The sequence below is a fragment of the Centruroides vittatus genome, unplaced genomic scaffold (assembly GCF_030686945.1).
Source record: "Centruroides vittatus isolate TY-2023 unplaced genomic scaffold, ASM3068694v2 contig_181, whole genome shotgun sequence".
NCBI classification, from domain to species: domain Eukaryota; kingdom Metazoa; phylum Arthropoda; class Arachnida; order Scorpiones; family Buthidae; genus Centruroides; species Centruroides vittatus.
Window position 1 is genome coordinate 718,444 of NW_027121109.1, and position 144,179 is coordinate 862,622.

General features: G+C 36.4%; 10 protein-coding genes across 13 annotated transcripts; 5 read left to right on the forward strand and 5 right to left on the reverse strand.

The window, feature by feature from the left end:
* The first annotated feature begins 260 nt into the window (after positions 1-260).
* On the forward strand, positions 261-42,775 carry LOC136969805 (genetic suppressor element 1-like). Of its 4 annotated transcripts, none has more exons than XM_067264072.1 (16): positions 261-653; positions 17,997-18,236; positions 19,402-19,553; positions 19,725-19,885; positions 29,046-29,237; positions 29,348-29,533; positions 29,603-29,736; positions 32,970-33,169; positions 33,845-34,366; positions 35,127-35,178; positions 38,584-38,772; positions 41,012-41,200; positions 41,280-41,483; positions 41,547-41,669; positions 41,745-41,848; positions 41,917-42,775. In XM_067264072.1, exons 1-16 carry the CDS (start codon positions 572-574, stop codon positions 42,010-42,012), a joined length of 2,826 nt encoding a protein of 941 aa, XP_067120173.1. In that variant the 5' UTR covers positions 261-571; the 3' UTR covers positions 42,013-42,775. The 4 variants fall into 4 exon arrangements, with proteins under 4 accessions (XP_067120173.1, XP_067120175.1, XP_067120174.1 ...); XM_067264074.1 differs by lacking the exon at positions 261-653 and adding an exon at positions 9,865-10,071; XM_067264073.1 differs by lacking the exon at positions 261-653 and adding an exon at positions 15,321-15,507.
* A 36-nt stretch (positions 42,776-42,811) lies between these two features.
* On the reverse strand, positions 42,812-57,271 carry LOC136969811 (transcription factor E2F5-like). The gene is made up of 9 exons (XM_067264087.1): positions 57,117-57,271; positions 49,401-49,510; positions 49,051-49,321; positions 48,871-48,981; positions 48,588-48,767; positions 48,376-48,511; positions 48,069-48,134; positions 43,363-43,404; positions 42,812-43,289 (listed from the first exon to the last, which is right to left on the reverse strand). The coding sequence occupies exons 1-9, from the start codon at positions 57,225-57,227 to the stop codon at positions 43,174-43,176; spliced, it is 1,143 nt and encodes a 380-aa protein (XP_067120188.1). The 5' UTR covers positions 57,228-57,271; the 3' UTR covers positions 42,812-43,173.
* Positions 57,272-63,760: 6,489 nt separating this feature from the next.
* On the forward strand, positions 63,761-64,675 carry LOC136969816 (uncharacterized). Its single transcript, XM_067264091.1, has one exon. It carries the CDS (start codon positions 63,761-63,763, stop codon positions 64,673-64,675), a length of 915 nt encoding a protein of 304 aa, XP_067120192.1.
* A 707-nt stretch (positions 64,676-65,382) lies between these two features.
* Positions 65,383-66,008, reverse strand: LOC136969818 (uncharacterized). Its single transcript, XM_067264092.1, has 2 exons — positions 65,696-66,008; positions 65,383-65,624 (listed from the first exon to the last, which is right to left on the reverse strand). The coding sequence occupies exons 1-2, from the start codon at positions 66,006-66,008 to the stop codon at positions 65,383-65,385; spliced, it is 555 nt and encodes a 184-aa protein (XP_067120193.1).
* A 12,527-nt stretch (positions 66,009-78,535) lies between these two features.
* Positions 78,536-80,632, reverse strand: LOC136969819 (uncharacterized). The gene has a single exon (XM_067264093.1). It carries the CDS (start codon positions 80,630-80,632, stop codon positions 78,536-78,538), a length of 2,097 nt encoding a protein of 698 aa, XP_067120194.1.
* A 5,900-nt stretch (positions 80,633-86,532) lies between these two features.
* LOC136969820 (uncharacterized) lies at positions 86,533-87,258 on the forward strand. The gene has a single exon (XM_067264094.1). It carries the CDS (start codon positions 86,533-86,535, stop codon positions 87,256-87,258), a length of 726 nt encoding a protein of 241 aa, XP_067120195.1.
* Positions 87,259-88,368: 1,110 nt separating this feature from the next.
* LOC136969821 (uncharacterized) lies at positions 88,369-89,910 on the forward strand. The gene has a single exon (XM_067264095.1). The coding sequence runs from the start codon at positions 88,369-88,371 to the stop codon at positions 89,908-89,910; it is 1,542 nt and encodes a 513-aa protein (XP_067120196.1).
* A 1,519-nt stretch (positions 89,911-91,429) lies between these two features.
* Positions 91,430-92,644, forward strand: LOC136969823 (uncharacterized). Its single transcript, XM_067264096.1, has 2 exons — positions 91,430-91,724; positions 91,806-92,644. Exons 1-2 carry the CDS (start codon positions 91,430-91,432, stop codon positions 92,642-92,644), a joined length of 1,134 nt encoding a protein of 377 aa, XP_067120197.1.
* A 30,703-nt stretch (positions 92,645-123,347) lies between these two features.
* On the reverse strand, positions 123,348-124,615 carry LOC136969824 (uncharacterized). The gene has a single exon (XM_067264097.1). It carries the CDS (start codon positions 124,613-124,615, stop codon positions 123,419-123,421), a length of 1,197 nt encoding a protein of 398 aa, XP_067120198.1. The 3' UTR covers positions 123,348-123,418.
* Positions 124,616-138,370: 13,755 nt separating this feature from the next.
* LOC136969814 (uncharacterized) lies at positions 138,371-139,402 on the reverse strand (the record flags this gene model as incomplete). The annotated part of the gene is made up of 1 exon (XM_067264088.1): positions 138,371-139,402. A coding segment is annotated over exon 1 (1,032 nt), but the record flags the coding sequence as incomplete, so codon positions are not given.
* Between the last annotated feature and the right edge of the window lie 4,777 nt (positions 139,403-144,179).

Sequence of the window (144,179 nt, forward strand, 5' to 3'; positions counted from 1 at the left end):
GATAGAACGGCACAAGCGCTCATTAACGTCAAAGATAAGCCACACGGTAAATTATCCTTTAATCCCTAAAAAAATCCCTAAGAGAAAGGCGAAACCCAAGAAACTAATAACTACAAAAACCGCTCGGAGAATAATAAATTATAATTATTAATTAATTCGGACGGAGGTGGACGACATTTAGAGGGCGCGCCTGTAGTAGTAATATATATATATATATTTTTTATACTGCACACATATATATACATACATATATATATCTAGCGGATGTAGTACTCTAAACCACGCTAACACGGCGGCCCTAATCTACGTTAACACGGTCGTCTTGACAACAGCACATAATCAGATGGGGGAATTTAATGGTGTACCAGAAGGCAGCTTGCGGTTGGAAGGCTGGGAATTCTGTCAGCTGCTCCGACGACACACGTCTAATCGTTACTACACAGATCCGTACAGGTGGGGGAACGTCACATGTCGGTGTAACTGCCTCCATTGATTCGTCGTTATTACGCGTTTGTGTTGTGATGCCGGACGTATAAAGAATGTAAGCAAGACAGTTAATAAATATTGAAAAATGGCTCTCAATAACTTGTATAGTTCCAATGGCGGAATCTACGTTCGACCCTTGGGTCTTCCCGATTATTATCCCGTCCCAGGTAAGATTTTTTTTCTTCCCCTCTCTTACATTATCATGTTAATTTCACATCCCTGTATTGTATACCTTCTCGTGCTGTGTTCTTTCTGTGTGCTGCGTGTAAACAAATAGGGGGGATTTGTAGTGTAAAAATCGAAGGATCTATATAACTGTGTGGTGCAATATTTATTCTATGTGTAATACAGTAATAATACCTGCAATGTTTTCATAAGTGCATCACCACTTAACTATGGAAGCTAGGTAAGTAATATTACTAATAAGAGCCTATCTGGAACAGTTTTATGAAGCGTATCGCTCGAAAATGTTAGCGTGAGTGTTGTTTTATGAACAATAATAACCGAAGTACGTGACTGGGAGCATTTTTATTAACCATAATAATTGAAATTTGTATCGGAAGATTTTTATGGATCTCTAGAATATTTCTTTTTGCCTCCCTCCGCCGCTTGTTTGCATTAAATAACTAGTTTTAGTTTAATGAGGGTTAAAACTAGGATTATTTATTTATTTTTTTTTAGCTTTTAAATAATATGTATTTTGAAATTGTATAATTCTTTAATGTGTTTTTATAGGCCTACGTGTTACTCGAAATAAAATTCTACATCTGGAAAGTTCCTTTATTAATCGTAATTCTAGGAAAACCTACTTGGAACAGTTTATGCGTACTGTAACAGTGGCAATATATAGCTGAAATAATTTATGAAACATTAACGACCAGAATGCGTATCGGTTACGGTTTTTACGAGCTGTAATACTTCGAATACGTATGTGGAAGGTATCTATGATGTTTAATGTTCGATACACTCATCCATATATATGTATCTAGTAATTTGCGAGTATACAGGTAAATATATTACAAACATTTATCAGAGTATAGCTTTTGCAATGCATACCCTGTATTCTTTTTTGTACAAGCGCACACTCCAAGTATACATCACGTTTTTTTTACCAGTTCAACACTATTAGTGTGTTATATCAAGCGTAACAATCGAAATTACACGGAGAGAATATTTATAAAAATTAATAACTCGTTATAGGATGATGTTACGCAACTAAAATGAGCAGAAATTTCCTCTAATAATTTAAAAATTACAAGGTTAAAGAAGCTGCCAGAAAGGGAGGTTACATGTTTTTTAAAGAAAAAAAAAACACAAACTGTGTTTTTATAGGGGTACGTTAAAGGTTGATTTTAAAGGTTTATGGAACCCTAATTAAGTTATATAAAAAAATTGGGTGCTGTAAAGATTTATAGACGGGTTAGGGAGATTGAAACGCAAGAAAGTGTGTCATATAGGTTAACGGGAAAGCGGGAAAGAATTGAGATGTAGAAAGGATGCCATAAAGATCTGCAGGAGTATGGTTAAGTGTCGGCGTAAAAGAGACGTTGTTGTCAGTTATATTTCAAAAGCTAATACGCGACAAATAATGAGTCAATATGTATTGTAGGATGCCCTTTATATGGTTCAATATAGGCGTATTTGTATGCGTAAATCAGTGCACCGTTCGCAGTTATGGACTGTTTATTATGCGGAATAATTACCTAAAACAGGTAAAAGATTACCTTTTGTTTCTTTAACATTTTTTAATCTTTTCAAAGTATGCTTAGTGTACCTTGGAACCGCCACATTTACATTATATATATCCGTAACACGATCCTCTTTAAAGTATATTAGTTTCCTTCAGTTGAAAAATATTATATTTATATACATTCATATATTTTTAAGTGCAGAATGCTTAGAATCGATAAAATAATTTCTAATATTTTAAGATATTACTTTTATTCGCGTTATAAACACTACTTCACTACAGTTCCTATTGTTGTTTAGTATTGTTTACCTTATAAATCCATTAAATTTATTATAATTCGCTTCATAAAAATCAAAAATAGTTCATTAAATATGTACTTTAAACGTTAAAAAATAAAATAAACGATAATTAATTTTACAAGTAAAAAATATTTTTTAAAAAGTACTGTAATTTCTATAATACATATATTTGAATTTGAAATGCCTGACGTCACTCAATTTAAAAATTTAAAAATAATGATGTCACGCACTTAAGAAGAAGAATTGAATCGATTGGTGGAAAATATTTATCATATCATAAATTTGAATATTGTAGTAACTATCGATTGCAATCGATATTATAAATCGCTCGTTAAGTGTATATGCAATTTAAATTTCTGTTTTAATTTTTTATTTAGACTAAACATTATCACTACAGGTGTGTTGACCGAAGATGTTTGTATAATAAATTATGTAACGGGACAAACGAAAATAAATAAACACGACTTTAACGGAGATAACGATTAAGATGCAATATTTGTTAATAAAATTCGTTCAGATAAAATTATATTTACAGTAAATCTGATATACTAGACATTTACGGAACGATGGCGTAATTTAAATTTCAAATTTCTGCACTTACGAATGGGGAATAAATTGATTGGACGATTTTAAAATTCAAATAATTAACTTTAAAAAATCGTCTTTTTAGCCAACACTGCGATATCTGCAAACCAAAAAGTAATTATTCTAACGTTTATTCTAGCTGTGTCAAACGAATTATCTCCATCCGAAATGAAAAAGGTTGCTTTATAAGGCTAACCTATTAAAAGCGTGGTTTCTAGCCAACTGACAAAACTATGACTATTGTCAGCAACGATCTGTGAAAACCCAACATGTCAGCAACAGAGAGGTCATGTTCAGGGGTCAACTAGTCTTGCCGTCTGTCGGTAATCAATTCATTCCCTTCCCAACCTTCCTACCCTCCCCCTCCATCACTGACAAATGGGACTTCCTGCTGCTCGACGTTGTCATAGTAACGGTTTTGACGTGATGAGTGTGACACGTCATGTAACCACTAAGTACGCCATCTACGAGTGGAATTGTCACTTTTGCGCATTCAATAATTTCCATTGTAATTTTTTTAAAGCTCATCGATTCGATAGAATTAATTGTAACATTTACGTAGAATACAGATTGCTACGCATTAAAATAACAAAAAATAAGTAAATAAAAAAAAGAACAAGAAAATTATAACTAATATTCAGCGCAGTTATGCTTCACTGCATGTAAAAATACATTTGCAAGGAAGACAATAATAGCAGGGGCGTCATATTATCTGACATAAGTTATCATTATTAAAAATAAATTGCACTAATGCAAATTAATGCAGCAATTACGAGCTTTAAATCATAAAAGTAATTAGTTCGTGATGTCACTGGAATAACGTGACGTCACCGTTTAATCAATAATGCAACGATTTATTGTATTTTTTAAAGAACTTTAAAATAAAATATTAATCCTACCGTCAAAAGAGATAAATTTTTTAAAATTTAATGTTTTTAATTTTAATTCGTGTTCAAATCGGATATGACGTAGAGACTTACGTAAAGTCGTAATTAAAGAAATTGCTAATGACGTCACTGCGAAAGAATCGTCTGCTTCTTACATAATTTTTTTATTTTTATTAATCGATAATGCGACATTTAATAATGTTTCAATATTCATTCAGTCTTTAATATTTATAAGTATATTATTAATGTAGAATTGTCGATTTTACAGGTCATTATAAAAAAAAATCTAATTTTAAAATCGGAAGTGACGGCATGCATATTTAATGACGTCAATGTATATTAATATTATTATTATATTAAAAAATCAATAGATACGTTGCCGATGTTATGTATAAGATTATATATTTTTTTATTATATATTTTAGAAAAATAATTACACAGATAGATTTTGATCTGAAGGTGGCAATTTTTTAAAATTTTAAATCAATTTTTTTTGTTGTTGTTGTTGTACTAACTCGAGATTGGTGACGTCGTTAATAATAAACTTTAAAAAATAGCCCAAAAAACGTCACATTAATAATTTATATGTTATTTTATCATTTAAAAAATAACATAAAAATTGTAAGAGTAATAAATAATTCATCTCAAACGTAATATATTTTTCGATCTTTTGTAAATAACGGAAGTGACGAATGCAGCGCCTCTAACGAATTCGAGTTTTTGTAATTAAAGATTCATTACAAATCAAATCTATTGTAATAGTTTTACTCTTGTTACAAGGGAAGATTATTAACAACCCAAAGGAAACACAATTACAGTAAACCTGTTCAAAACGGAATCTTAATAAAACGGAACGCAGAGAATTTTGGTGTTTAAAAACCTGTTTAAAACGGAAACCTGCCAAACCGGAAAAAAATATTTGATCCGTGCGAGTCCGGGTTACACAGGTTATATATTTTACAATTTTTTTCTTACCTACTATAGATATTATATATATTACATGTTATATATTACAGTACTATACTATAGTGTATTATACACTATATATATATATCGGGTGGCCAAATTGATTACAATAGAAGACACATGCTGCCCTATTAGAAATTGAGAGCCACATCCTATATTGGAATGGTAATTTATAGTCTATATACAGTAAAACCCGTGTAAACTGGACTCGCACGGTACCGAATATTTATTTCGGTTTGCCAGGTTTCCGTTTTAAATAGGTTTTTCGCTGCGAAAATCGCTGCGTTTCGAATAATTTTTTGTTTCGAAAGGTTTCCGTTTTATTAAGGTTCCGTTTTGAACAGTTCTACTGTAATCTATATATTGTATATATACATACAGTATGTAAGTTCGCCGACCTGGTGGAGATTGGGGCAAACTCACATTATGCCCAAAGTTTTTTTCAACAAGTAAATATTCGAACGGTAGGAGTGTCGAAGAGGATTTTCTCTATAGTTGCTCGATGGTGGGCCCCGGGGCAGCGGCACGTGAGCAGAATCGTCGGTTGGCGTCGGTGACGCGGCTCTCTAGATGGGCACAGATACGGAAAACTCCGTGCGTTGACACACACGTCTTCTTGCTTCCGAAACTTTTCGGAGAGTCCTCTGTCGTGTCCTTCAAGATCGGCATTATCAATCTCCGTTCTCTCCCTTTTTTTCTACCTGATTGGTTTTACGTTTTTCTTTCCCGCTCCCTGATTGGTCCCTCGTCTGTCCCTAAGCGAAAGACGACCCTTGTTCGGGTCACAAGAAAGATCTGCTTCGAAGAATTTACTTGACACCATCCGTTGGATGGAAAGTGTTGATGGAACTTTGGAACTTGCGCTCATATTTTCCCCCATTGTTCTCTAGTCTGTGACGTTTTATAATTTTAACGACCCGACGCGATGTCCCTTTTTATCATTAAGTTTTCCTCTTTTCAAAATTTTCTATGTTCTAATTGCTTGTATACGAGCGTCTTGTCAAAGGCTCATCTCTACTGGAGGACGGTCGTTTACATTTATTGCGTTATGTTTTTCATCAATAATATATATTATTACCGAGACGAATACATTTGTCTCGGTTTCATATGACTAGCACAACCGATCCGATCTTTGATCGGTTTTAACAATGGAGGTTTGTTTTTTAAGTTTAGTTTTAATAAATTTCTATAATATAAATATTTAATTTCAACCCGTTTTTGGGACCTCGCAAGTATGTATATATATAGAGAGAGAGCGAGGGGAATAGCACCCCAAAGTAGAATGCTTACCCCTAAGTAATAAGGGGAAGGGGTATCATTTACGGAAAAACATTCATATATTTAACAAGAGGTGGCAGCCGGCGGCCTGCCTCTTGCCAAATCGCTTACTTGTTTGTAATTGTTTGTAGCCTCAATAGCCCAATAAAAAATCCGACTGTTTGTTTGATATTCGAAGTTATTATCGGGTTAATTATAAATATTCATATAGCATTTTTTCCTTTATTATATTTTCTAATTCCACTAGATCAGTGATTCCGAAAGCGGGAACTACCGCTCATTTGAGGACGATAGACGAGTCAAGGGGGCCTTGGGGTGTTGTAAGACAGGAGACAAAAATCCATTTTGTAGCAAACCAAAAAGTATAAGAAATATTTGCATTAAAAGGGGTGGTAGTTCAAAAAGTTTGGGAAACACTAAACTAGATTATACCTTTTTCTCAGTTTGCGGGCTTCTTTCGGACAACTTATCTCCTTACATCTATGAAAATCTTCTGCAGCCCGCTCAGTGCCCATGGTGAAGAAAGTTTTAAAAACTTCATCTTCTGCAGAAATATATACACTATTGTTAATAATAAACGGATCTTTATTAAGCTTTAGCTACGTAAAGAATTTTATCTATAAATGAGGTAAATTACCAAACACGTAATTATTTATTTTGGGTTAATTTGGCTACCAATAACGATGTTTTAATAGCGCTCAAACATGAAATATATTAACTGAGCCTGCTAACCATGGGTGTCCGCAGAAAATTGTCCGGGGAGCAAAGCTTGGAGACAAGTAATTACATCAATAAACTTTTATTTAATTATTTAATTTTGGGAGTTTTTTGTATGTAGATTATAGTATAGAGTATTGCATCGATACAAGAAGACAGACAAAACGACCCGTGGTCGCGGGTGTAAGGTTACGTATATCTCAATCACTTTTACGATTATAATTTGTGGCATTTTTACTCGATCCCAGGGAGGACAAGTGCCCCGTTTACCCCCCTCTGCGGACGCCTATGCCGCTAACCCCATCTTAACTTCCCTCATAAACGGCCTTATAGAAGAAAAACTAGTTCATTCATAATATTAGATGCCTGGTGTGCCCAATTATCTCTATTGTTTCGGCTTTGTCTGCATTTTCTGAAAAAACATTAAGTTGTTATCAGCCCTCAAAGCCTTACTTACCCATAATTTTCGTAAATAATTAAAGATTAAATAAAATATTAAATTATGTTTATATTTGTAAATTAGATCGGAATTTTTCGTGAAAATTCAATTTTTAAATTGAAAATATCTAAATCGACAGTGACGTCGCGTTATTTTAAATAAATGTTACATTTTCCCGAAATCGGAAGTGACGTCACGCGATTTTTAAAAAAGCATGACGTCACGCGAAATTTAGATATTATAAAATATCGGTAGTGACGTAGAAAACGTGATTTGGCGTAAAACGTTAAAATTTTTAAAATCGGAATTGACGCTACGACTGTATTTTGTTTCTTATGAAACGAAAAAAAAAAAAAAAAAACACGGCAAATATGATTTTAAACATTTTTCAAAATCTTATGATAATAGAATCGGCTGATGTTTAGGATATTTTTTTTATTTTATTTTTTGTTCAATATACAGTAATTGCATTTTAATGCGGTTAAGAACTGTCTTTACGTCATTTTAACAACAAAATGTAATGTCTGATGTATCAGAGGAAAGAGATTATAGAGGATTTATTTAGTATTAACGTAATCCCGGATTATTGATCGTCGATGTACAAACAAAACTTTTTTATTTTTTATTTTTTTCCGTTTGTTCCCTTTCAGCATTTGATGATACCTTTATAATGCTATTTGTATCCATGCCACAATTTGTATATATATATATTTTTTTCTTTAAGTTTTACTAAAGATTTAAGTAAAGAAAATAATTTTTCTTAAATTACGAAGCGTTAGAACATTCGTTTTTTTAAAAAACAAAAAAAGAAGAATAGCATTATCGATTGAACGAATCGACCTTCCTGTTTTCCGTTTCTTCCCCCATCGCACTTTAGCTTTCGTTCCACGTAATGATGTCGTAAGTGGAACGATTATCTGAAAATTAACTTCTGCGCATTATCTGTAAAAATTTAAATTATTTAAGGGAAGAAAATGGCGCCTGCGTCAATTGGCAATCGTTAAACCGTTCTAAACATAAATATTTTACTGTTTGAGACTGGCATGCTATAATTTTATGCTCCTGCCGAGACTATTCTTAATAATTTTCTTTGTTTTCTGGGTTAAGAAAGTTTGAATCTTAACTTTTCTAAATTTATATTCTTCGTGTAACAGAGAATAAGAATTTGCATCGCTAAGATTATGATATTAATCCACCATATCGAAACTCTGTGTTTGTTCATCGTATTATTGTGGTGTATTATGTGAGGCACACCACTAGGGAGCCTGAGTCTCGGGGTCTCGAAATTAGTAAAATTGCGTAGAGGGCACCAATATTCTGTGCCAAGGGGTCCAGAAAGGCCCTAATCTATCAAAAACAGTACAGGTAGTAACAGCAAATACTTCGTAGCAGAACTAAGTAGTAGTATCTAACAGTACTTATTGCTAGTACAGATACTGCTGTATCTGGAGTAGCATCAGCGCATCATTAGAATACCACGATAGTATCTAATAGAAGAAAACACAACAATATTTAGTGTTATCTAACTGTACTGGCAGTAATTAGTGAAGAAGAGCATCTAGTATCAGCATAACCTAGTAAAATAGTAGTTCTATATGTTTATTGTATAGTTACTCGCCTGTAGGAGAGAGAATAAGGAGGTTGTATATATATATATATATAGGGGCACCTTAAAAATGTTACTGGAACTATCTCTGCTAGTAACACAAGTATTTGCTCTTGCCTTTATTACTAAACACTTCTGCTAGATATTACTAGGCACTGCTGTTACTTGTAATGTTAAAATATACATAAAAATTTCACAGTATTTCTATTTTTATTACTTTAATTTACATGCTACTAATTGAAAGCCCTTAAAATTTCAGTGTTCATTTTTCCAAACATGCTACTGCCTAGTTTCTGTTATGTATAATAGCGATAATGCTTTGTTATGCGTGGTATTCCTGCCATGCTGTAGTTCTCTGGTATGACTGACATTCCTATTATGCAATACTTTTAAATCTCAGCGTAAATATTTGCATAGCGTGAAGAGTAGTCATGCTAAAAGCAACTCTAGTTGGTTTTTTCCTGTGAATTTGTTGATGCTTAAGCTGCAAATGTGACTATGTTAAGTATTGTGTGCTGAATTTATAGTACTACTACTACAGAATTTATTCTATTATATTGATTTCTACCGTGCAATGACTCGTGCTAACAATGATTATAGAATGTAATGATCCTGTTAGTGAATGTAAAACCATTATTATTGCATAATGAGTTTAATTGCAGTAGAATGTACATGAAACATACGTTTCTTTAATTAGTGAAGCCATTTTGTTTCGAAATATCGTTACAGAAATCTCCCGTAAGTGACACGGGATCTAAAATTAATCTTTAGTGGCATCACTAGAGCAGAAATCATTCTTTAGCTATGATTTTAATCGTGTTCCATATTATCTCCTCGGGACAATTCTTCCAAAATAACATCATTGAAGGAAATATTTTATCTAGTGACGTCAGTCTAGGAGTCGTACTATTGGTGCCAATGCTTTATTTATCATTGTTTAGCGGTGATAACGAAAGCCTAAGTCACTAACACAACTCTACTTCACTGTAGAAAACAGTTTAAGGAAGTGATATCGGTGAAAGAAGCATTCATTGGAACTGTGTCATCTGTATAGGGATAATTTGGAACTTTTAAGAATGCCTTTCCACTGAAGACATGTTACCGAATCACGTTAAAAGGTGGGTTTAATCACGTTAAGAGGTTTACTGTGAAAAAATGGGGGAAATGTTCTTTAAGAGCTCTATTTCAATTGAACCTACTTCAAAACTCTAATGTTTCCAATGAATTTATTATGAAGTACACCGGCAAAAAACACTTATCGGTGTTTAAAATACTCTAAAAATTTTCGAAAAATCAATGTGTGACGTAGCAATTTCTACTGGAAAAAGCTTACTTTTCCTCTCTCATTATAAGTCCCGTTCCTTTTCGCTTCGTTACTTAATCAGCACTTAGTGATTCATCCGTTATTTTTCGATTGTTTATAAATGCTGATGTTTTTCCTTATTCCCTGTCCACAGATTAAACATTAACTCAAGCTATATAAATTTTTATAGCCTTTCCGACTTCTCTGACGATTGCATAAACGTTAGATTAGTTGTGCAGTTGAATTTTGAAAGGTTTCGTGTGGGTTAACAAATCCCGAAAACTTACAAATGTATGTATACCTGTCGTATGTGGGTCTACTGACAATGCAAAAACTTTACGTAGCTCAACGTCATTTTTTATTTTATTTTTCTCATCGTTCCTCCTTCATTTTTATTCATTTTTCCCCCTTTTATCCTTTGTCTAGTAATCGCGGAAATTGTTAAAAATAGAAACAATACAATCCTTTTTTAAAGCTAAAACCTGGCCGCACATTTTGTTAAATTTTTCAAAAAATATTTATGAATAAGTTCCATTGACTCTTTAATAACTTTAATGTTGTTTACCCAGAAAGTTATTGGGGCTTATAAATGGGGTTTAACTGAGGTTTTTAACATTTTATTTTCGCCATTTTAGAAATTAAGTAAAACTAATTAACGTTGAATAGATATTTTAATATATATACAGATGTTTTTCTGTACAGTCTCACAGTCCAGTAGGGACGCCCGGAGAGTTTAGGGGCCTGGGGCAAAATACGCAGTAGAGGCCCTGTAGTAAATTAAGTTATTATATTAAAGTAAAAGAAATGAAAAAGTATTGTATTGAGGCCCCTACTTCCTTCCGTTGTAAGACTTTTTTCTCCTTTAACCTCCCTCTAGGTATTTCTGATAGTCAGGGATTTTCACACAATCTAAACAAGCAGGAACTTAGGGCCTCGAATTTTTACATGTATCGTTATTTGGTAGAGGGCAAACGACTATTACAGTTTAGAGCCACAACAAATCCGCTTACATTTATCATTTATACGTGCGCAGAGTTGGATTCACACAGCTTAAACAATACAGCCGTGCAAGAACACGACGTAGGGCCTCACGCTTTAATTTATTACAATTCGGATAAAGGTGAAAGGCCTGCCATAGCTTAAGGCCACAAATCTAAATTCGAATCTTACATACGCTTGCCACGAAGCTAAACCTGTTGAGCCTATAACAAAAACACTAAGAAACGTGTCTTTAATAATAGTTAAACATCAATTATAATGGCGCGATAGCTATCGGCTTCGGTGTTCATCAGCTCGTTTTTTATTCCGTATAAACCCGAGTAAACCTAACTTCCTCGACAACTGATGGTTTTTATAAAGGATAAAGTTCTCCATTTAACTTTAATCTTTTTATTATTGAATATTAAACACCTTTAACACGCCATTGATCGATATCAACGTCTTTGCGTTGGTATACGCCATTCACTCAGCTTGAATACTTTATTATCGAATAATAAAAAACCGTCTTTGACTTATAACACATTATAATCGATTCTTTATGCTTTAAAATATACGTATTATACATTTAAGGAAACTTTTAAAGTAAACATTAACACGTGGAATAACGTTTCCCCTAATGTTCAATGGCGACCACGTGGGATGTGTGAGTAATCATTCGACTGTTGAAGGAAAAAAAAAAAAAAACTATGAAGTGAAGCTACACTAGATCATTGTTCTGTGTGTCAATGTACACAAAGGCTATAAATACATCCTCCATTACGTCATCGTGTTTACCTGAGCGAAGAAAAGCTCCCCTTTTTTATGAGCGAATTAATCGGCCACTAGCCCAGGGAAAAAAATGATAATAGCTTTCAGAAAATTCCCTAATTCCTTGATAATTCGTTAAGGTTTAACTAAATAATTCGCGGTTAATACAAACACTGAAGTCTTATTTTCAGTTAATTCAACTTTAAGAAGAAAATGTATGATTTATAATATTATTTAAAATGTATTTCTGGGAATTTCCCCACACGTTTATTGAATAGGAATATAATTATTGAATAGGAATTGAATTTACGAATAGGGAAATTTCAGATTTATTTATTTCTTTAATAGGGAAATTATTTATATGTATGGCGAATTTACGGATATTTTAGTTTAAAACAATTACTTTTTAAATTATTATTACAAATTATTAATATAAATTCGAATTTATCGACTTTTTAAAATATAATTAGAGTAAATGTACTATAAAGGTGGCAAGGGAATTTCCCTAATTTCTCGATAATTCGAGAATTATAACTACAAATAAATCGAGATTTATGCTAATGATATGCTGATTTTATATAACTTAATTTATTTTAATGACAAAATTAATATATTAAATTTCAAGTTAAAGATGAAAATGTATGATTTATGTTATTTAAAATTATATATATATTTATAGGGAAATTTTAGTTAATTTTTTTCTTTTTTTGCAAGTAGGGAAATTTCAGATTTATATATTTTTAACTTAAGAATTTTACAATATTGTAAGGAATAATTTTATTTAAAATGTAATAATTTGTAAATTTTGACGTTAACCGGAAAATTCTGTTGAATTTTTGTGGAATTAGGAAAAAATAAAACGGTTAAGGAAATTTCCCCGTTTTCCTGATAATTCATGAAAAAGGTAAAGTAAATAAAAGTAAATCGATATTTTTAAAAACAATAGCTGGTTTTATAGTTTATTGTTACTTTCAAGTTAGAATGAGTTTGACTTTAAATATAAAAAGCATAAAATTTATATTATTTAAATAATTTTTTAAATAAGTGAAATTTCGGATTTAGTTCTTTCACAACGAAATCTACGGCTATTTTAGTCAAAATAGTAATTTTAAAATAAATTAAGAAGTGGCTATAGAAATTTCCCCATTTCCCTGAAAATTCCTAAAAAATAGAAAAAAATAAAGCGATATTTTTATAATAAATAACTGTTTTATTATATAACTTAATGATTATTTTTAGATTATAATATAATTTAAATTTAAATTTTAAGAAAATGCCCGATTAAAAAAATATTCGGGGAAATTTCATATTTACTTGTCTCACTATAGAAGTTATTAGGGAAATTGCAGGTTTAATTTTTAGCATAAGAAAAATTATTTCTGTATGTAGGGAAATCAGAGATTTAAATAATTTTTATAGGGATATTTTAGTTAAAAATTTAGGGATTTAGCGAATTTAGGGATATTTTAGTAAAAAATGAACAGTAATTTACAACGTAATGCTTTGAATATTTTGATATTAATGTGTATTAAAATATCATCGATATTTTTTTAAAAGATAAAATTAGAGGAGGGGAGGGAAAAGGTTTTATTGCACTTTTCCGGTTTTTGTTAGATCAGTCGACTTGTAAAGCAAATATATCCCTAGCGAATAGTCACGTCAGGAAAATAATATCTGTTTTCTTTGGAGATCGATAAAAATTTAATTTAAAATATTTCCTTTTAAAAGAATCGTATGTAAATCTCGGAACTTTTACGAAAAATTATGGTGTTTGTACACATAATTTACCCAGTCACGTGACCTACGAATTAATGCTCGCATCGTGTGATTAGGAGAAATATTATTACATTACGTAAAAGTAATCGATATTTATAATTTAAAAATTATTTATCGACGATGCCATGGAAAAATAAATCGTTTGGAGTGGGAAATTTTTCGACAAATTTATCAATTCACGTGACCGAAGACCAAAGCAGACGATAGAAAAATCGCGGTTTCCTGTAATTAAACGACGACCTCTATAATTTGTTTATTTTTCTTATAAAATAATTCGACTCGGTAACAACGAAAGAGTTTTATTATTAAACAATTTCTTTAGACTTCGCCCGAAAAAATAATTTGCAATAATAGACAGTTAAAAACCAGACGATATATGCACGTCACGTGATCAATCGAGACGAATCGAACGTCACGTGATCGATATAGTTTGAAATTGACGTGATGAAACTTGACTTTAAAAAATTAATTTATTTTCAAAAATTATTTTGATTCTTTACTTTTATCGCAGTTATTTATTATTAATCTTTAGCTTTTTTCGGAAATTAATGTAGACGTTTATCGTGTGTTTTCCATTTTAATTCTATCACGTGACCCTGCCGAGACGACAAAATCAGCACTCAAATGTTAACGGAAAATATATAATTTATTTTAAAAATATCTGAATTTTATGACACTGGAAAATCTTTATAAAATAGAGCCGTTACGCTTTACTCAAAACAAAAGATTAAAAAGTCAAAACAATAATCGGATATCACGTGACTCTTCTGAGTTACACGACAAAATTCTCGGACAAATAAATTTATCTCATAGTCAAATCTATTTTTTTTTTTTAATAATACTTTAGCTTTTGTTACAGTGAGAAATTATTTAAAAAATAATATTTCGCTCCTCGTTCAAAAAATGTAAAATAATAATAATAATAATTACAAAATGAGAAGCAAAAAATAACAAAATATCACGTGACCTTGCCGTTACGTACGACAAAAGTAACAATGAAATCTCAAAAAACATAAATATTTTTTAAAATAAATTTATTTAATAACGAAAAGTGTTACAAAGATACTTTTTTACATAAAATAATAATTAAAGATTAAAAAAAAAAAAAACCGGAAAACCAAATCGAGATACAGTAGAATGTCATGTGACTCCATCTAGTCAAAAAAAATATTAAGGAAAATAAGTGTTGTTAAATAAATTTATTTTTAAAATATTTAGCATTTCCGAAAATAAAAAAGTATTGAAAAAATTTTAATTTTTTATGCTTCGCCAAAAAATAAATAAAACGTAGAAAAACAAAACAATGTAATATCACGTAACCTAATTGAGGCGGACGACAAAATTTAAATAATAGATCTCAATTGTAAAATAAATTTATTTTTAAAATATTTATCTTCTCGAAAAATAAGAAAGAATTGAACTAATTTTCAAATTTTCGGGGCTTTTCCAAAAATTAAAAAAATAAATAATAAATTAATAAACCAAAACAATACGGCCGTATATCACGTGACCTCGTGGAGACAAACGAGAATACTCTTAAAAAAAATAAATCTCAACCGTGAAATTAATTTATACATAAAGTAATACTTATATTCTCTAACAACGAAAAAGTATTATAAAAATGAAACCTCTGTTCGTCTCCGAATAAAAATGTGGAAACCAGACGATAACGGAGCGTCACGTGACCCTGTCCGAGGCAGACGACAAATTTACAGACGATCGAATCTCGGTTAGCAAAAACAAATAAAATAAAATAAAATGAAACAGGTAACGAGCGATTCGACGTTTTAAAGGTGGGATTGGAAAGAGGAAGACGTATTATTCGACAAATAAGGAGAAGTATCGTAAGAGTTATCAGAAGCAACGGAGCGTGGAGGGCACGGCAAATGTTTCCTGTCGCCGATGGTCAAGTAGTTGACGATGACTGTCGGGGGGGTGTGCCGTCCCTCCGCCATTTTATTTTTTTCTCCTTTACCAATCTCTGTTATTGGTTTTCTCCCTTCAGCATTCAATAAACAGCTGCTTCTCTTCCCACCTCTCTCTAAACAGAGAAAGCCACTCCGGGACGGTAGACGACTCGACTTGCCTTTCTGGCAATCGAGATTTATTTCCGCCCCCGAGAAGTTAATAGGAGGAACATAACGAGAATTCTGCTTCCGACCGATGGACTCGTTGCCAAGGTTCCGCATCTGCACTGAGAGGAGAGGAGAGGGATCGAGGTGTCGAGAATCCCGAATTTCTTTTCTGTTTTGCTGGGCGTCTCCTTCGACCCGGCGGGTCGCTTACAAATGTGCCATTATCTTGACAAATTGGCGATTGTTATTCGTTCCATAACACTTTTTTCTCGGCAGTTTTCGGGGTAAATCTGGCCACGTTGATTTTTTTGGCGACCAGCTCGACGGTGTCATCGGATATCGTTTACCCCGTGCCGGTTGTAGGCTGAAAAGTGTTTTAAAGACGTGGCAGAATGAGTACTTCTCGGCCTCGGGCGGAATGGGTCTGCGTTTCCGGCGTCGAGCGTTCCTTGTAATTATTTAGATCCCGAGGCAATTGATTGTGTCAGGCAGTTATAATTGTGTTTAAGAAACTAAAAAAAATGGCAATTGAATTTTTGTCTGAATGTAATTAGTTTAATAGACTTTACAGTATTTATTTTCAAATATAATATTCGTTGATTTGTTTCAATTTGGAACAAAATGTATTGTTATGTGAGTACTAAACATTAAAATTTTTGGCATTTAACGTATATTATGATAAGACTGTACACATATCTATGGTAATGGAGGATTAAAATTTTTTGATTTGGTAATATATAGGTTGTTCCCTTGATGTCCCTAGTTGTGTGGATTAATTTTGAGGAAAGAAATGCATCTGTAGTACTGTAGATTATGGTAATAGAAAGTGCATCTGAAAAAGTTAGTTATGACTAGGGAATATGCTCCCAATGTGGGAACTTCATTAGGATGCGTGTTGCATTCTAATATAACCAGCATGTCAGGAGTTATGTTCTTAATGACATTCCAGGTTGTTGTGTGCTGAACACTTACATCTGGCACATTTGTAACATACACACAATCCTTGATGTATCCAAAAAGAAAAAGTTCAAAGATACAATATCGCATGATCGGGCAGACCGAGAAATTGGGCCCCGGCAATCTAGACCACGTAGCATCAGAGCTTCAAATTGCCACCGTGTGGCCGCAGTGGCCCTTTCAAGGGTACATGTGTGAAACTTCGAGTATGAACCAACATGTCCGAATGAATGGATTTTACAGAATAGTTTAAAACTAGAGACACTCGAGGGAAGCATTCTGTACTGTTGGTGAGTTTTAAAATGGATGCCTGGCATATTCACTTGCAAAATTAATGATTTTTCTAAATCTAGTTTTATTTTTGTAATTATTGTATACGTACGCAGTAGGGCAGGAACGCCCGTACATTGGGGTACATGCTTTGTTTTTGTCTTAGTTATCTTTTTCCTAATTTCTAAGGGGGTCCCAAATAACAGAAAATTAGTGATGTCTAACCTATTCTGCGAATATAAAACAAACCAATGAACGATATTTGTCCACCGACCTATGTAACTTCGTCGTATGTTGACCAAAACTCCATTCTTTGCTTTTGAGGCCAAGTTAGCCCTGAGTGGAAGCCGATCTGACGTCAAATCGTAGTTTGAAGGTCCTTGCATGTCCATTTTTATAGCTCATGTCCCCCCCTTTTTTATAGTCTGTGGGCACTGCTGCAGTAGGATCTTGATTTAACGAAGTAATTAAGGAGAACTGGCATTTGCTGTTGCTGAAAGGCTGTTAATAACAAATTTACAATGTGCGGAATGTATTAAAACGCTGTTATAATATATAAGTATGAATAAAATATATACATTGAGTAATTTACATGCATTCACTTGTCTTTTAGTTTGTTCTATATGTAAATTAAAGAAAGGTTAACCTTTAGGACAAAGATTATTGTCTGTTAAATCTGAAATTCATTAATCAAGGGCATCTGTATTTAGATTTATGAAACCTAGAATCATAATTACTTATAATGTTTATACAAAGTAAAAATAAAATTATGAACAAGATAATGTACGTTGTTTGTTATGAGTGCCGTTTTCGTGTTAAAATACAAATATTTTATTAATTTTATCACTATATTCCAAAAGAATTTTTAATATTAAATTATGTGTGGTTATTAAAAGAATTTGTTTTTATTTTGCAGGATTCCCCCATGGATGTAAATCATTATTACCTCCATCAACATCTCTAGCAATGCAGTCATTCAACTCTCACAAACCTTCCACTCGGACGATGGCTCCGATATCACCGCTTCAAGTTGCCCATCAGCCAAGCGCCGTGATGTCTCCGTACAATAATCCTATGCTCAATTCTCATCAGACATCAAGTTTTGCTGCGGCTCTTCGGAAATTAGCCAAACAGGCGGGAGAACCACCTTCTACAGGTAAGAATATACAATAGATGGCACACATTGACTATATTCACACATATTTATCGTGCAAATATTTAATTCTCGAATACTCTTAACATTTATTCGGAAGGATCTTTTTAAAATTAAATTGTTTTGTGATACTTATTACAATGTTTTAAGTAGATTTAAGATTTAAGACATCGAGGGACCAAACACAAATTAAGATTAATATAGTCTGGTATACTATTCATGCCAAGTAATGATAGTAATAAGAAGTAAATGCGCTGTTTTGTAACGCCATACACAGTGAGTTTACTTCTTATTACTAGATTTAAGATTATTTTTCCAAATGAAAAAAGTGCTTCTTATTGTCTATTTAACCTGGGACGCATTCGTTTCCTTGTCGAGCAGCCGAGTAAGCAAGCCAATGATGTAGTTTGTTTCGTACGAAATGATTTATGTCATTGGTTTGCTTGCTTAGCTACTCGACAATGAGACGCTCTCCTAGAATTAATAATAAAATGTTTGAAAATTATACTTTTCTGTTGATTTTATCATAATTCAATTATAATACAAGCATTATCTGTAGAAAAAGGATTTATAAAATCAACATAAGAAATTACTCAAAAGGATGTTTTTAATTATTTTATGTAGCAGAGGGTGGCCAAACCTTGCCACAATAGGAACCATATGTTGTCTACCAGAAATACTCAAGAGTCTAATCCTCTATTGGAATGTCTAGAGTAGAGCTGCATCATTTACTTATATTATATATGTAGTAAAAATGCTACAGTTAACATTATTCTACAGTAAATGTTACTGTTGCTTTACCTTACCGATACTTTATGACTGACCGGGTAAACAATCGTTTAACTCCTTTAACGTTATTAATGTACCTGTTCAAGGTTAAATTGCGAGTTACACTTATGATCCCTGTGTATGTTACACTACTTAATAGCCAGAAAAACTTACAAAAATATTACATATGCGTAAGTAGTATGTACAAGTATACAGGAGCCACAATAAGGGTCTAGATGAAACCACGGTTGTGTAGTTTAAAATGAATGTCTCATTTAAAAAATCGAGCCGATTAGATGATTTTTAAAAGAATAAAAATTATTTTCCAATAATATAAATTTAATTTAAAGTTTGATGACTTAAGAATGTTTAAAATTTTTTTTATAAATATCTCATTTAGAAAACGGTCTTCTCTCGACAAATTCTGTTGTAAATCAACCTGCCGTAATGCCTCAAATGTACTTAAACAGTCAGCAAGGTACTTTTTCTAACAACTCTTCTTCTTCTGTCACTTCCACTTCACTTCCGTACCATAATGGAGGAAGCAAAAAGGTAATTTTTACATTTGTTTTTTAAATAGATATAAAGAGTTTTATGATATTTTAATCATTGATGATATTGCCTTAAAAATAAAACTAAAAAGCCAGTAAATTTTATATCTGCAATTAACTTGTGTCATAAATTTAATTGTTTATTGTTATTGTATTTTTTTTTTTTTTTAAGGGAATAGATTCGTCTGCATTTTCTCTAGCTACAACAAACAACAATCAGTTGCCAGATTCATTAAGAGGAAAGTATGGTTCATTTAATCATCCGTTGTATTCGGGAAAATGGGAAGAACGCTTTATTGGGACCAAAGAATTAACGTCATCTGCTCACATTATGTATGTAATAAAAACTTTTTTATTTATTAATTTAGTGTTATTATATGAACATTACTAAACTATTAAATTGCAATAAACAATTGATTTACGGTTTTAAAAATAACAAAGAGAAACTACAATATGTTCTTTAGTTTTTTTCTTTTTGGTCATTTTGTTATGTTTAAAAAGAAAACAGGAAATCCTCATTAATTTGAAATTTGAGGGAGAAAATATTTGTGACTTCAAATTTCGAATTATCTGAGATTTACATATCTCTGTACGATATGCCAAATGCCACATAACTGATGTAATTTATTAAGCAAATGGAATACAGCTACTTATACAGAATATTATTAATTATTAATTAACAAAAATAGCAATAACAATAATATAAATAAAGTGCAGGTAAATATAATGTGTCTGGTGAGAACCTCACAGGTCGCCAGATAGGTTTGATAAAAACTAAAGTGGAATTCCTCAAAATTATTTGTAAAGTTGCCAAAAAGTAGTAGCTTAGAGTCCTACAAATATCTCAATCTGCTACTCATAGCCCAATCTTGCAATCCCAAAAACCAGCTGTATTTTATGAAATAAGAAAAAAAAAGGGGTAGTCTGTATGTAAGGTGACACCCAAAAATGTGTTACTTAAAAGCAAAGCCATATTGATTAGATTAGAGACATTCTTGGTTTGTTGTTCTCTTATAGCGTGAAAAAACTTCAATCTAAATGAATAAATTAATGTATGCGTATCATAGTTCAACAGAATTTTCACTTCAAAGTATCTGTATTTCGAACTAACCAAATTCCTTAGCATCTGACCAATATTCAAATTCTTCCTATTCTAACTACTGCATTAATTTTTCACAATGACAAGTGATTCCAGCTTCGCGAACTGCAGAACACAAATTGCCTTCTCTATTGTGGAGTTGCCGTTTTAGTTTACGGTCCTTCCCAGAGATAGTTGAGTAGTAGACAACAAGATGCTCGAATGCAGATGGGAGACGAAACGTAGATGGCTATTCTGTCGATTGGTGTACATCGCGTACTTCTCAGATATTAATTAAAATATCAGTAATCAATTATATATTTTAAGTTGTAAATCCTGTAAAATTCTTATAAACTATTTTGATAATTAATAAGCAAGAAATAAAATGAGAAACTGTTACAAATAAGGAAAGAAAATGGAAACAGAGTATTATTTTATTAAGTAATATAATATTATATAAAATATATAAAAACATACACATTATTAAATTTAAAATGTATATTTCATCAGTATTTGAAAATTTATATAAATAAAGTTATAATAAACACACTAGAACCAAAAATCTGACAGCAAAACGACACTTAAGACGGTTGAAAATGTCTGTTTTCCCTATTAAAGTGTTTGTGTATCATTATTGTTTTTATCAAACTACTAGCTGCGTGTGCCTGGCATTGCTTGGACTTTTTGAGAGGGGTGGACTTTAGGGACAGTTGGGGTATGGACTCCCACAGTATTTTTCTAAGGTGTCGAAGAATATTCATGCCGAATTTGTAGCAGATAAGGTAAATAGTATAGTTATGCAAACCCTTTACGTAACATTTGTACATAATTTGAGTTTTATGTATATTGATTTTCCATGTGTAAGTCGAAAAAATGTACCATATTATGTCTACTCAAATATATTATTTACATAATAAGTTAGTACATACATACTTTTGCTGAAAATTTTTAATGAATATAACAAATTTAAGGATGCATTTTAATATATAAATCATGACAGAAGGATTTTTGAAGCATGAGATATTGCCAGTAATCATTAACTTATGTCATTATTGACATTAAAAATATAAATTGAAATTATTTTTATTAATATTTCTTTATCTGAATAAATCAAAAATTGTTGACGACTGTAAGATGCAGTCGTCTCGATCGTAGCATTTTTCAAGGCCACCTAGAATAACAGGAACCCACGAGAAGCAAAATACATATCAATGTCCTATATCAACATAAAATTTAATAGCTTTTGATTCCTTATAAGAGATAATTAATGTTTCAAAAATTTAAAAATATTAATTCCTATTAAAGCAGGTGAATCGAGCGTTGGCTACTAACAGAAATGTCTCAAATATTTACAGTAAAAAAAAAAAATATTAAATTAAAAGTAAATATTTAACTAAATTTTCCAGAAAGAACAGCTCGGCAATGTAATTTTATAGATTGAGTTGTATAGTTCTATTCTTCGACTCTATAAGTATAATAAATGATACATAAATTGCAAGAAAGACCATTTATCATACTTACCAGAGGGAATTTTTTCCTTGACTTATTAAATTTTCGTAATTCTCAAATGTTATTTGTTAGCAAACAGAAGCGACCTTCATTTTATTGATATAAAAAAAGTTTAAGAAAATAGACATTTTCAATCATTTTTTTAGGCAACTCCAAGACGAAAAATTTAATATCTACGATTTTTGAATTTTTATGTTTAAAAGTCACATATTAATGAATATTATAAAAGTGTATATTCATGGTTTCTCTCATTATTGAAAAATATAATGATATATTTATACTCTTACTATAAAATATGATGATACATCTCATTTTCAATTAAACAGTTAAGTAAATAAAATGCGAGTCATGCACTTCACAATAAATTTGACATTTAAATTTCAGGAACGTTAACAATGGTGTAAATTTATATAAAGAATAATATACATATATAATCAATAAATCCACAAACCCAATTTTTAATTAATACCAAATGATCTGCTGTATTATTGGGCTATAATATGACTAATTAGTCTTATCGTGACCCAAGAATACGGCAGATTGTTAGGGAGTAATGTATATGAAAACTAGAGAATTATCGTGGATTTTATTCATTAATTCGAGTAATAATTCACGATAAACATTTTATATTTGGCCTGTAAAATAATTTATCCGAGGAAATCGATGACTACGATTTATTTATTTAACTGTCAGCTGCGTTTTCATGTATTTCTACAGTAAATAAAGAGAGACATTAATTGATTTCAATAAAAAAATCAATGTTATATATTTATACAAAATATATTTACAATAGGAAAGATAAAGACTGAAGTGCAAGTTAGTCTTTATCTTTTGAATCTAAAATCTTGCTTTGTTTTTTCATTTAAAATTAAGTTATTTAATTATTTATTTACTTGAAACGCAGGTGATGTCTTGAGAAGGATATTTGCCGACCCCAATACGACAAACAATCAAGAAAACCCATTAAAATATACCCTAAAATACTAAATTACTACATTACACAATCATTTACCATTTAAACCATATTTTATTTCTAAAAATGTATTTAAATGCTTATAATTCAATGACTTGAAGTTTCTTGTTCACGTAGCATTGACATAAAATATTAAAAAAAACTATGAATAGCTAAAATGCAAAGCAGGATTTAATCCCATTTACAAGCATTATGTGATTCTTTTTATAAATCATTTGCTTATAGTTCATGTTCAATATGGTTTTTCTTAGATTTAGATGCTATAGATTCTATTATTATTTTGATAAAATTATTGTTAACTATTATCAGCAGAGTGCAGCAGGTGAGGCATGGCCCAAGTGCCAGATAAAGAGGGCATCAAGAAGAGACGGTGTGTAATTATCTGAAAAAGAAATTATGTATGATAATTCATTGACGCCAAGTAACCAGGCTTGAACCGAGGAGAAAGGTTGCTTAACTACTTGCCTTTTTCTCTTGGCACACTGTTACCTTGTGCCGGTGGACTAGCAGTGGTGAAGATTGGCTCGATATGTGGGGTCAATATTGCAAACCTTTAGAACCAGAGAGAGGGTGCCAGGATCTTAGTTTGCTCCTGACGAAAGAGAACCTAGTTGCACCCATTGTCAGTATATGAAATGAAGAATTATTATTCTAAATGATAGATAATTCTCTTTTTATTGTTAAAATGTCAAGAGTTACCTTCTGTTGTTGAATTATTTATGCTTTATTTTGATAAAATCAATTAACAGATATAAGTTATGATTATGCAATGAACTAAAAGTGAAATTGAACAAAAACAATTGCAAAACAATAGTAATATTGTGAAATTTATTATGTGATGTAACTGGATATCTCTTCATAGACTTGAAGGAAAATTACTGAATTATCAATTATATAGCAAATAAATGATTAGATATACAAGTTGGCTCGCAAGATATATTCTAAGAGTTGTTACAACTGATTCAGAACAGCGTCATGCTATTATTTGTGATTTGCCACTTCATAAAAAGCAACTAAATCCTGAATAATAATAATAATAAAATTAGCTTGAAATAGTTAACCGAGATATGTTTTTCAAGATTTTGAACTGACTTTTAGGAAGTACTAGCGAAGACAATATAAAATTATTCTGTAATTTGTGCGGCATTAGAATTGTCTGCATATTTACAGAATCTTGTTTATACTGGGTGTCCAAAAAGTTAATATCCGTGAGCAAGTGATAATGCCATGTACGGTTACCACCAAGTGGAAATGTGGGATGTACGATAGCATTAAAGTTATACGTATGGCATTGCATAAGAGATCCGTCCTGTGTTTCCACTTTGCAGTAGACAGCATTACCACTCACTCGCAAACATTCTGATTTTTGGACTATGGCATTGGAAGACTTCTTTGCCGATTGCATAATTCACATGGAATCTGCTGCTACATCTCTGGGCATCTCTCCCTGGATTTTGGGGTCTCTGGAGAACATATCTGGCATTTGCCGTAGGAGAAATTGCAGTATTATGCATAAGACTTCCCTTAAACCTTTTCTAATGTACGGTAACTTTTCATACACTCTATGTATTATACAGTAATTTGTTTCATATCGGCGTTGTAATTTTGTTTTACGAATGAAATATTTCTTTATAATTTATGAAATTCATGTACAATGTTTGCATGTAAATTTTATAGGTATTAATTTTATAAATTGTATTGACATACAATTTTATTTTAAGCATCTTTCATAACATCTGCCTCATTAAAATGATTGAACTTCTCTAATTGTAAACAAAAAATTAAAAGTATAGCATGCAATACAGGGTCTTCCAAAAAGAAAATTACAAGAATTTAAAATGGTAGCATTGTTAATTATTATTTGAGAACATCTGTTAAAACATTGGAAAACCATCCAAGTTTCACATTCACTATTACTATTTCTTGATGTGTGCACCTTGCGTCACATGGCCTGCATCCAACCAAATACTTAAATTTTTGCTGCAGCATATTTGTTGTCACTCCTCCCAAAGCAGTTGCTATTCTATGGCCCTACAGATTACTCGCATTGCACGATGACGAGTAATTCCGACTTTGCAAGCCACAGAATACGAAACACCTTTTTTGTTGCAGAATCACCGTTTTTGTTTACGGCACTTCCTAGAGGTGGTAGACGACGAGACATTTGAATGCAGTCAAGGACAAAGCTTGGATGGTTACTCTATTGATCAGTGTGCATTGCATACTTCTTGTGTAATAATTAACATAATTATGGTAGCGTTCATTTTGAAGGACTCCATATTTCTGCATTAATTATTATAAAAATTGCAAAATAAAGGATGCTTTTTAAATTTAAGGAGTGCATTTAGACTGGATGGCAGTTACTGCATCAGTCTACCACTCTGGGGGACCCAGGTGGTCGAAAAACCGCAAGAATTTCTCGGGGTTCTGTATCAGACGGGTTGGACTCTGCCTCTTGCAGCCTGGTCACCTCCATTGCAGGCTCGGCCGAATCCACGATGGGTAGAATTTAAAAAAGGCACTCTTAGCACTCCAGGGATGGAAAAAGTCCAAAATGAAAAATCAAATGAATAAAATAGCATAAATCATTTATTTTGTTATATTACAAGAAATCTCTTACAGATGCCTTTCACTCCACCATTCCCAAAATCAGTTATATCGGGGATCCATAAAGTTGAGGATTGCCGGTAATTATAAACAGTCGGGAAGGAAAGAATATATTTTATCGATAATATAAATATTCTTCGATTTATATTTAACAAAAGAAATAAAAATAATTTCGGGTTAGGCAATATTTGTATTCGTTATCTTGTTCCGATAAAAATCCGATAATTTCAGTAAACATACTTAAAACCGAAATTCAATTCAAAATTATAAAAATCCAGATTTTCGGCTTTAAAAAAATCTATTGCTTAAATGTAATATCATTATTTGTAATCTACTTATATAGACTGTTCCGTGCAACGGAAATAAAATAAAAGATCGTATGCCATATTGCTATTCTTGGGATCAAAACCGGTAGATTTCTGTCCTGACTTTTTACTAGTTAAGCAGAGATCTAATTTAATTTAAACAACACCTTTAACTTTCAGTGAAATTCGTTTAATCGAAACTTAAATGAATGTTTTCGACCCTCGTTTAATAGCGTTCTTCGGGTAAACATTAGTAGAATGGTATTTTAAAAATGGAATGGCAACTTATTATGTTTTTAGTCACGCATTATTTGCTTTAATTTAAACATTTTTATGATACGTAATTTTATTATCATTTATGTGATTATTATTATTATTATTATTATTATTATTATTATTAATTTTATAAAGGATTTTTAACTTGTGATTGAATTTTTTCAGAGAACGGTGATTAATTTTTAAAACTAACTTAGCATTAATCGATAAAACATTTGAATGGCTCCATGTAAAAGTCCAGTAGGGGACATTAGCATCATGCATTTATAAAAGGCAATGTATATTTTACGAGTAATTAATCCGAAAGCATTAACTTGTATTTTAAACAGTGCTTTCAGATGGTTTAACTTTTCACTTATCTGTTCTGTACAATCACATATGATTGATGAGATGAGAATATTATACAATCACATATGATTGATGAGATGAGAATATTATTTACATTTTAAAATACAAAAATTATCTTTAACAAACAAGTACCAACTATCTGGAAGTTTTACTTTTAGTTTAACACCCCGTAGGGAAGTTCCTCGACTAAATCCTATCAAACTGCCATTCTTGAAACGAAAAGTTTTTAGAAAATGCTACTGCTGTCACTAGGAAGCAATAAGAGAGCTAAAGATAAAGAGAAGACATAAAATTACTGCTAATTGATAGCCTCTCGCACCGGGAAAAAATTACTTGCATTCCTATTGGCACAGGACACTTTGGAAAATTTAAAACAGACAATAAATTAGTACCGAGATGGTCAAGTTTGGTCACATTTTACACTTCGTACAGCTTTGACACTAATCGGAGCCAGCTCTAGACGGAGATAAACAACTGTACTAGTTGGGTTTCCTGTTGCTTATAAGTTTGGAACTAAATAGAATTAAGAATGTCACAGCCGAGCTCGAGTATGACCTGTTATAAGTAATTTCGTCGACAAGTTTGGTTCCAATGACGTACCGATGGCTACGGTTCTCAAAAAAAGAAAGCTCGATGACACTAAATTTACACACTTTGAAGTATCGAGATCTCTTTATGTAAGATTGGCTAGAGGCAATGAAAATGAACTGGTCTTTTAAAGAAACGTATGCTATGGTAGACGTCCTCCAGACAAAATGTTTCAGTCAGGTATTAATAGGATATTGGCTAAAAATGTCTCCTGGGTCTTAGCACTTTCTTTGTAGGATAAACGTTCAGGAAGTTTAGAAACAGTACAAAAATTTACAATGGCACTAACCTGCTTTGCAATACAAGATGATACTTGTGTAGTGTGAAAGAGAGATAACGTTATTAAACAGATTAACTCTTCTACAAAAAGCGAATACAAGGAATACAAAACCAAAAGATCCTGCCTCTCCATAATTAATACATTACAGGGATACAGAATCTTTGGAGAATGCTTGGAATATAACGGTCGTCGTTAAGGGATAATTTACTTAATTAAATTGCCTTATCATTCATTATTAATAATTTAAACTCTAAACTGTCGTTAAAATAATTTGAAGTGTGAATTCTGTGTTTATTGGTCAAAAGCACATTCATATTAACATCATTCATGATGAGTTGTCAAATGAAATTGCTTCTAATAAACAATTAGAAGAATGAAATTAATGAAAAATTATAATGATAAACAGCATTTTTATTAATGCTAGGTTTACATTGGAATACAAGCCACTACAAAGTAGATACGAACTGCCTGTTCGTCCCCTTTTGACGATCATTTGACCGGTTCTTTACGAGTCGAAAATGTCTCGACTTTTCCCAAACTTCTGTTTGTTCGACCAATTGACTTTGCACGACTGATATTTTGAAATCTTTTTTGACCAATTGCATTCTAACTCAGTTTGGGTCGCATAGCATGAAGCAAACATTTTGCTTTAATTATTGTTCATTTCGTTTGTATGTAAACAATGCAAACCCAGCTTCATGCTTAGAGTTGCTTTAACCACATTTATAATTGTATCAATGGGCATGTACTGCTTGACAATGGGGATACACTCTACGAAATCTATCATTAAACAAGCATCATGTAGTATAATCTACCACTCATACAGGCTATATGTAACAATCCACCTATACACACCTGGGTAAAACCACTGAATCTTCTTGAAACCTTTTAACCGGTGCGGTATGCTCAAAGTTTGTAAGCGTTTTCGGCTCCCTCACCAGGACTTTGAGCATATCGCATCGGTTAAAAGGTTTCAAGAAGATTCAGAGGCTATATGTAACACTGTGATATGTATTTATATATCTAAACATGACATACTGTATCTATTTTATGTTTTGATATTTAAAACAGGTTTAATTTACTGTAAAACTGTAATCGTAATGATGCAATAAAGTGTAGTGTTTGTTGTTTGGAAATTTTCCGAAAATATTTCATTCCATAAACTTTCTTGGACACAACTTATGTACTTTTACGACTGGCTGCACTGTAGTTTTGTTTGTACGGTAATGCTATGTAATAGTCCTAAAGGAGCCAAAACATTTGTAGCAGTTTACTGCTGCTACAAATGTTTTGGCTCCATTATAATCGTATAGGACTTCCATTGTATACATGGTCTGTTATTAAATGGAAAATCCTTAACAGCACATACCTGTACTTCTAATAATTTCTGTGTCAGAGAATGAAGTAGACCTCACTGTACATTTATAAGAATATTGTGTTTACTTGATTTTCTCAATATAGGCCTTTCTTTAGTAATTATTTTTATAATATTAATAACATAAATAAATTTATGTGTATTAATAATATAGGACGTCGATGTCTGTACCTTCGTCTTCGTCGTCGACGACGACCGAGAATGCTTCTTCGGGTAGAGGGTTTCAACCGTATAGGTTAATGGAAGAGAGACAACACGTCTCTTCGCAGTTTTCATTATATGACACTCCGTATGCATATCCTACAAATTTTATATCATCGCCACAAGTCTCTTCTCATACTTACAGGTAAATTAAATTGTAGTTTAACTAATTGAAGGAAGTGTAAAGATCTCGTAATTTAACAGGAATTATAATAAATATATATGTATGTCATGTGGTTTACTATTTTTATGTAGGCTAGAAGATGCGTTTTACTTAGAAAGATACGGTCTTCTGAGAACACCGATGATGCACTTTCCTTCGGCACCGAACCTCATTCCTCATCCTCACACGGCATTTTATCACGCCGGTACTTATCCTTCGGAATTAATCACTCCGCATATGGGGCTTTCGTCTCCTAATGTTTTACTCGAACAAGAAAGGTAAATATCCGAACGGCAAGCTTATTTTATTTTGGTTAATTCTAATTTTCTTCTTAATGACATTATCAGATTGAAAAGAGAACAAAGATTATGGGCAGAAACTAAAGATTTGTCAAAGCCTAAAGAACAAGAATTAGATAAAATGAAAATTTCCAGAATAGAAAACAATTCTTCTCCTATATCTTTCTCAAAGGAATTGTCAGGTAAAATTATTTTAAATTATGCTTTTCATTCTAATCTGATCCCTCTGAAAATATTCGTTGCGACATTAAATTGAATTAAATGCAATCTTGTTTGATTAGAAAGACAATTCAAAGAAATAAAACTTTACAATATACAAAATACATAAAATACTAATACAGAAAGCTGTCACATAACCATCTATAGGTGTTAATGAAAAAGATTTATTTTGCTAGTATTTTCAACAGTATATAACTGTCCTCTTCAGGCAATATCATTTATAGAGATCAGAACGTTTGAATTTAAGAAATAGAACATTTTCAAACTGTTTCTCATAATTTATTGCTTTCATGGAAACTGCAAAGAAGCATTTCTTTATGTTATCGAAGTCTAGAAAACATGGAAAAGACAACAAACTCAGCTATCATTCCTCTTGTATCATCAAAAGGCACGGAATTGTCATTTAAGTTCCGTGCTTGTGCACGAGAAACAATTTGAAAATGTTTCATATTTGAATTCAAACATTGTTCTCTGCGAATGTGCCCGAAGAGGACAGTTATAAGTACTTGCAAAATAAATCTTCTGTAACACCGATAGACAGTTTGCGTAATAAAAATTTCTTTCGGTCAGTTTCTGGACAGTTATTTTAATAATACTTCAAAATTTATTGAGCTGTGTTTTTGTACTCACATGTTTTATTACTCTACAGTTTTCTATTTATATATATTGTAGTGGTTGCTAATACAACACCTTATCCACTAGCAGTTCTTAAATGTAATTAAGTTCAGGAGAGTCACTTGTAGCAGTGAATCAGATTACAAGGTCATAAAGCAGTTTTATCCACAACAATGCTGCCAGTAAATGTTCTATTGGAAAAAAACTCAAAGAATACAATAGAAGAGATGTAGAAGTGTCCTTGATAGTCAATGAAATCATCTATCTACAAGTGATTAGTAAATAAAATCAAATTAATTAATAACCAGGGATTCCCTAGAAGTGAAACCAATTAATTTATGTATTGTGAGCCAAACTTATCAAAGGGTAGTTAATAACTTTTGTATCCTTTCAACTTCAGATTTTGTCATCTTAACCAAAACAATTTGTCAAGTCATTTAGCATCATAATCAAAGAAAATATTGTCATCCATTAACAGATAATCAAAATGTCCTTCATAAAACATTATAAACTGGAAATAATAACATTAAACACAGCTACATAACTTGTATTTGATAAAGTATAGATGTGTTTTTGGATAACTTAACACTTTCATTACTGACATTTAAAGAAAAGATGCACGAAATATGCCAATTTTGTTTTTCTTAAATTACATCATCATTATACACAGATTAAGAATAGAAAATTTTTCATTTTGAGCAATATTTATGAAATAGTGACACCTATTTGAGGAAAAAAACGATGAGACACTATTATAATTAAATACATCTCAAGAAAATATGAATATATGAAGAAAAACATACTGTCTTTTGGCATTAATTTAATGCTGAAAGACAGTAAGGTACATTTTTCTCCTTATACTGTATTTGGCATTGTGTGTGAGTATATAAATCTTTACAGTCGTGAAGTATGAAACCAAGAAATAAAATATAATCTATAAAATGTTTCTTACACTTTCAAATAGTAATAAATAATGACCAAAAATAAAAATAACATGGATTTACCAAAAATTTCCAGTGTACAAATGATGCAAAATCACATCAATCAGCAGTGACAGTGTTTACTGCTGGGCCTGAGCCTGTAGTCGAGCTCTCTCTTGTCCACTGGTTCCAATACCTTTTCAGTATTGTCAGAACAGCCTAGGTTACAGGCTATATGGTGAGATGACCATCCTACTTTTCTCAACTCAGTGATCCTTCCCCTCTCAAACTTGTTTAGTTGTTCGTATGATCATTGATTGCAACACAAAGGTATCTCTAATGATCCTGCATCGTCTGCAACAGGTAAACTACAGATAGGATGCCTTTGCGTACTTTTTTATAGGCCAAGGGGATCGCAGTTTAACACCCTCTTTGACATTACGCAATGAGCCTCACGCTATAACTCGAATCATTTCCGTATCTGCTTGAAACTTATCATCATGCCAAGTTTCGCAGCACACTAATTTTTATGTCAACGGTGTATATTAAAAATCATTTAATTGTCTTTTCTTATTTATTGTCATTATTTTCCTTAATCTTTCTCCAAATTTTGCTATCAGAAATATGAAAAATGATTGCAAATACAAAACTGTGTATATTCAAAATGTGAATATGGAGCCTTTGCTGTTATATAATGGTTTGTTATGATATACAGGTTCTCTTAAAATGAATGCTGCGATTTTAAATTGTAATTGTATTAATTATTATCCTAAAACATCGTAACGTACATTAGAACATTGAAAAATGCCCAAGTTTCACATCTGCCCATAACAATTTCTCAATTCCTGCATCTCGTGTCCCACGGCATGCATTTTGACTGATACTCTAATTCTTCCTATGCTTGCTATGGCATATCTGTCATCGCTCCTCACACGGCAGCCACAATTCTATAGTTCCTGGCAAATTATTTTCATTGCACGATGACAAGTGATACCGAATTTACAAACTGCAAAACATGAAATGCCTTCTCCGTTGCAGAGTCACCATTTTCATTTATGGCTCTTCCTAGAGGTAGTAGACTATAAGATATTTAACTGTAGATGAGAGACGAAATTTGGACAGTGAGCAGTGTACGTCACATACTTCTCGGATAATAATTATGGTAATTTAAAATGGTAGCATTTTTTTTTCCTCGTTAATGGTTTTTGTATTTAAGTACATTTAATTCTTGAAGTAATATAATGGGCCATTCTTGGAAACAACTTGCAAAAATTTGAGAATGCACTACTTATACACACGATTCAATACAAAATGTCTCGGAAAATTCCTGCACTCCTCTAAATAGTGAAAAACTCTTCCAATAAATAGATTGAAATACGTAAAAGCATGCATTATGTAACATATTAAGACAATCTCTGAGAGGCAGGATGTTTTCTTTAAGTATAAATCTCCAAGAAAATTGTTGTAAATCTGTAAAACAAGAAAAAGATGTAATTATTTTGTTTATTCGTCAAGAACATAAACAGAATTCTTATAACAAACAACAATTTCTGAATAACAATTCTATTTTGTTACTTAATTTTAAACTGTTTTAATTCCATTCGTTTATAATGATTTTTCTTATTTGTAAGATATAATTAAACATATATTTTTATATTAAGATAAAAGAAGAGATTTGAATACAAATGACAGCCTTCAAAATCAGGAAAGTAAATCTTCTATGTCGTCTGGAAGCCATACTGCCTTATTGAATTTGACAGTTCGGCCGAAATTGGAAAGCGAACAAAATACTAGTCACTTCGGTTATTCGGATATTTCGAATTTCAAGAAAATAGAAAATAATTATCCGGAACAACTAGAGGTTAGTATCTTTGTATTTCAATAAGAAAAGTAATAAAATTGTTTATTTATAACACACTGTAGACTCAACATAGAACAGCTTGATACAATGTGCAAGATTGACTCTCAAGTTGTATGTCTTACAAGCTTGATATAGTATAATGTAGATTCATATCACAAGTCAGAAATGCTGCTTGAAACAGGTGAACCCGACATCAACAACAATAATAGACAAGAGAGGCTTGAGAATGGTTTCAGTTCATCAAACTTATCATTGGAATGTCGGCTGATCTCGTAAAAGCAGCACTTACTGCTGCTTTTACGAGATCAGCCGACTGGTGAAGATATAAATAAAGCCATAGTCAATGAAAGAAATTCTTCAATGTATAATAGTTTCACATACTAACAAATAAGAAAACTACAACTTGAATTTTTGTTTGCAGATAAGACACTATGGCTTATCAGTCAATGCTCTTACCATTTGATTATGTGAGTGTATATGATTTTTATTTTTACCATCAATCCTTTGGAAAATAGTTATATGATTTGAACCGACGACAATTCTAGTGTAAATGTGTCTTTACAATGCAACCAGATCTTGTTTTCCACGTTAAATTTGGTCTGCAATGTATTTTAATTGAAAAGAAAGTTGACACAAAACTCGAGACTAATTTTTTGTCTTGTTTTTTTGTTACAGAACAAAGTTACCGACTTGTCCGGCGACGGCATTAATCTATCTCAATACAAAAAGGTTAAGAATGCAAAACACCTCATAAATAACAACACTAATAGTTCTAATTTTGCAGTTTTCGATAAAAATGGTTTGAGTACGCCCTATCAAAAAAATTATCATGACACCTTAAATTTTGATAAAGTGTATAATTCACAAGACAAACTACAAGCAGATGAACAAATACAAGATTTGAGTAAAGATGTGAACTCAAATAATTTAGAGAAGAAGGCGCAACCTTTGGAATTGACAAATTTTGTAAAAAGAATGGAAACTCCTCTAACAAACTGTGTACAAAATACAGACAATTATCAATTACACGAACAACCTTCTAGGATTATAAGTAAATTGGATTTGGAAGAATGGAAAATGAAGAATAAGAATTACGATCATAGTGATGAAGATAGCGACATCGAAGAAGGGAAAAAATACAACTTTTTACATATTATTTTAAAAGGGCCACCACTTCCTCTTGATTTTTCACCAAAGGTAATTTATTTTATTTATTTAAATTATATTTATTTCTTCTAGAAGTGATGTTTATATATACATTACCAGAGAAAACTGTATTATGAATGACTTTAAATAATTTACATGAAAGGAGCGTCCTGTTTTACGTCATATAGATGCGAATAAACCCAATTTATTCATTTGTAGACTAATAGAGTTCTTCTACAAGGAGTAAGTACGAAGTTTAATTATAAAAGAATTATAGTTCCTCTATGATTAAACTTCATAATTATTACAAAAAATAAAAGTCCATAAGTTCAATAGCTATATTAAAGCCAAACAACTGCCGGTTCAGTTATATTAAATCAGAATATTTAAATCTAAAAATGCTTCTCGCGAATTAAGAAATCCATTGAAGTACGAATACTTTTGACTCATTGCTCGAGAGAACAGTTTTTAAAAATTCCTTTATCACAAATTTAAATCTAAAATTAGTTTTTGTCACAAGAAGTTGTAAAAATACATCTCGATAACTCTTAAAATTTACAAATAATTATGTTAAATCTTCGTCAGGAGGATAGATTTTTATTGTTTTATGCATTTTAAATTTCTTAACGTACACTTTAAGGAATGTATCAAGTTTTAATTCATTCAAACCACGAAACGAATGTATCCGAGATTAAGAATATATTATTCAGAGACAAAACTTGCATTTTTGAAATCTGTAAATTTAATAATGGATTGTAAAACTGAGATTTTAAAAAATGCATTTAATGTAAAATTGTTTTTCTTTTTACAGAAACTAAAATTCCTAAAACAGTTCAACCTCATAATGGAACAAAAGAAAAGAGGTAAATATAACTTTCCAATTTTCTTTTTACAAAAATAATTTTGGTATTTTAAAGGTGTATGCATTTAACTCTCAATTTACTTGGCAGATTGGCTCCGATGTAATTTAAGTCAGTGGTGCATTATAGCTTTGTGAGACCCAGATAAATTTGAGTTAGGGTATCCCATGCATAGTGTTGATTTTGGGATATTTTCTTATAAAAGATTGGTTTGGGCCCCAGGTAATTGTACTTTTTACCCATAGGATTATGCACCACTGATGTAAGACTATATTTATGTGAGAAATGAAGATATTTCTCATACTTATAAGTGCCAATTTTTTTGTTAATTAATGTAAAATGAATGTACAGATAAAAACTCTCTAACCTCAAAATTTTCTGAGCAGACTGATGATAGTTTAGATAAAACAAATGCTTTCAGTCTAAGTTAAAGACCTGCTTTGGGTTACAATTTATTTGTTCGGTAATTATGGCAAACCATAAGATATTAAGATATCTTAAAAAATGAAATGTGTGCACTGCGTTACTCTCACAATATCTAGACGATATCTGGTGTTACGTAATTACCTCCTTAAGCACTTATTGAAATATTAAAAAGTCTTGTAATATCTGCAAAAGGTGTTTGATAAATCGTGTCCTTTACATGATCCTTTTGGACGCGAAGCACACAACTCCCAATAGCTCCCCATCCCCTAGACCTTTAATCACCAAAATTTAATAGCATCATTCCCCCTAATAAACAAACCTCCCTGCTAAATTACAGAAATTTTTGACAAAAAACACAAGAGTTATTAAGCTTCGAAGAGGGGGAACAAAATCATGCCACATGTGCGCACTAATATCCATACATATAGAAAAAACTCTTAAAGTTTTTTTTGCATTTCTCAACATTTCAAGGTGTCGTAAGTCCAAAAATGTAAAAATCTGGGAGGTCATTTTTTGTCAGATTGCTATACTTTTGTTCTGTTACAACAGCTGGGAAAGTAAAAGGAATGTGTTATCATTGAAACATTTAATTAAGATGAAGTGTGTGAAAGTTTTGTAAATCGGCACTTTAGATCCAAGTGCAAATATACAGTTTTCACGTGTATTCAAAAAGTTTTGAATGCTTGAAACAATATAATGAATTAATTTCACTATAACTCAAATTCATTTTGGGTTCTGGAATCTTTGGAGGGAGTTGAATGCTATCATATTGGTTTTTTGATTCTTGTAAAGTTTCTAAAAAAACTCAGTAAAAGTTCGCTTTCATCTTCTTCATAGCCACTACATATTGGATGTTTTTAAAACTGGGATGCACAAATTAATTTCAAATTGTTTTTTACGTGCGGGGCATTTGGAACAATTTGCTTGCTTCTCAATACTGAGAAAAGGTTCGCTAGACAATTTCGGGAGAATCTACTTGTTAGTACAGAATCATATTGCTTCTCTTCAAGAAGAATAGCAATGTAGTACAGTACTCCTAACATTGATTGTGTTGAAATTAAAACCCCAGTTTGTAACGGCTTCTAGTTAACTGCCACTTCTACTCTGAAATAAGTCTATAAAACTCTTAAGAAACTCTATTTTTTCACTAAACTGTAGAATCCAGTTTATTTAAGGCATTAGAAGGGTGCCTGGATGTCATTAGATAAAACCATTTCTCGATTTTATCCAGCAACCAAGCAGTTGTAAGGTAGTTAAAAGGATTTTACTTTTCGTCACCAAATGTCTTCTGGCTACAACTCTCAATATCCTTGATCACAGGCGTCTGTATCTGATGCAATACTTAAAACATCAAGCCATAATTCTTCTGTTTTCTGAAAAATTTTCATAATGATGGGCTCAAATACTGCTCCATTGACAAAATCCCCAGTAAAATAACTTGCTTCCGACGTGCTCGCAAACCCGCTAGCATAAATACTGAAACGCAAACGGCAGTTCCAGAGTTCTTGGGCAAAGTTACTTCTCCAAAATATTTTCATAACAAAGAATCAAAATTATTGCCCAGTGTAATGGCTGTTTCGTCTAATGCTAGAGAACGGCCTCTTTCAAATTTTTGAAAAATTTCAAGTTTTATCTTCAAAAATTGTAATTTTCTTTGTAATGTCTGAACTGATGAAAAAGGATGACTGTGCTGAATTGATTCTTCATATCCATTGTTTCTACAACTGAATTTTAACTTTAAAGCTTTTGTTGTTGTATCATTGGACCATTTTAAAAATTTTGTTGATATATTCTTCTTCCTATGTTCCAACACTAGTATCCGATTGTAGTTTCTTCTCCGGCTGTTTCAATGCATGTCAGTTCGGATAAGGTTGTGCAATACAACCCGATACTTCTTTGTTTCTCCTTCAGATTTAAAATTAAATAGTTAACTGTTGAATGTTTATAAGATAAATTTATATTAGAATGTTCTTAGATTATAGAACTGTTATGAGCCTTTTATTTCAAATACATACCTTCTTCCTTACTTGGACTTTTTTGTTTTATTCATACCAGCAAGGAGTTTCCTCTTAGGAATGCTAAAAGTAAAACAAAATATTGTGGAGCGTTGGCTTTTAATTTTCTTGTGCCGTCGGCACGTCTTCTCCCATATTTCTGGAGCCAATCGTCTACTCGCCATTCTAGATGTAGCAAACGCCATTATCGGTTGTCTAGAATTGCCAGATGGCGGTGCTTGTTTGTCCGCCGTTTTTGTTTTAGGCTGAATACGTGCGCCTCAACCTCTCTAATAAGTCGACACTCGTTCCAAGAGTTTTACATATTTGGAACAAATTTTAAAGATTATAAATAAGAAAGAAACATCAATTTCTTAATAAAGCACTTACGTTACATTACATTTATTGTAATATATACAGAAGTTAAAAACACTCGATAATTCACCAAAGACAGTACTAATGCTGTGAATAGTTTGCCTCTTAATGGCAGCTCCGTACCACGTGACCCGAGTCCACCAATCGGCAATGAGACATCTCGTGTTTCCACTGTCTGTTAAAGTCACTGTATAATATACAAATAGCCAAAAGAAAGTGAGCTGGATACAGTTATTAATTATTTACGGATGAGTAATTGAAGAATCATTTCCCAATCTGAAATCATAAATGTTAGAAATTTCTTTATTGATTTATATAAATCCTTTGTAAATCCTAAATAAGTTCCTCTAATAAGAAAATACCATTAATAAACTTTATTTACATAATTACAACAAATACTGCACTTTAAAACTTAAGTGATCAGTAATTACGCAATGAGTTTTGATTTTTAATTGATCACAAAGTAACAAATCAATCCAAAAAATACATTTAACATGAAATGTTTGATTTGAATACAGCCGAAAATAACAATATTTTTTGCATTAATTAAATTTTGGTACTAAATTTCATTACATTTCCGGGTCATAAAGGAATCATTTATTTTTTTTTATAGAAATCGAACTGGAAAAATTCATTTCTCGTAGGGAAAGACTAAGAGAGACGGTGGCGAGTCCCTCGGTCGAGGTGGAAACGGAGGCGGAACGGCCTAAGAACAAGACGACGTCGTACTGTAATTATTTCGTGCCAATCCTGGTCGACAAGACGACTTTTATGAAGGTCATTAATCTCTATCCCGTAGCAGGTATGCTGCCAGTTTTCTTACTTATTTATGTATCGAACGGCAGACAATTAATAGGATTAAAATTATTCAAAAAATGAATCCAAAAACAAAAGTACTAATTTTGGTATCGATACACATGTAAAAATAATATTACAAGAGGTTAAAGTTTAAATATATTTGTCACACACTAACTTTTAGGCACTAAGAGCTCTTTTATCACAGTGAAATAGAGTTGTGTATCTCATATGCAAACATAGAATAAATTTGAAAATGTTTATGTTTTTTGCTTGTAAATTCTTATAACTCAATGTCCAGAAAGCCCTTCTACCAAAATTGAGAATCAAGGAACCAGTACTTTCTGGTAATGTCTACGTCGATAATTGGATTTGGAAGTTACTCAATAAGACTAACAAGGGGAACCCGGAGGTTGTAATCACCAATTTCAATAAAATTTTGTGGGTGTGTAGTATTTACTCATACTTTAACTCTACCAAAGCTACAAGACTAAAGTATTCAGGCATTCTTGAGAAAATCACAATTAAAGATTTTATAGAACTATTAATACCTACTAATCATGCCATTCATGCTTTGCATGAAGTGTGAGTTCCGCATGAGATTATAAATGTAAAACAAAATTTATCTTACTGTTATTAAATTTATGTACAGTTTTTACTCATTGAAAAGTTTTTTTTTATTTTGTATTGTTTAATATAATGTAAGTTCTTGTAATATTGTATTGATATGTATAATATATTTCATATATAAGGATAGGAAGATATTATAATAAACAATTCAACACCATCTGTACTCTTTCCAGCAAAAACTATTGTATATTATATGCTGTATATATTAGTAGGTAGATAGGGTTAATCCAGGAATGAAAACTAGACAAAGAAGATTATGCTTTCTGCCTGGATGGTTCGATGTCACTGGAGTTCATCGGGTGGGTATAAAGGGAAGTGACTAAAGTTGACAGCTAGGATTCTCTCTGTTCTTTTTCCAGTGACCCCAATGATGGACAGTATAAATAAACCATTAAGAATGCCAAACAAATTTTTATAGAAGATATTAGAGAGGTTGTGGCCGAAGTTTTCATTGCAAAAGTGTGAACATCAGATGTTCAGCACCGCCATCCCATAAGCCTAGAAGTTTGGCAATGGGGCTTGGAATGTCGAGCATAATTCCACTGACGTTCCAAATGCCATTGTCAAACTTATAGGCTTACAGGATGGCGGCGATGAACAACCGACGTTCACATTTTCATGATGAAAACTTCGGCTGCAATCTCGCTATTGCTGCTTATACTAAGGTGTGTTGCAAAAGTTTAGGTCCACTCCTTTCAGCTAAGCGAACACAACACAAACAATCTAAAGAAACCAACACATACATTTATTTGTGAAGGTAGCAGAAACATGTAAAAATTGTGCATAACATAATTTTTTTACACTTATATAATTTAGTCTTTAACATTTCTCACTGAGGATTCAAACCTGCAGATAACACTCTTCACAAACACCTTAACTAATCAAGCCATGCCATGACCACACAAATGAGATTTCTGCATAGGTATTAATAGTTTTAGAAAAACTTTGTGATTTTCTCGAGAATGCCTGATTAGTGGATCCCACATCTTTGCTAGCATTTAGGTACGAGTAAATACTTCACATCCACAAAATTTTGTCAAAATTGGTTACAACAACCTCCTGGGTTCCCCCTGTAAGTAAAATTATGCAGATGCCAGTGAGAAATATTTGAAGTTCTGTAGTCTACAAGCAAAAATCATTCATTGTCAAAGGCCAGAAATGCCTGTGACAAAATTCAAACTTCTATTGACACTATCAAAACACAAGAAAAAGAACTATTGTCATGCACAGAGAATTTGCTTACATCTACACACAGCCATAGTCACAACTCTAGTTGTGACTATAGCCAAGTAGTTGTGGTAGAGCTGTGTAGTTTGAGGTTTATGTGACTAATTAATAGCAAGGTTGCAGCCAACATTTTCATCGTGAAAACACGACCATTAGATGTTCAGCACCACCATTCTGTAAGCCTAGAAGTTTGACAATGGTGTTTGGAAAGTCAGTGGAATCATGCTCGACATTTCCAAAACTTCTAGGCTTACAGGAAAGCGGCACTTAATGTCCGACGTACGCGTTTTCGCATTTAAAACTTTGGCCTCAACCTCGCTATTATTTGTTTTGCGTCAATGCAAACCATACAAAAATGTAGTTTTCGCATTTAAAACTTTATCTTTCAGATGTAGCCATCACGCACGGAGTACAAAAGTCGGAGAAAATGCCTTCAGACAAAGTGGTTGTGCAAAACGGTTTGAAAAGTTATCCTTTCGATGCAGACAGATATCCTAATGTATATAACGAAAGTACTCTTGGAGTAGTCCCACTAGTTCATTCCGCTCACCTGTACAAAGATTACTTTAGAAGATCGGGTAAGTGATTCGAAATTGCAGATTTTAAATTGGCACGTACAATTAGCGATCACTAACGAGGAGTAATGTAAATTTGCAGGAAAAGACACGTCGTGTTCGGCCCTCACTAGCAGAAATCATTCCATAAATGGATCTGTAAAGCAGTCTCCATTGTCAAGGTGTTCGAAAAGGCACCGTTATTCGAAGCTGTGGATCCCAAAACATAAGAAACAGAAGTTAAAAACAAATGAAACACTGCCTGAAAAATCTCTCGATTATCCATCAGATGCTTGCAGAAAAGAAGGTGTGTTTCAGAATCTTATTCTCATGTAGGTAAACTTAATTCCTAATGCATTTGCATTTACAGTTGGAGAAAAACACAAAATGGGGACTGGCCACGACACGAACAAGACACCACATACTTCTGTCGTCGGTTACCAATGGCCAGGCATTGAAATGGTGATGGAATCGTACAGACATTACGTCACAGGTCGGTGGGTTTTTTTCTCTCGTATATCTGCAAGTGATTACGAAAAACAATTTATGTTTATTACTAAATATACAGAAAGGAATTTAGAGAGGGAAATTCTTACGGAGAAGTGTCGTTCCTTGAAAATTGAAAACAGGTGGCTGAGCGCAAAGTTGGAGAAAAAGAGAAGTTGCATGCTGGTAAGACACTTGCGTTATTAATATAAACACGTCGTATGTTCTTAGCAAAAGATTTTTGTTTAATTTAGAAACTAATTGAGAAGAAGAAGTGGTTAGAAAAGAGGAACAAAATCCACAAAGCCACATTAGACAATCTCAAAAGGTATCTCAGAGATCTCAGATAGCGATCGAGAGAGATACAGAGCTGCTTTGTTCGTCGGTCTAAGGTCCATTTCCAAGTTTATCTCCCCTTGTGACAGACTGCTCTAGCAATCATCTCGGACCGAACATAGTCAAATTAGAAACGACGTGGAGACGCCTGGGTTAAAACTCTTAAAGGGCCCGCGGCTGCCGAATTACACGTTCGATCATTCTGGCTATAAATTCTCTCGCCGCGTGATTTTTATTTTATCGAGACTTCTTGCACAAAGATACGGAACCAAACTAATTTATTTTTAAATGACGAATTGTGATAAGAAACAAAACACCGTGACGCACCGCTTAGGAATTTTTATTTATCGACGTTTGCATACTTTTTGTAATTAATTTTTGAAATCCACGTGTCGTCGGTCGTGTAATTACAGAATCGTTATTTTTATAAAACGGAACCATTCCAAGAGCGCACCACTATTTTTCGTCTTTCAGCATCCGTGCACCGGTCATGTCGCGTCACGTGGACAATTTCTTTTTTTGTTTGCGACTAGTCATTGAAAAGGGATCCGCGCCGACTTTGGAACTGCACAAATTTTGGTTCGTCGAGAGTTCCTTTATCGTCGTCGACGTGGTAGACGATCTCACCCGTATAGAACCGAGTAATAACAATATTTAGAAAAAGTGCCTTTGTGCTTTCTGAATGTACAGTACACAGGAATTCGACACTTAAACAGTATTCCCCTTTGTAAAAGTGTGAATATTTCTACTTTAAATCTAAATAAAAAGAAAAATATTCTTGTTAGTAGCACTCTTCATTTACGGCACACCCAATAAAATTTTATTCCTTTTTATTTTAACGAGAAATGTACAATGATGCGGATTACAAGTCGATTCAACGGATGAATTGTATAATACAAAATGTACAGTATCACGGGAACAAAGTTCGTCGATTATAATTTAAATTTACAAAATAAAAATGTAACAATCATACAAAAGAGAACTCAAAACTAATAAAAAAAAATTAATTTTCATTTTTCTGAAGAATTTTTCTTTTCCAGTTAACAGCTGCAAACTAGCATCTCGTTCGGAGGTAGATTCTAATTTCCAAAGTAACATTCTCTGTCCCGTTCCAAAGAATTCCGTGCTTGCCATAAAATCTCCCACATATTAACAGACGGTCCCCATTGTGGATTTCATAACTGTATCATGGGCACGTCGAACAGGTCGCAGACTCCCTCGCTGTCGTCGAGATTGAAACAGTAGTCTCGATCCGTCGGAGGCGGGCTCAGCCTCAGCAGAGGAGAAAACACTTCAAAGACAAGCAACTATTTTTAGAAACTAAAATTCATGCCCCCGAAATTGTATAAGGCAATAATACTCACTTTCTGTCGACATCAGTTCGTCGATGAAGTTTTCGTCAAAATCTAAAAGGGAAATTTAGTACGAAATTACTTACAAACACTAAAAGTACAGAATAAAACAAATAAAAACGGTGTCAATACTTCACATCATACTGATCCAAAACAGTGGACTTGCCACAGATAGTTTAATGGGTGCCCCAACAAAACTGTCACAATTGTTACGATTGGTACAAACCTTACCTATGTGAACAGGATGGTGTTAGATGATGCATGCAAGATGAGCAAATATTGCCATTAATCTTAACCCACTAGAATACCATAATTGGGGATATACACCAAAGTCTGCAGCATCGAGAACTTAGCAGCCCATTCTGAAAAGAATGGGATGAGATTCCAACAGATTTCGTTTGCGCTGCCCATAATGCATTCATTCCAAGGATGAAAGTTGTACACCAAAAGAAGAACAAAACAAATTCAATGTTTAGCATAATTTTTGTTTTTAAATTTTTTATGTTGTATTGCTTAAGATAATGTCACAGTATACAGTTATACAGGGCCACCCTGTATAATCTCTAGAAAATTTGTGCAGTGCAAAGGTATTTATTGCTACTTGTTTCATGTTTGAATTCTGTAAGTTACTAACAACAAATCATATAGTGCTTTGGTTTAAACTATACAGTTAGACTGCATCCGGCAGACCGTAAGGAATAAAAAATAACATTTTAATAGTAGAACTGGCATTAAATTACCAAAGGTATGGCTTGGATTCAAATCACAATCCTTCCTGGCAGTAGGTCCTTATCACGTAGACATTCACTGCCGGTTATAATCGGACTCTTAGAGTAAACCGAAGCAAAAGATTTGTACTTTCTGAATTGTTTTGCCGAAAGCAATGGAAACTTCAGTAATAGAGTTTCTCTTCTAACAAATTTATCTATAATTTTGCGATGCTGTCCACAAATTCCTTGAAAACGGGAACTGCATGTCCGAGTCTTCGATGTATTGTACAGATATTTTCCAACTGCATGGATTCAATCCCAGCATGGCAGGTTATTAACTTAAATTTTTATCATATAATCCTTGGATTGTCCGGTTTCCACCGGAATTGAAATAATTTGATTACGGTATAAACCCGATTATCCGAGGCAAACCCATAATTGAATACTTGCCTTTCTTATGCTGTACACCTTTTATCATTTAACTTACATTTTAATATGAATTTGTCAAGCATTTAACCACAACACACATTTATTTTTTGAAAGTATCAAATGTGTATTAAACTAGGTTCACACTGTCATATGGACAAATGAAACAATAATCAAAGCAAAATTTCATTTGCTTCCTACTACGTGACACAAGCTTGGAACATAATTGGTCGAAAATTTTCAAAATGGTCGTAAAAGGTCGATCGGTCGAACAAATAGAAGTACAACAAAAGTTGAGATATTTTCGAGCCCTGACAAACTGGTCAAATGGTCGCCAAAAGGCAACAAACCAGCAGTTCATATTTACTTCGTAGAAGCTTGCATGCCAACGTAATATTACCTTAACTTTATCTGTATAATAAATGACTAAATTCATTAAGGTACAACGAAGCATAAGAGTGAGATCTGGGAATCTCTTATAGTTGTGATTTTTAATCAACTGGTCACGCTATCTGTCTTATCTATCTACCTTACTTTGTATCTCTGCTTCTAGATATTCCAGCATTAACCATATATTGTGAGGTAAATATACTAGGAATCGTGGGTCTTGCAGCAGACTGGCTGTGATGAGAGCAACGGCAACTGAACATCTGGGGCAACGAAGTATGGCGATTCCGCAGAATGAACACAAATGTGACTGCAACATTGCAGAATGCCAAATCCGTTGCCATTGGTCCAAAAGTGGCTCGAGCATGTCTTAACTAATGGTCTTTTAGCATTCGTGCACTGCACATAACAAGCAGGTGAAATATTCCACTATTTCTGAAATTTGTGAAAATAATGAAAAATAACAAGTACCGGCCAAATCTCGACAAAAAACCCTTTTAAAATGCAGCTTTTTATTAGCTTTTCAAACGTTTTCGGCCATTTGAACGACCTTCGGGAATAAAAATCAGATGATTCTGATTTCTATAAAACGAAGTTTGTTATAGAATGATTTTAAACGTTTCAACTTTTCATAGATGTGCAAGCCCGTAAATAAAAATACAATATATACAGGTTACTCATACAAATACAGTAGAGCGTCGATTATCCGAACCCCGGTTAACCGACCGCGTTCTAGTCGGCAAATTCAAATGTCCGCTAGTGATGGCGCTACAATATTTGGTTATGTCTTGGCTACTTTAATATTGTTTTTGTTAAATTTTTGCATGTTTTAGCTGGAAGCACTGGCTCGACCACGAAAGGGAGGCTAGTATTTAAACCAGGCCTAATACACTATACTAATAATGTATTTTTTCATACTTTTCGGTTATCCGACCAACCCCACTCCCCAATTAAGTCGGATAATCGATACTCTACTGTACATATAAATGATACATAAATAACTAAAACAGTAACACAACCATGCCTAATTCTTTAACTGTTCGTCCCTATTTTCATACTAAAATATTCAGGTTATGCCCGCTCTCCATGCCACCGAAACTTTACTCGATTCTCTAGAGTTTATTGCTTGTCCTTCCTGGTCGGTCTCTGGTCTTGAGTATTTGCCATGCTTCTGAATATTTAAGGTGTCTCTTGTTCCAAATCTTTTGTGTTACTTTTGCAGTGTGAAAATTCAAAAACTTTCTGCAGTTTTTCCAGGATAACTCGGAAAATTCTTTGTCGATTTTGATCAAACAAAAACTAAGTGATATAAAGACTATATAAAGACTACATCAATTATTGTTTTACAGATTTTTACGTGCTGGTTTACTATGCGAAACAAGAACCGTTTAAAGTTCTGCAACCCTAGCAGAGCCTGCTGTAGACTGAAAAATATAATGTCCGAGAGAACAATGTCCAACCCACATGTCTGCAAGGTTTAATACTTTGTGCACACATTTCACTAGGGTAAGAATAGCCAATCTTTTTTACAGGTGTGTCTATAAATAAGGACGAATTTTTTGGTAGACCACTGTCCTACTACCCTACATCCAGTTTAAATTAGTAGTTAAAGATAAATTAAATAACATCAGAAGTAAACAAGGGTAATAAAAATATTGAAGTATGATATTAGATGGATTTAAAAACATTTTTTATTGAAAGAACAAAAAACTTGCAATTATAATTAAAAAAACATCTAGCGGATTTTAAGTTTGAATTCTATGCGGTTTCCAAACTTGCTTTTCAGTTAACAGTTTCTCAATATTAGGAGTGATTTTTGAGGTTGATAACAGAAGCAGATTGCCCACACTAACGTCTGTCAATACAGATCGGTACTTATTTTTAACAAAGCTCGTTGCCGAAAACATCTGCTCACAAATATAGGCGGAACTGAATCTACGCACAAAATATAGGACAAGATTGAGATTTCTGGGCAGTCAATTTTAGGAATAAATTTCCAGAAGGCTTTCAAATCAGGGGAAGTCGACGATTCACGTAACTCTCAAAATTTTGTTATAAGTCTCGAGTGATTTTTAATGTCTTCAATATCCAATTGCATTTTCGGTTTCTATTTCCCTATTTCACTCTCCAAAATGGATTGACAAATAGAGGGAGGTTAATTTTAAGGAATTTGTATCATTTCTTTCCTTAGTTGATTTTTCACTCCATCACCACACGGGCCATTCCAAATACAGCCAAGAGCCACCTGTGCACTAGGGGAATGCAAACGTTCGAACGACTCTTGTTTTGTTGTTTTATATAATAAACCTGCATGTAAAAATCTGATATAGTCCTTATGTAGTTGTACTGCATAGTTTTTAATTGATGAAAATCGACAAAAGCTTTTCAGAGATATTCAAGAAAAACCATTAAATTTTTAAATTTTTGCGTTGCAGCATTTGTAAGTTCAAATCTTTGGGGCCGGGGTCAACCTGCCGAGGAAGTTTCCGCCCTCTGAAAATTTAGGTAACATAATGCCTCCGTATACATCTTGGAGACTTTGTAACTGAATGTAATTTTACCTCTCAAATTCATATAAATTCTCTCTAAGGCTAATGCTGCAAACTGCAGGTGAGCAAGCAAAAAAACCTAGTGTCAAGTGACAAATTTCTTGTTATTCTATAGTCGACCAATGAGCAGAGATCGTAGTCGTTGAAATATTGAATCGTGTCGTGTGATTTATTGGAACGAGGCCCGTCGACAACTCCGTGCGGTTCGACTCCTTGACCAAAGTATGCCGAGCCATTTGTAAATTTAAGTCGTTGAAGACAAGTGTATGGCAAAATTAAAATTTCGGTTATTGGGGTTGGTCTTGTTTTTAAATTTAGACACGAAGCATGTTCGGTGGAAAATTTTCTCACTCGCCTCCACTTATTCATAGTATAAAGTGCAAAATTCTACTTGGCAGTTTTATATTTTTCATATATTAGCATAACGAATCTCTTGTTAATTTTTAAGTGCCGTCATTAAATGGCATTGTTAATACACAACTGGACTCAATTATACAACTTCTATACTTGCGGTCACGACAAGAATGCATTCCAAAAGCTGCATAATTATTTATCAGAATTTAGAAATTTACACCATATTAAATAGCACGATGTGACCGACACGTCTATCATTAAATCACATCATCTTACAAATTCTAACATTTACCTTTCATCGACTCGAAGAGCATTTCGTCGTTCAAATCTTTAAGAATTTCCGGTTGCACCACCGTCCCTGAAGGGGGAAAAAAAAACAAATATACGGGGTGTTAAAAAATCATCTGGTATTTATATGGTAGGTAGCACGCACTCACAACACAGAAATGGCAGTTTTCAACCCTGTTTACTAAGGATTTTTTTTAATCTGTATGTGCCATCTACCGTACAAATTCCAAATGCTTTCCTTTAATGCCCTGTATAAGTTTAGCTTAGTATCTTTCTTCTGCTACATAGAACTGTACAATTTACGAACTCACCGGGTGTCGTAGGCGTCTGAATGGTCTCGGTAGATTCCAACTTTGGGATGCTTTTGGACTGAATGGTGGAAGGCTGACTGTTCTTCCTGGGAGACTGACGTGTTGACATTCTTCTGGGAGGACTGGCTTCTTTTGTCTGACAAAGAAAATTTGATTTTAAACACAATCGAAACAGAGCGAGTTCCAGAAAATCCAAATCTCCAAACAATCACCTCGATGATCTTCTGAGCAGATTTGTTAGAAGACCCTTGACGCGTCTGCCTGCTGTATGTGCGAACGGACGTGGAATTCTTGGATTTTGGATCGTCTCCGGATTCCACAGATTTGTCTTGGGCATCTTCTATTGAATCACTGTTATTTTGTTGTTTTTCAATTATTTCTTTAGGAGGAACCTTTTAAAATAAATGTATGCCAATTATATCAAACCAGTGCATTGAGAAAACAAATAAATGATCACTAGACAATGGACCGAAGCAGTTATCTTCACACACTTACCTGTACAACAACGGGAGAAGCTAGTTCATTTTCCTTATTTACCAGTAACACGTTTATGGGTCCCGAACAGGACTTCAGATGGATGAGAAACCGTTTTGTGGAACCCGTAACCTACAATAAACATTGAGAATCAGATACAAAAAATAACCACCAATTTGTCATTTCGTATTTTTATTTTACCTTCTCCGGCATGGGAACTTCCAGCTGGGTGCCAGGAGGAGCCTGAATGGCGAGCAGAGTGTCTCCAAGAAAACACTTACAGATGTCTTCGTGACTGACGTACGCCAGCTGGTGATTTATCGGTTCTTCGGTAATGTTTCGTATGCTCTGCTGCACCCAAGAACGATGCAGGTCGATCTCTTTCTCTTTCTGGTCGAGCAGGTCCAGCTCGTCCTTCAGTGCTATCAGCCGATCCGATATCTCTCTGGTGTTGCATCCCGGTCCAGCACCTCTACACACAAAATTCAAAGTCACCAATTCAGAGATGGGAGATTATTTTGACGCCGGAATAACCGTCAGCAAAAACTTACTTCCATTGAATGCTGTTTTTAGATTTCTTCTCGATCAGTCCGATGCCTTCTAGCACATTAGTGATGTCATATATCCTCCTCTTCTGCCTCACGGCTAGCGTATCTGCTGCCTGAAAACAAACACACTAAATTAAGTTACACAAAGTTTCTGAAAACATAGAATAATACCATTTAAGTTGTAATGTGTATACAAATTTCATCACAAAAATGCAATTTGTTCAATTTAAACTAACTTTAATATGCATTTTATTTTACATCCTTTATTTAATTACTAAAAGAGGTTTCTGGCTCTGCTTAGAAGGATATATTAAGTAAAGGTGACATACTCTTGGAACACACCAGGGATCTCCGCAGTCCAGGAACTGGACTGAAAAACTTTTTACTATTACAATTTTTACGTCGTCTGTAGCAGTAGTACAGATAAGTCAAGAGTAAACAACCTTTTCTAAGTGTATGTTCAAAAATTGCGAAATTTTCTCACGCATCAATCAAAAATTTTGGCATATTATTTGGTGTCTTTGGCATCAAGAGAACTTTTCCAAATAATCAAAAATCCATTTTAGAGATCTGATAAATTCTTTACAAAACACGAAAATATATATATATAACAACAGTAAAGAAATTGCTCTTGCATCCAGCTGCCTGGGAAACAATGCGACAACCGAACAGGATAAAACTTTAAGTCGGTATATTACAGAGATAAATTTTTATATTATTACCAAAATGGCCGAGTGTTTATCTATTGCATCCTATTTTAAGTTAAAATATATTAAAACTTAGCAAGATATTGGATATTCATATTTTAACGCAAGCCCCACCTACGGTATTAAATATATAATGTAAGATGTGCAAAAATATTGCAGTTTAATAAAAAAAAAAAAAAAAAAAAGCCAGGAAATCCTCACTGGCATAATCTATGGATGATGGATGATTCTTCAATACTTGTTGCTTTTGGCTCATGATTTGTATGCTTTTTATCAAATAATATCTAAGAAGAATCCCAAAATAGTTTATGACAAGAGTACTGTATTTGACAAATAACCTGCTCTAGTGTATGTGATGCTATATTACATTGTGTATTTTGTCAGATCACGTGATCTTTCAGCTTTCTAAAATTATTTAATCATTGTTAGAAGCTCCTACAATTATAACTACACAACTATGGAAATTTCCAACCTCATTTCCACAAATAAAGTAGTAGTAGTTCAAAACCATTTATAAATTATTTACGATTTATAAATGGTTTACAAATTATTTACGATCCAGTTATGCTATATCTAGCAAACATTTGTGATATTCTTTGGCATGATACTTATTTATTCTGCATTTAAATTGACGTGTGCTCTCACGTGATCGAAGTGTTTCCCATCCACATTAATCTGTGTGTGTAAAGGGCAGGTTTCTCTGACAGAATATTGCATTGCACTTCACGTTACATTCACCGTGCACTATGGTTATTCGAGTTATCTTCCAAAAAATTGCACTTTTATGACATACTTTATTCCAGTCTTGCAGTGTTTAAATTACACTTTAGCTTTGACAATAAGGAATACATTATTAAATGAAATGATTAAGGATGGAATGTGAGAGCATAAAACAATAATATTCTATGGAATTATTGGTAAGAAGATTGTTCTCCATCACACCAAAAAAAAAAAACTCGAGTAGATTGTGGTATCCTCAAAACAGTACAACCTTACTATCCGTGCCACAGCAACTGTAAACCCTCTTCTAGCGTACAGGGTGCTTCGTGACATACAATAAATATGATGTCATTTTAATGATTTAAAAAATATTACAATCTAAAGTTTTAAATTGTAATTATTTGAATAATCATTCCTGAAAAGCTGTAGCCAAATCGACGCTTAATAAAACAAAATACCCGACTTACTTAAATAAAAATATTACTCCGTACTGCTTTATGTCCATTCACAATTGTTGGAATATAATCCTCCAAAATCGGCCTATCTGTAATTTTATAAACCCTCAAAAGGGAGAAAAATTTAAAAAGTGTAAAATCCAAAACTATTTTTCAAAAAATACTAAAAATAAACTGTTTTCCATTTATTAAAGCTGAAGCAACACTACTGCACTGACTACTTATGGAGTATACCTACATACAATATATACTACACCACTGTCCTGTGAAGGGTCTCTCATAGACCATCGATTCCCTTGACATTTTACTCCTAAGAGAATAATCTTTGGTTATGGTAAGGTCCCAAATGCCTCATTCAGAGATATCTGTATCTTTCAATAGGATAATTAGCCTTAATTTGCACGAATCTTTAGTTTGTGTTCAGGAACTCAACTCCTTTATAAATTGCAACTGCACTGTGGTAGTAATTCTGTCATTAATTTACAGGTTATTCTTCAAAAATTTTATACACAATATATATATTTAAAAAAATCCTTATTTAAATCATTATATAAACATTAGTACTATTAGGTTGTGTTTATGCAGACTTGAAAAGAGAGAAAAACTTTTGGGATTGGAATTTGCACTCGCAATGCAGTTTATGCAGAAGAAGAAAACAGTTCTTGCACATTACATGAGAAATGCGCCAGTTTCCGTTGTCCTCAAAAGTTCTATCTGTTGAACTTTCTCTCCTTTTCCAACTTGAGATACATGAAGTAGTTTGGCAGCCTCTCTTCTACTCAATGACGACAACAGAGCATGCTGGAAATCTGTTGAATGAGAAGAAAATGGCTCAAGAAGCTGCAAAACACACAGAGAGACCATAAACAAAAAGGAAGGAAATTAAGAGTGATGGAAAGGAGTGAAATTTGGATGTAAAATTCATCAGATTTTTCCTTCCCACTTGTGTGGGAATGTAAAAGTGGAAAGGGAAAAAAGGAGTGTACACATGACCTTCTTTTGCTTGATTTTCTTTCTTGCATTTCTTTTGTTTGCATAAAAAAATAAACATAGACTGCAAAGAATAAGAGTAAAGATATATAGATTTATATCAGTACATTTAGCTCTATGAGAAACCACAGTTTATTCTAACAAGCAAAATGAGGGATGAGGTGCTATGTCCAAACCTCTACCACCCATGATAAATTAGAGTTCTAGACAAGATAATAAACCTAGTTCCTGACAGAAATAATCTAATTAATTGCAAAAACTGTTTAAATAAATTAATAAAAGTTAAAAAATACACAAAAATTTAAATTTAACAATGCATAAATCATCATAAAAGTACACAAACATGTTTATGAGCAAACATAATGCATAGGCATACATCCATATAGGATAGAGGAGTCATATCCTTCCAATATTTTTGTATGGGACAGTTGTCTGCCCCCCAACAGATTTTTTTTTTGTTTATATCATACTACAGAAATTAAGAATAGAAGTGTGTACTGTACACCAGTGGTTCTCAATCGTTTTGAAGGTGGGGAACACTAAACTTTGACATTTTTTTCCACGAACACTTACAATACAAGGTGGACCAAAAAGAATATACGTATTTCAAACTGATATATTTAGTAAACTATCGATAGTAGCGGTGTGCTGCGAGTATCGGAGGAACGAGTGCATTGTCTAGTTTGTGTCCATGTCCACCAGATGTCAGTTGTGCTTGGTTACAATGACGTATTCACAGTTGTTGTAAAATGGCTACACCACAGCACAAAAGCTTTTGTATTCTTGAGCTTGCGAAGTGTAATTCCGTGATTACAGTGCAAAGACGTTTCCGGTTGAGGTACCAAATTGATCCTCCAAATGGATGGAACATTCGCAGATGGTACTGTCAGTTTGTTGACACAGGTTATGTATGTAAAGGAAAGAGTCCTGGCCGCCCTCGTGTATCTGAAGAAAATGTAGCACGGATTCAAGCTGCTTACCAACGTAGCCCTTCAAAATCAACATGTCGTGTCAGTCGGGAATTGCAGCTGCCTAAAACAACAGTTTGGCGTGTTTTGAGACGCAGGTTAGTTATGAAGCCGTACAAGTTACAGCTGTTACAGGCTCTGAATAATGATGACAAACATAAACGTGTGGAATTTACTGGCCAGATTCAGGATGTTATTGACAACGATAACAATTTCTCAGAACGGATCGTGTTCAGTGATGAAGCATGTTTTCACCTTAGTGGGAAGGTGAACAAACAGAATGTTAGAATTTGGGGCCTACAGAACCCACATGCGCCAATCGAACATTGTCGAGATTCACCTAAAGTGAATGTGTTTTGTGCTATATCCTGCTCATCTGTTTACGGCCCTTTTTTCTTTGATGGAAACACGGTTAACGGTCCGCAGTATCTTCATATGTTGCAAAACTGGTTGTTTCCGAGGCTGAACAAGGACAACCTCATTTTTCAACAAGACGGGGCACCCCCTCACTGGAATCGTGAAGTTCGTCAGTTTCTGAATGAAACTCTTCCGAACCGTTGGATTGGACGTCAAGGAGCTGACGATTTAGCACTTTTCAGCTGGCCTCACGGTCACCGGATTTGACGCTGTGTGATTTCTTCCTGTGGGGTTTCATCAAGGACACCGTCTATGTTCCTCCACTACCACAGAACCTCGATGAGTTGAAGAACCGGATCCGTACTGCCATTACATCAGTGACACCGGACATGCTTAGTCGAGTATGGCAGGAATTTGAGTATCGGTGTGATATTGTTCGTGTCGCTGGTGGAGGACATATTGAACACCTGTAATGTAAACTAGAGAGTTTCATAAATATGTGTCCCAAGTTCCATAGTTGTATGTCTTACAGTTTATTAAATATATCAGTTTGAAATACGTATATTCTTTTTGGTCCACCCTGTACATCAACTTTAAAGCAGGAGTTGCAAACCTTTTTGAAATCAAGTGCACTCAATCTAGTAGATGACAACATTGGCATTTGCTGATTACATTCCCATACAAAAATTATTTTACATTGTATTAATTTTTCTTTTGCAACAGCTTTTAATTGTATATTTGATTCTTTTGGGGAACACTTAAAGTGGCTTTACAGATCACCCGTGTTCTTCAGACCACCATGGCTGTACACAATGGGTACATCTTATTTTTATATCCTTCAAAACCCAATAATAATTGCAACAGGAGTAATTTGTAGAAGTCATAGATCTGTGACTGCTGACGAAGGAGTGACGACAGTGTGCCATAGCAAATGTAGGAAAAGTTCGAATATGGGTGGGATGTATTCCTCGCAACACGAGGTGCATGCAGTGATAAACTGTAATGGGTAAATGTGAAACTCAAACAGTTTACAAATGTTTGTACGTTATCACGTTCTTGAATAATAATTAACATAACAATTACCTCATCAACTGCCATAAATAATCAGGCTATAAATGATTAAAGATTATAAATAAATTTAGATTAAACTGGAAGAAAAGAATCGGCTCGAAGCGGGACTTGAACCCGCAACTCCCGCTTACCGTGCGGTCGCGTTGCCAATTACGCTACCCGGACCTTCGATCCGATCTCCTCTTCCAGTATATATAAGCCAAAGACATAACCATCGACAGCTATTACGGCACCGACTGGGGACAACTCCGTAAATTAGTTAACAAACATAAACAAACAAAAATAACTTGTATCAACTAAATAAAGATGGAATATCGCAAAGTGTTGAAATGGTAACACGACTTGTGTTTGTGAATCCAAACAAAAGTTGTAATAATTTTACTTTTACTACTGCCAAAATTGTGAGGTAGTGGAGTGTCTGGTTCAGTGTCTTGGCAAAGATCTGTGCAGACGGAATTAAAGTATTTGAACATGTCAAATGTTACTTATGTTAAAATATAATGCTTAAGAAAGGTATTCCTAAACAGGTAAAATTGCAGATCTGAATGACACTCTTTAGTCCTTAACAGAGCTGTAGACCATATTGATAGAAGCAAAAAAGTCCAACAAAGCATATCTCTACATGCAACTCTTCGTAAGATATTTGCCTCCAATGACAACAGTTTTGGTTGCCACCTTGCTTACGGACATTACATTTGCATGCCACTGGCATCATAAAGCGACCAGTAACTATAACAAATAATAAATGCATTAACTTCTATTGACTGAAAATACTTTTTACCTATTCTTTGTGCTCCGCATCAGTCAAGGCTTGCCGTGACAAACTTTGATCTATGCTCCACATGTAGTCGTGCACCAAGGTACGAATAATTGCTCGCACAGATTAGGCGAGCCCCACACCCCCTAAAACTATATATCAGTACTCCAAAAATAGCCAACCAGGCTGCTCAAAGCCAACATAGTCACACGGGCAAAATCAGCATTTCTCAACGGGGGCGATATCACCCCCAGGTAGGCAATTTTTCCATGTTGGGGGCGATTAGTAACAATTTATATTTTGGGGGGTAAAAAACAATTTTCTGGGGCGATATAATAAAACATTATATTAAGAATAATTAGATATTTTATTCATTATATCGTACAATAATTAAACAAATAGCATTCCTATAATCCTTCTTCCTTCCACTTTTAACCCTTTTCTGTCATGTGGCAGGAATTATATTATTCAGGGGTCCTGATTAGCCAATTGACAAAATTTTTCTTCGAAGTGAAGGGAGCAATACTACATAATGGTTTTATTGAAGGGGGCGATACTATGTAACAGTTTTATTGAAGGGGGCAACGATTCATTAGAGGTTGAGAAACACTGGGCTAAATAGTCAGACCGATGGAAGTCTCGATTACATGCGTCCGAGAAGTAGGCCGATTTTGAGAGTATGTATCTTGCACATAGAAGTACTGTTCCATCAAATTTTCTCAGTAAGATTCAAGCTCCGAATTATGGGTTTTTTGACACCCCTTGTGCGAGCAGAAAAGTCAACGGAATCATACCCTTATATGCAACCCTTTACAAAATATTCACCTCCAAAGGTCAGTTTTTAACACGTTCAGTATACTGCCTGTTCTCCATGTTCCACAATCGTCAAGACTCGTTACCGTTCCCCTCGACTCTGAATGTAGTCGTGCAAGAGATAGCAAGCACCAAAGCACCCAGGTGGGGTCATTCCCCACACTCCCCTGAAACTATATAACATCCAGTACTCCACAAACAGTCGAGCAGACTACTCAAAGCCAGCATAGTTGCGTGGGCTAAATAGTTAAGCAGGATAGTCTTGGCAGAAAGACACAACGCATGATCTCGTGTGACCCGATTTTGGGGGTGTATCTGGTGAAGGATTGCTTGTAGAGGTATGGTTCCTTTGACTTTTTTGTTCCTATAGATATGCTCCACAGCTCTGATAAGATCCCAAACGTCTCATTCAGAGATGTAATTGCACCCTCGAACAGGAGAACCTGAACGTGTGGGTGACAGACGGAGTTTTTTCCAGTGTGAATCACTCAAACGCCGGTGTTTATATAGATTAAGCCATTGATTTAAGGTACAACATTGAAATTTAGCAGAAAAAGGCATAATTTACAAGCGGAAATCGCCGCACTGTCACACTAGCAAACGGCGCATTGCAAGGTGAAAGTTCACGCCCCCCTTCGATACGTAATCAATCCAATCCCCTCACACATCGCGAAACGTAAATATCGCGATCCGGACTCGCTTAGAAATTCATCGCGATCGCTTTACAACGTTAATCGCGTCCAAAAAATCGCGTTTAAAGTCAGCGACTCGTCGCATCCACTCGACGCGTTTGAGCGGAAATTTTAAAAGGCGATTGGACGCCTCGCTGGCTTTTTCTTAGTCTTTCGGCTTTCCCGTTCGTTTTAGTTCGTCCCTCTTACCACTTTCAGATCTAAAACTCCGTCTTTAGCTTCCTGCAGTAGTGACACAAACTTTGTTGTTAATAAGCCTAAACTTTTCTCGTGTCGACTCGGTAAGTTGTTGTCGGCCATTTTGAATTTACATAACCGTTGAAATAGCGATAGTTGTGAAAATGGACGTCGGGTGGCGCTTTACAGTAGTTATAATTACGCCTTCGCATTTTTAGCCCAAAAATAAAAAATGTATTTTTTTCAAGTTATTGCTAATTTGAGGATAACTACTGTCATAGATATTTCCTACTGTAAATAAAATAAATAAATTAATTAATTAAATTGTACAATTTTCCAAATTCTTTTCTAATTAAGGAAGTCCATTTTGGCCCTGCATTTTGGTCTGGTCTTGCAGAGTTTCGGGACTAATTTTCTATATTGTTTGGCTAACGTTGCCAAAATTAGTGGATGATGAGTACTGTAGATGATAATAATGGACTTCCAGTCTCTCTACCCGTCTATTAAACTATCGCCGTGTTTCTGCGCTCTTAGGAACTTTCTACTAGCCAACGTGGAACATGCCTACAAATATCGCAAACACATTCAGGAACTGGCCCATATGCTATGTTACAATTTCTTTTTTCTCTTTTAATAACACTATTTATGTGCAGGGAAAAGGTGTTCCCATAGGTAGCCCAACGTCCGGAATCCTTTGTAAACTTGTGCTTTAAAAACACAAGTGCTGCGTCTTCCCAAACGACATCTAGGAGAATTGCGTTACATTATTTTCCCATGTTAGGACGAATACACAAAAAACTAGCTGGTATGAGCAATGTAAACATTGTACTGTACTGTACATAACCGTAATCCGACAGTCTTTAAAATCATACGTAACGACAAGGACCCTAGCAGCCACAATAGCTCTTATGGAGTTTACACGATTCCAATTGAAGACCTAGCGTTTTGACAAGTATCGTGTCCACCAGTGACCGAGCGGTCTTCGTACCCTGAACAGTAGGAGTTCGGTCGTGGGTTTGCGCCTCACTTGGACGGGATGGCCACGTGGAGTTTTTCGGGTTTTCTCCACGTCTGCGACGCCTAAATAGGGGCCAGTTTCCTTTAAAAGACCTCCCGGAAGGCATCCCTCCTAGGCAGATCGCCCAAGTGTTGTGTTGCCGTAACTAACTAACTTTGACAAGTATCTAACATATGTTGGAGCTACCAGACGTACTGTACCTTGGAAAAAGAATCAAGGAACACACCATAAATTTACAGAAAGAAAGCATTGCAATTCTATCGCCTTAGCGGCTTATGCCGCCGAACGAGATATACGAATAAAGTGGGATGCGGCCAGAATCATTACACCAGCTAAAAACCCTAACACAATTGGGTTTTTAGAAATGTTGGAAACTTTTTAAAGCCAACCAGAAATTATTTACTACCAACCATAGGGATGCGGACATCTTGCATGGAAGTCCTTATAAGAAATGTAACCTGGACTTGGTCCTCTAATTATTTTTCTTTATATTAATCTTTATTATATTTTATTGTTATTTTTACATAATAAGTTTCGCGCTGTTCCAAATTTTTAAAAAAAATTTTTCAAATAAACATTCTATTTTGGAATTCGTTCTAGGCATTCTATTTTGTAATTTTTCTGGTTAAAAAACCTGATGCAGACCGTGCGTACAGTCGAAAACGTTCGTTTTCACTAAAATTTGTGTTACTGGAGTTTAAAAATTCTTGATTGCGTGTGATTTATTTCAGTAATTCGGTAAGAAGATAGTTTAATATTGTTATTTTTATTTATAATTGTTAATAGTTAATTTAATTTAATTAAATAATTTTTTCTCTGTGAGTGTTCCCTTTAGAACACCGCTTACTTTTTAAATTATTTCTGTCGAATTCGAAATTCACCGAGGAAGGCCTATTGCATTAGGCCGAAAACGTTATGATTTATGAAATAAACTGCTAGAGTACAAGGTGATCTGTTTTATTACTATTATTTGACATGAACTCGATTCCTGTAGTAAGTAGTTTTGCGAGGATCAGGAACTGTGTCGGAACCCCAATAAATTCGTTAGTACTTAAAATATAGTTTTTCTTTCTATAAAGGAAACATTAATAATAATGAAAATAAAAACTTTTTTCAAAAACACGACAAAAGAAAACCACACAATGTAAGTCACAAGATCAATTTTCTCCGTTTGCGATCGAATTAAATGCCGATTTTGCCTCATCCGCGATGTAAGTTAAGATCTTACACTTAGTAACGAGTGAACCACTTAGAAAGTGAGAAAGACAAAAAGCGACCAATCGTAATGGACGATCAGGGACTGAAAATAATAAAAATCCCGAATTTCAATGACAAGAGAGTTTCTCTCTTCAATTTCTCAGTTCCGAACCTTACTTGGCTGCATTCTCAATTTTACCCCGACTCTCTCTGTTCGGATTGATATTATCTCATCTCTGGTCAGTGGTGTAGCGAACGTAACTGGCGCCCGGAGCACGACACTTTATTGGCGCTCCCCTCCCCCTTCCAGAAATACATATAGTTTGTCTTGGAGACCATTTGGGCGCCACTCGCAGAGGGGCGCCCGGAGCATGATACACCCCCTTGCACCCCCCTCACTACGCCATTGTCTCTGGTCCGTCAACAACATCATCCCCCTAAAACAACGGAAGGATCTTTCTCTCTTAAACAGATCCTTCTCCTAGGACTCTTTTCTAAAAATAGAACAGAAGATTCAACAGATTTTCTCTTCTCCTGCAGAGAACACCAAGAGCGCTAGTTTCTGTAAACTTTTTAATATAAATAAGTCGAAACGATTTAGTTTGTAACCGTTTGTCTCTGTGTCTGTCACACCCATATACGAATCTCTATTTCTCTTCCATTCTGACTTGAGTGCACAATTCGGCAATATCGCAGTTTACTATTTTAGCAACTCGATCATTAATTGGATTAATTAAGTATAGGCCTATTACCATTCATAAAGTCCTTCCTATGTTTTTCTTTCTCTCTGCTTAATAAAACGAGGAGATCCATTCTGTAATGAAAATGTTTTTTTACTCTTTCGCCCTGTGGGCATTAAGAAGGTCATTTTAATCAAATGCAATATACATTCTGCCAGGCCTATAATGAGGCAGCTGAATGGTAAAAAACAGAGCCTGACATATATCCTGACAGATCACTTTTCGAAAAAACTTTTGCAGTTTTTAGACCCACCCGAATTCGATCCTGGGTCTTCCAGAACTATAGTCTGACGTTTATTTCGGCCTTCCGACGTGGTCATGAAAACTTACCACGCTTCCACTAGCATGGCCTGTATATGAAACTTATAATTTACATAATTTGTTAAGCTTAAAATTTCAGTTATTATTAATGATTAATATGATTATAACAAAAGAAAAATATTATTTCATTTTCAAGTTTTTATTTCTGAAAAGCTACTTAAAAATCATTAAATTTTCTAAATAATTTTATTAAAATCGAATTCAAAGGGCGCGTTTTTTTATGCAGCGCTCGAGAAGCGCTTTACAGCTAATCCTCTAAAACCCGTTTGTAAATGGCCAACGCTGCTCGTGACGTCATTTCGCTACATTTTCGCCGCATAAAAAAACGCGCCCAAATTGCATATACAAAGAAGTGTTGCCACAAGACATGTAACTTCATCTGGCAACAATGCTTGATTACGTTGGGTTGCCGTTTTTCCAAATTTCGGAAGATGTGACTTTAATGTAATTTCGTATTTTGTATATTTGTTTTAAAAGTCAAATATAAAATATACGAAATTACATTAAAATGTACCGATGCGATTCTGAACGAACGAAACGATCCGATTGGCTGCCAATCGATTATCGAATAAGAAAAACCGTTACGTTAACGGGATGGAAACTTAAGCAATTGAAACTCAAAATGTTACGCGCAAGCGCAATCGAGATATTGTGTTACCATTAATAAATGTTACGTTCCGTTCGGATCCATGATCTTGTCGCCATTTTGGTCAGTTACTGTTTAAATTTGAATTTTTTCATGATGAACTGTATTAATAAGGTTGGTTGGTTTGATGAGGTAAACGATTTTCTGAGTAGAGATGCCTTCCGGAAGACTCCTACGTGTTAGATTCGTGAAGAAGACCGGAAAAGTCCACTTACCGGCCCGTTGGAGAGGCGCTCCAGTCTGTTCGTACCCACGAAACCACGCTCGTCTGTTCGTAAGGCGCGAACCTGCGACCACCAGCGCACAGTGTAGAAAGGTAAAGTGTATCTCTTAAGCCATTAAAACTTAACGAAGTGCCTTCTGTAAGTGGAAAACTAAGCGAAATAGTAAAGAGTAGTGAGATTAGTTTGCAAATTTGGGTACATTTCCGTTAACTGGGCGCCAGTCATTTTTATTACTAGTTTTAGCGAAATCGATATTTCATTTCGTAATTCACACATATTTAGTATAACAATGAATATGTTTATACATTAAAATACGCTGATCGTAATTCAAATCCTCTCCAAAACTATTGCCACAATTTCTACACTATAATATCTACTGACTTGTGAGAGTAGAAAGTTCTGTTGCAGCAACTGAGCAATCAAATATTTTTCATTAAGGATCCACGAACAATATTCTTTATTGGGTTTCCCTAGAAATGCTTTATTATATGTTACAGGATTAGCAGCTACTGTCTCTGCATATTACAATGACGTATAAATTTTCTATTACACAATTTACTAATTTGTATAATTGGGTATTTACTGAAACTCACGCAAGCACAATTCTTAATTCTAACTCTTTCCGCCCTGTGGGCACTAAGAGGGCCTCTTTTAGCCAGCCCATTACGAGTTCGGCCAGGCCCACAATGGAGCGGCAGAGTGGTGAGAGACGGGGTCCGACATATCCGGACGGGGAATAATTCCTGGGGATTTATCGACCCGTCTGGATTCGAACCAGGGTTTTCCAGAGCAGTAGGCTACTACCTTGACTACTCGACCAACCGGCCCTCAATCTCATGCAAGCTGTATTTCTGTACCCAGAAATCGCTAAACAGATAAAGCGCGTAATGACAGATGTAATGAATATAATAAATTATATAACGGAGAAATAAAGTTCTCAAATTAATAAGTTTTATTCTAGTTGATGAATCCATCGTAAAGTTGGATTTAAGTTCTAACGTGCAACGATCTGACGTCATTTTGTCGAACGTTAGACGATTATCGAATATGGCAAGTAATTATGACAAACATTTTATTATATAATTTATATTAATTCTATTTTTAAAAAGTTTTTGCAAATCTTTCAAATTATTAAAATTTTCCGAAATTTTAAAATCTAATTTTCTGAATTTCTTACGAGTTGGCAACACTATGTTTTAACGATGGCGGTGGGAAGCGCGCGTGTTTTGGAAGTTGTTCGTAAGAAGTAAAGAAGGTTAATTTTAGCGTGTAAGGACTCCATTTTGCGTATTTTTCTGCCGAATTTGATGATATTACACCCGCTTCTTCAGTTTAAGGTGCTTTAAGGTAAATGCTTTGTCGATTTCTCGTTCATTCATAAGCATGTTAATTTATTGATTTAGCTTTAAGTACGTATTTAAAGGTAAGATTCAAGCTCAATGAGTGGGTGGCGACTTGCCATTCGTAACTACAGTCTTACCCAGTTCTGGTATATGTTTTTCGTGTGTTTGCTTAAACTTTGTTTATATTTATGTTTTAGGTGGCATATAGTAGTGCTGGGCAATTACCTAAAAAATGAAAATCGATTACAGAAATCGATTAGAATATGATAATCGATTATCAATCGATTACCACACCCTTAATAACAACAGTGTTTATTAAGTTAGTAAAACACTATTATTTTAATAATACTCGTTAACAAAAAGACCACTCATAGGTTTCGCATTTTTATAAAACATTTATTAATTTGTAATTGCAAATTTACACAATATTAGAAAACAAACTATAATGAAAAAGAAAGTATATCATTAAACTCAAAGCTACTCATAATAGCAAGTTTCTCAACTCTTTTTGGATGCAATGCATATCGTTTCTTTGTAATAATATTTCCAACTTTTGAAAAAAGACGTTCTACAGGTATTGAGGTTGCTGGAATACCTAAATACGTAACAGCCAGTTTCGCAAGGTGATAATTGAAATGGGCAAACGTTGACTACCGTGTAACAATGGGATCAACATTGTATGGTATAGTTGCAGCTTCTAAGTAAGTTTTAAATGTAGTTCAAAAACCTTCTTTAGACTTTATGGCAGCGGTGCCCAACCTTTAGTCTATGTGGAGCAAATTAAGAATTTTAAAATTTTAGGCGAGCCACACATAGGACGATGACCTTTTTCTTGAAAAAATCAGCCACAATCAGTAAAAGAAAACAATAATATTACACTACTACTAATCTACTACAGGACAAACAAAACTTATTTACAGTCGAGTCCGCATAAGTCGACACCTGGATAATTCAATACCATTGGTTAAGTAGTCAGTTTTCTGTGGTCCTGGCCGACTTACATAGGCATTAATGTTAAAAAACTCCGGTTTACTCGACACCGTTTAACTTGTCACCACTGGATAAGTTGACATACGGGTCATTGTTAAATTCAGCACCGCTCCGCAGCGCTGCCGCTTAGGCTGCAAGAGCGCTGCGATTGCTGCTGATGGTCTTTTAACAACGCACATGGGGCAGCGCTACAGTTCCAAAATGGCAGCTCTCAGTGCAATTGTTGGAATGTTTAGCAAATTATTTAATTCGAAAAATTTTAAAAGAAATTCATTTTTGCAATACAATGTCTTGTTTAGGAAGCATGAACATGACGACGAAGTAATTGCTGGAATGGCAAGTTCTGTTGTGGTGCAACCGCGGAAAAAAGCCAGGATACAAAACTATTATGAGGAAATTCCTCGATACAGTGATCTGGATTTTAAAGGTCACTTCAGACTTCAGCGTGAAAGCATCGAATACCTTTGCCAGATTCTGAATTTAAAAGAAACGAAAATAATTAGACGGTCATCCGTTATAGAGGTAAAAAAAGAAAAGGTTGTCCTATTGTCCTTATGGATTTTAGGAAATCAGGAATCCTTCAGAGGAGTAGGTGACCGTTTTGGACTAGATAAAGGACATGCTCACAGGCTGTTCATGGTGTTTTGTAAAGGGGTTTGTAATTTAAAAGAAATTTTCATTAAATGGCCAGTTGATAAGGATGCCCAAGAAGTGGTAAAAAACTTTTCATCATTAAGGGGCAGAAACAGCTTTCCAAATGTCTTTGGATGTGTTGATGGGACATTAATACAAGTAACAGTTTGTCATCATGAAAAGCAAGAATATTACAGCAGGAAGCAGTGCACTGCAGTCATACTTCAAGGGATCTGCAGAAGTGACAAAATGTTTACTGCAGTTTATGCTGGCTGGCCAGGATCTGCACATGATGCAAGGGTGTGGCGAAATAGTGATGTAGGAATTGGGTTATCAAATAAAACTCTCCCACTCCCAGAGAACTGCCATTTACTTGGGGACTCAGCATACCCACTAGAGATATTTGATGGTTCCTTACAAGGACAATGGACATCTGAATTCCAAACAGAAATATTTTAATAAAAGACTAAGTTCATCTCGCATAGTAATAGAACAAGCATATGGTGATCTGTTTTGACGCTTTCGTCGACTAAAATTTTTGTTTGTAAGAAACAAGCAATACTTAACTAAAATTATTCTTACTGCTTGTGTTTTACATAATCTTTGTATTCTACAAAGTGATGTTAGTCCAGATGAGGATAAATACTTCATTCCTTTCCAGCCTCACCCAAGCCAACATTCAACTAATGCAGCAAATAATAAGAGGGATGCTATTGCTGATTATCTTTATGGGGTCATGAGACTACAAAGTAGTAGTAGTATAGGGGACAATTTACAAGAAAGTGATAATATAGTGTAAGGATAAATAATATGAGGACACTATTATTGTATTAAAAACAAATTTTGTCTATATTTGAAATTGGCTGATCAACTCAGCATGTATTAAACCGGTGTGTTAGAAATGTATTTATTAGCCTTTATTATCAGAAACTTTATTAAAATATGTGTAAAATCATATGAATTTAAGATTTTATGTACAATTTTGTCATTTTCTCATTAGTTATATGAAATCATTTAATAAATGTTATTCTCACTAATACAATTCATTGAATTATACTAAAGTTAAATAATTGGAGGAAATGTAAAAATTGAACAAAGATTAAAAATATCAAATGTAAAAATTATTGTAAATAAAACAATCAGCTACAATGAATTCACATATTATTTTATTTTTCTGCAATTTTTTGTAATACATTTAGAAGAGAACTCATCATGTTCATTCTCTTCTCTTCACTTTCCTTTTCTTGTTTCAAACGTTTCTCTTCAATTTCTGTAAATTCCTGCCAGCGCTGATCTTCTCTCTGGCAATCCTCTTTTCTTTGTTGTTGTTGTTTATTGGCCCAAGCTTGAAACCACTCTGGTGGATCATCTTTTCTTGTTGTTTTTAAATGACTTCGAAAAGCTTCTACTGAAGGGGGTTGTACTTCAGAATTAACTGCTGCCACATCACTTTCAGAGTGGGCAGAGATCCTGACAAACTGGTTGAAGGTTCACTGGGCAATGGGATCTGTTCCATGCATGGTTCTGAAGAAATTATATTTTCTTCTGGAGGATTGATATCTGCTCTACAGCCAAGTTCCTGATCCAATAAGTTGAAGTATGGCCAGGTGATTGCAGATTCTCCAGTGTGGTGTTTTGCCTTATTTCTATTTCTCTTGTAAGTTGTCTTGAGATTTCTCCATGTTTTGTCACAGTCACTGAGAGAAACAGTGTAATTGTGATTTTTCAACCTTTTTGATATTACATCCCATAATTTTGTTTTTCTTACTGGTTTTTGAAAGTCGCTGTCCATGTTTAATCTCATTGTTAGCAACAACCGTGTGGCCGAATCAATCCAAGAGAAATCTCCTGCAACAATATGAAACAACAACTATTATTTATAGCATATTAGTATATACATGTATATACTGATGTACTTGTATATAAACATATACATACCTGATTCTCCCTCCTCATGTGATTAGCTGACTAGTCTTATTGCAGTAACGTCTACATCTTCTGGTAGACCAATCTGCTCTCTCATTCCCCTCTCATGTATGAGTTCTTCAAAAAAACGAGGAATGAAATCATGATCTGAAAACCATAAAAGAACATGACTTTCTGTTGTTTGATAGGAACTAAACAAGTGACTTGTCCTTTTTAATTACTTTAAACTAGGCTATATAGCCAACTATTATTAATGCTATAAATAAAGGCTTATCATACTCTCCAATTCATAATAAAACTAATTTATAAAATTTAATTGTAATTTTAACTGTAACTGTGCAAGGTATCTTTTATCACAAAGAGTAATAAATTGCTTATCATATACACTTGAATATTATTTTCCAACTGATGAGAGACTAAGTCCAAAATGCATTTTTTTTTTCTTTTGGAAAATACACTTGTATAAAGTCCTATAAATTAAAGGATATGTAAGCCTTTATTTATACCATTCATAGCAATTTGCTAAAGATATAGCCTAGTTTACAGCAATTCTTGATAATGTCACGGAATTACTTTTAGGGTATTAGCCTGTAATATTGCGTAGAAAGATAATTATTTGTATAATGTTGAAATTTATAACCAATTATGTAAAAGATATGCTGTTACAGTCATTTTTATACAAACTTTAATATATAATTTGTGCGATTTTCGAGTTTATTTCATGTAATTAATAACGTGTTATGAAAAACATAAAACTTACCATTTTCTAGACGACGTTTTATTGAAGAATCAACTTTTAATTGAATCTGTAAGTTTTCGTAAACGAATTCGACCAAGTCCATCGTGGTGGCTGCCATTTTGTTGAAGCAGAAAAAGCACCTCGTTCGATCACTGCAGATTTAACCTCGAACCAGTGAAATCGCTGAGAAGTTCGCTGCGCACAGCGCTTCAAGTAAACGAGTTTAACAACGCTCTCAGCGGCATTGCTTAGAAGCGCTGCTCGCAGCGCTTAGTTTAACAACAACCTGATACTTTTGCTGTCCAACACTCCAATAAGTCGTCACCCCTGCTGAAAAAATAAATTCACTCTGCATGTGTGGTGTGAACTAATTTTTTTTCAGGAGGGGGAGTCGATCTATTTATTAATACGTTTAATATATTAATATATATATATATATATACACATATACATAAAATGTTAAGGCATTTTTATTAATAAAGTAATAACAGACAAACAAAAAGAAAATATATAATTTATATCAACGTCACACCAGAATCCAATTTTGCATTTTATCATGCCAGAAGCATTAAGAATCATTAGACGTTACTTGCCAACAATTGACAATTGCGAAGATGATGATTTAAAGACATTCATGATCGTTGAAAAAGAAAGTCCAGACAGTTAAGTGCTTAAAACAAACAACACTAAATGAATTTTTCAGTTTTTCATCTACAGAGTAATTGTAAATGGAGGACACAATGTATTGTAAGCCTATACGACTGTATAACGCACTACTGTATTTTATTAATTGTAGTTTTGTGGTTTTTTTTCCAACTCCGCTTTAGTCGTCACATCGGATAACTCGACACATTTCCACTTCCCCTTGGGGTGTCGACTTATGCGGAGTTGACTGTATTAATAATCAATGTGAAGACTGACATTGCATGTCTTCTGCCAGTTTATTGTACTCTGTTACATAAGATGTTACAGCAAGAGTCATACAATCATTCAGATGCTCATTTGTCATTCTGGATATGAACTTTGATTTTAAAAATTTCATTGTCGAAAAGCCACTTTCACAAAAGTAAGTTGATCCAAGGCAGGAGTTTAATCTTTGAAAAGATTTCTTTACAAGTGGATATTTTCTCTCATCCACAGTGTCCAAAAATCAGTTTGTGATACTCTCGTTTTTAATTGTAGGTCAGATTGAAAATCAATTATTTTCATTTCTAAAATACTGACATTTTTATTCAATATACTTGCAATCTATTGCGATATTTCAGAAATATTAATATCAACAAATGGATTTAAAATGAATGAAACAATTGGATGAATTTTACGAAAATCAGAAGATCTAATTTCAAAATTATTTTTAAGTTCAGCAAGATTTTCAGAATATTTATCTGATTCAATTTTCTTATATTTATGAATATACAGTAGAGCGTTGTTTATCCGAATCAATGGGGGACTGGGGTTTTTCGGATAACCGATTATGTATGAAAAAATATATTAACCTATCCCATGTTGAAATTTTTCTCTGTTGCATGTCGCTGTGTTGAATTTTTGCTGATGTTAAGCTTAACGTAAATTTTTTAAAATAAAAATTGTGGTTATTGTATTGTTAACAATTATTTCTTTAGTTTATTTGTACAAAATAAATATATTGAAAAATGTAAAAACAAAAAAATTATATTTTGGAAGTTAACCTCTTTACTCCCTTTCCATTATAAAAATAACTTTTTCGTCAGCCCACCCCGTATTATTATTGAAAAATATTATTCATTTGAATTGAAAAACGTGGTTTTTTTTGATTTTTTTCAATTTGTAAAAATTGGTTCCTAAATGGCACCTTTCTCTCTGGATAGCCAACTTTACAGGGGCCTGCAACAGTGGCTTCTCTGCATAAGTCGCCGTCATGCTGGAAAGCTGCCATTCGTCGGTTAGCTTTAGAAATAATTTAAAAACGAAAACATCACAAAACATAAAATGAAAATAAATTTATTTACAAAGACATATTTTAAATACTGTATATCTTGGCGGATAAGACGATAGTTAAACCATAAAAAATGGCCCCGAGAATCCGGGGTCGTCTTATAGGATACGAAAAAAATTAGATTGAAATTTATATAATTTTAAAGTTTCGCTGGATGAAAATTTTTTATAAAAAATAAAAAGACATAGTCGCTTCCAAAAAAACTTTTGGTGGATCACCATTTATTTCCTTAAAATGTTCCATTAGAATATAAATTTCAGGACAACCCGACCTTTCTTTGTAGGCTTCACAGCCGCCCAGGAAACAATTCTTTATAATAAATTTATATAAATTAAAACCATTATAAAAAGACGACAAACCGTAATTATTTACTAGAAGAGAGTAGACTGTGCACAAAATAGAATAGCCCATACAATGTTTTTGTAAATAGTCAAGGTTATTACCCGAATGCCCGAATTAGTGTGAATGTTTGCAAAAATCGCCAGATGCAAGAAAATAAAATTTGTTCATTCGAAAAATTACAAACAGGACATAATTCCGTATACACCATACAGTATTATTATTCAGATAATGATTGCTCATCTAAACTAAATTCATAGGCCGTTGATAGTTTGGGGGTCGTCTTAAAGGACAGATATATGCTAAAACTATAAAACTTCTACGAAAATTTTTACATTGTCTTATCTGAAGGTCGTCTTATCCGCCGACATATATGGTAATTACAAGTAATATAAAAGATGAAAAATAATTATAAAATACAATGTTATACATGACAAACGTGAATATACTCTGTATATTTACTGAATGTAGAAAGCAATAATAAAATACATTATTATAAATTGGCTATGAATATATACCAAATATAGGAAAAAATAATAAAATACAATATTATTTATAGATTTGCTGTGATTATATACCAAATATAAAAAATAATAATGAGATATAAAGTTATACATTTGCTCATAAATAAATAATATAAAAAAGTGAATAAAAATCATATAATTAGGAATAAAAGTATATATCCAATTATTATTTACAATATCTACAAAATTATTTACAACGAAAATAAGGAAAACTTACTAAAAATACTGTGATGTAAGAATGAAAAAATTTTCTGATTTTAAAAAATTAGATTTTGATTAATATTTTTCCACTGTGTGGTAAATTTTAAAGCACTGTGCTGGACACAAAGGCACATCACAAATTTGACAGTAATACCGGGTTTCCTTTCTTATTCTTTTCCCTGCACCGTCATGCTTAGTTTTATATACGGCACAGCGTCTAGCGGGAGATTTTTTTTTGTCGGTCGCCAGAAGAAGGTCAGGAAATGTCTTTCCGTCAGTCTAAGCGGACCTGGAGTTCTCGGACCTGACGTTCTCGGCTGACCATGTCTGGTAACCCTCGTTTTGGTGTGATATTCCTGTATAATTCTTTCAACAATATTAATTCGAAATTGTAAATGTTCCATTCTGCCACCATTTTTTTTATATAATACAAAAGAATTAAAGATACTAATATCTAATAAGTGAAAAAATACTTTTTTGTAAAATTGTTTCTTTCTTTTTCTTGCCACTGGATAATCTCGGAAGATGCTGATCCAAAAGGTCAACACCTCCCATTGTGTCATTATAATCGACAACAACCTGTGGCTTTAAAACTGTTTTACCGGTATGAGTTTCTTTGCTAACCATGGCTGGATTGTGGACCAGAGAGAGTGAAGTGATGGCTCTTTTGTCTTGCCACTTCATAATCATAACTTTACTTCTCTGTATCACCACTGTTTCTCCCTTTTTTAATTTTTTATTTCTAATCTCAGCCGGAACCTGTTGTCTGGTCGTCTGCACAGTTCCAAAGAAATCCATTTGGCATGTTACCAGATAATCAACTAAATGTGGGGAAGAATAAAAATTATCTGTTGTTAGGCCGCGACTCCACTAGTCGTAAAAGGGCCGTAAAACCCCTCGCCGTAAAAGCTTTTAATCACGTGACCATGATATTTTACGCCTGAGCAGGTCGTAAAACCAACGTAAAAGCGAGTTGAGCAGTGTTCAACTTTCGAAGTGAATATGACCGGTACCATCCACCAATCAGAAGTCAGTTAAATCTAGGTCATCGTGACACGGTGCGAAAATGGCGGAAAACGAGCTTTTGTGTACGTTCTCTCGTGGCTACTCTAGAAGATCTGGAAAGATTTATCGAAAACATCCGAAAGTATTCATGTATCTACGACAAGAGGTATCCCGATTATAATAATGGATGCCTAAAACACGCGATATGAACGGCCAAAGGAAAATCCTTCAATTTAGAGGAGTATATAATAAAAAAGCTAAGCTTATAAATGCTGTATATTATCTTAATAATATAATAATAAAAGTCAATATATGAAAGTAAAGATATTACTTTTACTATATTTGTAATTATAGTATAGAGAAAACTCGTAGAATATAATTATTGTCTTTATATTGATATATCATGTATACACCGTGACCGTAATAGTACTGTCGCCGTAAAAAGCTTCGCTAGCTGGACCTCCACCGCAATCTGAGTGCAAACGCAAATAGGTCACTTGATTAAAAGCTTTTACGGCGAGGGGTTTTATGGCTGTTTTACGGCTAGTGGAGTCGCGGCCTTAGACAATAACCCTTGCCTAACAACGAGTCCATTAATGATAATACTATTTTTGAAGTTACTAGCATATCCATATATTTATCATTTAGAACTGTATTTTTCCCAGTATATATAGTAAAATTATATAAATAGCCAGATAAGGACTCACATAACACCAGAATTCCACACCAGACCATTTGAGAGGCATGTATTGTCTCCACAAAAGACGTCCTTTGAATAGCATTAAACTCTCATCCACCACTATATCCCTTTCTGGGACATACAGACACGAATGTTTTGAGCATAAATTTTGAACTATTGGCCAAATTTTATTTAGTTTAGGATTTGGATGAGTTCACAGATTATAATTTTGGTTATCGGTAAAATGCAAATTTTGTTTTATTTCCAAAAAACGATTTATTGACATTAATCTTCGAAAAGTTGGAGTTGAAAGTGTTTCGTTCGTGGTCCAATACATCTCATCCAGTTTATGAATAATACCTTGCAGTATTATAACACTGAAAAACATATACATTTCCTTTATCAAAACAGGGTGCCACTGGCTCCTGGATGTCTGTGGCTTTGTTAGTGCATATCTATTAGTTTCTGTTATTATATGGTTCATCAGTTAGGCATCAAAAAATAATTTAAAAAATAATGTAATGGGGGTCTGCAACCCCCAAGTTGTAGGTCCCCTGTGGAAACAAAAAAGTCAAAGGAACCATACCCGTTCACGTAACCCTTTACAAGATATAGCCTTGTAAAGAATTGCCTACATCATTTCTGGCTAGCGTGATCGGGAGTCGTGTCGTTCTCTGCTAAGCCTACCATGTGTTTAATAGACAGTCTGGCAAGCCAGCCATTTATTCTAAAGACTTATCGGCAAAAACTAAAGAAAATTGCCCATGTAAAAGGCCAAGAAAACAGATTGTACACTCACCTTCAACAGCATTTCCCGCCTACCTCCTCTTGCTACCTGGCAACACCTAGCCTGTTCCTGATGTTGTGTAGGTGAGGACAGGATGAGGCCGCTGATCCCTGCCTCAGCTAGGTCCTGGGGGTTGATGATGAAGGTTGTGTTGGTGCCCGATGTAGTCTGAAAAATCACATAATCCAGGTTTCACATCTCCAAAGAACTATCCTTTGGTCATGCGCACTATACACAAGCTGCACTACTCACTGGGTGGTCGTCATCTCCCTGCCATTCGTCTTCATCACCCTCGTCCATGGGAACATCGAAATAGGGCTCATCAGGTGGCAGATGTTGATCCACAGGCACACCGATCTTCTGGAGTTGGAAACCCTGGCGACTGGTGCCCTGGTAGATGGCCATGATGTCCCTGATAAACTGTCGGAATTTTGCCGATGTTGTTGGCAACTGAGACAGGACCGCATCAGGTTTGTATCACTCAACTTTCAAATAATAGAAATATTGAAGAATAATTAAATTAACTTTAAACTTACAACCGAAAATTCATCAGAAATTTCGTTAGATGTCTCTTCAGTCATATTTCAGTCTCATGTGATTTGATGTATTTGCCCATTTCACTTTCTGAATTTTTCTTACAAGTCAGAGACATTTGAATTTTAGATTCTTTAGTTTGATTATTTCTTTCAGTTTTAAATTCTGAAATTAAAATATGAAAATTCACATTGAAAATAAAATCTTTGTTTTAAGGTTTTATATAATAAAAATGCGATCTGTGTTTTACTCTGTAACAACCACTTAAATCATTATTAAGCTTGAAAGGAAAACCTAGTTTTCTGTAACGTGAATAAATTCAGTAAATAAGTAGTCAAATATTTGAAAAAATTTTCTGCTGTTAAAGGAATTAATTATTTTATGTATGACGCGTTATTATTCATATTTAATTATGCAGTGTGCATAACTATGTGTAACAATACGGTAGATGTTGATTGGTGTCAAGTGTTACAATGTGACATTGGTCACTGACCAATCCATCACCAAGTCATACTCTTGTATATTTCCATAATTTATATATACCATAGGGAAATATACAAGAGTATGACTTGGTGATGGATGCATTAATGCCAGAGATGGAGAGGGCTTATCCTCAGCATGGAAGTTTGCAATTAAAAGACTTATAAATGGCTCGGAATCTGCGCAATGTTTCATATCATGAAAACCTTTAAGCGAAAAAATGGAAAACTAGCCAAGTGTTGAATAAAAGTCACTTCATTGTGCCAGTATACTATAACATAAATCACAACATGGTTTCAATAGCATCAACTTAATAATTTTTATCATCTGTTAACTGATGTTAGCTTGTACTATTATTTTAGCTTGTACTATTATTAGCTTGTATCATTTTGGAATTGTTATAATTCTTTTATTTTACATTTATGTATTTTTTACGCTTCAATTCTTATTTTAATTAGTTGCTCCGTTGTTCGTATTTTCAAATTTAAAGTTTTTTTGTTTTATTCTATGGAATTATTTTGTGTTTGTCAGTTTCAACCTGAAGATGATCTATGGAATAGATCGAAAACATTCGTTTTCATAATAAAACTCCCTCACCAACTAATAAGGTGTTAGTTACTGAATTATTTATTTTTGCTGAGTACGTTTTTGTTCATTGGTCACTGACTACGAATGTTAAAATATTGATAAAAATTTGGTACCAATACGGCAGGTGCCAATTTGGTTTAGTGGTGGAATTTTGTGCTCTTCATTTTTTTAATGTTTTTTTTGTGGTTTTTATTGTTTGCCTATAGTGTTATACATTTTTGGATTCCGGATCATGAAAATGTCAAATTTATAAAAATTACACAATTTTGTGAGAATCTGTGCAAGTTTAAAAATTTGGGATATTCTAATTCGATTATCCGGATTCGTGGAATGGATCGACCGGGAGTGATAACGGAATCTGACTCGCACATAAATGAGTACGTCAGAAATTTTGGGGTTATTGGCCTAGTAGTTTACGAGATATGAACCCCTTTTGGTTAATTTTAGACAAGACATAACTTCCTCCCGGTGGAATATTTTAAAAAAATATTCGGGTAGTTCTTAGATGATAATAAATATGATTTTTTTCTGAAAATTTCATTCATTTATCTTCAATAGTTTTTAAATTATTCACATTCTACTAAATCAACATTTTTTAACATTGACAGTCTCCGCAGTAACGGTCATTGACCTCTTGTGGAAACTTCTAGAACTTTTACCGGAAGTTTCATTTTTTTCCGTTTGTATTATTAATTTCCTTGGCATATCATATATTTTTAGATTTTTTTCGAGTAGAAGAAGACATTGCTGATAATTTTAAGATAGTAAATTTAATATTTTAGACAAAATTAATTTTTATAGTTTAATATGGATGCAGAAATACAAATTTTTCATGATACTGCCTACAGCATTGTTGATGAAATTAAGAAATATTCTCAGCATAATCGAAATGCTAAATTTGCAGTTGATTGTCATCTCACATACATATTGACACAGTTTACAAGAGTTATTGAATTAGCCAAAACTACACTAAAGAAAAATAATTTAATTGAACGAGCACTTTCAAAATTTGTTACTAAAGAGGATTTAAATGAATTTAAAGTTACTCAAATTGACGAATCTAAAGAAATCTTATTGGATATACAACACAGTATATAATCATAAGGAAACCTCTTCCAATGATCCAGCTAGCATAAAAGTTTCTTGCACTCCAAGCTATAGAGATACCCTTTTAAAGGGAATAAAATCAACCTCAGTTACAAATGACCTGCCTGCACCAGAGTATATAGTATTGGTATTTAGCGACAAACAAGGAGCTACAAGTGAGGAAACTAAATCTCATTTAACTAATAATGTGCAACCAGATAAATTGGGAATAGGTATACGCCGTATAAGAAAAATAAGAAATGGAGGACTTGCAATTGATTCGAATCATAAGAATGATGCTAACTATTTTAAGGAGAATGTTGAACAGATACCGGGCTTAATTTCAAAACTACCGAAAAAGAGACTCCCACTAATCAAAATTGCTTCAGTCCCCAAAGATATCTATAAAGAGGACCTCATTGAGGATATTTTTGAACAAAATGGGCACCTTTTAGGATCCAATTTCACAGAACGCACTTTTCCTGAAAATGCTCATATCAGGTTTTCACTTAATGATAAGAATCAAGATCACATTCCTGGATTCTTGAGGTAACTCCTATGGTCAGAGAAAAAATGGTAAAAGCAGGAAAGATCCACCTCCTTTGGACGACCTGCCAAGTTTTTGACTTTTTCCCCATTATTCAGTGTTATCGCTGTTTATCTTTTGGACACTTTGCAAAAAACTGTACTTCTACAGATAATGTGCGTAGTCACTGTGGTGAGCTTCATCTATACAAAAACTGTCCCAACATACTTTGTCCACCAAAGTGTACCAATTGTTCACATGAAAATAAAACTGATATTTGTCACAATACAATGGACAAATCTTGCCCAGTATTTCTTAAGGAAAAAACCAAATTACAACTAAAGACTGACTGTGCCATTGCAACAGAGAGAAAATCCGCCTTGTTTAAGGACTATAATATTTTGGATACATTATTTTGTAATTGGTAAGCTGTTAATTACTCTGCATACTAACAAGTCTTAAGAATCTGTTTACTGAGTGCATGTTTCATTAATATGTTAACACTTACTTTCTCTTAGTTGATGTACGCAACTTACCAAGATACGTATATAATTGTATATAGTTAGTATCTCTCTTGTAAATATTATATCTTAATCTCATGATAATTATATGCTACACTATGTACTATGCATCATCTTTGAATGTAAAATTATTGTTAATACTCTATTTAATATTATATTGTTATATGTTATATTTAAATACTGTTCAATCTTATCTAGAATTTCATGTATATTGTATCCATTGTTTTCTGTATGTAACCCTGATTATGCCATGCGATATGAGGACATGTAACAAACAAATGTTACGTTAAATAAACTTAAATAATGAATGAATAAATTGATAAAAATTAAATTTCAACACAAATTTTCCAGTATAAATAGTCTATTGATGGGTGAATTGAAAGATTAATTCTAAGACATTTTAGTTCCTTAATTAAATAAGTAACGAAATCAAAAATCTGAATGAGAGATATACAGTACTAGCAACTAAAGACAGGAAGATTGATCAAAGATCCTACAATTCTGAAACACTGCTTAGATTTACTATATTTTTTAAAATTAGCTTTTATTATTTGAATAGATTTTTCTAGACTTTATCAGAGAGACAGTGGAAACAATTTTAATACAGAGATTCTTGCTCTGCTGTGATAAAAGCCCGAGCACATGTTTCAAGAATACACAGTGTATCTATTTTTTGTGTCAAAGATCTTGTCGGAAGTTACGTGACTGTTTGTGCAGATATATGAATACTAATATACTAATAGACAAGTTTGAGATTCATATCGAACTATTTCTATTTTAATATGCAAAATATTTACCAGTATCTTGTTGTTATACACAGTTTAACTGTTGTATATTTTTATTGGTTTTTTGTTTTTTTGTGTTTTGTTTTATTTTTTTTATTGTTATTTATATACTTATATATACCATAAGATGTGGTGCAGCTTGGCCTATGTGGCCCTTGTGCCAAAAAACCTTAACCAACCAACCAACCAACCTTGCATGCAGGACTTTTAGATTGGTAAATGGATTTGAATTTGTTTCGAATTTCCAAAGTAGTCTTACATTCCTTGACTTGTTTTACTTCACTGGAACTGATTGTGAGAATTAAGTCAGCTTGGGCCTTGGAATCATCTTCGTTCCATGTGATTGTTTTTTACTCATCATCAATGGGTCATGGGTAGATTCCCTTCACATATTTCCATGTTCCATTTTTAACTAAGATAGCTTTTGCTTGGATTTTCCACATGTCAGAATTATTTTTCTTTAAAGGTTTGATTTTGATCATAATCGTCATTATTAAATATTGTTAGTGATTGAAAAATAGTCGTATCATTTCAAAATCTGTGGGTTTCCATATCTGCGTACCAGTATGTCCCTACAAAAAAATGAGTTTCATTTAAATCCATTTCCACGTTTTTGTGCGCTAGCTTGACTGAAAGTTGACTTTTCGATACTTGTTGGTAACTATCAGTGTGGAATTTTATAAAAAAGGATTCATACCTTGTTCTCTGTTGATATTCCAAGTTGTGTAGCAATTGGATTTGTGGAGTGTGAGGTATAGTCCAAAAAAAAAAAATTACTATGTGCTGCAGTTCTGTTAATCACACTTCTTCTTTGGGAATTTTCTTTTATTCCTTTTCAGAAGGCTTTTTGTGCATCCATAACTGGTTGTAATAAATGCAAGGTGTGGCAGCAAAGTAAATAAAAAAGGAAACTGCTTGGTTGGAACACACATACCAAAAAACGAGAGGAAATAAGGTACAAAGTACAAGAATCTTCTTATATAAACAATGGTCTAGACGTCACCTAGAATGCCCTTGGGAGAGTGTCATGATACTCTCACCAACAGATTGAATTTTTTCATGAAAAAAGGATTGAAAACATACCTTGAATAAATTTATAACAATATAGAAAAATCAACCAATTGAAAAGTTAAAATTTATTAAACTGGCTTAACCTATTTGACGTTGAATATTTTCTCTGTCACGTGTCGCTCCACGTTGAATTTTTTTCGATTTTAAGCCTAATGTGATTACACGTTTTAGAAAAGTAATAATTGTGGCTATCGTATCATTCCAAATCACTTTATATTTTTCGCACACAAAATAGACATATTAGGGAATGTAAAAAACAAAAAATTTTATTTCAGAAGTTTATTTTAGTGTGATATATTTCAGTCAAAAAATACACTTACGTAAAACCAGATAACCGGAGTGGTTAGTATTGGGGTCGCAAACGTTTTCGTAGCCTCTTCTAGGCTCTTCTTCAGGCTTAGTAGTAATAAATTCGAATATATTGCTTTTTGAAAGAACCGAGTTTCGAATTCCGTCACGTGAAAACGTTCCAACATATTTTTTAAACGAAACGATCACTGTTCTGTGTAGCGCGCATGCACTTCGAAGCGGCGATGATGTTAATGTTTAAAAATTATCTTCCAGCTGAAAGGGCCAACTTGTCTTTAAAATTGATGCACGTGGTGTTACATCCTGCTCTGTATATTTCCATAGCTTCCAATAATTTGAGATGTTCCGGGTGGTTAGTGGTGAGGATAATGCGAGCTGCGGTAAAGTCCGCCGTGACTTCTTGATCGGTGGCATATGTTGAGAGAGCTGTTGTGAGCCTTTTGTGTGCTATGTCCGCCTTGTGTTCTTTAATCCTTATCCCCATTGTACGTTTGGTGGAGCCACTGTAGACCATATCTCTGTCAAATCTGTGGTTTCTGAGGGGGATGGTGTATATTCCCGGTAGTCTGATTGGGTTCGGAGGATCTTTTCTGTTACGGAGTATTTGGAAAATGGTCTGGCATCTTCTGTAGGCTATACGGACTTGACGTTTTTTGGATATCGTAGCATATATCGATTTTAATCGTGGGTTAAAAGTGATAGGGATCCTTTCAGTATTGTTTTCTTGAATATTTAAGTGCCTTTCTGTCTGATTGTTACACTGTTTCTGGCACTTTCTGTACTTTCTACATAGTCCCCTTATCAGGTTGGTGTATCCGTGTTCTACCGCTATTTCGTTTATACGTTTGATCTCCTGATTTAGTGCCTGGTGAGAGGAGGAGTGCGTAAAGGCCCTCCTAACCAATGCTCTGAAGGGCGCTATTTTATACTGAAATGGGTCACATGATCCCATCGGAATATACATGGAGGCAGTATCAGTTTTGTGATACACCGAAGTGTGTATGTTTGGCCCTTCCAAAGCGATATCTATATCCAAGAAATGGATTTTAGAGTTACTATGCTGTTCCACCTCAATTTCCAGACCGTACGGATTTTTGTTCATCGCTTTAATAAATTGATCTATATTCGGTTCCGTCTTCCACAGGATGATGACGTCATCAATGTATCGTTTATAGAGCAGTATGTCGGGTAGGAAGGTAGGAAGAGTGATGTTTTCCAAACGTCTGACCACCATTTCGCACAGATCCCCCGACACCGGGCTCCCCATAGGAACACCCTTATTTTGCATGTAAATAATCCCATTGAATTGAAAAACCGAGCTATAACAAATCAAGTGTGCCAGCTCCAGAACCTCTCGGTGTAGTGATGTATCGTTGACCTTAGAGAACAGGAAGTCTCTTAGTGCGCAGAAGCACGGAGGTAGCTCAATGGAGGGATATAATGATCTGAAGTCCAATACTGTAGCGTAGACTGGGGAGGAGAGAGTTTTAAGCTGTTGTATCAGTTCAATGGAGTTGGATATGGTAAACTCGTAATCCTCTAGGTGCATGGTGAGCAAGATGTGTGTGGCTTTCTCTAATATTCGAGTTGAGGCCCTGGCCTTGTCTACTACTGGTCTTAGCTTCTGCTTATGTTTGTGTGTCTTAGCAAAGGCGAACAATTTAGGAACGTCGCGGGCATCCACGATAATATTCTTTAAATTTAGCTTGCTGGCGAGCTTCGAGTTGGCTAACCATTTCACCCTGGATTGTAGCTTATCAATATAATCCTCTTGGACCTCTGTACATTGGATCTCTCTGATGTATTCATTCAAGTGCCTCTCATAGGTATCACGTTTCATCAATACTAATCTTTTGTCCTTGTCTGCTCTGACCAATGTGATACGATTGTGACGTAACCATCTTGACGTTCTCCGTAATTTATCGCGGAGGGAATAAACTTCAACTGATTCTTTGGTCTGTCTTAACTTAAAGGTTGCCATCCATCTATAATATTCCCTTTGTTTCTCCGGAAGTCCTTTTAAGATGATCTCCATATCCGGAATGTAAGATCTTGTAGCCGTTTTTTCCGAAGGTGGCGGAGAGTATGACGGTCCAAACGCTAGGATTTCCTTGACAAACGATGGTACTTGAATGTCGTCCCATACCACGAAAGGATAGTGGTTTTGTTTAGACCTTCTGGGAGTTTGGAAGCGCAAAATCCACTGCACCTTTTTGTTATATCTTTCTCTCAAGTTGCAGCTCAATCTATGTTGGATGTTGACGAGTTTAGCGTTTTCAATGGACAACACACTTGGATGCTGCTGGAGCAACTCATTCTCCGTGGATATAAGTTTCGTCATGGCGGAGAATAGAGATTTCTTGGTACTTCTGATAGCCCGATCTCCATAGCAAAGTGAGATGGATGTGCTTGAATCGGGCTATCAGAAGTACCAAGAAATCTCTATTCTCCGCCATGACGAAACTTATATCCACGGAGAATGAGTTGCACCAGCAGCATCCAAGTGTGTTGTCCATTGAAAACGCTAAACTCGTCAACATCCAACATAGATTGAGCTGCAACTTGAGAGAAAGATATAACAAAAAGGTGCAGTGGATTTTGCGCTTCCAAACTCCCAGAAGGTCTAAACAAAACCACTATCCTTTCGTGGTATGGGACGACATTCAAGTACCATCGTTTGTCAAGGAAATCCAAGCTTTTGGACCGTCATACGCTCCGCCACCTTCCGAAAAAACAGCTACAAGATCTTACATTCGATGCCCAGTTCGACCATACGTTCCAAATCCGCTGCGTTGTTTCAAATGCCAGCGATTTGGACATTCCCAGACCTCCTGCCGAGGCAAAAGCTTATGTGCACAGTGTGGAACTGAAGGCCACAACAGTACTGAATGTAAAAGTACTCCACACTGTGTGAACTGCCAGGATGCCCATCCTGCCTATTCTCGGAAATGCCCTGCATGGCAAAGAGAAAAAGAAATTCAACGCCTAAAAACAGTTAACAACATACCTTACCCAGAGGCTCGGCGCATGGTCACTCAAAGTGCATCATTACAACAAAAGACATTTGCTTCTGTTTTGAAGTCCACAAAGACATGTGCGGTTCAGACAGAAATTTCCGTTTCACCAAATGAATCTTTCACTCGCCATGCTAGATGCTTGTTAACTCAATCTACAGATACAGAAGTAAAGGAGAATATAAAGAAAAAAACACCCCTACCTAAAGCAGGGATAGTAACCAGAAATGTGGGTTCTAAAAAAGCTAATAAGAACCCACTGAACAAACAAAAATTAAAATCAGCCCTCTCTAAATCTAAAAGATCAGAGACTCAGTCTATGAGTGAGTTCTCTGACTTCTCAGATGAGGAGACTAATAAGGTGGTTACACCACCAAACTCGCCTCCAAAAGGCAAATCGGCTGTAAAACTAAAGAGGGATACTTTTATAAAGAATGCTGCCTCAACCACATAATGGATTATAAAATAATCCAATGGAACTGTCGTGGTTTCCGCAACAACTTTTTTGACGTTAAACACATGACATCACCTACCACATCTCTCTGCATGGCACTCCAGGAAACACATCTAAAACCTGGAGAAAAAATTACTTTAAAAGGATTTAATCTTTACCGTAAGGATGATGATAGCCACACTCGCGCCAGTGGAGGTGTGGCTATACTGGTTTCAAACCGCATCCCGTCCTTACCGGTACAAATAACAACAGAGCTGCAAGCGGTGGCAGTCAAAATCTCTATTGGAGTAACTGTCACAGTTTGTTCCATATACTTGCCACCAGATGTCAGAGTCGATGAAGATGAATTGGATGCCTTGGTTGAACAACTGCCGACTCCATTCCTTTTACTCGGTGATTTCAATGGCCACAACCCAATGTGGGGCAGTCTTGACATAAACCGTCGAGGCAGGGCCATTGAGAGATTTATAGGCAATCACCAACTGTATTTATTTAATACTGGAGAAGTGACATACTTCCACGCCCCAACAAGAACATTTACTGCCATTGATTTGACATTAGCTAGTCCAAATCTGTTTTCAGCGTTTACATGGAAGGTTGGATGTAATCCACTTTCCAGTGACCACTTCCCAATATTTTTAGAATATCGAGGCAGAGAAAGCTGTGAAACAGCCCGTCCACCACGCTGGAAATTTGAAACGGCAGATTGGCCTGCATTTTCCTCTTTGGCTAACATCACTGAGGAAATGGTCAATACTGCCGATATCAATGATGCAGTAGAAGTTGTCACTTCCAGTATTATTCAGGCAGCCGAAAAAACAATGGGGAAAACGTCAACCAGATATCCAAAACATCCGAAACCATGGTGGGATCAGAATTGTGAGGCAGCATTTAAAAAACAAAAGAAAGCATGGGGGATTTTCAGAAGATACCCCACTGCTGAGAATTTGATAGCTTTTAAAAAAGCAAAGGCAAATGCCAGAAAAATAAGGAGGCAAAGCCAAAGGGATTCCTGGAGGAAGTATGTTTCTAGCATAACATCTTCCACCAGCTCAAAAGCAGTCTGGGATAAAATCCATAAAATCAATGGAAAATATGCTTCTCATCTCTGTCCATGCTGGAAAGTAATGGCACAATAATCAGTGACATAAAAGGTATTGCTGATTTGTTGGGTGAAACATTTTTGTCTTCATCCAGCAATATTATGTATAGAAAGGATTTTCAGGCTTACAAAGTGCAAACTGAAAAACAATATCTAAACTTCCACTGCCCATCTAATGAGGAATATAATGTGCCATTCAGTAGAATAGAACTATGTACAGCAATCTCTCGCTCGGGGAATACTGCTGTAGGCCTGGATAAAATCTACTACAGCATGATTAAAAATCTGTCAGACAATTCCCTCAGTAATCTTCTGAATCTGTTTGGAAAAGTATGTTCTGTACATACTCTTTCCAGACTCTTGGAGGCTATCTATCATCATTCCCATACCCAAGCTAGGTAAACACTGCAAGAATCCCTCTAATTATAGACCAATTTTTTTGACTAGTTGTCTGTGCAAACTTTTCGAGAGAATGGTAAACAGACGCCTGATGTTACTCTTGTAGTGAAAAGTAGTTCTTTTCCTCTATCAGAGTGGATTTCGTAGGAACAGAAGTACCACAGACAATTTAGTAAATCTTGAAACATCCATACGCGAAGCGTTTGTTAGACGACAGCACTTAGTGTCTGTGTTTTTTGATATAGAGAAGGCCTATGATCGCTGCTGGCGATATGGGATACTCAGTGATCTGCACAAATTCGGATTGCGGGGTAATTTGCCAATTTTTATAAAAAACTTCCTTACAGAATCGAAGATTTCGAGTCAGGATGGGCAACACTTTGTCTAGGCCTTTCACACGAGGGGTGTCCCTCAAGGTTCTATTTTGAGTGTAACTCTGTTAGTTATACTGTTAATTTTATTTTAGGAACAGTCTCTCTCCCAGTGTGAAACACTCTCGTATGTGGATGACTTTCAGATTTCCTGTCAGTCTAGTAACATGGGTTTTTTTGAGAGACAACTGCAAACCTTAAATCGAATAGACAATTGGTCCAAGACCAATGGTTTCAGTTTTAACGTAGAGAAGACCTCGTGCATCCACTTTTGCCGAAGGCGTGGTTTGCACCTGGACCCTGAAATTCACCTAAATGGGGTTAAAATCCCAATGGTCAACGAAGCAAAATTTTTGGGTGTCGTGTTTGACCATAAATTGACGTTCTTACCACACTTGCGCAATTTGAAGAGTAGATGTTTAAAAGCTTTAAACCTTTTAAAGGTATTGTGCTGCTCATCCTGGTGAGCAGACAAATGTTCTATGCTTAGGATTTATAGGGCCCTTGTTCGCTCTAAGCTGGACTATGGATGCGTTGTGTATGGCTCTACACGAGAATCTACTATTCGGATGCTGGATCCAATCCACCATCAAGCATTGCGTTTGTGCACTGGTGCATTTCGAACTTCTTCTGTACAAAGTTTGTATGTGGATGCTCATGAGCCTCCACTATCTCTTAGGAGAGAACAGTTGTCTCTTTTTTATTACATTAAACAGAGATCTCAAAATAAACTTTTAGCTGATTGTTCAGATAGTCAGCTGAGGAGATTATTTGCAGCTCGCCCAAGTAGTGTCCCTACATTTGACATAAGAATGGAGAATGTAAGCAGCACGATTGACCTGGACACAAGCAACATTTTGCAGGTTGAGGTCGATAATATATCACCTTGGTCAATTCCTGTGATAAACGTTGATTTAAGCTTAAAGCAGTTTTTAAAAGAAACCACCCCGGACTACGTCTATAGGCAGCACTTTGCAGAAATTCAACATTACGACAGGAATTTAATTCCTATTTATACTGATGGATCGAAATCGGTTGATTACGTTGGCTCAGCCTTTGTCTGCCAGGATGAGATCGTGGCAGAACAAATTGCATCGAATTCTTCCATCTTTACTGCAGAGTTGCAGGCTATTTACCTAGCCTTAAAATATATAATTAGTAAAGGTCATCGTCGCTGTGTTATTTACACTGACTCAGTTAGTGCACTTCAGGCTTTGATCTCACATGAACCTAGTTCTCACTCTATAGTGATTAAAATTCGCAAACTGTTTTGCCATCTTATTGCGAGTAATATTTTTGTAAAATTTTGTTGGGTCCCAGGCCATGTAGGTATAAGAGGGAATGAAGAAGCTGACGCAGCTGCAAAGTCAGCAAGTCCTTCTCAGCATACAATGTTTATTGAAGGAGGTGACTTGAAGCTGGTTGTTAAAAAACGAGTAGCAGAGAGATGGCAAAATGTGTGGAACGAACAAGTGCACAATAAACTTTACGAGATCAAACCTATAATAGAAAATTGGACACACAACAAACAGTAAGATAGGAGATCTGAAGTCATTCTTACTCGTCTGAGGATTGGACATACTCGGCTTACTCATCAATACCTTTCAAAGGGTGATGACCAGCCAGTATGCCAGTATTACATTTGTATTTTAAGTGTCAAACTCATACTTTGCAACTGTGTTGCTTTTGACTAGAGTCGCAGACAGCATTTCGGAAATGCAAATTTGAGAGAGATTTTGGGCCAGAGGCCAAATCTTGATAAGATACTGAACTTTTTGAAAGTTAGTTAAATCTCTATTAATATTTATAATTTATTTACTTAATAAGTAAGTATATATTTATATTTGTGTTGTGCTATTTGTTTGCACTTGTTTGTGTTTCTGTGTCGTATTGACGTATTGTGATATGGTAAAATTAAGCAATGCTAAATATATCATTTGTCATGGCGCAGCATAGCCTGTTTGGCTCTTGTGCCAAAAACTAGAACTAACTAACTAACTAACCAGTGGTAAATGGGCCACTACGTAGTTGATCTTTGTGGCACTTTCCGTGATCGGCTTTGGAGATCCTAGAGCAAATGTGCTTTCACACAGTGGAACCATAAGGCTGGGTCAGAAAAGTTGTATGGAGGGATTTTTACCACTCCAATCTCGGCCATGATCTGACAATTCAGGTCTTGAGGAAAAGAACGACGTACCTGATGAAGGTTCCAATGGGTGGATTCGGTAGTTTTCTTAGTTGAATTACGTTATTAGTCTGGATTCGGGTCAGCAATGTAGCATTTTTTTACTGCTATTACTTTGCTTCTCGTCACTGCATGCGATTAAAATGAATGAGATGAATCGTAACAAAAACTAAGTTTATTTTCTGCTCGCATAACAGTTACATGACTCGACGGCGCGGCTAACAAAGAACAACTGACTGTTTAAAAGGGTGAGTCCCCCCTTGATGTGGGTTCCTGTCCGTGGTGAGGGGACCTCCCAGAGATGGTTTAGTAACTCTTCTGTACCATCCCTGGGATCTGAACGCCCACCCACGTGTTTGCCGTGCGTGGTGTCCGGTATGCCGGAAAGGGGGATCCTGGTAGTTGAGGGGCAACATAACGTCCCCAACACACTGCTTTGGCCCCTGCTTTGGATAAACGGGAGGCTCAAATCAGGCTCCGTTTGAGTCAATCGGCTGGTCGTTGAGTCATTCTCGACGTTGGCTTGGAGTCAACCAATCGATGCAGATCGGGCGGACACATCAGACAAGATGTGCTCTTCTCGACTGTATTGTGAGGGTAAAGCTCCTGGGAAACCCTGGTGTGACTTTCTATGGGAATCTCCCATGTGACGGCATCCGCTTGTTAAGCCCCATGGTGGGTGGGGTCACTAAGAGCTGAAATATCATTTTTCAATCATGGATTCTAAAACTGCAAAAAATTTAGACTCGACTAAAAACACAAATGAAAAGACTACCAATCAGCCATGCTACTTGGTAGTGCATGCTACTAGAGAAAAAGCTCTGTCAAAATGCTCCCCTTTCTTGGTCCAGAAGTTATTCGAATCAATTATTGGGCACCTGAAGAAAACACAAAAATCGAGGTCAGTGGACCTACTTGTAGAAACTGTTTCACCTCAACAATTGGCAAAACTTCTAGCTACAAAGAATTTAGGAGAAATTGAAGTCACAATCATGCCACATGGAAGTTTGAATTCATCACGTGGTGTGATATCTGAGATCGATCTGATGTCTGAAGATGAATCAGATATCCAGATCTGTCTTTCAGACCAAGGCGTCACTGCTGTCCGACGCATCTCCATTCGTCGGGATGGCAAGTTGATTCCTACAAAACATCTTATTTTGACATTTAATAAACCAACTTTGCCATTTGTTATTACAGCCGGTTATCTGCGCTGCCCAGTTCGCCCGTATGTTCCAAATCCGCTGCGTTGCTTTAAATGCCAGCGATTTGGACATTCACAAACATCTTGTCGAGGGAAAAGCGTATGCGCACAGTGTGGGACTGAAGGTCATGAGAGTACCGAATGTAAAACTACCCCATGCTGTGTGAACTGCAAGGATACCCATCCTGCCTACTCCCGAAAATGCCCTGCATGGCAGAGAGAGAAAGAGATCCAGTGAGTGAAAACCATCAACAACCTACCATACCCAGAGGGTTGCCACTAGGGCTTACAATATTGGGATTCCGGGATCCAGAATACCGGAATCCTGGACGATTTTTGTCCGTTATTAAAAACCGGTATTTTTACATAAATACCGGTATTTTGGTATTACATCAGTTGATAAAAATTGAATTTATGCACAATATAAATCTAATTTAAAATAATATTAATTAATTACAAGAAATTTTTTTGAAGATATACAAACAATTTCATTGTATTAAAATCTATATCAGGCACATTTATTACACATACCGAGCCGAGTATGGCAACATCGAGAAGCGGCGGTGTCGGCAATATAAAGCGATTGTTTATGTTTTACGTCTACTACCCAATGAATAGGTCTCGTTTATACAAATACATAAAGTGTGTAACACAAAAATTATTAAATAGTTTAGATTAGATTGTTTAATTTTGCAAATCAGCTGTAGTGTTTACAAGTAAAAATTATATTTTTCATTCCGTTGTGGATTATGTGCACTTGTTTTCTGGTTTTATTTGTAATAATTGAAAATTATATAACGGTATTTAAATACTGATTAATTTATATGAATTATATGATACATTAATACAAATATAAACTTACCGTAAGTTAGAGTGTAATTAATTTACAAATATTAAAATTAATAGGCATAAACTGCTATACCCCCTGAAAGATGAATACATTTACGGAGCACCGAAAAGGACAGGACAAAATTTCAGTTTGGAATCATTTTTTGATTGAAAAAAACGGACAGGTTGCTAAATGTAAAAAGTGCGCGAAAGAAATAAAGTGTACAGGAAAATCCACAAGTGGCCTTCATACTCACTTAAAAACGATACATGGACTAATTCTCAAAAAGAAATGTGAATCCCCCCATGATGTCGAATCAAGTGTTTCTAAACAGCCTAAATTGTTACTAACAAAGAATTTTAAAAATAATAAAAACGAAAAACTTTCAAAAGTGCTTGCCTGAATGACAGCTCGCGATGGTTTGTCTTTTAATATTTTTATATAATCGTATGACATAAGAGAAGACTTAAAGGCAAGAGGATTCAAGACATACCAAAATCTGCAGTTACTATTAGAAATATGGTACTTGAATATAGTAAAATTATTAAACAGTCTATAGTGCATGAAATTTCTAGACTGAAATCTGAAGGTAAACGTTTCAGTATCACATTTGATGAATGGACATCTATTCGTAATTGGCGCTACATAAACATTAATGTACATTCTGTTGGAGGAACAACGTGGAATATCGGATTAGTGCGCACTTATGGATCCGTTCCAGCAGAAAAATGCTTATCCCTTGTAGAAGAAAAATTGAAAGATTTTAATTTAGATATATCTAAAGACATAGTTGGAGTAACTACTGACGGTGCGTCGGTTATGGTAAAATTAGGAAAAATTATAGAGGCTGAACATCAACAATGTATGGCACATTGCATAAATTTAGCAATTACTGATGTTTTGTATAAGTCAACTTTGAACCCGAGTCTGGATATTGATGATGTGGAGCAAAATTATAATGATGACGATGATAACAATGACATCGACAAAGAAGATGGTTATGGAATTATTATAGAGTTAGATGCTAGTATTACTACAAGTAATATAAATATTAGACATACTGGTATATCATCTCTAGTTTCAAACATTCGGAAAGTAGTGAAAACATTTAAAAATTCTTCTAAAAATGATAAATATTTACAAAAGTACGTGAGAGAACAATTAGGTAAAGAAACAGCGCTAAAATTAGATTGTCAAACAAGATGGAACAGTATGTTATTTATGTTAGAAAAATTTGAAGAAATTAAATTTTGTATTCAAAAAGCGCTTATTGACATTAGTTCCGATATTCATTTTTCTGACGAAGAATTTAATTTATTATCTTCAATTATTGCTGCTCTTACTCCTGTAAAATTAACAGTAGATGCATTATGCCGAAAAGATGCAAATCTTTTGACGGCTGACGCTTCTTTAACATTTATGTTAGATACTCTTTCCCAGCAAAGATCTGCAATTGCATTAGAATTATTGGAAGCATTAAAATCTCGAATTTTACTGCAACAAACTGAATTATCACAAATACTTCAGTATCTGCAAAAGGGCTCACAAGATGTTGGAGAAGTATTTAAACGCATATCCAAATTTACAATCATTAAAAAAATTGTAAGCTTAACTAAACGGCTCACACATGAAAATCTAGAAGATACAGAAGATATGGAAGTTGTGCAAGAAACATCCCTTCCAATATCTTCCCAAATTAGTAATGAAACAGTATTAGAATCTGACAAGGTAAACGTAAACGCATTAAAGAAAAAACTACAGGCAGCAATAGACGAAACACTAAATACTTCACCCGTGCCTGCGTTTAAAAAAATTCCAGGTCTGGAACAAAAAATAAAAGATGAAATTACTTTTTTTGAAAAAACAGGAACAAAAGGAACGTATTTACAAAATGTGTATGATTTCTTAATGACAATAGTGCCGACAAGTGTAGAATCAGAAAGAGCTTTTTCGGCGGCTGGTTATATTTGTACGAAAATTCGGTCCTCGCTTGATGATGAAACAATTGATTGTTTATGTTTTTTAAGAGCATACTTTAATAAACAAAACGCAAGTTATTAATATTATTTCATAAATACTTTCAATTTAATTATATTTTTTGCTTCTTTAATTATATAATGCCATACGAGCCTATTATATGTAAAATGTAACATAGAATTTAATATGTACTTTTTTTTACTTGCACGTTTTTTTGTATCTATCTACTCCTACTCTCTGTGTAATAAAATAAATAATATCTACTCATTTCAGAACAATATTTATTGGATTTCATATATTATTTGTTAACAAGTCAATATAACAACTGAGGTAAGTAAAAATATAACTAGTAAATTTTTTATAAATAATACCGGTTTTAATACCTGTATCCCGATCTTTCAAATTTCAAATATCAAATACCGGTATTCAGATTGTAGTTCGGTATTGTAAGCCCTACTCGCCGCATGGTCACTTCAAGTGCACCACTGAAGCAGAAGACCTATGCTGCTGTCTTGAAATCCACAAACACTTGTGGGGTTTAAACAGATATCTCTGTCTCTCCAAGTAAATCCCTTACCCGCCATGCAAAATGTTTAATACTGCCATCTACCCAAACCCCAGAAAAGTAGAGCAAGAAGACCAAGACACCCCTACCTATAACAGGGGTAATAACAAGAAATGTGAATTCAAAAAAGGCCAATAAAAACCCACTTAACAAGCAAAGAGTGAAAGTTGCCCTCTCTAAATCAGCTAAAAGGACAGACTCAGTCTATGAGTGAGTTCTCCGACTTTTCTGATGAAAAGACTAATTCGGAGGTTACAAAACCAAAGTCACCTCCAAAAGAAAGACCCCCTGTTAAATTAAAGAGGGATACCCTCGCAAAGAATGCTACCTCAAACACATAATGGATTATAAAATAATTCAATGGAACTGTCGTGGTTTCCGCAACAACTTCTCTGACGTTAAACACTTGACATACTCTACCTCATCTCTCTGCGTGGCACTTCAGGAATCACATCTAAAACCTAGAGAAAAAATTTCTTTAAAAGGATTCGATCTTTACCGTAAAGATGACGACAGCCACACCCGCGCCAGTGGAGGTGTGGCTATACTGGTTTCAAACCGCATCCCGTTCTTACCGGCCCCTCGATGTGGGTTCCTGTCCGTGGTGAGGGGACCTCCCAGAGATGGTTTAGAAACTCCTTCTTTACCATCCCTGGGATCTGAACGCCCACCCACGTGTTTGCCGTGCGTGGTGTCCCGTATGCCGGAAAGGGGGATCCTGGTAGTTGAGGGGCAACATAACGTCCCCAACACACTGCTTTGGCCCCTGCTTCGGATAAACGGGAGGCTCAAATCAGGCTCCGTTTGAGTCAATCGGCTGGTCGGTGAGTCATTCTTGACCTCGGCTGGGAGTCAACCGATCGATGCAGACCGGGCGGACACGTCAGGCAAGATGTGCTCTTCTTGACTGCATTGTGAGGGTATAGCTCCTGGGAAACCCTGGTGTGACGGTCTATGGGAGTCTCCCATGTGACGGCATCCCCTTGTTGGACCCCATGGTGGGTGGGGTCACTAGGAGCTGAATAGTTATTTTTAAACATGGATTCATCAAAAGCAAAAACCACAAGCACCATTGCATCACAACCAAAGGAGGTCAGTTCCTCCAACCAACCAATTTATCTCATAGTACATAGTACTACTGAAAAACCGATGTCTAAGTGTTCCCCTTTCCTAATTCAAAAGTTGTTTGAATCAACTATTGGACATTTAAAGAAAATACAAAAATTGAGGTCAGGGGACCTACTGATAGAAGCAGCCTCCTCTCAACAGTCAGCAAAGCTTTTGAAAATGACATCTCTAGGAGACATAACAGTCACCATCACACCACACGCAAGTTTGAACTCATCACGTGGTGTGATATCTGAGGTCGATCTGATGTCTGAAGATGAATCAGATATCCAGATCGGTCTTTCAGATCAAGGTGTCACTGCTGTCCGACGCATCTCCATTCGTCGTGATGGCAAGTTGATACCAACTAAACATCTCATTCTCACTTTTGGAAAGCCAACATTACCATCATTTGTTACTGCAGGATATCTGCGCTGTCCAGTTCGACCATATGTTCCAAACCCACTGCGCTGCTTCAAATGCCAGCGGTTTGGACATTCTCAAACATCCTGCAGAGGAAAGAGCGTATGTGCACAGTGTGGAAGTGAAGGTCACCAGAGTGCTGAGTGTACCAATACTCCATGCTGTGTGAATTGCAAAGATGCCCATCCTGCCTACTCCCGGAAATGCCCTGCATGGCAGAGAGAGAAAGAAATCCAACGAGTGAAAACAGTTAGCAACATACCTTACCCAGAGGCTCGGCGCATGGTCACTTCAAGTGCACCATTGAAACAGAAGACATTCGCAGCTGTTTTGAAATCCACAAAGACATGTGCAGTTCAAACGAATATTTCAGTTTCTCCGAAAGAATCTCTCACTTGCCATGCGAAATGTCTACTGATCCCATCAAAAGAAACACAAGAAAAAGAGAATTTAAAAGCAAAAGCACCCCTACTTAAAACAGGGGTCACAACAAGAAACCTGGGTTCTAAGAAGGCAAGTAAGAACCCACTAAACAAACAGAGAGTGAAAGCAGCTCTCTCTAAATCTAAAAAATCAGAGGCTCAATCTATGAGTGAGTTCTCTGATATCTCTGATGAAGAGAATAATATGGAGGTGCCACAACCAACCTCACCTCCAAAAGGAAAATCCTCTGTGAAATTGAAGAGGGACACTTTTGCGAAGAATGCTGCCTCAAACACATAATGGATAACAAAATAATCCAATGGAACTGTCGTGGTTTCCGCAACAACTTTTCTGACATTAAACACTTGACATTATCTACCTCATCTCTCTGTGTGGCACTCCAGGAAACCCATCTGAAACCTGGAGAAAATATTTCTTTAAAAGGATTCAATCTTTATCGTAAGGATGACGATAGCCACAACCGTGCCAGCGGAGGTGTGGCTATACTGGTTTCAAACCGCATCCCGTCCTTACCGGTACAAATAACAACAGAGCTGCAAGCTGTGGCAGTCAGAATTTCAATTGGCGTTACTGTCACAGTTTGTTCCATATACTTGCCACCAGATGTCAGAATCGATGAAGATGAATTGGATGCCTTGGTTGAACAACTGCCGACTCCATTCCTTTTACTCGGTGATTTCAATGGCCACAACCCAATGTGGGGCAGTCCCGACATAAACCGTCGAGGCAGGGCCATTGAGAGATTTATAGGCAATCACCAACTGTATTTATTTAATACTGGAGAAGTGACATACTTCCACGCCCCAACAAGAACATTTACTGCCATTGATTTGACATTAGCTAGTCCAAATCTGTTTTCAGCGTTTACATGGAAGGTTGGATGTAATCCACTTTCCAGCGACCACTTCCCAATATTTTTAGAATATCGAGGCAGAGAAAGCTGTGAAACAGCCCGTCCACCACGCTGGAAATTTGAAACGGCAGATTGGCCTACATTTTCCTCTTTGGCTAACATCACTGAGGAAATGGTCAATACTGCCGATATCAATGATGCAGTAGAAGTTGTCACATCGAGTATTATTCAGGCAGCCGAAAAAACAATGGGGAAAACGTCAACCAGATATCCAAAACATCCGAAACCATGGTGGGATCAGAATTGTGAGGTAGCATTTAAAAAACAAAAGAAAGCATGGGGGATTTTCAGAAGATACCCCACTGCTGAGAATTTGATAGCTTTTAAAAAAGCAAAGGCAAATGCCAGAAAAATAAGGAGGCAAAGCCAAAGGGATTCATGGAGGAAGTATGTATCTAGCATAACATCTTCCACCAGCTCAAAAGCAGTCTGGGATAAAATCCATAAAATCAATGGAAAATATGCTTCTCACTCTCTGTCCATGCTGGAAAGTAATGGCACAATAATCAGTGACATAAAAGGTATTGCTGATTTGTTGGGTGAAACATTTTCGTCTTCATCCAGCAATATTATGTATACAAGGGATTTTCAGGCTTATAAAGTCCAAACTGAAAAACAATATCTAAACTTCCACTCCCCATCTAATGAGGAATATAATGTGCCATTCAGCAGAATAGAACTATGTACAGCAATCTCTCGCTCGGGGAATACTGCTGTAGGTCCGGATAAAATCCACTACAGCATGATAAAAATCTGTCAGACAATTCCCTTAGTAACCTTCTGAATCTGTTTAACAGAATACGGACAGAACATACTTTTCCAGACTCTTGGAGCTATCTATCATCATTCCCATACCCAAGCCAGGTAAAGACCACAAGAATCCCTCTAATTATAGACCAATTTCTTTGACTAGTTGTCTGTGCAAACTTTTCGAGAAAATGGTAAACAGATGCCTGATGTTCCTCTTAGAGGAAAAGAACTACTTTTCACTACATCAGAGTGGATTTCGTAGGAACAGAAGTAAACAGATAATTTACTAAATCTTGAAACATCCATTCGCGAAGCGTTTGTTAGACGACAGCTCAGCATACAATGTTTATTGAAGGAGGTGACTTGAAGCTAGTTGTTAAAAAACGACTAGAGGAGAGATGGCAAAATGTGTGGAACGCACAATTCCACAATAAACTACACGAGATCAAACCTGTGATAGAAAATTGGACACAGAAGAAACCTTATGACAGGAGATCTGAGGTCATTCTTACTCGTTTGAGAATTGGACACACTCGACTGACTCATGAATACCTTCTGACGGGTGATGACCAGCCTGTGTGTCAGTATTGCAATTGTACTGTAAGCGTTAAGCACATACTGAGCAATTGCACTGCCTCTGAAAGGATTCGTAGGCAGCATTTTGGAAATGCAAGTTTTAAAGAGATTTTGGGCCAGAGGCCAAATGTTGATAAATTACTGAACTTTCTAAAAGTTACAAATATTTATAAACAGATTTAGTTGTTTGTTTATTTTATATTTACACCTTGTTACTATATACATTTTAATTGTTATTTATTTTTGTTATCGGTTCTATGTTTATTGTTTTTATCTGTTGTTTTATTTTGTTCTATTTTATTCTATTTAATTTTGTTATCTATTTATGTATTTATTTACACCATGTGTTGTGGCGCAGCTTGGCCTGTGTTGCCTTTGTGCCAAAAAACTATTACCAACCAACCAACCGTTAGACGACAGCACTTAGTGTCTGTGTTTTTTGATATAGAAGAAGGCCTATGATCGCTGCTGGCGATATGGGATACTCAGTGATCTGCACAAATTCGGATTGCGGGGTAATTTGCCAATTTTTAGTAAAAACTTCCTACAGAATCGAAGATTCCAAGTGAGGATGGGCAACACTTTGTCTAGGCCTTTCACAGAAGATGAGGGTGTTTCTCAAGGATCTATTTTCAGTGTAACTCTGTTCCTAATAAAAATTAACAGTATAACTAACTGTCTCCCTTCCAGTGTGAAACACTCTCTGTATGTGGATGACTTTCAGATTTCTTGTCAGTCTAGTAACATGGGTTTTATTGAGAGACAACTGCAAACCTTTTTAAATCGAATAGACAATTGGTCCAAGACCAATGGTTTCAGTTTTAACGTAGAGAAGACCTCGTGCATCCACTTTTGCCGAAGGCGTGGTTTGCACCTGGATCCTGAAATTCACCTAAATGGGGTTAAAATCCCAATAATCAACGAAGCAAAGTTTTTGGGTGTCGTGTTTGACCATAAATTGACGTTTTTACCACATTTGCGCAATTTGAAGAGTAGATGTTTAAAAGCTTTAAACCTGTTAAAGGCATTGTGCTGCTCATCCTGGACAGCAGACAAATGTTCTATGCTCAGGATTTATAGGGCCCTTGTTTGCTCTAATCTGGACTATGGATGCGTTGTGTATGGCTCTACACGAGAATCTACTTTTCGGATGCTGGATCCAATCCACCATCAAGCATTGCGTTTGTGCACTGGTGCATTTCGAACTTCTCCTGTTCAAAATTTGTACGTGGATGCTTATGAGCCTCCACTATCTCTCAGGAGAGAACAGTTGTCTATGTTTTATTATATTAAGCAGAAATCTCAGATTAAGTCTTCAGTTGATTGCATAGTATCAGATACTCAGCTGATAAGATTATTTGCTGCTCGCTTAAGTAGTGTTCCTACATTCAGCATAAGAATGGAGAATGTCAGCAGCACGATTGAAATGGATATGGGCAACATTTCACAGCCTGAGCTTTACAGTATATCACCTTGGTCAACTCCTGTGATAAATGTTGACCTTAGCTTAAAGCAATTTCCTAAGGAATGCACCCCAGATTATAAGTATAGACAGTACTTTGCTGAAATTTGACATCGTGACAGGAATTTAATTCCTATATACACTGATGGGTCTAAATAAAATGATTACGTTGGCTCAGCCTTTGTCTGCCAGAATGAAATTGTGGCAGAACAAATCGCACCAAATTCCTCTATTTTTACTGCAAAGTTGCAGGCTATTTATTTAGCCTTAAAGTATATAAATAAAATAGTTCATCGTTGCTGCGTGATTTACACTGACTCAGTTAGTGCACTTCAGGCTTTGATCTTATGTGAACCTAGTTCTCACTCTATAGTGATTAAAACCCATAAACTACTGTGCCATTCTCTCTTGAGGAATTTCTCTATAAAATTTTGTTGGGTCCCAGGCCACGCGGGTATCAGAGGAAATGAAGAAGCTGACGCAGCTGCAAAGTCAGCAAGCCCTCATCAGCATAGAATAAATATTGAAGGAAGCGACTTGAAGCTGGTCGTTAAAAAACATGTTGCAGAGAGATGGCAAAACATGTGGAATGCACAAGTCCACAATAAACTACATGAGATCAAACCAATAGTAGAAAATTAAACACGTAATTTTGTGTACGACAGTAGATCTGAGGTTATCCTTACTCGATTGATAATTGGACATACTCGGTTGACTCATCAATACCTTTTGAAGGATGACGAGCAGCCAGTATGCCAATATTGGAATTGTCCTGTAAGTGTAAAACACATACTAATCGATTGCTCTGGTTTTGAGATTTGGCGTAGACAGTATTTAGGAAATCAAAGCCTCACTGAGATTCTGGACCTGAGGCCAAATCTTTATAATTTGCAAGACTTTCTAAAGGTCACTAATTTGTACAAAGATATTTAACTATTTACAGACACACACAGAAATGATATGTAAATAAAGTACTATTTTTAGTAGCTTTGGAAACTGACTATAATTGCGGTCGGTAAAACTTCCATGAACCTAACGGGTACTTTACGCGGATTCTAGATTAGTTTGCCAGGCCTGGGCTTTTAAGCATGCACTGAAAAATTAGTAATGACAACAATAAATATCAAGTCAGATCAAAAGTTCAAATATATTTATTTAGCAACTAGAATGTACTACGTACAAATGTCAATAATCCAAACAAAATTTATTAATGAAAATCAACAAGTCAACCCGACAATAAACTTAGCTACTTAGCTTAACTTAATAATAATTTTTCCTTCGAAATTCGACAATCAAATACTTAGAAACTATGAACAAAATCTCTTACTAATTAAACGTCTATCCGTCACCTCACTATACGAAGAAACTATTTCCTCAATCCTTTCGATATCGTCCAATTATCAGTCTGGACTTCTATCAGAAAATACTTCGCTTTCGAATTAACCTCGCTCTCAAAGTCGCCTCGATTTGGAATTCACCTCGCTTTGGAAATCCCCTCTCCTTCTTCGGTTAACGTACGGGTTTTATACTGTGAGGTGACATCACACTTGAGCTGGGTTACTCCCCTTATTTACATACTTAGTTGATAAAGCTGCCAGAAAAGAAATTAATGTTAAGTTTCCGACAAAACTTAGATATTTTGTAAACGGTTTATATCATAATTTTCTGGGATGTTTAAGACGGTTTATCAAGTATTTCTCTACTAGTGATTGTGGGGACTCCCCGTCCATTTTTTTTCTGCGGACTGTTACTTCCGCTGGGCAGCGCAAGTGCGCAAGATGTTTCCTATGGCGCTTATTTCTCCGTGAGTTGTTTTATCTTCATTTTTCATTACTAACAAGAGAGTGGTGGGGAACCTTCGTCCTAAATAAACATAAGCCCCAAACAAAAGATAATAAAACGGAAATAATAATAAAATAAAAATAACGTTTAGACTCAGTTCCTTACATGTCGTTTTTTGTTTGTTTGTATTGTTTTTGTTATTGTGAGTTGTTATTGTTATTTTATACTATATGCATTGAGTTCACCAAGTGAACCATTTGACATGGCGCAGCATGGCCAGTCTGGCCCTTGTGCCAAAAAACATCAACCAACCAACCAACCGACTCAAGTTTCTAAAAGTGGAATTAAGTTTTCATAGTTCCTTAACAGTCCAAGCTCTCCTTCCTGATGTATAATTTAAATTTCCATCTAGTTTATTTGCATATTTCTTTATTTCTTTGGCTGTGGTTGTTTGTGAATCGTATATTATTAAAGTATCATTGACACATATCTTGCATAATAGCAAATACCTTAAAATGTGATATTTTCACATCTATCGTAAATCATGCAGATGTCTGCCAAATGCAATTCCCTTCTTTTGTCTATAAAATCTGTTAGGGTTTTAAAATAATTATTTTTTAAAAACAACTTCGATAAGGTTTAGTATATATTTTGGTATTTTATACCTACTTATATTTTTATTAACCATTTCCAAAGTGATAGATAGATATATTGATTTGACACCACGACTCATTATGTGAAATGATTGCTTGATTTTACCCTTCAATAATCCATTAATTTTCAGTAAATAACCAAATCCGAATATAGCACAAAATACACAGACCAATTAATTATCTAAAAACCTAAGATAGAATTTTTAATGTCAACCAATGGTCTACACGTATTTCCTGGTTTATGGGTTTTAAGTGTTATAGTTAATTTAGGTACTTTTACATCATTGCAGTCTAAGATGTTCTTTAATTATTGATTTGAAAATTCATTCTTGTAATAAATTCTAATAAAGACACGCAAGAATGAATTTTTCCTGAGCTTATTCCTTCGATCGTTGCAGTGCTTTCTTTGCTGACTAGTTCAAGGTTTGTCCATTAGGCTTGGTTTCTGTGAAATCATCTTGATTAGCACACATGTGGGAAGATGCACCACTGTCGAGACATCATTTATCCCTACACAGGGATTTTGGCTGACACAACTTACATTCATTGGAGGCTCTTGAAATTTACATAGCTGACATGATTGCAGAAAAATAAAAACCTTCCATCAGTTTTCAGAATAGAGAAGCTAAGACCCCTTCCTGCTCAGAGAGCACTAAGGGGCCAGAACATGTATTGTGGAAAGCAGGTTTGTCCCGAAACGGGCTCATACGGTATTTAACTAATCCCTCGTTAAGGCTCATACAGTTACAGTATTTGAAGTCTGTACTTGAAATTAACTTGAATAAACTAGAGCCAAAAGATTGAAACAAAGTTTTGGTTTATGATTATATGTTAGTGTATGTTAGTACAATTAATGTGGTCATCACAGGCTGCTAAAGAGATAGCTAAATACTTCTTTGGCCATCATGCCTGCTAGTATGGATAATTAAGATATAAACTTCTCTTGATACTTATAATACTGTAAAATTCTTAATCAACACAATCCCTAGTACATAAGATATTTGAATTATTTGGTAAGTTCATGTTGAAGGGATAGGCAGCATAACAGGAGACAGCCAGTGCCAGAAAAATTTACAAGTGGCCTGAGCTGGATAGAAAAAGAAGACGACTAAGTTGAAAATCAAAGTTGATAGAAAAACACCCCACAACTATTCTAACATAGCTTAACCAAAGTTTCTGACATGACCAAAGCCACTATGGAAATGAAAGCAGCAGTGGTGAAGCCAGTTGGTCCTGCCCAACAAATTTAGAATAATTATTGATTTTGAAAGGGAGCCTGGCTTGGTGCGCTAAGCTATGAGGCAGGGAGGAGGACTTTGGAGGAAAGCTTAACCCATTTGAAAATCTGGTGAAAGCAGTATTTGTTGGCCTTATATTGAGACATTTACAATGGCTTTTGGGAAAAAATATAACAATGTACTGTACCTACTGATAACTGTTTACAATCAAACCTCTCTTCAGTTCCTTTCCCCAGACTTGTCTTCTGTTGAATCTTCCAATCATAATACCATCTGAAAATTATAACCCTTTTCTCGTTGACTCATTAGAAAATATTTAAAGACTACTGAAAGAAAAGAAAGTAAGACAGATCTGAACAGGCACCAGGTTGGTTTATTCAAAAAATGAATTTGATCAAAACATATGGGCTGAAATGAAGATGCTAGAGAATAATTGTATTACAATATTTAAAATAAACTAATTTCTGTTTAATAATGAAAGTTGATAATGCAGGTATACTTCTTCAGCTATCCTTGCTCATTTTGTGAATCCAGTTTCATAGTCCTGAGAACTCATTGCAACCCTATCTGAACACATTTCCTCATACTCATTATCAATTTCTGGTGGAGAACCATCATTATACATAATACACAAATTGTGTATAACACATGCTGAAGTAATCACAACAGGTACAAGCTTCCTTCTTAAAATATTTATATATTTTAGTCTCCTCGTATGGCCAAAGAGATGACCAAATACCTCCTCAATAACAACTTGAGTTGAGCTTAAAACTTTGTTATAAATTTTTTCTTTTCTTACAAGATGACCATTGTCTCTAAAAGGTGTAAGATGTCTGTTAAGTAGATAAGCACAGCCACCTAATGTGTGTGAATCATTTGGTAAAATGTTTGGATCATTTGCAATTGTAGAGTTATGGGTATACTCTAGCATCATTTACTGATCCTGACTATCCTGCAAACATGTCAATAAATTTTAAATCTACATTGCAAATATCACACTTGCCACTGTTAGCCTTTATTAGATTACAATGCATTTTGGGAGCAAAATTTGTTTTACTTGCACCTCTCTTCGGGTAATACATAACTACAATAGGGAAACATACAGATGTTACAAAATTATTACAGCATTCAAATGATTTATATTATAATGAACTACCCTCTTTTTGTTAAACCATACAATTTAAAAACTTTTATTAAAAATAATTACCACTAATTAGATACAAATAGTATAAAGAGGAGAATGTACACAGGTCAACTGTTTTGTTGACGAAAAACATGTCCATGGGCACACAGCCAGCCATGCATAGACATATTTACACCGGGGATGTATTTACACGTGCAAATGAACAAGAGTTGATGATGGAAAACGCGATTCAACAAGGGCACAGAGCCAGCCAGTAACGCGTACAGAATATACAAATGGTGACGTATGTCTATGGACAGCAAGATGAGGAGGATACAGAGTCCAAAAGGTTTGGTAGGATGGATTACTGTGAAGCAGCTTCGTGGTTATGTTGAAACAGCGAGGAGTGGCCAGGAGCTGGGTTACAGTGAGCGAAGGTATCATTGTGGGGGTTGTTACCGTTGAGGTGGTTAATATAGATCTCACGGCTAGCACATACAGTATCGCTGACCATTAATTTTTTCATTACTACTGCATATCTTCTTGGGATCGCCAGTCGTCTTAGAGTTGATTTGTCTGCTGGATCCCAGCCTCCCAAAGCACCTATAATGAAAGCGTCAAGGAAAGTATTGAAGCCCTTACCTCTGAGGAATGCTACAAGGTCTTGATATTTGCTTATTTGCTTATTTTTGCAGCTCTTGCGGTGGTGAAGGCATTTTCTCAATTTTCAAAAGGCACTGTGACGTCAATTATGGTCGCTTCCTTAGTGGCCTCATCGATGAAGATGAGGTCGGGTCTGCAGTTGCTGGGGAAATCTGGCACATGTTGATTAATGTAGAGGTTGCCATTTTTCCTGTCGAAGATGTTGGCTAGTCGCATCAGGATGTTATTATGCCACTTGGTGATGCTGACCATACCTGGGAGACAATGGCACAGAATGTGGGCCAGAGTCTCATTACAGTGCGTACAACGCCTGCATTTTTTGGAGAGGTTGGCATAGCGCCTGTGGCCGTGAAGTGGAACCACACTCAAACGGGCATGGTGGACAAAATGCCAGTCCGCAAATTGAGTGTACTTGCCGTCCCGCGTGAAGTGGTTACTCTCCTTGCACGCACTGGTAATACAAAAAGCCTTACCTTGATCTGGCTTGTTGTGTAAAGCCATCAGATGTTTAAGTCTGACAAGGCTGCTAAGGATGTTGCTGCAACAGTTTTTACGAATAATATTACCATTGACAGCTAGAAGGGGGAGTCGTCACCAGGGATTCATTCAACAGGAAATATTTTACACAGGCGACGGGTGGCGTCCCGGAGATGAGTCCAGGTTGATCTAATGTCGTGAGATCTGAAGCCAAACTCCTCCTCAAGCGAGCCATTTAGGTAGGTGCAGATGTCTGGGTTGGTTGGTACTCTCCTAATACGCTTCTGAATGACTTGGGCAAGATCTGCAAAAGTGTTAAGTGAAAGAAAGTTAGCCCCACTTTAGTTGTAAGTTAAGTACAAGATTTCAGCGCTGGCCCTCTGTGGGAGGTTGAGCCAGTGTTTAGCGTAGCGCTTCAGGGATTTATCAATAGTGTCCATTTTCTTTTTGGCTGTCGTTCCTAGTGTCAGGTGAAAAGTCAGCTTAGGAAGTACGGAGATGTTGACAGCATCTAATTTTTCCAGGGAGCCAGTTTGGAGTAGTGGATTTTCTCAAGCTTTTTGAGGAGATCATCCGTTACCTTAGCAGAAGTCCATCCAGTGGAGAAACCAGTAGGAATGCCTAGGTGATCATAGAAATCCTCAGGGCCTAAGGAGGGTATTGGGGTCCTACTGATGTTAAGGACTGTGGTGCCTGTTGAGTGTTCCTTTCCTAGAATAGATAAGCAAGTGCACTTATTTGCATTAAGCTTTATCCCGACCCAATTGGCCCAGCAAAGGAGGCTGTCAAGCTGAGAGCTGAGACCATGATGAGTGTTGCTCACGAAGACAACGTCGTCCGCATAGGCCAAAATGCCAGATTTGTGGTCATGAAGATTGTAACCGAGGTCGAGGGATTCCACTATCCTTATACCTACCTCCAGTGTTAGGTTGAAGAGGATGGGGCTTATTGGGCAACCTTGACGGACTCCAGATTTCACCAGGATTGGGTGGAGGTAACCCACGTTAGTGCAGATGCAGATGCTGTAGTAGTTGTACAGATTTTGGACAAGATTGATAGAGTTAGGGTGGAGGCCTAGCCATTTTAGACTTGTCCGTATCATGTCATGAGGGATGGCTCCAAAGGCGTTGGCAAAGTCAGGCCAGGGGATGTAGCACTCTCTTCTGCTCCAGCATGCATCCTGTATGATCGTTTGGAGACTAAAGTTGTGATCTAAACATCCCTCGTAGCTCATGAACCCCTTTTGAGCTGATGAAAGGCAGTTGTTGTTGGTGCACCAATGCAGGAGTCGGTCTGCAAGACAAGCTGTATATAGCTTACCCAATGTGGCAGAGAGTGTAATTGGGTGCCAGTTGCCAATTTCATTAGGGTTGCCTCTTTTGTAGGCGAGTATGGTCGTGGTGCATTTCCAGGCCTGTGGAATGTGGCCAATAAGATATGGCCATATGGATCCAGTTTGCGCCAGTGGTGATATTGGATGTTGTCTGGACCAGGTGCCGTATTCTTCCCCTTCTGCAGGCAAGTGGCAACCTCTTCTGGCGTAAAAGGAGGACTGAGGGGGTTGTTTTTCTCAGGAGATGGCCTGTCGTTTACAATTGGAATCTGTGAGTGAGAGTCATTATTGCTGAAAACTGACCTGAAGTGGTCCTCAATGATATATGGAGAGATGGGTGGCAGACGAAAATTCTGTACCAAGATAATGTCGATGGCCTTCTTGCAGTTTATGCGGTATGTTTTCTGAATATAGCTGGCATGAAAACCGTCTTCTCCTTGACGCTGGGCGTTGTTGCAGTTGGTGCGGCGATTGCCCGAAGGAGGGTGCAAATTCAGGGGCTGTAGGTTGTTAATTTCGTAAACAAGGTGAGTGAAGTCCTCCAGCATATTTTCAAGCATGTCCTCATCTACGGCGGAGTTGAACCGTTGAACCGTTGTACCCAAGCCCTAACCCAGGTTGAGATGTTGGACTGACTGGGTTGGACAGACAAAGAAGGCTGTGCAGACAGCTGGGGCGACGTGGGCTCTTCTACGGGTACTTCCAGGTTGGAGGTGCTATTACTTGGAAGTGGCCTTGAGGAAACAGAATCAGTACGTTGATGCAAAGGATTGGACCTGAAATGAGAGGGAGAAGAGGCTGGGGGACTCTCCACTAATGATTGAGGAGAGAGCTGCTCCACAGGAGGAGATGATGATGGGTTGGGAGTGAAACGTGCATTCTCCTAAGAACCACCTTGGGGTTGAAGGTGTTGTGAATATAGGAACAACTCTTGTATAACAGGGGAGGTTGCCAGAGCCTCAGCGTAGGTGGGCGAACAATCCAGTGGTGCAGCCAAAGCTTTGGATCTCCTGGGCCATGATGGGACTGGGTCCTCGTGATTCACCTGTGAAAGAGAAGCAGCTGGTCTTGTTTTCCGGCAAGGCCTGGAGGTGGGAATACTAGTGGATGGCAGGGGTTGCTCTTTTGCTGAGAGGTCGCTGTCCAACAATTGAGGTAAAGTGGTAGTACGGCGTTTCCTCGGGAGTACTTTTTCCTCGTCTAGCGGGATGCAGATTTTTTGCGATTTGCAGGTAAGGTGGTGAGGAGAAGCTGCGGCTATACTGTTGCGACAAATCTCAGACTTCTGCTGGTGGAGTTTGATTCATGTTATTTGGTCCAAAACGAGACCACAAGCCCTACACTCAAACATCAGGGACGTGCCGTGGACTTGCTTTAAGTGTTTGATCAATCTCGCATGGTCCGAGTAGTCCCAGGGATTGGCAGGCAGAGACGACAACCATGAGGAGGGTGCAATGGCACCAGAACGGTGACTAGGGTTGCTTCTGGCGAGGCTGCCATGATCAAATGTGAGTATATAGAGAAGGGTAAAAGATAAAGGAACACCTCTTGGGGTGCAAAGCAACCAACCAGAGAAGAGGAAGAAAAAAAAGACACTAGTGTAAACCAGTGTTTACGCTAGTGGTGGAGGAACTAGTGCGGGTACCAACTTAAGGCTGGTGGCGCGATAAAGGATTTTGCCGGTTGAGCAGTGCTACACTATATTGCTGTTTCTACCCCTGACAGCCTTTTGTCTGTTTACGTGCTATTTGGCCATTACCACTTCCACCCACATGTCATCTATCTCCATCCCATTATTTTAGTTAATGGTGTTGTGTGCACTTACAATCATGAAATGTTCCTTGAACCTTTGTAAAAACTTATCTTTTTCTTTGTGTATTATTGATCACACATGGCTGCATTTGTAGCATTCTCACCACTTAAAAATAAAAAGTATAAAACATGTGTTTTATATTCATCGGTTACTTCCATTTTGACAAAAATAAACAACTGAAATGTTCACAAATCTGAACAGTATTATATGAATGAGATCCAATTTAACACTTCAGTGTAAAAATTATCACATTAAACTGACATTTTTAACAGCAAAACAAGATTTTTCTCTAGGTCATATAAATGCACATGGACTTATAGACTGACCTGATAATTTTGTAATCTTAAAACAATAAAAAATAATTTCCATTTTTAAATCTCAACAAATACTTTAGATTTTAGAAACCATCACTGGTTATAATGTAAAAGAAATTGAAATTTCACCATCCACATAATATCCTAATCCTCATCCAAAAAAGAGGAAAACAGGTTTTTCAAAACAATTACTAAAAGAAATAATAAAATATATTCTCACCTATTTATATTACTATTACAGAACAATTTTATATGTAATAATTGTCAAAATCTGTTTGACAAAAATTTATAATAATTTTTAATAATCTGAATTGTAATTTATTTCTTTGCAGGGAATCGAATAGTGTGAAAGAGCTTCCTTGACACTCATATCTTGACACTTTAATAAAAAAAGTGCGATCGAGGCGCAGGTTCATTCCTAATAGTATTGGCAATAAGAGGGCCAAAACGAGCCCTCAGTAAGTCCAAAGCTGGGCGATGAACGCTTTAGCTGCTACTAACAGGATTCCCATAGAGGACTTGTCTTCGGGCAAGATATGTAAAGTGTAGTCGTTTGGACTTGTCCAATTAAAGTTGGTAGTCCTGCCGATAAAAGTTTAGGCACTCGTCGGTCGGTGTAACGTGGTAGGGACCCTCCACCTCAGTGGAACAGTCCCGAGTTCCCTTACTCGCAATGATCGATTTGTCTGCTTGTAGCAAAATGATCATCGTTTTCACTCGACGAGATGGCCTCTGACTAGCCACAGAGGTTGCTGGGCTTCTGGATTCAATTCCCACGTCGGCAAGGAAACTGAAGACAATCCGGATTTCAAGACACACAAAGCGAACTTTCGCACTGAACCCAGTGGCGCGAGCTGGTATAGTATTGGAGGCAATCGAATGCAGTTGATTACGCTTTGCACGTGGTAACGCAAACCACATAAAACTCCTGTCTAGTAAAAAAAAATCGGCTTCCCAGGGGGGAGACCCCGATGCTGCACACACCCTGGGTGCTTATCTGGGGACCACGGCCTGCATGCCGAAGCCAGTGGGGCAAGGAGTCACACTCCCGTTGCCGAAAACTTGCTGGTGGTCAGGAGGATGTATGCACGTACAGTAGGTTCATAGTGTCCTGCTAGCCGATGTCTATCCTGACGGACAGTTGGCAGAGCCGGTCCTTGGGCATAGGGCCAACTTCCTTATATCCTGGGGGAGCAGTGCTTAAAGGCCTCACGATGCTTTGGATGGCCGTATATGGTCTCAAAGGACTCAAAGCAAAAAAAAGGTTTCCTAGTAAGGCAAATGAGGCGGCCCAAGCAAAGCAACCAGCCGGGCTGGGGTGACCTTGGTTAGGCAGCCATTAATGGGTAGCTGTCCCAGCAGCAAGCCAAGGCAGTGATGGCCCAACAATAACATGGCCAAAATGAAACCATCAGTAAGTTCGAAGCCAGAGCAGGCTCTTAAACGCATTCTCTGAAGTCTGAACAGATTCTGGGCACCTGTGAAAGGTCGGGACCACCCTCAATTCCTCCTTTTTTATTTTTACTTTTATGATAACAAACAAACAATTGTGTGCGATGGTTAGTGCGAGTGCAAGTGTGTGCAAAGCTACAAAACCTGTTGTTTCGGTTCTCAGCGCGGAAGGCAAAGTTGGAGGAGATTGAGCAGAAGCTAGTGGTGGTTTGGCCACCGCCACAAAGCCAATGGGTAGGCAGTTCAGTTCAGTTATTTAATTAAAAAAGATACCAAAGGTACATAACCGGATGAAATATAACAGAGTTACAATAAATATATGAGTTACAGATATGTAAATTATTTAACCAGAATAAAGCATAACATCAACTACAAATATAGTGACAATTAGACAAAAAAAAAAACAGAGCACAGACAATAACAAACATAGCATGAACAATTTTATAAACTAGAGGCGTCTTCGCCGAGACGGTAAACTTGCAATAATTGTTTTGTAAAATTGCGTCGTCTCTTTGCTGCATACGGACTTTCTTTAGCGTCAGTTCCATTTGGTCCAGTTATGTTTGCAGCTATTCGTATTTTTCTCTTCAATATTAACGTCAAATTCTACAATTCTATTTCATTCACGCATCTCACTATCGTTTTTGATGCGTATTTGACGTGAATGATTGTCACACTCTTGAAGCACTCTCTTGGCACTTTTGTAGGACTCTTGTAGCTCTTTTAAAGTAGTTACTAAGAATTTAGATGTGAAGACGATGAATACACAATGAGCTAGAGGTAACGAAATCCAGGAACACACAATATGGCTGTTGGCAAAGAATGAGATCAAATTGATTGATGATAGAAGTTAAGATAGAAGTAGAAGCAATGCTTCTACCTATATTGTATTGCAGGAAGCTAATTTAGTCTTAGGCTGTAATTCCATAGTCAGTTCTATTTATTAGATTGGTTTTGATTCTCGTGTATACCCTACAAGAACTATCTCTGGCATTATGCCCAGCCATGGTGTGTTCATGTCTACAGTTACAACATACCGGAGGTTGGTCTATATTTGTGCATTCGTTATAGGTATGTTGACCAGAGCAGTGGCTACATGTGGGCATCTCTTGGCTGCACATTGCTGTGGAATGGCCATACCGACAACACCGAAAGCATTGGAGCACTGGGCAGAAATCTGTTGTTTTACATTTTGACCATTGAATTGACAGTTTTTCTATCTTTAAAAGTTGATTTCTTAGACTAGGTGTTACCTGAATAACCCAATTGTTGTAATATTTATTTTTCCTTCCCATTCTGAATTTCGCCCTGAAAGCCTCGTTGAATTCCTCTTCCTTATATGTTTCACTGATAAGGTCATTTTGTCTGTAAATGTACAATGGTAGCTCTTCCCTAGTAATCTCAGTAGGAACTGAAAAAATGGCCACATGTGGCAGCAATTTCCGAGGCTTCCTTATCAATAATTGGGGAACTTCTGTAGCTATGTGCCGCTCAAGCTTAAGAGCGTTTTCAGGGTTCCCAATCTCTATAGCAACTCCTCCACCTCCAATGTTTCTCACTTTGTCAATTCCAATACCTAACTGCGATGGTTTGACCATCTCAAATAATATCTGCCGCACTTTATTGCAACTTTTCTCGCTGTCTTTACTGTATAGGAGAAGTACCTCCCTGTTTGTTCCTAAGTGTCTCAGTCTTTTATCAGTGTTAAAAAGCTTGCCGTTTTTCAGAGCTTGACTATAGTTTCTTTGTGGAGGAGTGTCTGTGTGTCTGTATGATGCCAAGTTCTCCAGTTTTTCTTGAATGTATGTCTGATTTTTAAGAATTTCTGAGATGGGGGCGTCAGGCAAGGCCGCCCCAAGGCCACTCAAATTCTCCTGAGTTGTCTTTAGAACAACTTTATCTTTTATATTAATCAGTTGTTCCTGCATATGTATTTGGTTGTTAATGATGTCAGAAATTGGGCCTTCGTTCCTCAGCTTATCAAGGCTTTCCTCAATTTTTTGAGCTTTCGTTAAGATGGAATCCACATTTAATTTATTCATAATTTTTGTAGAATGTTGAATAATTTGGGCATTAATTCGATTTCCAGTTTCTCTTAATTTATCTGTAATAACCTTATCTGTACTTTCTGTAATTTTTCTTTCTATCGCAGATATTTTCTCTAATACCTCTCTCTGTATAACTGCCTGATTCCCATCTCCTACAGTTTGAATGAGATTATGTTCAATTGCGTCCAGTTTTCTTAATATGGTACCCTGAATATCAGAAATTTTTCCTGTGTTAATCATTTCAGTCAAATCAGACTTGGTTGCCAATGTATTAATTCTATCTATAAAAGGCTCCATAGATTTCATTTTGTCAAATGAGGATTCGGCAGAGTCAATTAATTTTTGGAATTGATCTAAAATAAATTTCATGTGTGATGTAACATGAAATTTACCATTCGGGTTATTAATGGCATATGTTTTAACTTCGTCCATGATACGTTTTGCATCCTGCGAAAATTGTTCCCTAATGTATAATTCCATCCCAATATTAAATGTCTAATTATATCAATAATATAAAGTGCAATGGGAATAAATTAGAGCTAATAAGTAGAACTATAAATATCAGCTCTAATAAAGACTCGAACTTCCGGTTGTTCTTATACGCTCTATGGCAAAAGGTCAATGACCGTAGCCATAACAACCAATGTTGAGCAAGATGTAGATAATTTATTAAATTCTAGAATCGCCATAATTTAAATTCTATTCGGTGGATTTGCTTAAAATTTTTAACACAGGTTACTGATCGTGTCCCCGAAGAAATGACCGGATAGAATTGGGATCCGTAAAGCCGGAAGCGTAATATCGGCGTTCAATTACCGACCGGAAGTATCGGCACTTTTCCGCTTATCTCAGCGAAAAATGGTCCTAGGACCCCCAAATTTTGTGTCGAATAGTAAGACGACAATACGCGTTAGACGCCGTCTCAAATCCGGTTTACCGGATTGCGGAAATACCGGATAATCGAAAAAAGTACCGTTTTCGACCGTATTTCACAAATGTTCGATTTAAAAGGTCCTACTTGACAAATTATCGTCCGTCCTGTCTTCCAAAAAAACTGTATACAAATTCCATCATGATTTATCACCAAAAAACCACATTCCTCAGAGCACAAACAAAAGCAACATTCCATGGAGAAGCAGACTTTCGAAAAAAGTCCACTTGAAAAGTGCGTTAAAGACAGTCCACTTCAGCAAAGCGTCGTTCTTCGGTGTGGAAATTCGAATGGCCAGTGGCATCCGCAACTGCCTACCAATGGGTAGGCAGTTGCAGAAACGCAAAACTGCCAATGACCCCCCTCAGAAGCCCGAGCTTCTGAGACTGGCGGACGCTGTCAAAGTGTCCATCCCTGCTGTTGGCAGTGGGTGGGATTCCGACTTGTCTAGCGACGACGGGAGAGAAGTTTTTAACATGGCCAGATCTGCTACTGAAGAATCGGAGTGGAAGCCCGCGCCTAACAACGCCAAGACCAGGCGTAAACAAAGATGAATGAAGGCGGCCAAAGCCAAAGTGGCTGAGTCTGAGGGTGAAAAACCCAAAGACAAAACCGCAAAGGCTACGGTGGCCATGGTGGAGAGAAAACCCTCTGCCAAAAACAAAGGCAGGCCTAAGAAAAAGGGCCCTACCGCAGCGGTGCTCGGGAATACAAGTCCGGCTTCCACAGCTGAAACGCTGTCAACTTCAGCCCGTGGTAACACAAAATAAGCTTGCGACTGCTGAGAGCAAACATACCACATTGGATAAAATTCACGACGAACCCACCAAACTGCTGGCCAAGCAAGACAGCAGGTGCCAAAAAGCAACCTGCGCGGTTATTTATAACCTCTTTAGCAAGGTGTCTGCCATCCTCGGCACCCAAGAAACTGAGATCACCAATTTGAAAGCCGAAAACACCACGCTGAGGGGCTTAGTGGGCAGCAGTCCCCCACCCACAACGCCTGACAGTGGAAAAGTGGCACACCTAGTCGCGTGTCCTACGCGACTAAGGCTGCTCATCCGGTCGCATTACACCAAGAACGGCACCGAGCGACAGCCTAGCCCACAAGGGGTCAGACCACAGAACACACGCTCTTGGTTTACCCAAACGATAAGACAATGAGCAGTGAGCGCATGTGCGAACTGCTAAAAGCGCACATTAACCCGGCGAAACTGGACATCAGAATTAAAAACATACGGCGTATCAAAAACAATGGCATCTTCGTTGATATGGCAAAGCACCAGGATGTTGTGAAACTTAACAGAGAATTAACGGAGGGCCCGTCGGCGTTGCGAGAGGTGGTCACTTGCCGGCTGTCTCAAAAGCGCCAACTGAGGGTCATTTTGTTCAATGTCAGTCCAAACATCAAGTTAGAGTCCTTAGTGGAGACCATTAAAGTCCAGAATAATATGGAGGTGCAGACTGGTGACCTGCAACCTCGGTTCCCTATGAAGGGAAAGGGTGGCCTCATCAATTGGGTTCTGGAGGCCACTCCAAAGGTCTACCATGCTCTCCTGAAAAAGGAGAAGCTACACGTTGGGTGAACTCACAACAGGGTGAGAGGATACACGGCCATCTCCCGGTGCTACAAGTGCTACGGTTTTAACCATGTAACTAAGATCTGTTTGGTGGCGGCTCAGGCTTGTAGCAAGTGTGCCAAGGGCCACTCCTACAAGGAGTGTAAGGCCAAAACACCTAAGTGCCTTAATTGCACGAAGGCCAATCAAAAGTTTGGCTTGCGGCTGGATACTGGCCACTCAGCGATGAGTGCCAGCTGCCCGTGTTATACACAGGAGCTCACAAGAGTTCAAGCCCGAACTGACTTCGGTCAGTAAAAAAATAACTATAAATCTGCACATTCGATACCTCTTCTATTTCAAACTGAAGGGATCACGAGCGTGGCTGCAAAATAATGCAGTTAACGCTAAAAAGTGCCGTGCTGCGACCACCCAACTACGGGTGGAAGTAGTCGAGCAGGAGATTGACATCCTTCTGCTCCAAGAGCCGTACTTGGTACAAGAAAAGGTCAGTCAGTGGCCTATCACTTCAATGTAGCGTATTTGCCCATGAAGGCGACGACTACTGTTGGGCCGCAGTAATTCTCACACGGAGCAACGTCGAAGCTTTTGCTATCCACATCTCGCGACTTGTGGTGGCCGTAGAAATACAATCGCCCACCTGCACTTGGGTTGCAGTCTCCAGTTATCGCCCGCCGTCATTAAATCTGGGAGCCCTTCTGAGTGAACTCGAAGGGGTCGTCCCACTCCGCAGCAGGGTGGTCTTGGCCAGTGATTTTAATGCCAAACACTCGCTGTGAGGCTCCCCGGTGGATAATCCTGACGGGAACACGATGAAAGATATGGTAAAGGGGTGGGGGATGCATATCCTGAATGATTCGTATCGGATTGCTACCTATTCCTCTCCTTTGGGTTAGGGCTGAATTGACCTTACCATCCTTAGTGGTGCAATGCTAAGATAACTTCGCAATGGGAAACAATCGATGCAGAAAGCTGTAGCGGTTGGTTGGTTGGTTTCAGTTTCTTGGCGCAAGGGCAACAAAGGCCACGCTGCGCCACGCTGAATGATTAATTCACAAATGGCGTCCGCGACAGGATCCCAACAGTAAAAGTGTAGAGCGTGTGATCAATTGTAAATCCAATATCCTGTTATTTATTGTTTATTAAGTTACGAAATATTGTCATATTAATATACGTATATATATCATTATGGCTACGAGTAACCCAGTGAAAAGCTTGAACATCACTGACAAAGCCAACTCCAATTACCCATTAGTTGTAACAGGATTTCTGAAGATGATCTCTATGTTTTCCGGGTCCCCAAGTGATAGTGTAGATATAAAACAATTCTTCCAGACTGTAGAAAACATTGCCAGATTGGCAGGATGAAGTGACGAAGTAAAGTTAGCTGTGCTGCAGTCTAGATTAAAAGGAAAGCCATTGGCCACATTCCTATGCCTCTTGGAACAACATCCCGTATCATATAGAGACATTAAACGACAGGAACCCACATCGAGGGGTTTAGCAAGAGGGAGAATACTGATAAAGATATCGTTGATCAGCTATTGAGCATGAGACAAGGGGTTAACAAGTCGATCATAGATTTTTCGGTAAGGATAAAGTCATTATTAGCTAGGGTGGCCAAAGGTAATGATAAGATAAATCTATTATGTGATGATGTAATTAAAGAACGATTCGTGAGAGGATTGAGAGGTAGCATTAAAATTAACGTAATGAGAAGAACCCCAAAAACGTTGAAAAAGGCCTTCGATGTGCCTGAGGCTGAAAAAGCAATAGAAATAGTGTGTGGTAGTCGTTTTGATTGCCGGGGGGGTTAATGTTGTAACTGAAGAAAGAGTAGATGATATGAATGGGAGATACCCCTTTGAGCTCCCTCCTCTTCGTAAGGATAAGGAAAGAATTAAGGAATTAGAACGGAAGGGTGAAACATTAACCGTTGCAACAGATAGGTTACTTAGTAATAAAGGGAGAGGGGGAGATGTGACGGGTAAGAGGTGTTATGCTTGCAATGACATGGGACATTTTGCTCACATGTGTGCAAAACAAAAAAGGGCCCGTTTAAACTAGTGAAGGGGCACCCTGAAGGCCAGCATTGTGCCCCTATAATAAGGATTGAACTGGCCAAGATCATATTTCAATCACAAGAAAAACTCCCCCTTATCGAAGGCAAAGGCATAAAATTCTCCTTTTTAATCGACACTGGTGCAGAGAAAACTATATTGAACGCAAGAGCCTTGAGTAACGTGCCAAAAAGAAACATAATAGATGCTACTGTAGATAGGAAAAACATGGGTATTAGAGGTATAAGTGGGATAATCACTGAATGTGAGAAAACCTTAAGAACCAAAATTACTTATAAAAGACAATCATGCAGTGTGACTGTTGCTTGCATGAGTTTCCCGGAACATATATGTTACAAAGGTATATTAGGGATGGATACTTTATATGAAATTTATAAAATTTTTGATGAGGTAAGAATGTCGGTGAAAAGAAACACTATTATGTGTAGCCAATGTGAAAAGTCTTATGATGATTGTTTCAACACCGTCCCGATTACAATCAAGAAAATGAATGATCTGGGTCCAATAACAAAAAAACGTGTTTACAAAGAGTTTAAGAAATATCCGAGGTGTTTTGCGGGGTCCATCGAAGATCTAACCGGTATGATCAAAGAGCCACACCGACCAATGATAGACCAAACTAGACCAGTAAGTACACGGCAGTATAGAATCCCGTAATGTCATTTGCCTAAACTCAAAGAATTAACTAATTCATACCTGAAAGCAGGGATCATTGAGGAGAGTTTCTCTGTGTGGAATTCTCCAAGCCACATTGTGGAGGAGGAGGATGGGGAGATTCAGATGACTTTAGATCTCAGGCACGTTAACAATTTGACCGAGCCGCAAGAGTTCTCATTCTCTCGTGTGGACGAGATATTGAGTGGATTCCACAAAAGTAAGTTCTTTTCTGTTTTGGAGCTGAAATCAGGGTATTTTCAGATCAATCTCGATGTGTCGGTAAGGCATGTATATGCATTTTCCACGCCTTGGGGTAGTACCAGATATGCCGGCTTCCCCAGGGTGTGAAAAATAGCAAACGTTATTTTCAAACAATGATGTCAAAATTGTTAGCTAGATTCATAGGCATAAATTGCTGTGTGTTCCAGGACAATATTGTCCTGTTTTCTAAATCCTTAAACGAACACATTGTCTTATTGGATGATGTAATAAGTATCCTAGATAAACACAATTTAAAGTTGCACCCCAATAAAAGTATGTTTATTGTTGGTGAAGTAAAATATTTAGGGCATATCATAAATCAAGAGGGTATACTCCCAGACTAAGAGAACGTGAGAGCGATCCGTGAAATGAAGCCACCATGCAGTATAAAAGGGGTACGAAGTTTCTTAGGTATGATAAGGTTTTTTCGATGTTTTATACCGAAATTTTCCGATTTGGCCTTACCAATGACTAATCTGACAAAGAAATATAGAAAGTTCTTATGGGATAAAGACTGTCAGAAAAGTTTCGAGGAGTTTAAGAATATATTATCCAGACCCCCTTTCCTAAGGCATCCCAATTTTGAGTCATCGTTTCACCTATACACAGACGCATCTGATAAATGCGTTGGTGCGGTGCTTGGGCAAATCGAAAATGGCCAGTTCTGCCCAGTTGGGTATTTTAGCCAAAAATTTAATGGGGCAGAGAAAGATATTCTACTGTCAAAAAGGAGTGTTTGGCTATAATCCTATCTCTACATCATTACAAGTCAACAGTCCTAGGGTATCCAATCAAAGTTTACACAAACCACAAACTCCTAATATTTATGAACAACATGAGGAATCATAACAAAAGACTTATGAGGTGATCGATGGAAATAACTGACTATAATATCGAAATAAACCATGTAAAAGAGGAGCGAAACCAAATAGCTGACACATTGTCATGCCCTAACTTAGATGGAAGTGAGGGTAAGACTTGGAATAAGGTATGCAATAATATTATGACAGATCAGGGGTTATGGCATGAAATCGTTGCATCTCAAAATAGAGATAGATTCTTGAGAGAAATACAGGAAAATCACCAGGACCAGAGGGATAATAGACAAGATGTAGTCGGTGGAATCCAGCCTGAGTTTAGGTTAAAGGGCGATGTCGTCGTCCATGTTAAACCAGATAGGATGGGGCTACGAAATTAAACTCAAGTATGCGTAAGTGATGACATAACAGACAAGGTAATATGATACTTTCATAGTTAACCATTGTCAGGACACCTCAACACTGAGAAAACTTGTAGTTTAGTGGATAGGTATTACCATATTAAGAACCTTAAAGAAAGAGTTGAACGTGTTCTTAAAAGATGTAAGACTTGCCAGATACATAACTTGCATAGATGTCGTGCACCGTTCCAAGAGACTGAGACCGCTGGGTATCCTTTTCAAAAAGTTGCAATTGATATTATAAACCCATTTCAAACGTCCCCAGAAGGGAACAGATACATCCTAACCCTTATCGATATTTACACCAGATACACTGAGGCCTTCCCGATACCCAGCAAATCTGCTCAAACTGTGACTAATATAATATTTGATAAATTTGTGTGTAGGTATGGGTGCCCAAAAGTATTTATCTCCGACCGCGGTGCTAACTTCACCTCTAGTTTGTTCCAGGAGGCATGTAATGATCTTGTAATCAAACATAATGTGACCACGACTTACCGACCATGTGCAAACTCTGTTTGTGAAAGATTCAATAAGACAATATGTAACATAATCACTAAGATATCAGGAGGGAATAACCGTAATTGGAATAAGTTTGTCACGGCCGCCCTCTTTGCGTATAATAACACAACTTATTCGGCAACAAGAGTCTCCAGCTTTCTTGTTATACAGTTTTGATTCTCGGTTTCCAAAATCATTTCCCAAAAAAAATCAGAAGGATCGGCAAGAGTACGATCAAAACCTAAAGTATAAGAGAAATTTAAAAATAATGTGTGAAACAGCATATGATTTGGGGAGAAGGCGAAATCATAACAAAAAAGGCCGAATAAATGAAAGTAGAAATAACAATGAATAAAAAGTAGGTCAGCGTGTATGGTTGTTGCGTAAGGGTAGGAGGCGAAATTCAGGGAAGTTCTCTCCCAAATACTTGGGTCCTTACCGAATAACACGAATATTAGGACCTGTTACAGTGGAGCTTGGAGACAATAAAGCAATAAAAACATGGATAGTGCACGTCAACCGTTTAAAACCATGTTTCTCCCTGATATTTAGAGAAATGGTAAAAACGGGAACACTTCGTCAAAGAAAGAAACAGACATACGAAAAAATGGAGAATTTGGAAGATGAAGATCAAGGTGAACACATCAGAACGTGGAGACACCAAGCGAACGCGATGCCAGACTGAACTCACAGTCTAATGGGTAGTGATGTAATGGGCACCCCAGACGATGATCAAGTGGCCGGGAATGATAATAAGCCTCGCCATAAGTACAATTTACGTGGTAACAATAAATTACCAAAAGTTACATTACAATGTTGATCCTTAAAAAGGAAAGGTATGTAGCTCTGGGAGGTCCCCTCACCACGGACAGAACCCACATTGAGAAGAAAGCTGTAGCAACCACCACTTCATCTCTTTTGAGATGGGGTGCAGCTCACCCCAGTGGCCGAGTAGGCACTACAAGCTGACTGAAGGAAACCGCCATTGTTTTAGCAAATGCCTCGTTGAAATAACAGCCGACATCGTCTTGCAAATCGCAGCAATAGAAAATGTCGAAAATCTAAAGGGAGTTGTGGCAAACCTCACCGAAGCAGTCAGAAAAGCGGGAGACCGCACACTCGTGCAACAATGGCCCAACAAACACCAGTCAGTTCCCTGGTTACCCCAGGAACTGAGTGTCCTACAAAAGTGCACAAGGGTGCTCCGCTGATGCTTCCAACGTTTAGAGACAGCGACCTTCGGGCTACTAGGAAACTAAAGTTCCAGAAGGCCAATGCAAAGTACAAGTACAAGTTAAATGATGCTAAGACGAGCTCATGGCTGAGTTTCTGTCAGGAAATCAGTGACGAAAATCCGTTCTGTCTACTCTATGAGCTAGTGGAGGGCAAACTCAAGCATAGTACAATCTTGGGGTCCATCAAAAATCCCAATGGCACCTTAACCTTTACTCTGAAAAAGTCGTTAGAGGTACTGCTCCGCTCGCACTTTCCGTGCAATGAGCGGTCCGAGGACAGCGAAGAACAGCGGCAACTTCGTAGCAATGCAGAGTTGCCCGTTCTTGAAACCGTGTCGACAGAGCCGGTGACTGACTCTGAGGTCGCCCATACCATCGGCAACCTAAAAATGAGGAAAGCACCTGGCTATGACAGAATCATGACCGAGATGGTACAAGTTCTGCAATATGAATGTCCTAACCTGCTCTGTGCTCTGTACCAGAAGTGTCTGCTCCTGGGTAACTTCCCAGTGCAGTGGAAGCAGGCGCAACTTGTGTTCATTCACAAAAGTAGGCGCCCGAAAAACGAACCAAAATTGTATGAGCCTATAAGCCTATTACCAGTCCTAGGGAAGGTTCTTGATAGAATCCTTAGCGACAGGGTGTACTACCACCTTAAGCAGAAAGGGCTGTTGCACCCACAACAATATGGTTCTAAGCCGGACTTCTCAACCTGCAGAGCATTACATCAAGCAGTCAACCTGGTTTACCAAAACCGCCAGCAGAACCTCCACACGTCGCTCCTTTCGATGGACGTTGCAAGAGCTTTTGACAATGTCTAATGGCCATCCATCGTGAGTGAACTGCGAAAGGCAAACCTGCCGACCAACCTTGTATCGCTTTCCAGGAGTTTCCTGAGCAACCGCACTATAGTTTACCATACACCCAGTAGGAGTTTCGAAAAAATACTGGAGACAGGTTGCCCCCAAAAATCCTGTATCGGACCACTATTCTGGAACGTTCTAGCAGACACAACGCTGTGACTAGTACTTCCGAACAACGTCCAGCTGCAGGCTTATGCTGATGATCTATTGTTAGTAGTTGCTGGTTACAGCCGTAGCGAGGTGGAGACTCGCAGCAACGAAGCAATAGAACGACTCGTTCGCTGGAAAGAGCTACACAAGCTATCCTTCAGCCCCGAAAAATCAAAGGCGCTGACGGTGGCCCGGACTAGCGTCTTGGCTCGCCAACCGATATACCAGATTCAGGGTAACCCCATCCGAAGGGTAAACGAGCTGAAGTACCTCTGTGTTATCATCGACCAGACACAATGCTGGACGCCACATCTAAAAAGTGTTCAGAAAAAAACAAACCTCACAATAACAGCACTATCGAGACTAGTTAGGCAAAATTACAGCTCAGCAGCATGCATGCGCTTCAATCCATCTATAAGATGAGTGTATAGAAATGTTGTCTGTTATGCTTGTGGAATTTGGTGAAAAAACTATGCCAATGTCAAACAGAGCAGGACGCTGCTCACGATCCAAAGACCCACTGCCCTGCAGATAACCAGAACGTACAGAACTGTGTCTACAAAAAGGGCCCTGGTTTTGGCCAAGCTGCTTCTGTTGCCAGTGTTTGTCAGCCAAGAGGCAACCTTCTACAAGACAACTGTGGAGGGCATCAAGGCAAAGCATTGTAATCAGATGTACCCAGCCAGACTAAGACATTTGGTAGAGGTTTTGGAAGTCCATCCAGCCCAAAAAATCAGACTAGACTGGGATGTCGGTAAACTGACAGCAATCGGCGTTAAAATATATATACACCGATGGCTCTAAAGACAGCAGCTTAGTAGGTGCCGTGTATTGTGTCTATTCCGTGGGCAATACTAGTGTACTATCAGTTGGTCAGATTAAATGAGGAGGTGTCCGTGTTCCAGGCAAAACTGGTGGCTCTAACAGGAGCGTCCCATTGGATCCTATTACATCCGGGTCTAGAGCCAATCACGTTTTACTTTGACAGCAAATCGTCGCTTCAGGATCTGAGAGACAGGTACCATAGAGACGAGCTGGTACATGAGATCAGAGGTAGAGTATTGAGGGTGAGGCACAGGCAACAAGTTGCCCTGAAATGGTTGGTTGGTTGGTTAAAGTTTATTGGCACAAGGGCAACATAGGCCAAGCTGCGCCACAACTTATGGTATATATATGTACATAAATAACAATAAAAATGAACAAAACAAAAAACAAAAAACCAATAACAAAAATATACAACAGTTAAACTGTGTATAACAACAACATGTATATAGATATAAATAAATAAATAATTAAATTTCTTTATAAATATTTGTAACTTTTAGAAAGTTCAATAATTTATCAACATTTGGCCTCTGGCCCAAAATCTCGTTAAAACTTGCATTTCCAAAATGCTGCCTACGAATCCGTTCAGAGGCGATGCAATTGCTCAGTATGTGCTTAACACTTACATTACAGTTGCAATACTGACATACAGGCTGGTCATCACCCTTCAAAAGGTATTGATGAGTCAGTCGAGTATGTCCAATTCTCAAACGAGTAAGAATGACCTCAGATCTCCTGTCATAAGGTTTCTTCTGTGTCCAATTTTCTATCACAGGTTTGATCTCGTGTAGTTTATTGTGGACTTGTGCGTTCCACACATTTTGCCATCTCTCCTCTAGTCGTTTTTTAACAACTAGCTTCAAGTCACCTCCTTCAATATGCATTGTATGCTGAGAAGGACTTGCTGACTTTGCAGCTGCGTCAGCTTCTTCATTTCCTCTTATACCCACATGGCCTGGGACCCAACAAAATTTTATAGAGAAATTCCTCGCAAAAAGATGGCAAATCAGCTTACGAATTTTAATCACTATGGAGTGAAAACTAGGTTCATACGAGATCAAAGCCTGAAGTGCACTAACTGAGTCAGTGTAAATCACGCAGCAACGATGACCTTTCCTATTTATATACTTTAGGGCTAAATAAATAGCCTGCAACTCCGCAGTAAAAATGGAAGAATTCGGTGCTATTTGTTCTGCCACGATTTCATCCTGGCAAACAAAGGCTAAGCCAACATAGTCATCCGATTTAGATCCATCGGTGTATATAGGAATTAAATTCCTGTCACGATGTTGAATTTCTGCGAAGTGCTGTCTATAAACGTAGTCTGGGGTGGTTTCTTTTAGAAACTGCTTTAAGCTTAAATCAACGTTTATCACAGGAATTGACCAAGGTGATATATTATCGACCTCGACCTGCGAAATGTTGCTTGTGTCCAGGTCAATCGTGCTGCTTACATTCTCCATTCTTATGTCAAATGTAGGGACACTACTTGGGCGAGCTGCAAATAATCTCCTCAGCTGACTATCTGAACAATCAGCTAAAAGTTTATTTTGAGATCTCTGTTTAATGTAATAAAAAAGAGACAACTGTTCTCTCCTAAGAGATAGTGGAGGCTCATGAGCATCCACATACAAACTTTGTACAGGAGAAGTTCGAAATGCACCAGTGCACAAACGCAATGCTTGATGGTGGATTGGATCCAGCATCCGAAGAGTAGATTCTCGTGTAGAGCCATACACAACGCATCCATAGTCCAGCTTAGAGCGAACAAGGGCCCTATAAATCCTGAGCATAGAACATTTGTCTGCTCCCCAGGATGAGCAGCACAATACCTTCAACAGATTTAAAGCTTTTAAACATCTACTCTTCAAATTGCGCAAGTGTGGTAAAAACGTCAATTTATGGTCAAACACGACACCCAAAAATTTTGCTTCGTTGACCATTGAGATTTTAACCCCATTTAGGTGAATTTCAGGATCCAGGTGCAAACCACGCCTTCGGCAAAAGTGGATGCACGAGGTCTTCTCTACGTTAAAACTGAAACCATTGGTCTTGGACCAATTGTCTATTCGATTTAAGGAGGTTTGCAGTTGTCTCTCAATAAAACCCATGTTACTAGACTGACAGGAAATCTGAAAGTCATCCACATACAGAGAGTGTTTCACACTGGGAGGGAGACAGTTAGTTATACTGTTAATTTTTATTAGGAACAGAGTTACACTCAAAATAGATCCTTGAGGGACACCCTCATCTTGTGTGAAAGGCCTAGACAAAGTGTTGCCCATCCTGACTTGAAATCTTCGATTCTGTAGGAAGTTTTTTATAAAAATTGGCAAATTACCCCGCAATCCGAATTTGTGCAGATCACGGAGTATCCCATATCGCCAGCAGCGATCATAGGCCTTCTCTATATCAAAAAACACAGACACTAAGTGCTGTCGTCTAACAAACGCTTCGCGAATGGATGTTTCAAGATTTAGTAAATTATCTGTTGTACTTCTGTTCCTACGAAATCCACTCTGATGTAGTGAAAAGTAGTTCTTTTCCTCTAAGAGGAACATCAGGCGTCTGTTTACCATTCTCTCGAAAAGTTTGCACAGACAACTAGTCAAAGAAATTGGTCTATAATTAGAGGGATTCTTGCGGTCTTTACCTGGCTTGGGTATGGGAATGATGATAGATAGCCTCCAAGAGTCTGGAAAAGTATGTTCTGTCCATATTCTGTTAAACAGATTCAGAAGATTACTGAGGGAATTGTCTGACAGATTTTTAATCATGCTGTAGTGGATTTTATCCGGGCCTACAGCAGTATTCCCCGAGCGAAAGATTGCTGTACATAGTTCTATTCTGCTGAATGGCACATTATATTCCTCATTAGATGGGGAGTGGAAGTTTAGATATTGTTTTTCAGTTTGGACTTTATAAGCCTGAAAATCCCTTGTATACATAATATTGCTGGATGAAGACGAAAATGTTTCACCCAACAAATCAGCAATACCTTTTATGTCACTGATTATTGTGCCATTACTTTCCAGCATGGACAGAGAGTGAGAAGCATATTTTCCATTGATTTTATGGATTTTATCCCAGACTGCTTTTGAGCTGGTGGAAGATGTTATGCTAGAAACATACTTCCTCCAAGAATCCCTTTGGCTTTGCCTTCTTATTTTTCTGGCATTAGCCTTTGCTTTCTTAAAAGCAACCAAATTGTTAGCAGTGGGGTATCTTCTGAAAATCCCCCATGCTTTCTTTTGCTTTTTAAATGCTGCCTCGCAATTCTGATCCCACCATGGTTTCGGATGTTTTGGATATCTGGTTGACGTTTTCCCCATTGTTTTTTCGGCTGCCTGAATAATACTGGAAGTGACAACTTCGACTGCATCATTGATATCAGCAGTATTGACCATTTCCTCAGTGACGTTAGCCAAAGAGGAAAAAGCAGGCCAATCTGCCGTTTCAAGTTTCCAGCGTGGTGGACGGGCTGTTTCACAGCTTTCTCTGCCTTGGTATTTTAGAAATATTGGGAAGTGGTCACTGGAAAGTGGATTAGATCCAACCTCCCATATAAACGCTGAAAACAGATTTGGGGTTGCTAATGATAGATCAATGGCAGTGAATGTTCTTGTTGGGGCGTGGAAGTATGTCACTTCTCCAGTATTAAATAAATATAGTTGGTGATTACCTATGAATCTTTCAATGGCTCTGCCTCGACGGTTGATATCGTGACTGCCCCACATTGGATTGTGGCCATTGAAATCACCAAGTAAAAGGAAAGGAGTTGGCAGCTGTTCAACCAATGCATCCAATTCATCGTCATTGACTCTGACATCTGGTGGCAAGTATATGGAACAAACTGTGACAGTAACGCCCATAGATATTCTGACTGCCACAGCTTGCAGCTCTGTTGTTATTTGTACCGGAAAAGACGGGATGCAGTTTGAAACCAGTACAGCCACACCTCCACTGGCGCGGGTGTGGCTGTCGTCATCTTTACGGTAAAGATCGAATCCTTTTAAAGAAATTCTTTCTCCAGGTTTTAGATGTGTTTCCTGGAGTGCCACGCAGAGAGATGAGGTAGAGTATGTCAGGTGTTTAACGTCAGAGAAGTTGTTGCGGAAACCACGACAGTTCCATTGGATTATTTTATAATCCATTATGTGTTTGAGGTAGCATTCTTTGCGAGGGTATCCCTCTTTAATTTAACAGGGGGTCTCTCTTTTGGAGGTGACTTTGGTTTTGTAACCTCCGAATTAGTCTCTTCATCAGAAAAGTCAGAGAACTCACTCATAGACTGAGTCTCCGACTTTTTAGCTGATTTAGAGAGGGCAACTTTTACTTTTTGCTTGTTAAGTGGGTTTTTATTGGCCTTTTTTGAACCCACATTTCTTGTTATTACCCCTGTTTTAGGTAGGGGTGTCTTGGTCTTCTTGCTCTCCTTTTCTGGTGTTTGGGTAGATGGCAGTATTAAACATTTCGCATGGCGAGTAAAGGATTCACTTGGAGAGACAGAGATATCTGTTTGAACCGCACAAGTGTTTGTGGATTTCAAGACAGCAGCATAGGTCTTCTGCTTCAGTGGTGCACTTGAAGTGACCATGCGGCGAGCCTCTGGGTATGGTAGGTTGTTGACTGTTTTCACTCGCTGGATCTCTTTCTCTCTCTGCCTTGCAGGGCATTTTCGGGAGTAGGCAGGATGGGCATCCTTGCAGTTTACACAGCATGGGGTAGTTTTACATTCGGTACTCTCGTGACCTTCAGTCCCACACTGTGCGCATACGCTTTTCCCTCGGCAAGATGTTTGTAAATGTCCAAATCGCTGGCATTTAAAGCAACGCAGCGGATTTGGAACATACGGGCGAACTGGACAGCGTAGATACCCTGCTGTAATAACAGATGGCAAAGTCGATTTATTAAATGTCAAAATAAGATGTTTCGTAGGAATAAACTTGCCATCCCGACGAATGGAGATGCGTCGGACAGCAGTGACGCCTTGGTCTGAAAGACCGATCTGAATGTCTGATTCATCTTCAGACATCAGATCAATTTCAGATATCACACCACGTGATGAGTTTAGGCTTCCGTGTGGTGTGACAGTGACTTCCATTTCTCCCAGAGTCTTTGTTTGCAGAAGTTTTGCCGATTGTTGTGGAGAAGCTGTTTCCACCAGTAAATCTCCCGATCTTAATTTTTGTATTTTTTTCAACTGTCCTATGGTCGATTCAAACAATTTTTGAATCAAGAATGGCGATACTTTAGATAGAGGTTTTTCTCCAGTTGCATGCACTATTAAGTAAGCAGGTTGGCTGGAGTTCTGGTCTTTGGTCGCTTGTTTTGTTGTTTTAAAATCCATATTTAAGAATTTACATTCAGCTCCTAGTGACCCCACCCACCATGGGGCCCAACAAGGGGATGCCGTCACATGGGAGACTCTCATAGACCGTCGCACCAGGGTTTCCCAGGAGCTATACCCTCACAATGCAGTCGAGAAGAGCACACCTTGTCTGACGTGTCTGCCCGGTCTGCATCGATCGGTTGACTCCAAGCCGAGGTCAACAATGACTCAACGACCAGCCGATTGACTCAAACGGAGCCTGATTTGAGCCTCCCGTTTATCCGAAGCAGGGGCCAAAGCAGTGTGTTGGGGACGGTATGTTGCCCCTCAACTACCAGGATCCCCCTTTCCGGCATACGGGCCACCACGCACGGCAAACACGTGGGTGGGCGTTCAGATCCCAGGGATGGTAAAGAAGAGATACTAAACCATCTCTGGGAGGTCCCCTCACCACGGACAGGAACCCACATGGAGGGGAACATTAAAATTACCTAGATCACAACAGTAACAATGATAATAATAACAGTAGCAACAACAACAACAATAATAATTATTATTCCCCTTTTTTACTATCTTAACACTTTCCCCTAATTTTAGAGTTTTTTAATTCTTCAGTTGACTATTGCTGATATTTGTGTCTCAAATTTAGTCTTACCAAGGGGTTTAGTGAGTGCATCTGCAATCTGAGCTTCAGTGGGACAAAACTTCACATCCACCTCACCACTCAGAAACTTTTCATGAATGAAGTGATAGCGTACATCAATGTGCTTGCTGCGTCTGTTTATTATTCCAGTCTTTATTAAATGGATTGAGCTCTGATTATCTATGTTTAATTCAACTTTTACTTCCCTGCATATAAGTTCTTGGATGAGGGATTTTAGGTATAGCACTTCTTTGCAGCAGTCTGCAGCTGCAATGTACTCAGCTTCCGTGGATGATAATGCAACAATAGGTTGACGCCTTGAGCACCAGCTGATTGGTCCTCCTGCATACATTACTACAAATCCAGTAGTGCTTCTTCTTGTTTCATCATCTCCAGCATAATCAGCATCACAAAAGGCTTTAATTGTTTCTGCATCATGTTCTCGATTATATTGTATTCCCTTTTCTGTTGTCCCTATCAAATATTTCATTATTCTTTTTAAAGCAATTACATCTTCCTTTGTGGGATTTTCAATGTATCTACTTGCTATGTTAACTGAATGAGCAATGTCAGGACGTGTTCTGGTAGCAAGATAGAGCAAACTTCCAACAGCTTCTCTGTATGGGAACTTCTTTTCTGGTTCTATGCCTCTATCAATATTTTTCAATCCTGGAGTGTTCACTATTTTTGCATTTTCCATGTTGAATTTTTCCAGTGTCGTTTTTAAGTATTTGGTCTGAGTCAGTCTTATTCCATGTTCATTTTTATGTATTTCCATTCCCAGAAAGGTTGTTGGATCATCGTCTTTTTTAATTTCAAATTCTTCTTCAAGACTTTTCACTAGGTCTCTTAACTCAGAGATGTCTTTTCCTATTACTATTCCATCATCAACATATATTGCTAATATAATAGAACCATTGTTATTCTTAAAGATGCATTTTTCTGTAGTTATTGGCATCAATCCTTTAGTTTTCATAACTGAGGTAAATTTTCTGTTCCAAGTTACAGGTGCTTGTTTGAGACCATACAATGCTTTGTTCAACTTGCAGATCTTTCCTCGTTCATTATAGCCTTGAGGTACTTTCATAAATACCTCTTCACGAATTTCACCATACAGGAAAGCAGTCTTGACATCAAATTTGATCATTGAGTAATTTTTCTGGGCTGCTAATGCAAAGATAACTCTGAGAGAGCTCGCATTCACTACAGGACTAAATATTTCTTCAATATCTAGAGTGTTCTTTTGCTCACACCCTCGAACTACTAACCTTGCTTTGTATCGTCCATCTTCTTTTTGTCTAAATATCCATTTGTTTGTTAAGATTCGTTTTCCTTTGGCTTCATTTTCATTAACTAGTTCCCAAGTATTGTTTTTATTTAGCGATTCCTTTTCTTCCTTGATTGCTGCAATCCATTTTTCTTTTTCATCTCCAGCAATTGCTTCTTGATACGTCATCAGAACATAATCATGATACTTGCTGGGAATTTTTCTTACTCTTTTTGTCTTGCTCTCTTCAACTTCTATTTGTTCAGGGATTTCCTCTTCAATTTCATCATCTTCTGTCGGTTCTTGCGTTTCCTGCACTTCCTCTGTATCTTGTCCTTCTTTATTTTCTGCTTCCTCCCTTAATCTTATGTACACCTCTTTATTTTTTTCTTCGGCTCTTTCTCTTCTGTGTTCATTAAACACTACATCTCTAGCAATAATTACTTTCTCTTTCTCTGGATCCCACAGACGGAAACCATTTGGAGCATATCCTATGAAAATCAGTCTTTTACTCCTAGACTCGAGTTTTTTTATGTGTCCTAGCACTTTGGCGTAAGCTTCACAACCAAATACTTTTATGTTTGACACATCTGGCCTTCTTTTATACCATTTTTCAGCAGGTGTCACTTCTACTGTGTCTGAATGGCAACGATTAAGAAGATAAGCTGAGCTTCTAACAGCCTCTCCCCAGAGCCTCTCTTCAGCCCCTGATTCATACAGTAGTGCTCTGGCTTTCTCCATAATCGTTCGATTGAGCCTTTCCGATTTTCCATTCTGTTGAGGTGTATGGGGAATGCTGTAGTCAAGGACAATTCCTTTGTTTTTGCACCAATTCTTAAACTCATTACTGGAGTATTCTCCTCCATTGTCACATCTCAATTTTGACACTTTTAGATTTTGAAGAGCTTCTGCTTCCAGTACAAATTCTTTAATGTATTCAGAGGCTTCAAATTTGTTTTTTAGTAGATATATCACTGCATAATGGGTGTAGTCATCCATAATCGTTAAGAAGTATTTCTTTTCATCCCATGTTTCTGGTTCTACAGGGCCACACACATCAGTATGCAGGATTTGCAGAGCTCGTTCTGCCCTTTGTCTTTCCTTAACAAAAGGTAGTCGCGTTTGTTTGGCTTTGATGCAAGTTTGGCATGTATGATCCAGTTCCTCGCAATCTCTCCCTGATATGTTCATTCCATTGACTAGGTTAATCGTTTTCTTTATGCTGCTAATTCCAGGATGTCCCAATCTTGCATGCCAAAGTTGAGCTTCAGTTTTTTTTGGTATACTTCTGTTACTGTTTGCTTTAGTCTTGCTTTGGACTATCATAGAGCTATCCTTACTTGTCGTTTTTAGGGCAACTGTGTAAAGTCCATTTTCCTGCTTTACACCTTCACAGATAATATCATCATCTTTTGTGATGATAACTTTATCTTTAGTAAATGTGACTTCACCATCATTTTCAGTGACAGCATTAACTGACAACAAGTCTGTACATAAATCAGGCACATATAATGTCTTTTCGAGTATAAAGTCTTCACCTTCAATTCTTCCTACTCCATATGCCTTCATTGATTCACAGTCCTTTGCTACCATCACACTTTGTGTATTTCTGGAAAAACCTTTCAACAAAGAGATGTCATTTGTCATGTGTGTTGTACAACCTGAATCAACCACAAATTCTTTATCTCTTAGGATTCTATTTGACTGTGCTAAGAAGGACACTTTCTCTTGGCTACTTCTTCTGTTGAATGTATTATGGTCAATTTTAGGTCTAAAATAACAGTCCTCTTCAGCATGGTTGTTCTTCTTACACACACCACACCACTTAGATCTTGCCCTGAAGTAACAGTCTTTGTCAGTGTGGTTACCTTTTTTACATATTTTGCATGTTATTTGTGATCTGGTTTTGTTAGGACAATTTATCACTTGGTGGCCTTTAGCATTACAAATAAAACATCCTTTCTGCGAGAGAGGTCGTCGTTTCGGGCAGGATTGAGAGAGATGAGATATACTTTTGCAGACAAAGCATCTTTTTTCTGTTGATTTGAAGGCAACAGCATCTAAAATTTCATTATGTTTTAATTTCTTTTCTTCTGCCATCAATCTTGCTGTTAAATTTGTCAGGGTTCTTTCTTCAGATGGGGTCGATTCCCAGGCTGTTCCAAAGTATTTGAAATGGTCCGGCAATGTTGATAAAATTTTTGAAACTATCATTTGATCATCTATTTGCTGATTTACAGACTTTAATCTAAAAGCAAGATTTTCAAGATTGCTTATATGTAAAGCGATATCAGTTCCTCTTTCATAAGTATATGAGAAGAATTGTTGCATGAGCTGGCACTTCTCTTGTTCAGTGTCTCTACCGAACAATAAACACAGTTTCTCAAACATCTCTTTTGCTGTGGAACAGTTTATGATATGCATAAGTAGTTTTTTACTAATTGTAGTAATTATAATCTTCTGAGCACTTGCATCTTTTTTCAACCAATTTGACTTTTCTTCAAGTTTTTGATCTTCAAATTTTACATCCCCTGATACTATACTGTAGAGCCCATTTGCTTTAAACAAAATAGTTATTTGGAATTTCCATACCTGGAAGTCAGAAACATCAGCCAGCTTTTCAATGTGTGTAATGTCTTCAACATTCATGCTTGCTCCTGCCATTTCTTTTTTCAATTATTTTACTTTTTCTTTTTCTTCCTTCTTCCTTTCTTTCCTTTTTTTCTTCTTCAGCAAGAGAAACCTGGGCCCATAACCTGTTCAAGTTTTTAATGCTTTAGGGACAAAGAACTAGATTTTATCACTTTAGTATAACACTTTTATTTAGCACATGTCTTCTTTTATCGATTTTAACAATATATAACTTTTTAAATGTTTTTATTTTTGTAAATTATTTTTGCCAAATATTCATATAGTTAAAACAAAATATGTACTTTTGTATATCTTCAATTAATTAATGTAATAAATTTTCAACATAATTTACATAAACATATCAGAGGATCCAGGTGGAGGGAAATGATCTGGATCTGGTCAGTCAAAATGTCTTGGATGAAAAACCTCCTGGACCAAATGGATCAAAACGAGCACCAGGGGAATAGCACCTCTAGGAAGTTGTCCAGGAATACCTAGAGGTGGTTGGCCTTTCCAATGGGCCTTGAAAGGAAATTCCTCTGGGATCACGATTGAAAACATCAAGGCTTATGTCAGGGATGGGCAACCTGCGGCCCCCGGGCCGCATGCGGCCCGCGTTAGTATATTGTGCGGCCCGCGTCGCACAAAATATTACAAAACAATATAACGGTCTATAAAATAAAAATTTTAAAATACTAACATCTACTCGTCTGTAATCGTACTAAATACCAAGAACCCGCTTCGTATATATATTCGACACAGCTAGAGACGGCCCTTGGGTTGATTCATTTTTGCGTTTTTAAGGGGTGCTACAATTGTTTACAAATGCACGTGTACTTTTGTTGACTATCCATACGCGCTTGACCCTTTTTCAAGACTAAATGAAGCTCGAGGGAGTAATATGCATTCGTAAACAATTCTATTGCCCCTTAAAGACGCAAAAATAAACCAATCCGAGGGCCAACTCTAATTGCAAGGTATCTGGTAATTTAACCCGACTTCACACGATACTTCATATTGAGCTGTAAAGTTTTACCAACGCTTTGTATCGTTGCATTTAATTTTTTGGTATTTTCTACATTTTTACTATTAATCTACTGTGGTTTGTCCGAATTATAGAAAAAGGTATGTTAAATATTTGAAATTTTACGAAAATAGAATTTTTAATGTGGAATTTCGAATTTTAAATATCCAAGTTAGAATTTCTGTTTAATAATAAATGTTACTATTAATTTCCAAAATTGAAATTAAAAATGTTTGAACTAGAGAATTATTAATATTTTAAGAACAATTTAGACTTAGAACTGGACAGTAATAAAATACAAAACCCACATATGAAAACGTTTCAACTTTGCATTATTTTCAATGCTAAAACTGTCCTTGAGGTTCGCACGTGGTTTTGTACAATAAAAGCTCGATATAACAAACGGTTGCTGATGTCGGTCTGGCCAAAAGTAAAAGAAAATTATTAAAAAAAAAAAAAAAACTCATTCCTTGTAACGGACTCCTGCTACTTCGGATTATTTTTTAGTCCTCGCAGACCATGGTTCTTACGGACTTTTTAGTCGCCGTTTCATTTAGTCAAGTCATTGTTTTACAGTCACTTCTCGAGTTACGATCACCTCGTCCGAAGTTGCGGAACCGAATCCCGTCGTAAGTCGAGAAGTGACTAGTTATTTCCCCATAGTCGTAGTTTTATTCATTTTATTTGACAAAAGTAAACGCAAAATTAATATAAAGTTTATTTTAATTATTTTTTCGGTGTAGATTTTCACCTTACATGCAGTTTTGGTTTCGTTTTCTGATCGACTTGTTTTTGGACTGCAACTTGAAAAATTTGCAAATCTATAAATTCCCACTGTCGTCCGTCTGTCTTTCCTTAAACTAGGGGCAGGAGGCCCCAATTAACTATTTACGAACTTCCGGTTCAAAACCGAAGTCACGTTATTTCAATTCAAAAATTTCCCCCGAAAGGAGTTAGATAAATGACTGGCACTACTAATTTGAGGCGGAGAACATATACCTTAAAAATTAGATTAATTAAAAATGTGATTAAAAATTGCAGCCCAGCATTGTTCAGTTTTGGTTTCATTTCGCCATGAGTGATGCGTCGTGGATTTCAATTGTTTGTAAAGCGAAGATATGGATCATAAAAGAAGACGATAAGCTTTAGATTTAATACAAAAAATAGATATATTTCGTTAGATTTAAGATGGAAAATATCAAGATGAAGTTGGTAAAGAAATGTCTGGGAATAAATAGACAACTTCAGACATTTCGATAGAGAGAGAAAAATAACAGACTTTTCTTAAATATGACAGTTCTACTAAAACTAAAAAGTCTTTTACTTTGTCTGATATAATTTAGGCTGCGTAATAGGGTAACATTTTAAATTAAGAAAAGTACAGCAGTAGTAGCCGTTTTTACTCTTCGTTTTTTGCTTTAATCTAACAATATTTTTTTTATGTAGACAATTTTGATACAGGTGGTAATTAGTCTAAAGTTGAAAATCAATTTAATCAAGATCCCGTTCTAACGTGATTCTACTATATAATAATATACTGTTCGATATAACGGACGAGTCCGTAGTAATGAGTTATCGCGATAAAATGGACTTTCATTGTGATGAACCAATATCTTCAATTCCATAGTAGTTTGTTACATCGAGCTTTTACTATATTTATTAGTGCAGTATTTTATTCATTTTATTTATCCTCAATTTATAGATGTCAACAAGAAAGAAAAGAAAAATTGAAGATGAAAATCGAATTTATAATGAGTCGTGGAAATATGATTACTTTTTCATTCATTATGAAAAAAATCTTGTTTGTTTAATTTGTTCGGAAAGTATTGCAGTTTTTAAGGAATATAACGTTAAAAGGCATTACACCACTAAACATTCCAATAAATACGACCAGTTTACTGGAGACTTAAGAAAACAGAAAGTGGAAAAACTGATGAAAGCCGTAACCTCCCAGCAAGCATTCTTAATGAAAACAAATAATGAATCTGAATCCGTTACAAAAGCCAGTTATGAAATTTGTAATCTATTGGCAAAAACTCTTCATTGTTATTCTGATGGAATGTTTATAAAGCAATGTATTGAAAAAGCAGTTGAAATTATATGTCCTGATCAGAAGAAGATTTTTTCTAATATTAGTTTATCTCGACGAACAGTTGCGAGAAGAATCGATGAAATGGCAGATAATGTTGACGAATCATTAAAAAAACGAGTAAAAGCCTTTGAATATTTTTCCATTTGTTTGGATGAATCCACCGACATAACAGATACGGTTCAACTTGCAATTTTCATTCGAGGCGTTGATTCAGAATTAAACATTACTGAAGAATTTTTAGATTTAGTTGGGCTAAAAGGAAATACTACAGGAGAAATTATGTACGGGGCTTTAGAAAAAACCTTAGATAAAAATGAACTCTCACTATTAAAACTGAGTGGAATTACAACTGATGGCGCCCAGTCTTTCAGAGGAGAGCGACGCGGTTTAATTGGTATTCTCTCGAATAAATTAGCACAAAACGAAAATCCAAATGATTTATTTATTTGCCATTGTGTTTTGCACGTGGAGAATTTATGCGCTAAGAAAATTAATATGGAACATGTTATGGATATAGTAGTATCCACAGTGAACTTTCTGAGAGGTCGTGCATTGAACCATCGTCAATTTAAAGAATTTTTGTCTGATATTGATGCTGAAAATAATGACGTTGTTTATTTTACTGACGTCAGATGGTTAAGCAAATCTTCAGTTTTACAAAGATTTTACAATCTCTTACCAGAAATAAAATTATTTATGGAAATGAAAGGAAAACCTGTTAAAGAACTTTCAGACTGCGAATGGCTGACAGAACTTGCGTTTTTTGTCGATATTACAATGCATTTGTCAGAATTAAATATAAAAATGCAAGGAAAAAATCTTATCATATCTGAATTTATAACCTTTATAAAAGCATTTATATCCAAGCTCAAATTATGGAGCACGCAATTGCGTAACAAAAATTGTCACTTTTTCCCCACTTTATTAGAACGCACCGAACCTAAAAATTATTTTAAATATGCAGAGAAAGTCGAAGAACTAGAACAAGAATTTAAAAATAGATTCGAAAAATTTCTTAGCCGAGAAAACGAAATACGAATAATTACGGCACCTTTTTCAGTAAACATAGAAAACGTACCAAATGAACTTCAATTGGAGTTAATAGACTTGCAAAGTAATTTAGATTTGAAAGATACTTTTAAAGAAAAAAATTTGGTAGATTTTTATAAAACTTTTATCAAAGAAAATCAATTTCCTAACTTAAGAAAGTATGCGGCAAAAATTCTGTCCTTATTTTGTACAACTTACGTATGCGAACAGTTTTTTTCTGCAATGAATTTAGTGAAAAGTAAAACAAGAAATCGGCTAACAGACTCTCATCTAAAAAATAATTTAAAATTAGCAATGACAAATATTCAGCCAAATATATCTGATATATTACATTCGCATCAATTCCAGCAGTCACATTAAGTACAGTATACCTATGTTAATTTATGAATAAATATTTGTGATTTACCCGTATTTTTTATTTTTTTCTTATGTGCGGCCCGCGTTAATTCAGGAAGTTGTCCAATGGGCCCCTTTACCTAGAGGTGGTTGGCCTCCAAGTCTAGGAAATCCTCTTGGATCCATTAACATACCACCATCTTTCAAACCTAATGGATCTAAATCACCTTCTCTTATACGCAGAGGGTTTTGTGGTTGTCTGAATATATCACTTTTTAAGGGATCAGATGTAACTGGATGATCTTGGGATGTCTGTTGGATTGGAAATTTGTATTAGTACCGTTAAAGATACGCTCTGTCTTAGATCTGAGCGTATCTTTAACGGTACTAATACAAATTTCCAATCCAACAGACATCCCAAGATCATCCAGTTACATCTGATCCCTTAAAAAGTGATATATTCAGACAACCACAAAACCCTCTGCGTATAAGAGAAGGTGATTTAGATCCATTAGGTTTGAAAGATGGTGGTATGTTAATGGATCCAAGAGGATTTCCTAGACTTAAAGGCCAACCATCTCTAGGTATTCCTGGAAAACTTCCTAGAGGTGCTATTCCACCTGATGCTCGTTTTGAAACTGTTGCCGCCTCGAGCGCCACAGTATTTTTTGTGAGAAGAAAAAATGATAATTAAAAAACGTTTGGCGACGAGAGTTTTTGGCCACATAGGCCAAGCTGCGCCACAACTTACGGTATATATATGTACATAAATAACAATAAAAATGAACAAAACAAAAAACAAAAACCAATAACAAAAATATACAACAGTTAAACTGTGTATAACAACAACATGTATATGGATATAAATAAATAAATAATTAAATTTCTTTATAAATATTTGTAACTTTTAGAAAGTTCAATAATTTATCAACATTTGGCCTCTGGCCCAAAATCTCTTTAAAACTTGCATTTCCAAAATGCTGCCTACGAATCCGTTCAGAGGCGATGCAATTGCTCAGTATGTGCTTAACACTTACATTACAGTTGCAATACTGACATACAGGCTGGTCATCACCCTTCAAAAGGTATTGATGAGTCAGTCGAGTATGTCCAATTCTCAAACGAGTAAGAATGACCTCAGATCTCCTGTCATAAGGTTTCTTCTGTGTCCAATTTTCTATCACAGGTTTGATCTCGTGTAGTTTATTGTGGACTTGTGCGTTCCACACATTTTGCCATCTCTCCTCTAGTCGTTTTTTAACAACTAGCTTCAAGTCACCTCCTTCAATATGCATTGTATGCTGAGAAGGACTTGCTGACTTTGCAGCTGCGTCAGCTTCTTCATTCCCTCTTATACCTACATGGCCTGGGACCCAACAAAATTTTATAGAGAAATTCCTCGCAAAAAGATGGCAAATCAGCTTACGAATTTTAATCACTATGGAGTGAAAACTAGGTTCATACGAGATCAAAGCCTGAAGTGCACTAACTGAGTCAGTGTAAATCACGCAGCAACGATGACCTTTCCTATTTATATACTTTAGGGCTAAATAAATAGCCTGCAACTCCGCAGTAAAAATGGAAGAATTCGGTGCTATTTGTTCTGCCACGATTTCATCCTGGCAAACAAAGGCTAAGCCAACATAGTCATCCGATTTAGATCCATCGGTGTATATAGGAATTAAATTCCTGTCACGATGTTGAATTTCTGCGAAGTGCTGTCTATAAACGTAGTCTGGAGTGGTTTCTTTTAGAAACTGCTTTAAGCTTAAATCAACGTTTATCACAGGAATTGACCAAGGTGATATATTATCGACCTCGACCTGCGAAATGTTGCTTGTGTCCAGGTCAATCGTGCTGCTTACATTCTCCATTCTTATGTCAAATGTAGGGACACTACTTGGGCGAGCTGCAAATAATCTCCTCAGCTGACTATCTGAACAATCAGCTAAAAGTTTATTTTGAGATCTCTGTTTAATGTAATAAAAAAGAGACAACTGTTCTCTCCTAAGAGATAGTGGAGGCTCATGAGCATCCACATACAAACTTTGTACAGGAGAAGTTCGAAATGCACCAGTGCACAAACGCAATGCTTGATGGTGGATTGGATCCAGCATCCGAAGAGTAGATTCACGTGTAGAGCCATACACAACGCATCCATAGTCCAGCTTAGAGCGAACAAGGGCCCTATAAATCCTGAGCATAGAACATTTGTCTGCTCCCCAGGATGAGCAGCACAATACCTTTAACAGGTTTAAAGCTTTTAAACATCTACTCTTCAAATTGCGCAAGTGTGGTAAAAACGTCAATTTTTGGTCAAACACGACACCCAAAAATTTTGCTTCGTTGACCATTGGGATTTTAACCCCATTTAGGTGAATTTCAGGGTCCAGGTGCAAACCACGCCTTCGGCAAAAGTGGATGCAGGAGGTCTTCTCTACGTTAAAACTGAAACCATTGGTCTTGGACCAATTGTCTATTCGATTTAAGCGAGGTTTGCAGTTGTCTCTCAATAAAACCCATGTTACTAGACTGGCAGGAAATCTGAAAGTCATCCACATACAGAGTGTGTTTCACACTGGGAGGAAGACACTTAGCTATGCTGTTAATTTTTACTAGGAACAGAGTCACACTCAAAATAGAACCTTGAGGAACACCTTCTTCTTGTGTGAAAGGCCTAGACAAAGTGTTGCCCATCCTGACTTGGAATCTTCGATTCTGCAGGAAGTTTTTTATAAAAATTGGCAAATTACCCCGCAATCCGAATTTGTGCAGATCACGGAGTATCCCGTATCGCCAGCAGCGATCGTAGGCCTTCTCTATATCAAAAAACACAGACACTAAGTGCTGTCGTCTAACAAACGCTTCGCGTATAGATGTTTCAAGATTTACTAAATTGTCTGTGGTACTTCTGTTCCTACGAAATCCACTCTGATGTGGTGAAAAGTAGTTCTTTTCCTCTAAGAGGAACATCAGGCGTCTGTTTACCATTCTCTCGAAAAGTTTGCAGAGACAACTAGTCAGAGAAATTGGTCTATAATTAGAGGGATTCTTGCGGTCTTTACCTGGCTTGGGTATGGGAATGATGATAGATAGCCTCCAAGAGTCTGGAAAAGTATGTTCTGTCCATATTCTGTTAAACAGATTCAGAAGATTACTGAGGGAATTGTCTGACAGATTTTTAATCATGCTGTAGTGGATTTTATCCGGGCCTACAGCAGTATTCCCCGAGCGAGAGATTGCTGTACATAGTTCTATTCTGCTGAATGGCACATTATATTCCTCATTAGATGGGGAGTGGAAGTTTAGATATTGTTTTTCAGTTTGGACTTTATAAGCCTGAAAATCCCTTGTATACATAATATTGCTGGATGAAGACGAAAATGTTTCACCCAACAAATCAGCAATACCTTTTATGTCACTGATTATTGTGCCATTACTTTCCAGCATGGACAGAGAGTGAGAAGCATATTTTCCATTGATTTTATGGATTTTATCCCAGACTGCTTTTGAGCTGGTGGAAGATGTTATGCTAGAAACATACTTCCTCCAAGAATCCCTTTGGCTTTGCCTTCTTATTTTTCTGGCATTAGCCTTTGCTTTCTTAAAAGCAACCAAATTGTTAGCAGTGGGGTATCTTCTGAAAATCCCCCATGCTTTCTTTTGCTTTTTAAATGCTGCCTCGCAATTCTCATCCCACCATGGTTTCGGATGTTTTGGATATCTGGTTGACGTTTTCCCCATTGTTTTTTCGGCTGCCTGAATAATACTGGAAGTGACAACTTCGACTGCATCATTGATATCAGCAGTATTGACCATTTCCTCAGTGACGTTAGCCAAAGAGGAAAAAGCAGGCCAATCTGCCGTTTCAAGTTTCCAGCGTGGTGGACGGGCTGTTTCACAGCTTTCTCTGCCTCTGGTATTTTAGAAATATTGGGAAGTGGTCACTGGAAAGTGGATTAGATCCAACCTCCCATATAAACGCTGAAAACAGATTTGGGGTTGCTAATGATAGATCAATGGCAGTGAATGTTCTTGTTGGGGCGTGGAAGTATGTCACTTCTCCAGTATTAAATAAATATAGTTGGTGATTACCTATGAATCTTTCAATGGCTCTGCCTCGACGGTTGATATCGTGACTGCCCCACATTGGATTGTGACCATTGAAATCACCAAGTAAAAGAAAGGAGTTGGCAGCTGTTCAACCAATGCATCCAATTCATCGTCATTGACTCTGACATCTGGTGGCAAGTATATGGAACAAACTGTGACAGTGACGCCCATAGATATTCTGACTGCCACAGCTTGCAGCTCTGTTGTTATTTGTACCGGAAAAGACGGGATGCGGTTTGAAACCAGTACAGCCACACCTCCACTGGCGCGGGTGTGGCTGTCGTCATCTTTTCGGTAAAGATCGAATCCTTTTAAAGAAATTCTTTCTCCAGGTTTTAGATGTGTTTCCTGGAGTGCCACGCAGAGAGATGAGGTAGAGTATGTCAGGTGTTTAACGTCAGAGAAGTTGTTGCGGAAACCACGACAGTTCCATTGGATTATTTTATAATCCATTATGTGTTTGAGGTAGCATTCTTTGCGAGGGTATCCCTCTTTAATTTAACAGGGGGTCTCTCTTTTGGAGGTGACTTTGGTTTTGTAACCTCCGAATTAGTCTCTTCATCAGAAAAGTCAGAGAACTCACTCATAGACTGAGTCTCCGACTTTTTAGCTGATTTAGAGAGGGCAACTTTTACTTTTTGCTTGTTAAGTGGGTTTTTATTGGCCTTTTTTGAACCCACATTTCTTGTTATTACCCCTGTTTTAGGTAGGGGTGTCTTGGTCTTCTTGCTCTCCTTTTCTGGTGTTTGGGTAGATGGCAGTATTAAACATTTCGCATGGCGGGTAAAGGATTCACTTGGAGAGACAGAGATATCTGTTTGAACCGCACAAGTGTTTGTGGATTTCAAGACAGCAGCATAGGTCTTCTGCTTCAGTGGTGCACTAGAAGTGACCATGCGGCGAGCCTCTGGGTATGGTAGGTTGTTAACTGTTTTCACTCGCTGGATCTCTTTCTCTCTCTGCCATGCAGGGCATTTTCGGGAGTAGGCAGGATGCGCATCCTTGCAGTTTACACAGCATGGGGTAGTTTTACATTCGGTACTCTCGTGACCTTCAGTCCCACACTGTGCACATACGCTTTTCCCGCGACAGGATGTTTGTGAGTGTCCAAACCGCTGGCATTTGAAACAACGCAGCGGGTTTGGGATATATGGACGAACTGAGCAACGTAGGTATCCTGCTGTAATGAAGGATGGCAATGTTGGCTTGTTGAAAGTAAGTATCAAGTGTTTGGTTGGTATCAACTTGCCATCTCTACGAATGGAAATGCGCCGAACAGCAACGACACCTTGATCTGAAAGACCGATCTGAATGTCTGATTCATCTTCAGACATCAGATCAATTTCAGATATCACACCACGTGATGAGTTTAGGCTTCCGTGTGGTGTGACAGTGACTTCCATTTCTCCCAGAGTCTTTGTTTGCAAAAGTTTTGCCGATTGTTGTGGGGAAGCTGTTTCCACCAGTAAATCTCCCGATCTTAATTTTTGTATTTTTTTCAATTGTCCAATAGTTGATTCAAACAATTTTTGAATCAAGAATGGAGATGCTTTAGATAGAGGTTTTTCTCCAGTCGCATGCACTATTAAGTAAGCAGGGTGGCTGGAGGTCTGGTCTTTGGTCACTTGTTTTGTGATTTTATGATCCATATTTAAAAATATATATTCAGCTCCTAGTGACCCCACCCACCATGGGGCCCAACAAGGGGATGCCGTCACATGAGAGGATCCCATAGACCGTCACACCAGGGTTTCCCAGGAGCTATACCCTCACAATGCAGTCAAGTAGAGCACATCTTGTCTGACATGTCCGCCCAATCTGCATCGATCAGTTGACTCCAAGCCGAGGTCAACAATGACTCAACGACCAGCCGATTGACTCAAACGGAGCCTGATTTGAGCCTCCCGTTTATCCGAAGCAGGGGCCAAAGCAGTGTGTTGGGGACGTTATGTTGCCCCTCAACTACCAGGATCCCCCTTTCCGGCATACGGGACACCACGCACGGCAAACACGTGGGTGGGCGTTCAGATCCCAGGGATGGTAAAGAAGAGATACTAAACCATCTCTGGGAGGTCCCCTCACCACGGACAGGAACCCACATCGAGGGGAGTGAAAATTTTTCGAAGCATTCGAAAAGAGAACAAAGAGAGAGAATTTCTAGGAACAAATATCTGAGACAATTTATTGCAGTCATAAATTCATTTGAGAACCCTGATGGGGCCTAACTGCATCTTTAGAACTAAGACCAAAGATATCGCCACAGGCAGCGCTACACCCGCTATCGGGAACTTTTGTACTTACAGTACATTACACATTTCCATTTAGCAAATGCTTATTACAACTTCCTCATCTGAGAATTGATAATTACTTGCAGGTGTTTGGAAGTTCTTTCTAAATGCTTTTATACGTAAATAATTTTACAGAAATACGAATAACATATCACCGTTTATGATTGCTGACTACAATATATATATGTTTACAAAAATTTATAAAATTCAAGACTTGAAAAAATCAAAAAACTTTTTTGTATAAACATTCGATCAATCTGTTATGTTACGTAGACAGGTATATTTTCTCAAAAAAATCATGCAGCTTTCTAAACTGACGTAGCGATACAATATAGCTTATAGTTTACAACGCAACTAGTTTGGGGGGGCGGTTGAAGTTGTAAAAGTAGGTCAACACACATTTGTGCATGGATGGTGTATATATGATTTTGTTTATGTTATTTATACTATTATAATAACAGAGCACTATAATAAGCGATTATTACCTTATTATATGAACGACTATACATGTATTATTTTTTTATGTATTACGGAAGTACCACAATAAACCGGAATCACTTTGTTTTTTAGAAAAACTTGTGGCTGGATGATTCTGAAAAAACGTTTATAAACGTAAAATAGTATGAATATACATATAAATTTAATAAACTCGGGTAAAAATAAATGAGAGTAATGATTTATGATTGTTTGCATATGTTTATAGCTGACAAAGTCTCTCTGAGAAGGCATGGCTTTTTGCTTGAAAATTCCCACCCCACAAACCCGAATCGAAGCTTATTTGTCGAAGGATAGTCAATTAGCTATAATCTACCTAATACAGCTCAACAAGCATGTGAACGACGGTTTGTTTTATCCAATAAACAAAAGAAGGTTGTTCTATAGATATAACATAGGAAGGAGGAGTTTTGTACAAACTGTAATCAAGTCTGTAGCAATCTAAGTTTCTCATTTGCTTTCTTGTATGTGTCTTTTGACTGTCTCAACCAATAAATGTTTTGTCACCACCTCCGGACCATAAATATTTCGCGAAATACCGTCCTCTCCCATTGTAAAGCAATTAGAGATGAGGAGGCAGATTATTGGCTGATAAAATCGATAGTCAACTTCTTTTACACTGTAGTTGGTTACTTTCTGTCTATGTGGAAATTAGATCAACGAATCAGCCACCAGTGAAAACAGTGGAGCTCAAATTTCCACTAAGTGCCATCCCTCTCAGGCTAGTCTTTGAAATATCTAAACAATCGCTATAAAATTGCTTGTTTCTATCGTTTTTAGCTCTAATTAGCTAATTTATTGTTCTTAGAGAGTATTTAGGTGAGTAAACATTATTTTAGAACTGTGAAGTTATAAATTATTTGGGAAAGTGAACATTTTTCCTTGCTATTACATAATATGAGAAAATATGTAAACAATCGCATGCAAATTTGCATAGTATAGTCGATTATTTAAAAATCGTCGAAATATTATAAAAATAATGCTTCTTATACATTATCGCTAAGAAAACTTGTGTTGACTTCGACCCTCTGATGACTCATCCACTCCCCTCCTAGGAGAGTAATTAGAGAAGTAGTGTGAAAAATGACAATAACTTCTCACTTGCTGAAGCTAGAAAGCTGTGGTTTTCAAAGAACACGTGCGTGAGTAATGAATTTACGATATTATAGCGATTTTCTATAAATAAATACAGTTTTTTTTTTTTTGAAACTTTAAAATTTTATTATTATAATTTTAAATTCGTGATAAACAAAATACAAAACTACAGTAAACTGTAATATGATTTTGCTAGAAAAGAAAAAAAGACTGAATGTAGCGCGAATTTGAAACGAGATAGCACATTTGAAACAATACTTGCACCCGTAAAAGTGCTTTTCCTGCAAAACATTGTATTTTTGATAAAAGAACACAGAGTTTTTATAAAAACTCTGTATATGAATATTTTTCACTAGCTTATTACCAGAGAAAGGTTTTTTTCTGTCCTACATTGCTTGAGCCGCACTACCCCCTGGAGTTTGTCATGAAGAGAGAAATAGTATATTGTAAACAATGATATTTTACACCATGAGGCTATACAAGGGCGCAGTTCGTTTATTACAAAAGAGAACATATTACTTTACATTATAAATGTAAAGTAATATCTAAATAATAAAATAAATAAATAAAATCTATTGATTTATTTTTATTTTATGATTTTTTCGAAAATGAAACATGTAAATATTATTGTAAATTTGTATATATGGATAAAATTACATCAAATGTGTTTAGATGAAAATAAAGTATAAAAATACTAACTGCAAGAAAATATTCAACAATCTGTACAGAACAATCGATATAGGAAGATAAGAAAAAATTAGGCTAGACAAGCGTGTTATTTTGATTTCCTCCATAATTGCTGGCAGGTGTTCCAAAGAACTTTTATTATAAAAGCTTTATTATGTGTATTTTTACACAAATACAAACAATTTCTTATATCACAATAATATTTATTCTATAAATATTCGTTTCTAGCTTTATATGCTGACATACAAGCTTTACAGAAAAATCTCACAAAAAATCAGAATAATTTATAATACACGATTTTACGAAATGATTTTCTAAAAAATTTTAGTTTAAAACTTTATTTATTTTATTATGTATTATTTAGAAACTTGTTATTTTTCTTATAAAACAAAACTGGCAAGAAGACACTTGACACAGGCTTCTTGCTAGCTTCACATATAGATACACAGCTGGATGACCTTGAGAACGCATTTCGTGTTGATCAAAGTAGAGCCCGAGGCCCAGAACATAATGTCATTTACCAAACACCAGACGGAATTCACTATAGAAGAAACAGACATCATTTATTGACAGACTCCCAGAACTAACAGAAGTGTCCAGGACTGCGCTCCATAATAGATACAGTTAACAGCATGCCTACATCTAGCCCAACTACTCCTGAGCAGACAAGCAGTCAAACAGAACCTGTCTCAGCTCAACCCTGTGTTCTGACGACCCGCTCTGGCAGGCAGATAAATAAGCCTCACAGGTTTTCGTTTACTGAGAATGACAAAGTCCAGAAAAATTTGTAAACATATTATATATTGTTAATGTTTGTATTTTCAAAAAAAGGGGCGTGTTACGATATGTACTGGTGGCGACACCAGCGGTCAACGAGGTCAGTCGTAGAAGTCAGTCGTAGTCGTCAGTCGTAGTCGTCAGTCATGCCACTCACCACGTGTGTGTTCACTTGTAGAATATCTAATAGTTAATAATAAATAGTTCTTAAATACTGATCATCATATATATATCCAAGAGTCTACAACATAACAAATACCAAAAGTACTAAAATACAAAACCAACGTTCCACAAGCTATGAAATTTAACATCTTTAAAATGTACATAGAAATAATTAGAAACAGAACTAGTAAATTAGAAAATTGAGAGATAGAAATAGAACAAGTCATAAAAATGTTATTAGTGAATAGTTACCCCAAAAAAAAATATTAGAAGACAGCAAAACAGTTTGCGAATTTCAAATCACTATAAAGTAAGAACTAGGTTCATGTGAGATCAAAGCCTGAAGTGCACTAACTGAGTCAGTGTAAATAACACAGCAACAATGACCTTTCCTGATTACATATTTTAATGCTAGGTAAATAGCCTGCAACTCTGCAGTAAAAATAGAAGAATTCAATGCTATTTGTTCTGCCACGATCTCATCCTGGCAGACAGAGGCTAAGCCAACGTAATCAACCGATTTCGATCCATCAGTATAAATAAAATTTAAATTCCTGTCGTGGTGTTGAATTTCTGCAAACTGCTGTCTATAGATGTAGTCCAGAGTGGATTCCTTAAAAAACTGCTTTAAGCTAATGTCAACATTTATCACAGGAATTGACCAAGGTGATATATTATCGATCTCGGCCTGTGAAATGTTGCTTGTGTCCAGGTCGATTATGCTGCTTACATTCTCCATTCTTATGTCGAATGTAAGAACACAACTTGAGCAAGTTGCAAATAATCTTTTCAGCTGAGTATCTGAGTAAACAGCTAACAGTTTATTCTGAGATTTCTGTTTAATGTAGTAAAAAAGAGACAACTGTTCTCTCCTAAGAGATAGTGGAAGCTCGTGAGGATCCACATACAAACTTTGAACAGA

Bases quoted from the DNA above. Each gene is read 5' to 3' on its own strand.
- LOC136969823 (XM_067264096.1), top strand. From the start codon at position 91,430: ATGGATTCATCAAAAGCAAAAACCACAAGCACCATTGCATCACAACCA. The intron at 91,725-91,805 runs GTTTGAACTCAT...TCGGTCTTTCAG, and splicing joins CACCATCACACCACACGCAA to ATCAAGGTGTCACTGCTGTC.
- LOC136969819 (XM_067264093.1), bottom strand. From the start codon at position 80,632: ATGACGAAACTTATATCCACGGAGAATGAGTTGCTCCAGCAGCATCCA.
- LOC136969805 (XM_067264072.1), top strand. From the start codon at position 572: ATGGCTCTCAATAACTTGTATAGTTCCAATGGCGGAATCTACGTTCGA. The intron at 29,534-29,602 runs GTAAATATCCGA...TGACATTATCAG, and splicing joins GTTTTACTCGAACAAGAAAG to ATTGAAAAGAGAACAAAGAT. The intron at 33,170-33,844 runs GTTAGTATCTTT...TTTTTGTTACAG, and splicing joins ATTATCCGGAACAACTAGAG to AACAAAGTTACCGACTTGTC.
- LOC136969818 (XM_067264092.1), bottom strand. From the start codon at position 66,008: ATGGACAGCGACTTTCAAAAACCAGTAAGAAAAACAAAATTATGGGAT. The intron at 65,625-65,695 runs GTTTGTCAGGAT...AACCCCCTTCAG, and splicing joins GCCCAGTGAACCTTCAACCA to TAGAAGCTTTTCGAAGTCAT.
- LOC136969820 (XM_067264094.1), top strand. From the start codon at position 86,533: ATGGATTCTAAAACTGCAAAAAATTTAGACTCGACTAAAAACACAAAT.
- LOC136969816 (XM_067264091.1), top strand. From the start codon at position 63,761: ATGGGGCAGCGCTACAGTTCCAAAATGGCAGCTCTCAGTGCAATTGTT.
- LOC136969821 (XM_067264095.1), top strand. From the start codon at position 88,369: ATGGTACTTGAATATAGTAAAATTATTAAACAGTCTATAGTGCATGAA.
- LOC136969824 (XM_067264097.1), bottom strand. From the start codon at position 124,615: ATGGATTTTAAAACAACAAAACAAGCGACCAAAGACCAGAACTCCAGC.
- LOC136969811 (XM_067264087.1), bottom strand. From the start codon at position 57,227: ATGGCCGACAACAACTTACCGAGTCGACACGAGAAAAGTTTAGGCTTA. The intron at 49,511-57,116 runs GTAAGAGGGACG...GTTTGTTTTCAG, and splicing joins GAGTTTTAGATCTGAAAGTG to GCAGCAGATACGCTAGCCGT. The intron at 48,982-49,050 runs GTAAAATAAAAA...TGTTTATTGTAG, and splicing joins AAGTTCCCATGCCGGAGAAG to GTTACGGGTTCCACAAAACG.